The 144,179-nt window shown below is 44.0% G+C and overlaps 5 protein-coding genes and 2 long non-coding RNA genes across 9 annotated transcripts in view; 6 read left to right on the forward strand and 1 right to left on the reverse strand.

Moving 5' to 3' along the window:
* The first annotated feature begins 10,709 nt into the window (after window positions 1-10,709).
* Window positions 10,710-11,639, forward strand: LOC139545093 (uncharacterized). Its single transcript, XR_011668995.1, has 2 exons — window positions 10,710-10,940; window positions 11,367-11,639. It is a non-coding gene; the product is annotated as an uncharacterized lncRNA (long non-coding RNA).
* Window positions 11,640-12,780: 1,141 nt separating this feature from the next.
* On the reverse strand, window positions 12,781-15,785 carry LOC139545092 (uncharacterized). Its single transcript, XR_011668994.1, has 3 exons — window positions 15,653-15,785; window positions 14,796-14,870; window positions 12,781-13,290 (listed from the first exon to the last, which is right to left on the reverse strand). It is a non-coding gene; the product is annotated as an uncharacterized lncRNA (long non-coding RNA).
* Window positions 15,786-23,425: 7,640 nt separating this feature from the next.
* On the forward strand, window positions 23,426-83,420 carry LOC139545107 (A disintegrin and metalloproteinase with thrombospondin motifs 12-like). The gene is made up of 25 exons (XM_071352511.1): window positions 23,426-23,744; window positions 23,943-24,289; window positions 43,739-43,922; window positions 44,111-44,240; window positions 44,479-44,572; window positions 44,822-44,905; window positions 45,242-45,366; window positions 45,550-45,699; window positions 45,788-45,931; window positions 46,171-46,315; window positions 46,665-46,757; window positions 46,889-47,034; window positions 47,135-47,304; window positions 47,700-47,833; window positions 48,435-48,555; window positions 69,009-69,253; window positions 69,431-69,572; window positions 69,852-69,978; window positions 70,199-70,409; window positions 70,604-71,908; window positions 72,193-72,345; window positions 77,877-78,053; window positions 78,140-78,286; window positions 78,419-78,569; window positions 81,483-83,420. Exons 1-25 carry the CDS (start codon window positions 23,627-23,629, stop codon window positions 81,596-81,598), a joined length of 4,959 nt encoding a protein of 1,652 aa, XP_071208612.1. The 5' UTR covers window positions 23,426-23,626; the 3' UTR covers window positions 81,599-83,420.
* An 8,614-nt stretch (window positions 83,421-92,034) lies between these two features.
* Window positions 92,035-109,796, forward strand: LOC139545108 (fibroblast growth factor 10-like). Its single transcript, XM_071352512.1, has 3 exons — window positions 92,035-92,697; window positions 107,111-107,214; window positions 109,429-109,796. Exons 1-3 carry the CDS (start codon window positions 92,121-92,123, stop codon window positions 109,618-109,620), a joined length of 873 nt encoding a protein of 290 aa, XP_071208613.1. The 5' UTR covers window positions 92,035-92,120; the 3' UTR covers window positions 109,621-109,796.
* A 4,523-nt stretch (window positions 109,797-114,319) lies between these two features.
* On the forward strand, window positions 114,320-126,500 carry LOC139545109 (polyadenylate-binding protein-interacting protein 1-like). Of its 2 annotated transcripts, none has more exons than XM_071352513.1 (11): window positions 114,320-114,657; window positions 120,790-120,938; window positions 121,283-121,480; window positions 121,622-121,734; window positions 121,851-121,962; window positions 122,284-122,409; window positions 122,636-122,742; window positions 122,940-123,075; window positions 123,291-123,345; window positions 123,428-123,509; window positions 124,664-126,500. In XM_071352513.1, exons 1-11 carry the CDS (start codon window positions 114,462-114,464, stop codon window positions 124,749-124,751), a joined length of 1,362 nt encoding a protein of 453 aa, XP_071208614.1. In that variant the 5' UTR covers window positions 114,320-114,461; the 3' UTR covers window positions 124,752-126,500. The 2 variants fall into 2 exon arrangements, with proteins under 2 accessions (XP_071208614.1, XP_071208616.1); XM_071352515.1 differs by having other exon boundaries at window positions 114,329-114,657; window positions 122,961-123,075.
* A 450-nt stretch (window positions 126,501-126,950) lies between these two features.
* On the forward strand, window positions 126,951-138,168 carry c19h5orf34 (chromosome 19 C5orf34 homolog). The gene is made up of 11 exons (XM_071352517.1): window positions 126,951-127,245; window positions 127,325-127,414; window positions 127,660-127,956; window positions 128,083-128,363; window positions 128,489-128,590; window positions 128,808-128,928; window positions 132,129-132,220; window positions 132,514-132,583; window positions 132,681-132,763; window positions 132,924-132,970; window positions 137,384-138,168. The coding sequence occupies exons 1-11, from the start codon at window positions 127,036-127,038 to the stop codon at window positions 137,590-137,592; spliced, it is 1,602 nt and encodes a 533-aa protein (XP_071208618.1). The 5' UTR covers window positions 126,951-127,035; the 3' UTR covers window positions 137,593-138,168.
* A 1,341-nt stretch (window positions 138,169-139,509) lies between these two features.
* The window catches only part of LOC139545110 (FYN-binding protein 1-like), a 14,295-nt gene continuing 9,625 nt past the window's right edge, over window positions 139,510-144,179 (forward strand). For both annotated transcript variants that reach the window (XR_011668997.1, XM_071352516.1), the window contains exons 1-3: window positions 139,510-139,628; window positions 140,822-141,704; window positions 141,962-142,070. Coding sequence is in view for 1 of the 2 variants with exons in the window: in XM_071352516.1 (XP_071208617.1) it covers window positions 140,849-141,704; window positions 141,962-142,070 (965 nt within the window). In the remaining variant the exon portion in view is untranslated. The remainder of the gene's footprint in view (window positions 139,629-140,821; window positions 141,705-141,961; window positions 142,071-144,179) is intronic.

Below are 144,179 nucleotides of genomic sequence, written 5' to 3' on the forward strand. Positions count from 1 at the left end.
GTTTATTTGTGTTTTATCTGTCGGCTCTGTGCTTTAACTCAGGATCTGTGTGTAGTTAATCCGACCCTCTCTGCCTAGTCGTCGCCATTTTTACCTGTTGTTGCTGTGTTAGACTAGCACCCTGTTATTGCTGCTGTTATCTTACCTGTTGTTTTAGCTAGCTCTCCCAATCAAGACCTGCAATCACTTTATGCCTTATTGTATGTCTCTCTCAAATATCAATATGCCTTGCATACTGTTGTTCAGGCTAGTTATCATTATCATTGTTTTGGTTTGCAATGGACCCTGTAGTTCCATTCTCCGTACCTCTGATACCTCCTTGGTCCCACCCCCCACACATGCGGTGACCTCACCCATTGAGACCAGCATGTCCAGAGATACAACCTCTCTTATCATCACCCAGTGCCTGGGCTTGCCTCCGCTGTACCCACGCCCCACCATACCCCTGTCTGCACATTATGCCCAGAATCTATTCTACCACGCCCATAAATCTGCTCCTTTTATTCTTTGTCCCCAACGCTCTAGGCGACCAGTTTTGATAGCCTTTAGCCGCACCCTCATCCTACTACTCCTCTGTTCCTCGGGTGATGTGGAGGTAAACCCAGGCCCTGCATGTCCCCAGTCACCCTCATTTGTTGACTTCTGTGATCGAAAAAGCCTTGGCCTCATGCATGTCAACATCAGAAGCCTCCTCCCTAAGTTTGCCTTACTCACCGCTTTAGCACACTCTGCCAACCCTGATGTCCTTGCCGTGTCCGAATCCTGGCTTAGGAAGGCCACCAAAAATTCTGAGATTTCCATACCCAACTATAACACTTTCCGTCAAGATAGAACTGCCAAAGGGGGAGGAGTTGCAATCTACTGCAGAGATAGCCTGCAAAGTTCTGTCATACTTTCCAGGTCTATGCCCAAACAGTTCGAACTTCTAATTTTAAAAATTAATCTCTCCAGAAATAAGTCTCTCACTGTTGCCGCCTGCTACCGACCCCCCTCAGCTCCCAGCTGTGCCCTGGACACCATCTGTGAATTGATCGCTCCCCATCTAGCTTCAGAGTTTGTTCTGTTAGGTGACCTAAACTGGGATATGCTTAACACCCCGGCAGTCCTACAATCCAAGCTTGATGCCCTCAATCTCACACAAATCATCAAGGAACCCACCAGGTACAACCCTAAATCCGTAAACATGGGCACCCTAATAGACATTATCCTGACCAACCTGCCCTCCAAATACACCTCTGCTGTCTTCAATCAAGATCTCAGCGATCACTGCCTCATTGCCTGTATCCGCCACGGGTCCGCGGTCAAACGACCACCCCTCATCACTGTCAAACGCTCCCTAAAACACTTCTGCGAGCAGGCCTTTCTAATCGACCTGGCCCGGGTACCCTGGAAGGATATTGACCTCATCCCGTCAGTTGAGGATGCCTGGTCATTCTTTAAATGTTACTTCCTCACCATATTAGACAAGCATGCCCCGTTCAAAAAATGCAGAACCAAGAACAGATATAGCCCTTGGTTCACTCCAGACCTGACTGCCCTCGACCAGCACAAAAACATCCTGTGGCGAACTGCAATAGCATCGAAGAGCCCCCGCGATATGCAACTGTTCAGGGAAGTCAGGAACCAATACACGCAGTCAGTCAGGAAAGCAAAGGCCAGCTTTTTCAAGCAGAAATTTGCATCCTGTAGCTCTAACTCCAAAAAGTTCTGGGATACTGTAAAGTCCATGGAGAACAAGAGCACCTCCTCCCAGCTGCCCACTGCACTGAGGCTAGGTAACACGGTCACCACCGATAAATCCGTGATAATCGAAGACTTCAACAAGCATTTCTCAATGGCTGGCCATGCCTTCCTCCTGGCGACTCCAACCTTGGCCAACAGCCCCGCCCCCCCCGCTGCTACTCGCCCAAGCCTCCCCAGCTTCTCCTTTACCCAAATCCAGATAGCAGATGTTCTGAAAGAGCTGGAAAACCTGGACCCATACAAATCAGCTGGGCTTGACAATCTGGACCCCCTATTTCTGAAACTGTCCGCCGCCATTGTCGCACCCCCTATCACCAGCCTGTTCAACCTCTCCTTCGTAACATCTGAGATCCCCAAGGATTGGAAAGCTGCCGCGGTCATCCCCCTCTTCAAAGGGGGAGACACCCTGGACCCAAACTGTTACAGACTTATATCCATCCTGCCCTGCCTATCTAAGGTCTTCGAAAGCCAAGTCAACAAACAGATCACTGACCATCTCGAATCCCACCGTACCTTCTCCGCTGTGCAATCCGGTTTCCGAGCCGGTCATGGGTGCACCTCAGCCACGCTCAAGGTACTAAACGATATCATAACCGCCATCGATAAAAGACATTACTGTGCAGCCGTCTTCATCGACCTGGCCAAGGCTTTCGACTCTGTCAATCACCATATTCTTATCGGCAGACTCAGTAGCCTCGGTTTTTCTAATGACTGCCTTGCCTGGTTCACCAACTACTTTGCAGACAGAGTTCAGTGTGTCAAATCGGAGGGCATGTTGTCCGGTCCTCTGGCAGTCTCTATGGGGGTACCACAGGGTTCAATTCTCGGGCCGACTCTTTTCTCTGTATACATCAATGATGTTGCTCTTGCTGCGGGCGATTCCCTGATCCACCTCTACGCAGACGACACCATTCTATATACTTCCGGCCCTTCCTTGGACACTGTGCTATCTAACCTCCAAACGAGCTTCAATGCCATACAACACTCCTTCCGTGGCCTCCAACTGCTCTTAAACGCTAGTAAAACCAAATGCATGCTTTTCAACCGTTCGCTGCCTGCACCCGCACGCCCGACTAGCATCACCACCCTGGACGGTTCCGACCTAGAATATGTGGACATCTATAAGTACCTAGGTGTCTGGCTAGACTGCAAACTCTCCTTCCAGACTCATATCAAACATCTCCAATCCAAAATCAAAGCAAGAATCGGCTTTCTATTCCGCAACAAAGCCTCCTTCACTCACGCCGCCAAACTTACCCTAGTAAAACTGACTATCCTACCGATCCTCGACTTCGGCGATGTCATCTACAAAATAGCTTCCAATACTCTACTCAGCAAACTGGATGCAGTTTATCACAGTGCCATTCGTTTTGTTACTAAAGCACCTTATACGACCCACCACTGCGACCTGTATGCCCTAGTCGGCTGGCCCTCGCTACATGTTCGTCGTCAGACCCACTGGCTCCAGGTCATCTACAAGGCTATGCTAGGTAAAGTGCCGCCTTATCTCAGTTCACTGGTCACGATGGCTACACCCACCCGCAACACGCGCTCCAGCAGGTGTATCTCACTGATCATCCCTAAAGCCAAAACCTCATTTGGACGCCTTTCCTTCCAGTTCTCTGCTGCCTGCGACTGGAACGAATTGCAAAAATCTCGGAAGTTGGAGACTTTTATCTCCCTCAACAACTTTAAAAATCTGCTATCCGAGCAGCTAACCGATCGCTGCAGCTGTACATAGTCCATCTGTAAACTACCCACCCAATTTACCTACCTCACCCCCCATACTGCTTTTATTTATTTACTTTTCTGCTCTTTTGCACACCAGTATCTCTTCTTGCACATGATCATCTGATGATTTATCACTCCAGTGTTAATCTGCTAAATTGTAATTATTCGATTTATTGCCTACCTCATGCCTTTTGCACACATTGTATATAGATTCTCTTTTTTTTCTACCATATTATTGACTTGTTTATTGTTTACTCCATGTGTAACTCTGTGTTGTCTGTTCACACTGCTATGCTTTATCTTGGCCAGGTCGCAGTTGCAAATGAGAACTTGTTCTCAACTAGCCTACCTGGTTAAATAAAGGTGAAATAAAATTAAAAAAAATTAAAAAAAATTGACCACGTTTACATGTCCAAAGTATTCCGGATAGTAGCTCATAGCACCTTTGATATCCCGCTCATGAGTATCCCTGTATCCGTGAATAAACAGAATATTCATAATTGGTTCATATGGGTTAAACTGTAACTGAAATATGGACACTGACTAAGGCCTATAACTTCTCACATGTAGTGTAATGTAATATTAAATCCTGCAGAATTATGCATTAAACTGCAGTAAAATGATACAACAAATGTACATTTTTACTCTGGAACAGGAGTGGAGAAATGTATTTCTTACAGCATCTCTTGAGAAAATGTGAAGCCACATGTAATGTGTATACCTTTGACACTGTTATGCAAGCAGACAGTATTTCAACCACATAAAATATGCACCCAAGAAAAACTGAAGTCTTATCAGAAATGTGTTTAATCGTTTTCGCAGCTTTTAATTTCCATAAAACCGGTCAAACTGATGACATTGGACATTTTGCACATGACCAATCTATCCACTGTTTGAGCTATTGCATTTTCTCCCCGGTCCCTAAACGAAACAGACAACTTTACTGGTGTTAACTAGATTACTAACGCATTCATTATATCGATGTTAGACATTATTCTGGTGAGCACTACTTTATTTAGTCTTGTAGGGCAACAAATTATGATAGAAGAGAAGCTGCATGTATCTAACTATACTTGATAAACAAATGGCCAACCAAATGTCCAAACTTATATGTGACCGACCGGATCGATTTTATGTTCATTGGCTTGAGAATGTATTCACCCCCCTTGGCATCTTTCCTATTGTGTTGCCTTACAACCTGGAATTAAAATAGATTTTTTTGGGGGGGGGGTTGTATCATTTGATTTACACAACATGCCTACCACTTTGAAGATGCAAAATATTTTTTCTTGTGAAACAAACAAGAAAAACCACAAAAAGACTTGAGCGTGCAGAACTATTCATCCGCCCAAAGTCAAAACATTAAAGACCCACCTTTTGCAGCACTTACAGCTGCAAGTTTCTTGGGGTATATCTCTATAAACTTGGCACATCTAGCCACTGGGATTTTTGCTCAATTTCAGTCTCATCTGACCAGAGTACCTTCTTCCATATGTTTGGGGAGTCTCCCACATGCCTTTTGGGTAACACCAAACGTGTTTGCTTATTTTTGTCTTTAAGCAATGGCTTTTTTTCTGGCCACTCTTCCATAAAGCCCAGCTCTGTGGAGTGTATGGCTTAAAGTGGTCCCATGAACAGATACTCCAATCTCCGCTGTGGAGCTTTGCAGCTCCTTCAGGGTCATCTTTGGTCTCTTTGTTGCCTCTCTGGTTAATGCCCTCCTTGCCTGGTCTGTGAGTTTTGGTGGGCGGCCCTCTATTGGCAGGTTTGTTGTGGTGGCATATTCTTCCCATTTTTTAATAATGGATTTAATGGTGCTCCGTGGGATGTTCAAAGTTTCGGATATTTTTTAGACCCCAACCCTGATCTGTACTTCTCCACAACTTTGTCCCTGACCTGTTTGGAGAGCTCCTTGGTTTTCATAGTGCCGCTTGCTTGGTGGTGCTCCTTGCTTAGTGGTGTTGCAGACTCTGGGGCCTTTCAGAACAGGTGTATATACTGAGATCATGTGACAGATCATGTGACACTTAGATTGCACCGAGGTGGACTTTATTTAACTAATTATGTGACTTCTGAAGATAATTGGTTGCACCAGATCTTATTTAGGGGCTTCATAGCAAAGGGGGTGAATACATATGCACGCACCACTTTTCTGTTTTTTATTTTTGGACTATTTTGTGTATGTCCATTACATGAAATTCAAATAAAAATCAATTTTAGTTACAGATTGTAATGCAACAAAATAGGAAAAACGCCAAGGGGGATGAATACTTTTGCCAAACACTGTAGCAAAATTTTAAAGGTGTTTTTTACATTGGATAAAAGTAGAGACTCAGAGCTATAAAACAGTATGTCATACACTACAGTTGACGAACAATGGGAAAGTAATTCTGCTTTGAAAGTTGATAAACTGGTAACCTCACTTTTGAGAAAATGGCCCTTTAATGTTTTGGTACACCTAATGGAGAGCTCTTCTTTGTCTATACCCATTCAGCATCATTCACACCCTCTAAAGCTTTAGCCCCACCCAGCTCTTTAAGGATTCACATGTGAAGCCATGTATTAAACAACCAAAGATTAAGACTGAAGGCTGGTTTATACTCCGGATATGTTCGTAAAATTAATCTGGAGTGCCAGAGTGTGCGCTCTAGGTGTTCTTAAACTCAGAGCATTTTCAGTGTACTTTCGTAAATTCAGAGCGCTTCTCTCACTGGACGCTCTGGCCAAGGAGTAGGGTTGATCCGAGCGTTCTGACCTAACAGCAGTCAAGCACCCATATTATGGCCCACCAAATGTCAGAAATTATAAGCAGAAACATGTCTAAGTTAGAGGTGAAAGTAGCTAGTATGCTGTACGGTCCAGTACGGAGTATCAGCAAAATAAATTATGAAATTATTATGGTGGATTGGACTGCGCATGTACTTTTAAAAAAGTAATTTGTTTGACAATCAGATGAAAACCTCATCACAACACCATAGACTGCACAACACCCATGATATGTGCAACTCGCAGACCATGAAAAGCAACAGTAAATGGGATAAGACGTTTACATGCCACGTTATCTTGTCCAAGATCAGCATAACCCAGGCATCTTATCAGCAGGTAGCCTAGTGGTCAGAGCGTTGGGCTTACTGGATCGAATCCCTGAGATGACAAGGTAAAAATCTGTCACTCTGCCCCTGAGAAAGGCAGTTAACCCACTGTTCCCCGGGCGCAGAAGACATGGATGTCGATTATGGCAGCCCCCCGCACCTTTCTGATTCAGAGGCGTTGGATTAAATGTGGAAGATGCATTCAGTTGTACAACTGACTAGGTACCCCCTTTCCCCTGATTTCACATAACTGGGATACAAGCTTGAGGTATTATAAACAGGATATGATGTTTATATGCATAAACCCCAAAACAGAATACTTGGGTATCTCCCATAATAATGGTATATAGAGCCCCACAGTGGAGGTGTCATAATACCGATAAACCTAGCAGTCAAACAGGGAAATGGATAAAATCGTTTTTCCACCATTCATTTTACCTATAAGGGAATTTCAGAAACACTTGAGCAACTGGCGTGACGTTTTGATAACCATTTAAATCTCTTGGACAAGGTGACTTTCTGACTCAGAGGGTCTATTTACTCTCAGATTCAAAAATGCAAATTAGCATCTAAGGAGATATCATGCAAGACTACAAATCCCTGCAATCTACTGAACGTCATCTCAAGCTGACACCTTTGCTAACAGGTATTGTGTCAATTTTAAACTTGCAAAAGACCATTCTCAAAATTGTCAATTTCAAGAAATGTTGCCAATTTCTTAATTACTAAATGTAACTAATATTAGTTAATCCAGAGATTCTTACATTTACCTTGGGTCGGCAGGCTCATCCAGATCATCATGGCATTTGTAGTTCATTATGATCCCCAAAATCCTATGCTAATGTGGCTGGGGGGGGGGTGGGGTGGGGGGGGGGGTAAATACAAGAAAATAAAAATACAGTGCCTACGGAAAGTATTCAGACCCCTTGACTTTTTCCACATTTTGTTAAATTACAGCCTTATTCTAAAATTACTTAAATTGTCCCCCCCCCCTCGCCAATCTACACACAATACCCCATAATGACAAAGCAAAAACAGGTTTAGAATTATTTTGCTAATTTATAAAAAATTTAAAACTGAAATATCACATTTACATAAGTATTCAGACCGTTTACTCAGTACTTTGTTGAAGCACCTTTGGTAGCAATTACAGCCTCGAGTCTTCTTGGGTATCCAGGCTGTATCACATCCGGCCGTGATTGGGAGTCCCATAGGGCGGTGCACAATTGGCGCAGCATCGTCCGGGTTTGGCTGGGGTGGGCCGTCTTTGTAAATAAGAATCTGTTCTTAACTGACTTGCCTAGTTAAATAAAAACGTATAATACAATTATGTAAATGACTCTACAAGCTTCGCACACCTTTATTTTGGGAGTTTCTCCCATTCTTCTATGCAGATTCTCTCAAGCTCTGTCAGGTTGGATGGGGAGCATCGCTGCACAGCTATTTTCAGGTCTCCCCAGAGATGTTCGATTAGGTTCAAGTCCGGGCTCTGGCTGGGCCATTCAAGGACATTCAGAGACTTGTCCCAAAGCCACTCCTGCGTTGTCTTGGCTGTGTGCTTAGGGTAGTTGTCCTGTTGGAAGGTGAACCTTCGCCCCAGTCTGAGGTCCAGAGCAGGTTTTCAACAAGGATCTCTGTACTTTGCACCATTCATTTTTGCCTCGATCCTGACTGGTCTCCCAGTCCCTGCCGCTGAAAAACATCCCCACAGCATGATGCTGCCACCACCATGCTTCACTGTAGGGTTGGTGCCAGGTTTCCTCCAGACGTGACTTTCAGGCCAAAGAGTTCAATCTTGATTTCATCAGACCAGAGAATCTTGTTTCTCATGCTCTGAGACTCTTTAGGTGCCTGTTGGCAAACTCCAAGCAGCCTGTCATGTGCCTTTTACTGAGGAGCGGCTTCTGTCTGGCCACTCTACCATAAAGGCCCCTGATTAGTGGAGTGCTGCAGAGATGGTTGTCCTTCTGGAAGATCCTCCCATCTCCACAGAGGAACTCTGGAGCTCTGTCAGAGTGACCATCGGGTTCTTGCTCACCTCCCTGACCATGGCCCTTCTCCCCCGATTGCTCAGTTTGGCCGGGCGGCCAGCTCTAGGAAGAGTCTTGGTGGTTCCAAACTTCTTCCATTTAAGAATGATGGAGGCCACTGTGTTCTTGGGGCATTCAATGGTGCAGACAATTTTTGGTACCCTTCCCCAGATCTGTGCCTCGACACAATCCTGTCTCGGAGCTCTACGGACAATTCCTTCGACCTCATGGCTTGGTTTTTGCTCTGACATGCACTGCCAACTGAGGGACCTTATATAGACAGATGTGTGCCTTTCCAAATCATGTCCAATCAATTGAATTTACCACAGGTGGACTCCAATCAAGTTGATCAAGGATGATCAATGGAAACAGGATGCACCTGAACTCAATGTCAAGTCTCGTACCAAAGGGTCTCAAATACTTATTTTTATTTTTAATAAATTTGCTAAAATGTCTAAAAACGTGTTTTTGCTTTGTCATTATGGGGTATTGTCAAATCAAATTTTATTGGTCACATACACGTAGTCACATAAAAATCTACACACTATTGTGTGTAGATTAATGAGGAAAAGTTGCTATTTAATCAATTTTAGAATAAGGCTGTAACATAACAAAAGGGGGGTCTGGGGTCTGAATACCTTCTGAATGCACTGAAGCTAATGTGCTCACTCCGTTATTGGCTCCTTTGCTCTAGCCAACAGCTCACAGATACAGTGTGGGTGTAGCCTACATGAAGACATTATTATGGACAAAATATTATTTTTATTTGTTCAAACAGCAGCCAATCATCGATCATCATGTCAGCAGAATAAGACTCTCGATATACTGTATATCGGAAAGGAGCATCAAGCTCATCACCTTGCACTTTCACCACCATGAGAAATTCATCATAACTTACGTCAGCTGTAGCATAACTGCATGGCTTCCCGAGTTGTAGTGGGAGGACCACACACCATATCATCACATGACTTCAAGTTTACTTCAATATGATGGTTATTATATACATTTTTGTGCATAAAAGCATTTCCACTGCCATTTCTTGCATAATACATTTTACAGACACAAAAAAGATCTCACCATGCTGAACAAACAAATGATCTCTCGTCATTTATAAAATTGTACCGAAATGTCCTGTTTCTATCACAAGTGTCGTGATTCTTTTTTATAATGTTTGACTTTACTTTTACTTTGGATAGAAACGTGGTTATTGTCAGCACATTTTGTCTAGTTGTTCATTGTAGGCTCCTCCCACTAATTGAATTAACAGGTGTTAAAAGGTAAACTGCACTTCCTGATTTCCATCAATGCTCATTAAGATTTGATGTTAAAATATAGAAACATGAGATACCAAATCCGTTCACAAGGTTGGCTAACTCTCGAAGTTCATCGGGTATCCACCGAACTGGCTAAATCCACTTAGCTTTAAAGTACCTCATTGGTGGAACCAACTACAAAATACATTACAATTGGATGTTCTGGTGCCGCTCGGTTAATGTCAAATATTGATTGGGGACCTTCTTATTGAGGAATGTAATTATTTTCTTGAATATTTGTGTTGTGCTGTATTTTACTTGTTAAATATTGTATTCTTTTTTTGAGTTTGTCTTGTGAAATTGTATATGCAGGATCCCTTGTGAAAGAGACCCTTGTCTCAAGGGTGACTCCCTGCTTAAATAAAGGTCAAATAAAAGTAATGCTAGCGGCCATGACAGAAGGCAAACGAAAGTTGTCTTGGGGGTGTGGTATGATGTGGGTGTTTCTTGGGTGTGTCTTTGCCATTCAATCACAACAAAGTGCAGTAGCGAGTACAGCGACGTAAGCTAAGCTAGCTTTGCTAGGGAGAGAACAAAGTTTTGAAGTTGAGAACTTGACTGACTCCCCATCTCAAGATGGTTAGCTAATTCATTTCTATGTGTAGGCTAAAACCTGCGCTGATCTTGTGTTTAGCCAAGCTGACAGCAGCTAGCTAGCCTAGCTTGGTGACAGCTGAAGCTGGCTATCCAATGTAGCTGATATTTCTGTCAAATCAGCTATGGCAAGATAGCAAGAGCAAGTGGCTGGAATGTGTTTCATAAGACATGCGTTATACAACGCCTTCCTACGAAAGTAGTTTGCAGCGTAGTTTCAACGTTTCATCGCGTGATGTAAATACATGTTACCGTGGAAACAATATCAACTACTGCAAGTTGAATGCCCACGGTCTTCGGTCAGCTCAGCTGTCCTACACAGGCAGGTCACCCAGGATACAATTCAGTATTCGACCTCAGATATCCATGTCTGAGGACATTAGGAGATGACGTGGAACCCGGCCACTAGGAGCAACATGGAGTGCTGTCACCTTCAAGTAGGTTTCGGCATTTTGGATGGGGATGGTGGATGGTCGTCTTTTTATGTATTTGCCTGTTTTCGCTTTGTCATTATGGGGTATTGTGTATAGATTGATGAGGAAACAAATGTATTTTATCCATTTTAGAATAAGGATGTAACGTAACAAAATGCGGAAAAAGTCAAGGGGTCTGAATACTTTCCGAATGCACTGTACATCAACTAAAAATCTATGGATGTGTTCGTGTTACAAAGACAAAAATGTTCTGGTGTAATTATCGTATTGATGTGCTTCTAAATATCTATGCCTACACTTTACCTAACAAATCAAAATCAGTCGTCTGTTGTCGTCAACTTCTGCTGTCTAACCAGAACGGCATTTCTACCTCGAAGTCTCCAGTGGGTGATGAAGTGAAGTCCCTTACATCTATGTCATGTCTTACAGGTTATGGACATGTGCTGTCAGGCGGCAGGAGGGGTGAAGTGCATGACACTCCATCCTGGACATGACAGAGTTTGCCTCATGGGTCCAGCAGGCAGAGTTCAATAACTACAGGCAGATGTGAGATGCAGGAGGATGGCACTCTTCTTGTTCTGAGTAACCTACAGAGTAGTATAAGAAGAATGTGCTGAACTTAGGTAGACATTCTAAACAAAGTGTTTTGATAACTTTCAAGTGTAACAGTTCCATGTAGAATAAACCATCCTTCACACATTACTGTAGAAGCAGTGTTCTGCTAGTATAACAATGTGCAAATATTATCTTTCATCTTTTATTGTCATTCACAGCTGATACAGATATGTACCTATCAACATTGTGTCTAGAGGTGCTGGGGATACCTTTGTCACGCTCGTCTGAATGAATGGACCAAGGTGCAGCGTACTTAGAGTTCCACATGTTTAATAAATATGAAACTCACCAAAAACAATACAGAAGAAAACGAAATGGGACGTTCTGGGCCGCTCACAGGCAGCTACACAAAAACAAGATCCCACAAACAACAGGTGGGAAAAGGCTGCCTAAATATGATCCCCAATCAGAGACAACGATAGACAGCTGCCTCTGATTGGGAACCATACCAGGCCAACAAAGAAATAGAAAACATATATTGCCCAACCTAGTCACACCCTGACCTAACCAAATAGAGAATTAAAATGATCTCTAAGGTCAGGGCGTGACAACCTTGCCAAACATGTCAGTCATCATACCTTCCTGTATGGTGTCTCATATCTCCCCTCATTGATATTCAATAACAAAATACAATAAAAAGTAATAGATGTGTCATGTATAATTTTTTTGCTATTTTTTTTTTCAGTCTCCCTGAATTTGGTCCCTTGGCTCATCTCTGCAACTCCTCAATGAGCTCAGGAGAGATGAAGGTCGAGTCATGTGTCCTCTGAAACATGACCCGCCTGGCCACCTACTTCTTCTCACCCCTATGTCAGCTGCACCAATGTGTCAGAGGAAACACTGTTCGACCTGAGTCAGCTTGCAGTAGCCCAGCCCTGTCACAAGGAGTCACTAGAGCAGGATGGAAAGCCCCAACGGCCAAACCCTCCCTTACCGTGTGCGGTGCTGGGCCAATTGTGCGCCGTCCAGCTGCTCTCTCGTCATCTGACTACATTTTCTCTCATAGTCCGAGAGCATCTGATCATCGCGGTGGTGGCACAGGGATACTAATTTCTCCTAAGTAGATCTCCTCATTTTAATTCCATACTGACACTCATTTGTCCACTGTTACGAATCCCTTTGGCCCGACAATCTAGGAGTGATGGTAATGGGACCCGTAACACAACTCATGCAAATTATTATCGTGACAACGTAACAGTGAGAACAAAAATAACCACAGACAACTTAATTACCGTCAAACACTAAATGTTTATTTATAAACACACGGTAAATGGGGGGAGCAGGAAAAGGGGCTGAGCGGGACCCAAGGAATGAAAGAATAATCCAAAAACACCCCTAAGCTAGACTAGCCTACTTCACAAACAGCTAACTAACTAACCAAAAATACAGGGGGTGGTCCGCCCAGTTCTAACTAGTGTTTATATAACAAAGTTTACCTACGGGTAGTGTATGCCCAAGGGCGACTTGTCTGGTTACCCCCTTTTCCCACCATCAAACAAACACTCAAACACCATAACCAAAACAATACTCACAGGTGGGGACCAAGTGACATGTAACTGCAAAACACACAAGCGATCTACAGACAGGAGGCATTTACAAAAGAGATTGAGCTGGGGAGAAAACAACTGACAGGGGTTTTAAACCAAGGGAAAGGGACTGTGATTGGGTAAGGGAAAAGGAGCAGGTGTCTTCTGATTAGCGACTGATTGATGACTGATTGGGGAATGATGAGGGTCACCTGTGAGTAGGGGAGAAGGAGAGAAAAGAAACACAGGATACACACAGAACACTTGTATCCGTAACATCCACTCAAGCTTAAAATTGTTGTCATATCACCCAACAGGTGCCCTTAGAGTTTATTGAGCTTGACACCTTGATAAGCAAATTTCCTGATGGCTCACAGCTATTTGTACTTGGCGACTTCAACCTCCCGACTTCTGCCTTCGATTGATTTCTTTCCAACTCTCTCTTTCCCCTCCTTGCCTCTTTTGACCTCACCCTTTCCCAGTCCCCTCCCACTCACAAGGCAGGCAATACGCTTGACCTCATCTTTACTAGAGGCTGTCCGCCAACTAATCTCACTGCAACCCCCCCAGGTCTCTGATCACTACTTTGTTCCCTTTTCTGTCTCCCTTTCCTCCAACCCTAACCACTCAGCCCCTACCCAGATGGTCATGCGCCATCATAGTCTTCACTTTCTCTCTTTCCCACTACTCTCTCTTCAATTTCAATGCTGTCATCTTTCCCTTCTGCTAAATCCTTCCCCCCTCCTGTCGCCTGATTGTGCCTCTTCAATCCTACTCTCCTCCCTTTCTGCATCCTATGACTTGCACTGTCGCCTTTCTTCCCAGCCGACTCGGCCCTCCCCTCCTGCTCCATGGCTGAGTGACTCATTGCGAGCTTACAGAACAGGGCTGCGGGCAGCTCAGCGAAAATGTCTGAAAACGAAACTTCCGGAGGACCTATCATCCTTCCACTCCCTCCTCTCTATCTTATTTTCCTGTGTATCAACTACAAAGCCACTTTCTATCACTATAACCCTAGGAAACTCTTTTTCCACCTTATCCTCCCTCCTTAATCCTCCACGGACAACTTTGTCAATCATTTTTAAAAGGTTGATGACATCCACTCCTCATTCACTGACTATTGAGTCCAATAGTCCCACAGAACTACCCTCCGCCTTAACCTCTTTCTCCAGATGAAATCCTGCAATTAGTGAGGTACGGCCACCCGACAACCTGACTTCTCGACCCTATCCCTTCCTCCATTCTCCAGACCATCTGCACATTCAGCTGCAAACTGGACATTTTTCTAATAAATACAAAAGGCAATCTTATTGACTGGGAGGGCAGGGTGATATAATAGACAGCCAAGTGCAAAATTGCTAATTGTTCTAAAGAAAGGACAAATCTTTTTGCTAATGCACTTTACAAACAAAATAACTCTACTAGTTGTACCTGCTTGGCTGGGCAATTAGCTTACTAGTTTATCAAGCCAGGTATTTTTTAAATAAAACTTTTCACTGTCTGTGTTATCAGGGCAGTAACTGGGGTTACTATCAGAGGCCTCGTGATGGCGTGTCCTTTTCATAAGAGTCGGGGGAGACTGGCAACAATGGAGGAGGTGTCACAAGGCTACTTGTGCTGCATGGCACACTTTTATTGAGGTCTTGCCTGACAAGCTGTGAAAATATCAAGTGAACAGTGAATGAAATTATTTAAGTCACATTGCTATGATACCCACTTCTGCTCCTTCTGGTAGGTCCCGGCATCTGTTCATGACCAGGGGATCAGTCAGGCACCCAACTATGCACTTTGTCTAACAGAAAAACACTATCAACGATTGTCATCTTCCCTGAACTATAAACAGCTTGAGAAATAATGTAATCTTGTTTGGAAGCTAATTCTGCGCTTTACAGATGTAGACTGACTGCCTCACGATTTGATTCAAGCTGGTGATGCCGTTACACTATGTACTCAACTGTGACATGTTTTGCTATCGCCCTGGGTTGGTTTGGGTTTGTTGCTGCTGGTTCTTACACGGTTGTAGTCAGACATAAGTTAGCTACTACCAAGATAGCTGCAACCAATAGCTGCATGCTTTATTTGTGCCCTAGACATGTTGCACCTCGGAGGCTAATGTAACTGTTTTGTATAAATTACACTAACTTATAGTGGCATGGAAGTACGGTGACATTGCTAAAGTAGGTAAATAATTAGTAGGAAACAATGTCATCAAATTTACCTTAAAGAGATGGCAATGTTGCCATTACTGTTACTAGTGAAGTTTGTCAAAAATAACTAGCAATGCTAATGTTAGCTAGCTGAAATACGGTGGTCCCCTCAATCGTAGTTAGCTCGCTAAAGTTATACTGCATCGAAAGTCAATCTGGCGACATCACAATCATGATAAAAGGTTTTACAACTAATTATTTGCATTCTTTTGAAATGTTATCGTGTTGCCAAGCCAATTCCGAGTTTTATTGAGGTAGGCTAATGTTAGGTAGTTAGCTAGCTAATGTCAGCTATGCTAGCGAAGTGAGAATGATTATCAAAATATACATAACCAGCAGTTTATGGTCTAGCTACCAGTATACTCACCCCCATTGGGGACCAACCAACTCCAACCACCAATTCTGCACGTTAGAGTCCTAGTTGCATGTTAGAAACCATAGTTGGCTGTGCATCCTCCTAGAAGCATGCACTGTCGACCCAGAGGCATGGTCAATCCGTATAGGCAGTGGTGTACTTAAGTAGTACTTTTAAGTATTTTTACTTAAGTAGTTTTTGGGGTATCTGTACTTTACTTTACTATTTATATTTTTGACTACTTTTACTTCACTACATTCCTTAAGAAAATATTGTACTTTTTACTCCATACATTTTCCTTGATACCCAAAAGTACTCGTTACATTTTGAATGCCTAGCAGGACAGGAAAATAGTCAAATTCACCCACTTATCAGCCAAACATCCCTGGTCATCCCTACTGCCTCTGATCTGGCGGACTCACTAAACGCACATGCTTCATTTGTAAATTATGTCTGAGTGTTGGAGTGTGCCCCTGGCTTTCCATAAATGAAAAAAACAAGAAAATGGTGGCATCTGGTTTGCTTAATGATTTATACTTTTGATACTTAAGTATATTTTAAACCAAATACTTTTTAGACTTTTACTCAAGTAGAATTTTACTGGGTGACTTTTACTTTTACTTTAGTTATTTTCCATTAACGTATCTTTACTTTTACTCAAGTATGACAATTGGGTACATTTTCCACCACTGCTTATAGGGCTTTTCAGTCTCAAATGGCCATAATCTTTTGAACGTGATGGGGGCAATGAAACAATAAAGACCCACAAAGGGAAGCGAAGTGGGTGGAGGGGCGATTTGCACGTGGAGCTTGGCAAAAGGGGGCATGAATTGTTGACATAATTGTAATGAAAACCCAACCTTCATTTACTCGTGACTCACTTAGGTTCCAAACTCAGTTTTACATGAGACTTTATGACCACAATTATCCTCTTTACACTTTATATTCAATATTGACAAGAATAAATGTTTCTGACTCATATCAATGCCATATAGGCCATTTTATAAAGCATTGGTGTTTTTTTAGGGGAAGTCATTCTTTAAATGTTTGTGGGACACTAACAGTTTAAGCTGGAGGGAGATGTGAGCAAGGAAAGACCTGTTCTTGAGTGGCCCAGCCAGAGCCCAGACTTGAACCCGATCGAACATCTCTGGAGAGACCTGAAAATAGCGGTGCAGCGACGCTCCCCATCCAGCCTGACAGAGCTTGAGAGGATCTGCAGAGAAGAATGGGAGAAACTACCCAAATACAGGTGTGCCAAGCTTGCAGCATCATACCCAAGAAGAACCAAGGCTGTAATTGCTGTCAAATGTGCTTCAACAAAGTACTGAGTAAATGGTCTTAATAATTATGTAAGTGTGATATTTAAGTTAGTTTTTTTATATATAAATTTGCAAAAATGTCTAAAAGCCTGTTTCTGCTTTGTCATTATGGGGTATTGTTTGTAGATTGATGAGGAACAATTTTATTTAATCCATTCTAGAATAAGGCTGTAATGTAACAAAATGTGGAAAGTGAAGGGGTCTGAATGCTTTCCGAATGGAATGTACTGCATGTATACCCCCAAGGGCAATAATGCAGTCTAATAAGTCCACAGTGTTTTAAAAAAAATTTTATTGTCAAATTAATTAATTATTGTATTAATTTCAAGTTATGTAACAACATTCCAACCTTGTTTACCATTATCTAGTCCAAAAATTGCAATATTCCACTATTTGTATCCGTTTGGATGTTTCAATGGGGAACTTTTATTTTGAAGGCAAACAGCAAATTCCACTAGTGTGGCTAGTCCTTATTGTGGCTTTCTTTACTGAGTTACTATCTGTGAGAGGTTGAGAGGGCAAGCCACCACTGTACTAAAAGAGTCTGGACCAAAGTTCACCATGTCAGGTAGAACACCGCCATCCCATGGACAGAGAAAGAAAGGCTGACAGGTGTACATACACCTATCAATGCAAAATGATGAATAACCTATAAAACGACATTGCCAACACTACATTCCGCTCCGTACCTTCCTTCTTGGTAGTGTGTGAATTTACCTTAACCTGCAGACTAAGTGAGTAAGTCCCTATTGTGAGTCTGATATTAAACCAAGATCTAAACACATAGCTGGTGGTCCAGGACCATAGTAGACACACACACACACAGAAACACACACAAGCAAACAAACACACACACACACATTCAATTTTTTTAGGTCAGTTTGGGTAATCTCTGGGACTGATTAAAAAAACACTGTTGATTCTGACTTGGAAAGCCTTTTGGGATAAGCCAGAGCAATATACAGTGCATTCGGAAAGTATTCAGACCCCTTGTCTTTTCCCCAATTTTTTTTACATTATATCCTTATTCTAAAATGTATTAAATAGTTTTTTCCCCCCTCATCAATCTACACACAGTACCTCACAATGACAAACCCAATTTATTTATTTTTTTATGTTTCCAAATGTGTTAAATATAAAAAATAGAAATACCTTATTTACATAAGTATTCAGACCCTTTGCTATGAGACTCGAAATTGAGTTAATGTGCATCCTGTTTCCGTTGATCATCCTTGAGATGTTTCTACAACTTGATTGGAGTCCACCTGCGGTAAATTCAATTGATTGAACATGATTTGGAAAGGCACATACCTGTCTACATAAGGTCCCACAGTTGATAGTGAATGTCAGAGAAAAATCCACGCCATGATGTAACGGCTTTCTTCCTGGGATGAAGGAGAGGACCAAAATGCAGCGCAGTTAGTGTTCAACATGTTTAATATAACGAACCGTGAACACTTACAACAATACAAAAACAACAAACGTGAAAACCGAGACAGTCCTATCTGGTGCAGAACACAAACACAGGAAACAACCACCCACCATCCCCAACACAAAACAAGCCACCTATATATGATTCTCAATCAGGGACAACGATTGACAGCTGCCTCTGATTGAGAACCATATTAGGCTGAACACAGAAACAGACAAACTAGACACACAACATAGAATGCCCACCCAGCTCACGTCCTGACCAACACTAAAACAAGCAACACACATAAGAACTATGGTCAGGACGTGACACATGAGGTCAAAGGAATTGTCCGTAGAGCTCCAAGACAGGATTGTGTCGAGGCACAGATCTGGGGAAGGGTACCAAAACATTTCTGCAGCATTGAAGGTCCACAAGAACACAGTGGCTTCCATCATTCTTAAATGGAAGAAGTTTGGAACCACCAAGACTCTTCCTAGTGTTGGCCGCCCGGCCAAACTGAGAAATCGGGGAAGAAGGGCCTGTCACTCTGACAGAGCTCCAGAGTTCCTCTGTGGAGATAGAAGAATCTTCCAGAAGGACAACCATCTCTGCAGCACTTCACCAATCAGGCCTATATGGTAGAGTAGCCAGACGGAAGCCACTCCTTGGTTAAAGGCACATGACAGCCCGATTGGAGTTTGCCAAAAGACATCTAAAGGACTCAGACCATGAGAAACAAGATTCTCTGGTCTGATGAAACCAAGATTGAACTCTTTGGCCTGAATGCCAAGCGTCACGTCTTGACAAAAACCTAGCACCATCCCTACGGTGAAGCATGGTGGTGGCAGCATCATGCTGTGGGGACTTTTTTCAGCGGCAGGGACTGGGAGACTAGTCAGAATCGAGGGAAAGATGAACGGAGCAAAGTACAGAGAGATCCTTGATGAAAACCTGCTCCGGAGCACTCAGAACCTCAGACTGTGGCAAAAGTTTGACGACCCTAAGCACACAGCCAAGACAGGAGTGGTTTCGAGACAAATCTCTGAGTGGCCTGGCCTTGAACCCGATCAAACATCTCTGGAGAGACCTGAAAATGGCTGTGCAGCGACGCTCCCCATCCAACCTGACAGAGCTTGAGAGGATCTGCAGAGAAGAATGGGAGAAACTCCCCAAATACAAGTGTGCCAAGCTTGTAGATTCATACCCAAGAAGACTTGAGGCTGTAATTGCTGCCAAAGGTGATTCAACAAAGTACTTAGTAACAAAGTACTTATTACTGTAACGGCTTTCCTGGAGACCAGACGCGTTGAGCCGGCCTCATGACACCTGGCTCAATGCCCAATCTAGCCCTACCAGTGCGGGGAGGTGGAATAACCCGCACTGGGCTATGCACACGTACAGGAGACACCGTGTGCTCTACTGCGTAACACGGTGTCTGCCCGTACTCCCGCTCTCCACGGTAAGCCTGGGAAGTGGGCGCAGGTCTCCTACCTGCCCTTGGCCCACTACCTCTTAGCCACCCCCCAAGACATTTTTGGGGTTTCTTCTCGGGCTTCCAGCCACGTCTCCTTGCTGCCTCCTCATACCACCGCTGTTGGGCTCTCGCTGCCTCCATCTCCTCACGAGCGCGGCGATATTCCCCAATGTGCGCCCAGTGTCCTTTTCCCTCTAATACTTCCTCCCAAGTCCATGAGTCCTGATCTCTTGGCCGCTGCTCGAATTTCCGCTGCTTGGTTCTGGATTGGTGGGTGGTTCTGTAACGGCTTTCCTCCTCCTCTTCATCCGAAGAGGAGGAGCAGGGATTGAACCAAAATGCAGCGTTGTGTGATGACATAATTTATTTAAACAAGACGAAAAAACGAACTATACTTGAATAATTAACAAAACAAATAAACGATGTAGACAGACCTGGACGACGAACTTACATGAAACACGAAGAACGCAATAACAGGAAAACTGACTACATAAAACGAACGAACAAACAAAACCGAAAACAGTCCCGTGTGGCGTAACATACAGACACTGACACAGGAGACAACCACCCACAAACAAACAGTGTGAAAACACCTACCTTAATATGGCTCTCAATCAGAGGAAATGAAAACCACCTGCCTCTAATTGAGAGCCATATCAGGTCACCCTTTAAACCAACATAGAAACAGAAAACATAGACTGCCCACCCAAACTCACGTCCTGACCAACTAACACATACAAAACTAACAGAAAACAGGTCAGGAACGTGACAATTACTTATGTAATGGTGATATTTCCGTTTTATACATTTTTATAAATTTGCTAAATTATTAAACCTGTGTTTTCTTCGTCATTATGGGGTATTGTGTGTAGATTGATGAGGGGAAAAAAATATTTAATCCATTTTAGAATAAGGCCGTAACGTAACAAAATGTGTAAAAAGTCAAGGGGTCTGAATACTTTCTGAATTCACTGTATTTAGATTTATTGCTCTGGGATAAGGACTGATTAAAAAAAGTACTGTGAGCATGATTCTGAGTTGAAAAGCCTTTTGGGATATTTAGATATATCTCTGGGAAAAAACTGAATCTGTTGCCTTGGCAGAGGATCATGTTCCAACAGAATGGCTGCCATGTATCTTGTATTGGACATACAAACAATGAATGGTTTTCATTAAGAGTAGCTAAACACATGAGAATATTGTGTTTTGACAAGTAATTTGTCTTAGGCTATTTCATTTGAAGTTTAAGCAACATATCAAACCAACAAATTCACAAACTCGGCCCCCTGCCCTATCTCAGTTTATAACCGGTCATATCAGATAATGCCATCTCTATTGCTCAGCTTTGAGTATGTGGCTGTGGGTGTGGTGCCTCTGCACTAGTTACTACTGAAATAGCTAGGGGTTGCTGTTATGACATAAACGTCTCAATAAAATTGGTTTACTGTGCTGTTATGCGCTGGCTGGAAAATCCCACAGGTTTCCCGAGAGGTGTGTGTGTGTCCAGAGGGCTACAACATGATCCACGTTCTCTAGAAAAATCTATGTGGAACTTCCTGAGAACAGGGTTTTCCTCGAACCTCCATTCATATTTTACCTAATGAATCCCTCTATCACCCCCCCCCTCTCACTCTCTCTCTCTCTTTCTCTCTGTTTCTCTGTTTCTCTCTCTCTCTCTCTCTCTCTCTCTCTCTCTCTCTCTCTCTCTCTCTCTCTCTCACCCTCTCAAATATCAAATCAATCATTCCTAATTTATTCAATCACTCATTCAGTCCATACCTCTCTATCCTCCCTCTACCTCTCTCCCCCCTCTCTCTCTCCCTCCCTCTCCCTCATCCCATCATTCACTCTGTCCCCCACTGCCCCCCAAAACCCTGCTGGTTCACTGAGAATTGTTATTGTGTGTGTGTGTGTGTGTGTGTGTGTGTGTGTGTGTGTGTGTGTGTGTGTGTGTGTGTGTGTGTGTGTGCGTGCGTGCGTGCGTGCGTGCGTGCGTGCGTGCGTGCGTGCGTGCGTGCGTGCGTGCGTGCGTGCGTGCGTGCGTGTGTGTAGGTCCTCCAGACCTCAGTTATTTAACATGAAACAAGGCACCTCACTCTCATCTCTGTATGTGTCCCCCCAGACAGATGAGTATGCTGGATCTGGGTCTGGGTCTGGGTCTGTGTCTATGTCTGGGTCTAGTTCTGGGTCTGTGTCTATGTCTGGGTCTGTGTCTGGGTCTATGTCTGGGTCTATGCCTGGGTCTGGGTCTAGTTCTGGGTCTAGGTCTGTCTGGGTCTAGGTCTAGGTCTGGGTCGGATCTAGGTCTGGGTCTGGGTCTAGGTCTGGGTCTGGGTCTAGGTCTGGGTCTAGTTCTGGATCTGGGTCTGTGTCTATGTCTGGGTCTGGGTCTAGTTCTGGGTCTAGGTCTGGGTCTGGGTCTAGTTCTGGGTCTAGGTCTGGGTCTGGGTCTATTTCTGGGTCTATGTCTGGGTCTAGTTCTGGGTCTGGGTCTGGATCTGGATCTGGGTCTAGGTCTGGGTCTAGTTCTGGGTCTGGGTCTGGGTCTAGGTTTTGGGTCTGGGTCTGGGTCTGATCTGTGCCTGGGTCTGATCTGAGTGTTGTGATCTCCAGAGTGGTGCAGTGGTCTAAGGCACTGCATCTCAGTGCTTGAGGTGTCACTACAGACATCCTGGTTCAAATCCAGGCTGTATCACAACCAGTCATGATAGGGCAGCCAACAATTTGTCCAGGTTTGGCCGCTGTAGGTCGTCATTGTAAATAAGAATTTCTTCTTAACTGACTTGCCTAGTTAAATAAAGGTTAAGATTTCTTTTTTAAATACCAGACCCTGGCACCACCAGTGGGTCAGGTTATGACTGAGAGACATGCGGTTTTCATTCATAAAAAATCACTTCAATAGATGGATAGGTAAATAGATTTAATTCATTCACAATGTATCTTAAATCACCAAAAAGTCAAGACAAAAAGTAATTTCCAGGAAAATCAGGTCAAATCTTCAATTTCTAGTCCATCTTTTTTAATGGTCTTGAGGGGACAGGTTCATTACTCACACCACTCAATGTGCATATGAAACACCACTTTGGCTCTTGAATAGTAGTAGGAGTAGCCCTCAAATTCAACCCTGTAGAGACTTGACTGCAAGGCATACTGAAAATGAAAAAGGAAGCTATTTTACAGGGTTATCCTACTAATTCTAGGCCTACTTAGGCATCGAATTGAATTGGAATATTGAATAAACGGTTTAGAGCACAGAGTTTACTTGATTTGCTCTAAAAGCACAGGGGGTGAGTGAGCGAGCGTTTGAGTTATCTCCCACTGCGTTGCAGCTGCACACCACACCGCTCCCCTCCGCTCCCTCCGCTCCCCTCTCACCCCTCCGCTCCCCTCCGCTCCCTCCACTCCCCTCTCGCCCCTCCGCTCCCTCCGCTCCCCACCGCTCCCTCCGCTCCCCTCTCGCCCCTCCGCTCCCCTCCGCTCCCTCCCGCTCCCTCCGCTCCCCTCTCGCCCCTCCACTCCCCTCCGCTCCCTCCACTCCCCTCTCGCCCCTGGCAAGAAACGAGACACTACTAGCCTATTACTCCTCCCTTCCCACGCGCAAAGTTGCAGCTTTCTCCCTTTCTCACACTTTTCTGTAACCAGCCTAAAGTTTTCCTCCTCATCCATGACGCTGGCCGTTGATGGAACGAAGAAGTCGCTAGACCGCCTATAAAGCACAATTGGGACTTCAATGCCTGTGAATCTTTTTAAATCTCTTGATTTTGGTTAGATGAAATATGCAATGTCCGCGGGTGAGTCGGGTTCTTTCTCTGCTACATTCTGTTTTGTTTTTGGCAGCAAGCCATGCCGAGTTCTCGCTGCCTGGCAGCCTCCTCTCTCCCGATGCAGAATCAGGTCAGTATGTCTCAGTTGTTACAACTAGGCTATAATAACTGCAACAATGTTTCGATTTTATTGTTGCAATTTCACACAAAGTACTTTATAGCCATTGCAAGCTTAGTGCATGAATTTGCGTTGGTAGTCAGTTTTTTATAAATGATCTTGTAGGCTATTGATAATTCCACTGTACTTCATTTTCCATTTTATCCTCAGGTCGCTTTCTCCAGTCAGATGTGTCCGTGGTCCATCCAGTCAAAATTTTCAGAGATGGACAGTTTCTCTCCCACTCTCTGGCACACCGCGGGCGGCGTAAGCGAGACTTGGGGCCTTTGGAGGAACGCGTTTATTATAAGGTGAACTACAAGGGTCGTGATTTGGTTTTCAATTTAACAGTCAACAAATATTTGGTGTCAAACGATTATATTCTGGAGAGACGAAATGGGAGTGTGAACCGGACTGAGCCCCGTACCACAGGGGAGAACGCGTGCCACCTGATCGGCACGGTGACGGATTCTACTAATGCGCGCGGGACAGCCGCCATCAGCGCCTGTGAAGGCTTGGTAAGAAATCAGGATGCTGATCTTATTTAGAATTTAACTCATGCATGTGACAGAAATCCTTGTTATTGCTCATTATGTACTCTGATTTTAACACAAATTGAGGTAGTTAAAAGACACTGCAATCCTTCTCCATCTTTATGCTTTTTGGAGTTATTTGAGTCAGTGATCAATATAAGGCTTCACTATAAGGCTTCACTATAAGGCTTCACTATAAGGCGTCATAATAAGGCTTCACTATAAGGCTTCACTATAAGGCTTCATAATAAGGCTTCACAATAAGGCTTCACTAGAAGGCTTCACAATAAGGCTTCACTATAAGGCTTCACTATACGGCTTCACTATAAGGCTTCACAATAAGGCGTCACAATAAGGCGTCACAATAAGGCTTCACAATAAGGCTTCACCATAAGGCTTCATAATAAGACTTCACAATAAGGCTTCATAATAAGGCTTCACAATAAGGCTTCACAATAAGGCTTCACTATAAGGCTTCATAATAAGGCTTCACTATAAGTCTTCATAATAAGGCTTCATAATAAGGCTTCACAATAAGGCTTCACAATAAGGCTTCACTATAAGGCTTCACAATAAGGCTTCACTATAAGGCTTCACTATAAGGCTTCACAATAAGGCTTCACTATAAGGCTTCACTATAAGGCTTCACAATAAGGCTTCACTATAAGGCTTCACAATAAGGCTTCACTATAAGGCTTCACAATAAGGCTTCACTATAAGGCTTCACAATAAGGCTTCACAATAAGGCTTCACTAGAAGGCTTCACTATAAGGCTTCACTATAAGGCTTCACTATAAGGCTTCACAATAAGGCTTCACTATAAGGCTTCACTATAAGGCTTCACTATAAGGCTTCACAATAAGGCTTCACAATAAGGCTTCACTATAAGGCTTCACTATAAGGCTTCACTATAAGGCTTCACTATAAGGCTTCATAATAAGGCTTCACTATAAGGCTTCACTATAAGGCCTTATTCACTATAAGGCTTCACTATAAGGCTTCACTATAAGGCTTCACAATAAGGCTTCACAATAAGGCTTCACTATAAGGCTTCACTATAAGGCTTCACTATAAGGCTTCATAATAAGGCTTCACAATAAGGCTTCACTAGAAGGCTTCACTATAAGGCTTCACTATAAGGCTTCACAATAAGGCATCACTATAAGGCTTCACTATAAGGCTTCACTATAAGGCTTCATAATAAGGCTTCACTATAAGGCTTCATAATAAGGCTTCACAATAAGGCTTCACAATAAGGCTTCATAATAAGGCTTCACAATAAGGCAAATCCACCACATTGAGAAGCAGGGACAGATAACTAAAATAGGAAGGAAATATTTATTTAGCTCCATTGATTTAGCTTCATTGATTAAGCTGAGATAGGACATTTAGTTTGTGTAATGTCTTGCCCTATTTCCAATTCACCTAGAAGCCACACCCTCCCCAAAGTCAGGAGAACTTTCTTTGAAATGTACAGGAGAGAGGCATCAGAACAGTACTCAAATATACAGAAGAGAAGCATAAGAGGAATTGGTATGTGGTATGGCTGGTCACAGGCTGCTGAGCAAACCCCGCTTTAGACTGACAGTACCCCGTCTGTTGGTCCAGCCTTCAAAGATTTCCTGAGACTGTTTGCAGAAATACTTTAGCTCCATGGCCCACAAATGACTGCGGCTGCCTCCTCTCAGCCTATACTGGGAGACTCTGTCTCCCTTGCACGATCTTTCCCTCTCTCTCCACGCTCACCCTACTTCTACCACTCTCTCTCCCTCTCTCAGCTCTCACTCTTTCTCTCTCTCTCTCTCTCCCTTTCTCTGTCTCTCTCTGTCTCTTTCTCTGTACAGTGTTATGTTTCTCCTTGTTTGACCACAGACAGTAAGTTTGAGAATGTGGTTTCTATGGCTACTGTTTAGAAAGAGACTGAAATAAGACTTGAGTCACACACACAAACGAGACGTCTGTATTTTTAGAATTCTTGTATGTTTCTTATAAGAACAAAGGAAATTAATACTTTGACTTTCATCACAATGATAGTTGTGAGCTTTGCTCTCTGTCTGTTGACCAGACAACTGCTGGACAGCAGAGAGAGACAAATCAAAATATCTGGACAGCAGAGAGAGACAAATCAAAATATCTGGACAGCAGAGAGAGACAAATCAAAATATCTGGACAGCAGAGAGAGACAAATCAAAATATCTGGACAGCAGAGAGAGACAAATCAAAATATCTGGACAGCAGAGAGAGACAAATCAAAATATCTGGACATCAGAGAGAGACAAATCAAAATATCTGGACAGCAGAGAGAAACAGAGGAAAACAGCTGGACAGTAGAGAGAGACAAAGGAAAACAGCAGGACAACAGAGAGAGAGACGAAGGATAACAGATGGACAGCAGAGAGAGACAGATGGAAACAGCTGGACAGCACAGAGATTTAAAGGAAAAGAGCTGGACAGTAGTGAGAGACAAAAGGAAACAGCTGTAAAGCAGAGAGAGCCAAAATAGAACAGATGGAGAGTAGAGAGAGAGAGTAAAAGGAAAACAATTAGACTGCAGAGAGAGAGAGATACAGTTGAGTTGAAAGTTTACATACACCTTAGCCAAATACATTTAAACTCAGTTTTTCACAATTCCTGACATTTAATTCAAGTAAAAATTCCCTGTCTTAGGTCAGTTAGGATCACCACTTCATTTTAAGAATGTGAAATGTCAGAATAATAGTAGAGAGAATTATTTCTTTCAGCTTTTATTTCTTTCATCACATTCCCAGTGGGTCAGAAGTTTACGTACACTCAATCAGTATTTGGTGGCATTGCCTTTAAATTATTTAACTTGGGTCAAACGTTTTGGGTAGCTTCCCACAAGCTTCCCACAATAAGTTGGGTGAGTTTTGGCCCATTCCTCCTGACAGAGCTGGTGTAACTGAGTCAGGTTTGTAGGCCTCATTGCTCGCAGACACTTTTTCAGTTCTGCCCACAAAATTTCTATAGGATTGAGGTCAGGGCTTTGTGATGGCCACTCCAATACCTTGACTTTGTTGTCCTTAAGCCATTTTGCCACAACTTTGGAAGTATGCTTGGGGTCATTTGGTCCATTTGGAAGACCCATTTGCGACCAAGCTTTAACTTCCTGACTGATGTCTTGAGATGTTGCTTCAATATATCACTTTTTTGTTGTTATTACTTTACATTTATTTAACTAGGCAAGTCAGTTAAGAACAAATTCTTATTTACAATGATGGCCTAGGGACAGTGGGTTAACTGCCTTGTTCAGGGGCAGAACAATGTAACGCTTGTCGTCGGGAGAAGGAGAGGAGGACCAAGGTGCAGCGTGGTAAGTGTTCATTATTTTAATAAACAACTGAGCACTGAACAAAACAACAAAAACGACAAACGAACAGTCCTGTAAGGTGACGAAAAACACTGAACAGAAAATAACCACCCACCAACAAAAGTGGGAAAACAGGCTACCTAAGTATGGCTCTCAATCAGAGACAACGATAGACAGCTGCCTCTGATTGAGAACCATACAAGGCCAAACACATCGAAATAGAAAACCTAGACCTACAACATAGAATACCCACCCACATCACACCCTGACCAAACTAAAAATAGAAACATACAAAGCAATCTACGGTCAGGGCGTGACAAACAACGTATTTTTACCTTGTCATCTCGGTGTTTTGATCTTGCAACCTTTCGGTTACAAGTCCAACGCTCAAACCACTAGGCGCCCCAAAACATCATTTTCTTACCTCATGATGCCATCTATTTTGTGAAGTGCACCAGTCCCTCCTGCAGCAAAGCACCCCCACAACATGATGCTGCCACCCCCGTGCTTCACGGTTGGGATAGTGTTCTTCAGCTTGCAAGCCTCCCCCCTTTTCCTCCAAACATAATAATGGTAATTATGGCCAAACAGTTCTATTTTTGTTTCATCAGACCAGAGGACATTTCTCCAAAAAGTACAATCTTTGTCCCCATGTGCAGTTGCAAACCGTAGTCTGGCTTTTTTCTAGCGGTTTTGGAGCAGTGGCTTCTTTCTTGCTGAGCGCCTTTCAGGTTATGTCGATATAGGACTCGTTTTACTGTGGATATAGATACTTTTGTACCTGTTTCCTCCAGCATCTTCACAAGGTCCTTTGCTGTTGTTCTGGGATTGATTTGCACTTTTCGCAACAAAGTACGTTCATCTCTATGCAGCAGAACGCGTCTCCTTCCTGAGCGGTATGACGGCTGCGTGGTCCCACGGTGCTTATACTTGCGTACTATTGATTTCTTTTGATTTTCTCATGATGTCAAGCAAAGAGGCACTGAGTTTGAAGGTAGGCCTTGAAATACATCTACAGGTACAAGTCCAATTGACTCAAATTATGTCAATTAGTCTATCAGAAGCATCTAAAGCCATGACATAATTTTCTGGAATTTTCCAAGCTGTTTAAAGGCACAGTCAACTTAGTGTATGTAAACTTCTGACCCACTGGAATTGTGATACAGTGAATTATAAGTGAAATAATCTGTCTCTGTAAACAAATTACTTGTGTCATTGTAACGATCGTCCTAGGAAGAAGGAGTGGACCAAAACGCAGCGTGGTAAGTGTCCATGTTAATATTTATTTTAACTCAGAACACTAAGACGAAATAACAAAAATAGACCAACACGAAACAGTTCTGTCTGGTGCAGACACAGAGACAGATTACAACTACCCACAAACACAGGTGGGAACAGGCTACCTAAGTATGGTTCTCAATCAGAGACAACGATTGATAGCTGCCTCTGATTGGGAACCATACCAGGCCAAACACATAGAAATACAAAACATAGAACAAAACATAGAATGCCCACCCCAACTCACGCCCTGACCAAACCAAAATAGAGACATAAACAAGGAACTAAGGTCAGGGCGTGACAGTCATGCACAACATAGATGTCCTAACTGACTTGCCAAAACTATAGTTTGTTAACCTCTTGACGCTAGGGGTCAGATTATTATTATTTTTTTAAATAACGTTCCCAAGGTAAACTGACTATTTCTCAGGTCCAGATCGTAGAATATGCATATCATTTACAGATTAGGATAGAAAACACTCCAAAGTTTCCAAAACTGTCAAAATATTGTCTGTGAGTATAACAAAACTGAATCTGCAGGCGAAAACCTGAGGAAATCTAACCCGGACGTGATTTTTTTTAAATTTTTTATTTTTTATCTGTGTTTCCTTGCCCGTCTTTCTTCCATTTAAAGGGGTATCAACCAGATTCCTTTTCCAATGGCTTCCTCAGGCTGTGACCAGGCTTTAGACATAGTTTCAGGCCATAGCTCTCCATTTTCTTTCTCTCTTTTATTGAATAGGTTACGGTCCGGTTGAAATATTATCGATTATGATTGTTAAAAACAACCTGAGGATTGATTATAAAAAACATTTGACATGTTTCTACAAACATTACGGATACTTTTTGGAATTTTCGTCGAACGGAACGAGGCTTTGGTTTTCTGAACATAACGCGCAACCCAAATGCCGTTTTTTTGTTATAAAAGTAATATTTATCGAACAAAAAAAACATTTATTGTGTAACTGGGAGTCTCGTGAGTGCAAACATCCGAAGATTATCAAAGGTAAGCGATTAATTTGATTGCTTTTCTGACTTTCGTGACCATGCTAATTTGGGGCTAGCTGTTCTAGCATTGATTGATACACTCACAAAAGCTTGGATTGCGTTCGCTGCAAAGCATATTTTCAAAATCTGACACGATAGGTGGATTAACAACAAGCTAAGCTGTGTTTTGGTATATTTCACTTGTGATTGCATGATTATAAATACTTGTAGTAATATTTTGCGCCCTGCAATTCAGCGGTTGTTTAGGAAAATGATCCCGCTAAAGGGATCCGTAGCGCAGAGAAGTTAACAAGAAATTTGTGGAGTGGTTGAAAAACAAGTTTTAATGACTCCAACCCAAGTGTATGTAAACTTCCGACTTCAACAGTAAATGAAACAGCTGGACAGGAAATTAGCTGGATAGCACAGAGAGAGGCAAAAGAAAACACCTGTAAGGCAGAGAGAGACAAAAGTAAACACCTGTAAAGCAAAGAGAGACAAAGGAAAACAGCTGGACAGTAGAGAGAGAGACAAATGAAAACAGCTGGACAGCAGAGAGAGACAAATGAAAACAGCTGGACAGCAGAGAGAGACAAAGGAAAACACCTGGACAGCAGAGAGAGACAAATGAAAACAGCTGGACAGCAGAGAGAGTTGCAAAGTAAAACAGCTTGACAGCACAAAGAGATACAAAGTAAAACAGATGGATAGAACAGAGAGAGAGACAAAGGAGAACAGCTGCATAGCAGAAAGAGACAAAGAAAAACAACTGGACAGCAGAGAGAGAGAGAGAGACAACGGAAAACAGCTGGATAGCAGAGAGAGTCAAAGGAAAACAGTTGGACAGATGAGCTAGATGAAGGAATAATGCTGGACAGCTGAGAGAGACAAAGGAAAAAAGCTGGATAGCAGATAGAGAGAGAGAGACAACGGAAAACGTGTGGACAGCAGAGAGAGAGAGACAGAGTAAAACAGCTGGACAGCAGAGAGAGAGAGACAGAGTAAAACAGCTGGACAGCAGAGTGAAACAAAGGAATTAAGATGGACAGCAGAGAGAGACAATCAAAAACAACTGGATAGCAGAGAGAGAGTCAAAGGAAAACAGTTGTACAGCAGAGAGAGTCAAAGGAAAACAGCTGGACAGCAGAGAGAGACAATCAAAAACAATTGGACAGCAGAAAGAGTCAAAGGAAAACAGCTGGACAACAGAGAGAGTCAAAGGAAAACAGCTGGACAACAGAGAGAGACAAAGGAAAACAGCTGGATAGCAGAAAGAGTCAAAGGAAAACAGCTGGACAGCAGAGAGAGACTAAGTAAAACAGTTGGACAGCAGAGAGAGAGAGAGAGACAAAGTAAAACAGTTGGACAGTAGAGAGAGAGAGACTAAGTAAAACAGTTGGACAGCAGAGAGAGAGAGAGAGACTAAGTAAAACAGTTGGACAGTAGAGAGAGAGAGAGAGACTAAGTAAAACAGTTGGACAGCAGAGAGAGAGAGAGACTAAGTAAAACAGTTGGACAGCAGAGAGAGAGAGAGAGACTAAGTAAAACAGTTGGACAGTAGAGAAAGAGAGAGACTAAGTAAAACAGTTAGACAGCAGAGAGAGAGAGACTAAGTAAAACAGCTGGACAGCAGAGAGAGAGAGAGACTAAGTAAAACAGTTGGACAGTAGAGAGAGAGAGAGACTAAGTAAAACAGTTGGACAGCAGAGAGAGAGAGACTAAGTAAAACAGTTGGACAGCAGAGAGAGAGAGAGACTAAGTAAAACAGTTGGACAGCAGAGAGAGAGAGAGAGAGACTAAGTAAAACAGTTGGACAGCAGAGAGAGAGAGAGACTAAGTAAAACAGTTGGACAGTAGAGAGAGAGAGAGACAAAATAAATCAGCTGGACAGAGAGAGAAAAAGGAAAACAGCTGGACAGCAGAGAGAGACAAAATAAATCAGCTGGACAGCAGAGAGAGACAAAATAAATCAGCTGGACAGAGAGAGACAAAATAAATCAGCTGGACAGAGAGAGACAAAAATAAATCAGCTGGACAGCAGAGAAAGACAAAGGAAAACAGCTGGACAGCAGAGAGAGACAAAATAAATCAGCTGGACAGCAGAGAGAGACAAAATAAATCAGCTGGACAGAGAGAGACAAAATAAATCAGCTGGACAGAGAGAGACAAAAATAAATCAGCTGGACAGCAGAGAAAGACAAAGGAAAACAGCTGGACAGCAGAGAGAGACAAAGGAAAACAGCTGGACAGCAGAGAGAGTTACAAAGTAAAACAGCTTGACAGCAGAGAGAGAGTTTAAGGAAAACAGATGGACAACAGAGAGAGAAATACATGAAAACAGCTGGACAGAAGAGAGAGACAAATGAAAACTGCTGGACAGCAGAGAGAGACAAAGGAAAACAGCTGGACATCAGAAAGAGTCAAAGGAAACAGCTGGACAGCAGAGAGAGACAAATGAAAACAGCTGGACATCAGAAAGAGTCAAAGGAAAACAGCTGGACATCAGAAAGAGTCAAAGGAAACAGCTGGACAGCAGAGAGAGACAAAGGAAAACAGCTGGACATCAGAAAGAGTCAAAGGAAACAGCTGGACATCAGAGAGAGAGTCAATGGAAAACAGCTGGACATCAGAAAGAGTCAAAGGAAAACAGCTGGACAACAGAGAGAGAGACAAAGTAAAACAGCATGACAGCACAGAGAGAGTCAATGGAAAACAGCTGGACAGTAAAGAGAGACAAAGGAATATAGCTGGACAACAGTGAAAGAGACAAAGGAGAGAGTTCCATTCTGTACCTGATGATTTACTTTGGTAGAACTATCAAGAGGATATGGAAGAGGATTAACGATGTTCTGTAAAATGACCGGAAGAGTCAGTACATGGCCTTTCTCTCAGTGTTTCCTCCTGTCACATCAGGAATGTCTTTCCTGCAAGGTCTTGTCTCACATTCAGTCAATCGTGTTTGGTTTGCAGTCATTTTTAATGAGCCAAACTGTGTAAATACATGGCCTTGAGGATATGCAGCTGTTGTGATAATGCATGCGTTTGGGCTAGAGCAAAGAGACATTGAGTGTGCAAAGACATCCATGCATTTGTTAAAACTTCTTTATGATAGGGGGCAGCATTTTCACTTTTGGATGAATTGCGTGCCCATAGTGAACTGCCTCCTACTCTGTCCCAGATGCTAATATATGCATATTATTATTACTATTGGATATAAAACACTCTGAAGTTTCTAAAACTGTTTGAATGATGTCTGTGAGTATAACAGAACTCATATGGCAGGCAAAAACCTGAGTAAAAATCCAAACAGGAAGTTTGGTCAATGTTCAACTCATCGCTGATTCAATTCCCTGTAAGATATGGATCTGTCCTACGCCTTCCACTAGATGTCAACAGTCTGTAGAACGTGGAATGAAGCCTCTAGTGTGACGTGGGGCCGGATGGGAGGTGTTTCAGTCATTAGTCTGGCAGAATGCCAGTTCCTGGTCATGCGCTTTCCTCATGATATCACCTTGCGTTCCATAACTTCTACAGACATGAAGGAATGCTCCGGTTGGAACGTTATTGGATATATATGATAACAACATCCTGAAGATTGATTCTCTACTTAGTTTGACCAGTTTATTCGACCTGTTATATAACCTTTTGAAGTTTTCGTCCGAGTTCGCCTGCAGCTGCGCGAGCGTTTGGACATGTGCACTAAACATGCTAGCAAAAGTAGCTACTTAGACATAAGTAATGGACATTATCGAACAAAACAACGATTTATTGTGGAACTAGGATTCCTGGGAGTGCATTCTGATGAAGATGATCAAAGGTAAGGGAATATTTATGATGTCATTTCGTATTTCTGTTGACTCCAACATGGCGGAGAAATTTTGTTATTTTTGAGCGCCGTCTCAGATTATTGCATGGTGTGCTTTTACGTACAGTTTTTTTTAAATCTGATACAGCGGTTGCATTAAGAACAAGTGTATCTTTAATTATATGTAAAACATGTATCTTTCATCAAAGTTTATGATGAGTATTTCTGTTATTTGACAGAAAATATGTTATTTGCATTTCTGAACATGGCGCCAATGTAAACCGAGATTTGTGGATAAAAATATGCACATTATCGAACAAAACTAAAATGTATTGTGTGACATGATGTCCTATGAGTGTCATCTGATGAAGATCATCAAAGGTTAGTGATTCATTTTATCTCTATTTCTGCTTTTTGTGACTACTATCTTTTGCTAGGAAAATGGCTGTGTTTTTCTGTGGCTATGTACTGAGCTAACATAATCGTTTGGTGTGCTTTCGCCGTAAATCCTTTTTGAAATCAGACATGTTGGCTGGATTCACAACATGTGTAGCTTTAATTTGGTGTCTTTCATGTGTGATTTCATGAAAGATTGATTTTTATAGTAACATATTTGAATTTGGCGCGCTACATTTGTTCTGGCTTTTGGCCAAGTGGGAAGCTACCGTGCCACATATCCCAGAGAAGTTGTCTAATGGTTCCTAAATGATTCTTGAACTGACCTACCCATCTCAAACTTAAGTTCTCATTTACAACTGCGACCTGGCTAAGATAAAGCAAAGCAGTGCGACACAAACAACAACACAGAGTTGCACATGGAATAAACAAACGTACAGTCAATAACACAATAGAAAAGTCTATATACACTGTGTGCAAATGAGGTAAGAATAGGGAGGTAAGGCAATAAATAGGCCGTAGTGGCGAAATAATTACAATTTAGTAATTCAACACTGGAGTGATAGATGTGCAGAAGATGAATGTGCAAGTAGAGATACAGGGGTGCAAAGGAGAAAAAATATATATAACAATATGGGGATGAGGTAGTTGGATGGGCTATTTACAGATGGGCTATGTACAAGTGCAATGATCTGTAAGCTGCTCTGACAGCTGATTCTTAAAGTTAGTGAGGGAGATATGAGTCTCCAGCTTCAGCAATTTTTGCAATTCGTTCCAGTCATTGGCAGCAGGGAACTGGAAGGAAAGGCCGCCAAAGGAGGAATTGGCTTTGAGAGTGACCAGTGAAATATACCTGCTGGAGCGCGTGCTACGAGTGGGTGCTGCTATGGTGACCAGTGAGCTGAGATAAGACGAGGCTTTACCTAGCAAAGAATTATAGATGACCTGGAGACAGGGGGTTTGGTGACAAATATGAAGCGAGGGCCAGCCAATGAGAGCATACAGGTCGCAGTGGTGGGTAGTTTATGGGACTTTGGTGACAAAACGGATGGCACTGTGATAGACTGCATCCAATTTGCTGAGTAGAGTGTTGGAGGCTATTTTGTAAATGACATCGCCCAAGGATCGGTAGGATAGTCAGTTTTACTAGGGTAATTTTGGTGGCGTGAGTGAAGGAGGCTTTGTTGCGAAATAGAAAGCCGATTCTAGATTTGATTTTGGATTGGAGATGTTTAATATGAGTCTGGAAGGAGAGTTTACAGTCTAACCAGACACCTAGGTATTTATAGTTGTCCACATATTCTAGGTCGGAACCGTCCAGGGTGGTGATGCTAGTCGGGCGGGCGGGTGTGGGCAGCGAACGGTTGAAAAGCTTGCATTTGGTTTTACTAGCGTTTAAGAGCAGTTGGAGGCCACGGAAGGAGTGTTGTATGGCATTGAAGCTCATTTGGACGCTGTCAGGATGCTCTCGAGGGTGCAGCTGTAGAACCTTTTGAGGATCTGAGGACCAATGCCAAATATTTTCCTGTGACATTAACTGAGGCACTTACCCCCTAAAATGGTCAACGGGACAGTATTGTTGGTGGACCGACAGGGTACACACGCAAAAAAGCTATAAGCATAATGTACATACAGTACCAGTCAACAGTTTGGACACACCTACTCACACCTAAAAGTTTTTCTTTATTTTGACTACATTGTAGAATAATATTGAAGAACTCAAAACTATGAAATAACACATATGGAATCAAGTAGTAACCAAAAAAGTGTTAAACAAATCAAAATATATTTTTGATTTTAGATTCTTCAAAGTAGCCACCCTTTGCCTCGATGACAGCTTTGCCCACTCTTGGTATTCTCTCATCCAGCTTCATGTAGTCACCTGGAATGCATTTCAGTTAACAGGTATGGCTTGTTAAAAGTTCATTTGTGGAATTTCTTTCGTTCTTAATGCGTTTGAGCCAATCAGTTGTGTTGTGACAAGGTAGGGATGGTATACAGAAATAGCCCTATTTGGTAAAAGACCAAGTCCATATTATGTCAAGAAAAGCTCAAATAAGCAAAGAGAAACAACAGTCCGTCATTACTTTAAGACATGAAGGTCAGTCAATACGGAAAATTTCAAGAACTTTTAAAGTTTCTTCAAGTGCAGTCTATAAAATATATTATGATTTGTTTTGATGTCTTCACTATTATTCTGAAATGTAGAAAATAGTACAAAATAAAGAAAAACCTTTGAATGAGTAGGTGTGTCCAAACCTTTGACTGGTTCTGTATCTAGGATCTTAAAATAATCCTGCAATAAGAGGACATTTTAATTATTATCTGGATTATAATTAATGGACGTTTTTGAAGTGGTTGATTACATTCGTAAAGGAAAATGAAGTAAAAAAAAGGTGGAAATTGCAATCTTCAGAAAGCCTTTTGAAACCCAAACACACTAAAAGTTTTACATTTCCGAATGTTCTCCTGCAACAGGGTGATCAAATTAAGATCATACATCTGTACCGTAAAAGCTTTACCCAAAGCATTAGAGTATGAGCTGAAGATGCACAACCACAACATTAACAGTGTCCAGACTAACGGATCATAAATGTAATTTTATTACTTTTTTTTTTACGTGACTGGACCAGTAATATAGTGTGTGCAACTTTCGTCATTTTCTACACCCAGTCTTCAGCCACAACTGAGGGGTCCCAACCCACCATTGCACTAATCCTCCCAGTAAGGGAGGATATGACCATAGGACCAATCTACTATACACTCCTAGAAGAAAGGGTTCCAAAAGGGTTCTGCGGCTGTACCCTTAGGATAACCCTTTTTGCTTCCAGATGGAACCCTTTTAGGTTCCATGTAGAACCAAAAAGGGTTATTTAAAGCAGTGGTTCTCAAATGGTTTTGCCTCGTGACCCACATTGAACCAGGTTGTCCCTGCTGCAACCCAATATTCACATCACGAAAAGGAATCAGCAAAATAAAATCTGGAAAACTATTTTTAATGCTATATCGATAATAATTGTAGCAATTGTATGACAAGGGAATAACATTCCCACCTCTTTCATTGTCAATAATACATTTTTGCCCCTATTCTCGATGAAGAATGTTAATAAATTCACTGGTTTGAGACCAAAAAATCTACCAAAATAGCGCTGCTAATAGCTCTATATTGAAAATACCGTGATTGAAGTAAAATTGTTCAGAGATTAAATTATTTACAAATGTATGTTCATTATAATTTCTACACATGTTCTACCTGGTTTAACCCGTTTAAGTTCAGACTGGAGTATTTCTACATAATTATATCTATTTTAGTTTTACTCAGACACCCTCAGAAAATCTTTTGGGTCGCGACCCACCAGTTGAGAAATGCTGCATTAAAGGGACAGCCGAAGACCCCTTTAGGTTCTAAATAGCAGCTTTTTTTCTAAGAGTGTAGTGTTCCTCAGTAAGGAGGGAGGAACGTAAATGACCAGACCACAGGCAGCCAGCTGTGGGAGGGAAACACTGCCAGATCCAAGCTGCAGGAGAGGCCATGTCACTGACTCCAGAGACACACAGGCAGTAGAGGCACTCTTTCCAAGTATGAAATGATGGGCCTTCATGGTTGTCATTGTGAACAATTCCATCATGGTAAAACACATCACCCTACTCTATGTTTGCATAACACAACTGCCTAGAAAATAGCCCTATAAACCTGCCTTGACCGACAGTAGGACAAGGCCTGGTTTTTCTCTCACTCATTGGTTGTCCTGGTTTTGAGGGTTGATGTGTACAGATGTAGGATCTTCATTTGATCACCCGGTTGTAGGACATTTTTAACTTGTAGTACATTTGAGGTTTAAAAAGGCTGCTGCATTTTGTAATTTCCACTTTGAAATTTCCAGCTTGATTTTCCCTTACGAAAAATTGATCAACCCCTACAAAAATATCCATGATTTATAATCCACATTTTGATTCACATTTCCTGTTGCCTTTGGATTATTTTCCTGCTGCAGCAAACTGGCTCAAATTAAGATGCTACATCTGTAGCTTGGCATGGAGTGGGAGTAAGCCCAGGCGACAGCACACGGGCATGCCTCTGGAATGCAATAAGCCACAGCGTGGTTACTGTTACCAAGCGAACACCCTGCAACCTCTGATTCCAGCACACTCCTGGGAGAGTAAATAAAGACCAGATAAGGTGAAATGGGCTCATCCTGTACAGCACTTCGAGATATTAGCTGATGTACGAAGGGCTATATAAAATAAACTTGATTTGATTTGATCCAAACAGAAAGGATAAAGACAATACTACCAATCATGATAATGTACAGCACTATCTCTGGTGAGCTGGATTTGGTGTGCAAAGATTTGAAAGGACTAGCAGTTGATGATGTTCTCATATAAAATGCACAAGTTGTATTCCATAATAATGTCACGGGACGTTGTAATTTTTGGATGGTACAGTGGTCCCATTTCTTCTTTGTTTCTGTTTTCAAGCGCTGCAGTCAAACCAAACCCAACGCTTTTTCAATGGAGGAGTTGGTTGCCCCAAGGCACTACAAGGAATGAGTAGTTGAACATTCAGTGCCATTATTTCAGGACATTATCTTTTGTGAAATGCATATCTCCTCACGCTGTCCTGATGGAAAATAATGATACCTCTGAAGCCATGTAAAGATCCCACTCACATAATAATTTGACAAGACCTTGAAAATGACTCTGCCTGTAGTCCAACTTCTTATCTTCTGCATTTGTGCAAAAGAGAGCAGATGTCATTAAAGTACTCTTAAAATGTAATTTTTTGGTCTGTTTGTGTTCGTGGTTGGAATCATTATGGTGAGCTGTTGTGTGATCCCTCATCACACAGTCCCCACCTCCCCTCCCCATGTGCCCCAGTAAGGAGTGGAAGGCCACAGACTCACTCTGTGTTACAACAGACAGGAGGCAACTTACCCCAAACCCTTTTGGCCTGCAATCCAAAGTCCAGCAGAAGCAGTAAACAGAGCTAAAGCAGTTCCACATGGCTTCTGTATTTAACACACACACGCACACACACACACACACACACACACACACACACACACACACACACACACACACACACACACACACACACACACACACACACACACACACACACACACACACACACACACACACACACACACACACACACACACACACAGAGACCTATGTTATTACAGCCTACCCTCGCTCTGGCTGGCACCTCACACTCAAACACACTTCTTCTCAGATACCCACAGGTGAGAAGGAGGAGGAGGAGGAGGAGAAGGAGGAGGAGGAAATAGTGAGGCTTAGAGAAGGCAGGCTGGGTCTGTTGGCAGAATTTAGGGGATTTAGAATGCACCACAAAGGCCTTTGTAAAAATCTGAGCCCATTCTGTCCTAATTGGTTTTGGTCGTTCTGAGTAGAGCTCTTTGTTTGTTTTTTCTCAATATCCATGTTTGTTTCCTTAGGTTCTCTGAAAGTACATTAAATGCACTTTGAATGAGGAACAAACTTTTTTGTTCATCCTTTCATGTTCTATGTCGTTGAATGTTATTGGTGTAATAGGACACCTTGTCAGCTTGTGGACGGTAGTTTAAGGATTACAGGTAGGAATGTGCATTGATCCCTACAGGGACTCTGTATCTGTATTCTATATGCAGATCCCTGCTGAGTCAGGCTGAATGTTTGAATGGGCCTCTCTCTTACTTACATTCCTTACTGGGGGATCTGATCTGCAACCATCCACCTGGTTTTGTCTTTTGGGACAGAAATCATAACTGATTGAGGAAAACATGTAGAGGAAACAGCCTCCAGTCCATAACCCAGACAGATATGGAGCACAGGCGGCTGGTGGCACCTTAATTGACCCAGCATATGCATCACACGGGAATGATTTTTTTGTTGTTGAAAGTTACATATCTTGAAAACTTGATTGCTGACAAGCAAAACATTTTGGGACTATGACAGCAATGGACGAATGAAACAAATACCAAAATATAGTTTTTGGGTGGAGTTTTCCTTGAAGTGTTTTACACTTAGCACACAGCAACTAGAAGCCCACCCCTACTCTCTTGAGACTACTTCATCAACTTGGCTGGAGAGAACAGCAGGTTTTCTAGATAGAGATATGCAGTAGACTGCAGGATTCCCTAGAGCAGCACAGCACTAACTTCAGTGGATGAGTGAATGGCAATGTTTGCCCTCCAATGGTCACTGGTTCGATTTGCTACTAATTTATCTAGAACAGAACAGGATCAAAACGAATCAGGAACAGTGAAGAGCAGAACTCCTGGGAAGAACATTCAGCTTATTTTACTCATTCTTGGAGAACATACCCCTCCTCCCTCTCCCTCTTCTTCTCTTTTGCATGTTGGTTTAGAGATGGAGAGAGAGGCACACCCCGGTGCAGTTTGGGCTTGTTAGGTCATACATACACTTGACATACCAGTGTTTCCCCTAGGATTCTTTTCAGCAGTAGGGTTTTTTAATTAAGGCCCTCCTCTTGGCCGCAGAGACAAAATGTTGCTTATTTTAAAGCTCATTTCCTGCAATTATACACATTTTGATTGCCTTAAATTCTACAAATGTTGCCATGGTGTATGCCTTGTACTTATGCTATCTGAGTGTCTCAAACATTATAACAAAATCAATGGGGGCCTCATGCCATGACGTTTCTGGAATTTTAGAATCTAGTTTTTATTTTGGTGATAGTTAGTTCTCAAAGATGATCTTATTTAAAAATATACAGCTCCATTATCTTTTCTACATACTTTATATATGGTTTTAGTCGTTTAAGTTTACACTGAAATAGCTTTACCAACCCCAAAAAAAGAAACAATTATTTTGCAGTGGCTGCCAAGATTTTGCAGCAGCGGAAACACTGCACACACACGTTGCACTCTCCCTGCAGATAACTGAATAATCACCCAGACGAATAGCCCTGCAGAGAGAGAGAGAGAGAGAGAGAGAGAGAGAGAGAGAGAGAGAGAGAGAGAGTGTGTGTGTGTGTGTGTGTGTGTGTGTGTGTGTGTGTGTGTGTGTGTGTGTGTGTGTGTGTGTGTGTGTGTGTGTGTGTGTGTGTGTGTGTGTGTGTGTGTGTGTGTGTGTGTGTGTGTGTGTGCGTGTGTGTGCGTGTAGGGGAGGGGGGGGGGGGGGGGGGGGGGGGGGGGGGCGTGTCTGCACCGGTAGGAACATGTAGGGCATACTTCAGAGACAAACACTGTCCCATAAATGAACCACTGCGTGAGGGAATGCGTCCCAGGGCACTGAAACATGCCTTCCTCAAGGAAATAACTCTGCCCTGACCTTAAAGGCCCAGTGCAGTCAAAAAACATGATTTTTCTGTGTTTTATGTACAGTGGGGAGAACAAGTATTTGATACACTGCCGATTTTGCAGGTTTTCCAACTTACAAAGCATGTAGAGGTCTGTAATTTTTATCATAGGTACACTTCAACTGTGAGAGACGGAATCTAAAACAAAAATCCAGAAAATCACATTGTATGATTTTTAAGTAATTAATTTGCATTTTATTGCAAGACATAAGTATTTGATCACCTTCCAACCAGTAAGAATTCCGGCTCTCACAGACCTGTTAGTTTTTCTTTAAGAAGCCCTCCTGTTCTCCACTCATTACCTGTATTAACTGCACCTGTTTGAACTCGTTACCTGTATAAAAGACACCTGTCCACACACTCAATCAAACAGACTCCAACCTCTCCACAATGGCCAAGACCAGAGAGCTGTGTAAGGACATCAGGGGTAAAATTGTAGACCTGCACAAGGCTGGGATGGGCTACAGGACAATAGGCAAGCAGCTTGGTGAGAAGGCAACAACTGTTGGCGCAATTATTAGAAAATGGAAGAAGTTCAAGATGACGGTCAATCATCCTCGGTCTGGGGCTCCATGCAAGATCTCACCTCGTGGGGCATCAATGATCATGAGGAAGGTGAGGGATCAGCCCAGAACTACACGGCAGGACCTGGTCAATGACCTGAAGAGAGCTGGGACCACAGTCTCAAAGAAAACCATTAGTAACACACTATGCCGTCATGGATTAAAATACTGCAGCGCACGCAAGGTCCCCCTGCTCAAGCCAGGGCATGTCCAGGACCGTCTGAAGTTTGCCAATGACCATCTGGATGATCCAGAGGAAGAATGGGAGAAGGTCATGTGGTCTGATGAGACAAAAATTGAGCTTTTTGGTCTAAACTCCACTCGACGTGTTTGGAGGAAGAAGAAGGATGAGTACAACCCCAAGAACACCATCCCAACCGTGAAGCATGGAGGTGGAAACATCATTCTTTGGGGATGCTTTTCTGCAAAGGGGACAGGACGACTGCACCGTATTGAGGGGAGGATGGATGGGGCCATGTATCGCGAGATCTTGGCCAACAACCTCCTTCCCTCAGTAAGAGCATTGAAGATGGGTCGTGGCTGGGTCTTCCAGCATGACAACGACCCGAAACACACAGCCAGGGAAACTAAGGAGTGGCTCCGTAAGAAGCATCTCAAGGTCCTGGAGTGGCCTAGCCAGTCTCCAGACCTGAACCCAATAGAAAATCTTTGGAGGGCGCTGAAAGTCCGTATTGCCCAGCGACAGCCCTGAAACCTGAAGGATCTGGAGAAGGTCTGTATGGAGGAGTGGGACAAAATCCCTGCTGCAGTGTGTGCAAACCTGGTCAAGAACTCCAGGAAACGTATGATCTCTGTAATTGCAAACAAAGGTTTCTGTACCAAATATTAAGTTCTGCTTTTCTGATGTATCAAATACTTATGTCATGCAATAAAATGCAAATTAATTACTTAAAAATCATACAATGTGATTTTCTGGATTTTTGTTTTAGATTCCGTCTCTCACAGTTGAAGTGTACCTATGATAAATATTACAGACCTCTACATGCTTTGTAAGTAGGAAAACCTTCAAAATCGGCAGTGTATCAAATACTTGTTCTCCCCACTGTATATTTCCACACTGGGGTTGGAATAATATTGTGAAATTGTGAAAATTATGATAATGGCCTTTTAGTGTAAGAGCTGTTTGAAAAGACTGCCTGAAATGTCATCCTGTTTTGGTGGGATGGAGTTCTGGCCGGCCTGGTGACATAAATTGGTTAATAGACCAATACGAATGAGAGTTCCAAACCTCTCTGCCAATAACAGCTAGTTTTCCGTTTTCCCCTCCCTACTCCGACCACTCCCAGATAGTTCTTGCAAAATCCTTGCTTGAGAAATTGCTCTTTGTTAGGAAGCTATTTTTGTTTCTTTTTGACCATTTTAATCACAGTAAGGTACTTAATTGTTACCCAGAAATTATTTGATATTGAGATAAAAATGGCTGCATTGGACCTTTAACTGCAGGCTTTTAGTAAGGTACCTCACACAACACGTAAACAGCACTAGCTACCCTACTGACATTTTCACAGCTCAGAAATTGTACATCAGAGTTATGTTCCATTGTGACTCACATTTTCCATTTTAGTCATAACAAGTTACAATATGTTGCATACTGCGAGATGGATGGATTGGTTCTATGTCTATATCCCACAGATAGGGCTTGACACACACACACACACAAACACACAAATGCAGCACACACACAAACACACGTGTGTACACATACAGTACAGTGTGTGTGTTTCCCCCACAGAAAGGTTTGTTTACCTTGCCTGAGGGACCACACTTCATTGAACCAGCCCAGGGGACAACTGATGGTGCTGTGGAGGGGGAGGGACCAGAGCCCCATGTGGTCTACCCCAGCATTACAACGACAATGCAAAGACACAAACGCAGCTCTGAGGCCCTGGACACACCGAGCCCCTGTGGGGTCAAAGGTTAGTAGAATAAAATAGAACACAATTCCATAGATTTTGTTTAATATAATTTAAGATATTTTGTTTTGTTAGATTGCTTTGCGTTTTGTAAATGTATTTTTTTGTTTGAGCATGAGGAATGTTCCAGGTCCTATTTCTCCTCTAGTCTCGTGTGTTGAGCGTTGATCTCTGTGTTGTCTGTCCTAAAGATGCGGCACGTGATTCCCTAGTGGTGGAAAGAGAAAGGGAGGACTGGGCGAGGGAGCAGCAGGAGGAGGATAGGGAGAAAGAGGAGGAGACGGCTCAGCATCGCTCCCAACGCTCCGTCAGCAGAGAGAGGTACACAGCAGTGTTTCCCCTACTATAGGTGGCTGGTATAAATAGGCGGGTAGAATGAAAGAGTTCACAATTCGATTGGAAAGTTTTATTCCATAGGAAAGACTGGGCCAGAGTCTGGATTTTTCCTGGAATTCTTTGAATATTTATCATTCTTGGAATCTCTTTATTTTCCGACATCATTGCCTATCACCGAAATGTACCTCTCATTCTTCATTGTGTTTCTCACTCCTGTGTGAAGGTGGGTAGAGACCATGGTGGTGGCAGACTCTAAACTGATTGAATACCACGGCAGTGACAATGTAGAGTCTTACGTCTTCACCATCATGAACATGGTGAGTAGGGAGGATCAGGCTTTACCTGAGCCCTCTGTCCACACCAGACAGACACAGTAACAGTGACACGTCATGACAGCAGTGTGGTGCTCCAGTGATAGCTTATGTGTGTGTGTGTGTGTGTGTGTGTGTGTGTGTGTGTGTGTGTGTGTGTGTGTGTGTGTGTGTGTGTGTGTGTTTGTGCGTGCGTGCGTGCGTGTGTGTCTGTGCGTGTGTGTGCGTGCGTGGGTGTGTGTGTGTGTGTGTCAGGTGGCAGGGATCTTCCACGATGCCAGTATAGGGAATGCCATCCACATCATCCTGGTCCGTCTGATCCTCCTGCAGGGAGAGGAGGTAATCAACACGTTGACACAGACACTGTGATCAGGGCTCTTAATTGACTTTTTCATTAGTAGCACTGGTGTTCTTCCCAACCTGAAAAGGTCAGACGGAATAAAGAGTATGGGAGCACCAGAAATACAAATGAGACCTCTATGAATATTAACTTTGAAACACATCTCCTGGGGTAGTGATACAGACCCTTACTCTCCTTACTTCTAGCATTGTCAGAGCTCATATAAGAGTAATGCACAATATCAAAACAACGGTAACATCCAAGCCTCCAGACCATGTGTTTCGTTGCCTTTATCTGTGCCTCTGTGATGGTAATGTTCATGGTGTCTACTGCAGAAAGGGCTGAAGATCGTCCACCATGCAGACACCAGTCTGGCCAGTTTCTGTGCCTGGCAGAAGAACCTCAACCCACAGAGTGACACACATCCTGCTCATCATGACGTGGCCGTGCTGGTCACCAGGCAAGAACGCAGCCATACACACTCCTGAACACCCACATTCCTACACTTAACCACTGTGGATTGTGTATATGATGATACTGAGGTCCCTGTGTGTGTGTGTGTGTGTGTGTGTGTGTGTGTGTGTGTGTGTGTGTGTGTGTGTGTGTGTGTGTGTGTGTGTGTGTGTGTGTGTTTTATCAACAGGAAGGACATTTGTGCAGGGCTGAATCAGCCATGTGAGACCCTTGGTCTGTCCCACCTGTCAGGGATGTGCCAGCCTCACCGCAGCTGCAACATCAACGAAGACTCAGGATTACCTGTAGCCTTCACCATCGCACACGAGCTGGGACACAGGTTAGTAGCTGTGTGTGTGTGTGTGTGTTACCAATTTCTTCTTAATAGATGAAATCCAAAAGGACCATCTCATCTTTGTTTTCCTCAGCTTTGGGATCCACCATGATGGCCAGGGGAATGACTGTGAGCTGGAGGGCAGACACCCCTTCATCATGTCCAGACAGCTGATGTACGACACCTCCCCACTTACCTGGTCTTCCTGTTCCAAAGACTACATCACACGCTTCCTAGAGTGAGTCTCTCTCTCTCTCTCTCTCTCTCTCTCTCTCTCTCTCTCTCTCTCTCTCTCTCTCTCTCTCTCTCTCTCTCTCTCTCTCTCTCTCTCTCTCTCTCTCTCTCTCTCTCTCTCTCTCTCTCTCTCTCTCTCTCTCTCTCTCTCTCTCTCTCTCTCTCTCTCTCTCTCTCTCTCTCTCTCTCTCTCTCTCTCTCTCTCTCTCTCACATGATCGAGGTGATTATCTCTCCCCCCTAGTCGTGGTTGGGGCTTCTGTCTGGACGACCGTCCCTCAAAGAAGGATCTGACCACCCCACTGGCCCGTCTCGGGATTCGCTACACCACACAGCACCAATGCCAACTACAGTACGGCCCCAATGCCACCTACTGTCACGAGATCGATGTGAGTAAAGCATAGAAATAAAATATGTTGTCACATACACCAGATATGTGCAGAGATGTGTTGTTTTACAGGGTCAGCCATATGAGTACAGCACCCCTGGATCAAATTATGGTTAAGTGCCTTGCTCAAGAGCACATCGGCAGATTTTTCACCTTGGGTATTCAAACCTGTGACCTTTCGCTTACTGGCCAAACGCTGTAACCGCTAGGCTACCTGCCACTTACACATACGCACGCACACGCAGGTACGCGGACCCACACACACTCACACACACACACACATACACACCACAACAACAACACACGAATCTGGATGGACACTTACTTAGCCTGGGTTTGTTTCCTCCTAGAATGTGTGCCAGATCCTGTGGTGTTCAGTGAATGGGTCCTGTCGCTCTAAACTGGACTCCCCCATAGATGGTACTCGCTGTGGCCCTGAGAAGGTAGGTTGGGGCTGTGTTTGTGTACGTGTGTTTGTGGTGTTGTGGTGCACTGTTTCACTGGCAACTTTGCGATGATGTGTAGTATGTTCTCACTCATGTGTGTGTGTCCGTGTGTGTGTTCTCTCTATCAGTGGTGTATCTCGGGGGAGTGTGTGATCGTAGGGAAGCTACCAGATATAGTGAATGGGAACTGGGGACAGTGGAGTAGCTGGTCTCACTGTTCCAGGACCTGTGGAGCCGGGGTGCAGTCTGCTGACAGGGAGTGTAACCACCCCAAGTAAGAACTGACCCCACATCTGTCTCACCCTCTCCTCGCCTTCTTTCACCTCCCCTTGTTCCATCTTTGAGTAAAATGTATGGTCCTTTGTTTCCTTCAGACCAGAGTTTGGTGGGAGGTACTGTACTGGTGAGAGGAGGCGTTACCGTATCTGTAACACCAAACCATGTCAAAAGGCCAAACCTACCTTCAGAGAGATGCTGTGTAGTGAATTTGACACGGTACCCTACCAGAACGAACTGTACGAATGGGTCCCTGTGGCCAGACCATGTAAGAGCAAAAACCACACACACAAATCCACACATACACACACATACCACAGTGAACACACCGATACGGCACAGGAGGCTGCTGAGGGGAGGACGGCTCATGATAATGGTTGGAATGGAGTGAATGGAATGGTTTCAAACACATGGAAACCATGTGTTTGATGGGATCGATGCCATTCCATTGATTCTGTTCCAGCCATTATCATGAGCCCATCCTCCCTAATTAAGGTGCCACACACACACACACACACACACACACACACTTCTTATACTTCTCCAAAACTCTATAGGAAATTACACTTTTCAATACTTGTATTATTGTCCCCTCATTTATTGACCCTCTCCCACTCTCATCCCCCCTCCATCTCTGGTTCCATCTCTTCCCTGGGTTCCCAGCGAGTCCTTGCGAGCTTCACTGTCGTCCAGTGCGTGAACATTTCTCTGAGAAGATGCTGGATGCTGTGACAGACGGAACTCCCTGCTTCATGAACAACAACTCCAGAAGCATCTGTGTCAATGGAGTGTGTAAGGTAGAGAGAGAGAGCAAGAGAGAGGAGGGGGAGGGAGGGAGGTAGAGAGAGGGGGGGGGGAGATAGACAGAGAGAGAGGAGGTAGAGAGAGAGGGGGGGGAGGGAGGGATGGAGGGAGGTAAAGAGAGAGAGAGAGAGGGAGGGAGGGAGGGAGGGAGGGAGGAAGTCAGTATTAGTCATGTCTCTGCGAGGAAAGAGCATGTGGCCTAAGATGAATCTAAGATATAAGCTCTGCCTGTTGGAGTTAAGATAGAGAGAGGGAATCTGTTTGTTTTCTCCTCTGTCTATCTCTGTCTATCTCTGTCTATCTCTGTGTAGATCTGTGTAGCTCTGTGTCTCTCTGTGTATATCTGTGTATATCTGTGTAGCTCTGTGTCTCTCTGTGTCTCTCTGTGTCTCTCTGTGTCTCTCTGTGTATCTCTCTGTGTCTCTGTGTCTCTGTGTGTCTCTGTGTGTCTCTGTGTGTCTCTGTGTATCTCTGATCTGATTATCTTGTATATTTACCTTATGTTGGTTCTGGGGGGGGCCTTGTGACTCTATTTGTGTGTGTGTGTGTGTGTGTGTGTGTAAACTAATTTTGACCTGTGTGTTGTGTCTGTAGGAGGTGGGCTGTGACTATGGTATAGACTCTAACGCTTTAGAGGATCAGTGTGGAGTGTGTCTGGGCGATGGTTCATCCTGTGAGACTGTCCAGATGACGTTTGATGGCGGGGATGGCTTCGGTGAGTCTCCTCTCCCCTCCATAAATATCTTCCTATAGTCTCATCTCCTCTCAGAACCCCCAAAACATCTCCGACAATGTTTTATCTCACTGGCTAAAGGATTATGTAATTGTGTTGTTCCCATGTAGTTGTCATGGCATCGCTCTGTATGGGAGTATACAGCTATTTGTCCTGTTGTCTTTGGCTGCAGACCGCATATTTGTGTTCATGTGTGTGTGTGTGTGTGTGTGTGGGTACACAGCTACTTGTCTTGCTCTCTTTGCTATATCTGACTGTCGGACTTCAGTACAACTGTGTTTTTGCAAGAATGACTCACTAGTGAACTCAGCGATCTCACAGCCAGAGAGAAAGAGACCTTTTAACATCAGCAGTTGTCAAAGTACAGAACAGGAAAGTACTTGGAGGGCCCAAACCCCAACTGACCCCTAGACCCTACCCCCAGACAGTTATAGCCCCTAGACCCTACCCCCAGACAGTTATAGCCCCTAGACTCTACCCCCAGACAGTTATAGCCCCTACATTTACATTTAAGTCATTTAGCAGACGCTCTTATCCAGAGCGACTTACAAGTTGGTGCATTCACCTTATGATATCCAGTGGAACAACCACTTTACAATAGTGCATCTAACTCTTTTAAGGGGGGGGGGGGGGGGGGGTTAGAAGGATTACTTTATCCTATCCTAGGTATTCCTTAAAGAGGTGGTGTTTCAGGTGTTTCCGGAAGGTGGTGATTGACTCCGCTGACCTGGCGTCGTGGGGGAGTTTGTTCCACCATTGGGGTGCCAGAGCAGCGAACAGTTTTGACTGGGCTGAGCGGGAGCTGTACTTCCTCAGAGGTAGGGAGGCGAGCAGGCCAGAGGTGGATGAACGCAGTGCCCTTGTTTGGGTGTAGGGCCTGATCAGAGCCTGAAGGTACGGAGGTGCCGTTCCCCTCACAGCTCCGTAGGCAAGCACCATGGTCTTGTAGCGGATGCGAGCTTCAACTGGAAGCCAGTGGAGAGAGCGGAGGAGCGGGGTGACGTGAGAGAACTTGGGAAGGTTGAACACCAGACGGGCTGCGGCGTTCTGGATGAGTTGTAGGGGTTTAATGGCACAGGCAGGGAGCCCAGCCAACAGCGAGTTGCAGTAGTCCAGACGGGAGATGACAAGTGCCTGGATTAGGACCTGCGCCGCTTCCTGTGTGAGGCAGGGTCGTACTCTGCGAATGTTGTAGAGCATGAACCTACAGGAACGGGTCACCGCCTTGATGTTAGTTGAGAACGACAGGGTGTTGTCCAGGATCACGCCAAGGTTCTTAGCACTCTGGGAGGAGGACACAATGGAGTTGTCAACCGTGATGGCGAGATCATGGAACGGGCAGTCCTTCCCCGGGAGGAAGAGCAGCTCCGTCTTGCCGAGGTTCAGCTTGAGGTGGTGATCCGTCATCCACACTGATATGTCTGCCAGACATGCAGAGATGCGATTCGCCACCTGGTTATCAGAGGGGGGAAAGGAGAAGATTAATTGTGTGTCGTCTGCATAGCAATGATAGGAGAGACCATGTGAGGATATGACAGAGCCAAGTGACTTGGTGTATAGCGAGAATAGGAGAGGGCCTAGAACAGAGCCCTGGGGGACACCAGTGGTGAGAGCACGTGGTGCGGAGACAGATTCTCGCCACGCCACCTGGTAGGAGCGACCTGTCAGGTAGGACGCAATCCAAGCGTGGGCCGCGCCGGAGATGCCCAACTCGGAGAGGTTGGAGAGGAGGATCTGATGGTTCACTGTATCAAAGGCAGCCGATAGGTCTAGAAGGATGAGAGCAGAGGAGAGAGAGTTAGCTTTAGCAGTGCGGAGCGCCTCCGTGACACAGAGAAGAGCAGTCTTAGTTGAATGACTAGTCTTGAAACCTGACTGATTTGGATCAAGAAGGTCATTCTGAGAGAGATAGCAGGAGAGCTGGCCAAGGACGGCACGTTCAAGAGTTTTGGAGAGAAAAGAAAGAAGGGATACTGGTCTGTAGTTGTTGACATCGGAGGGATCGAGTGTAGGTTTTTTCAGCAGGGGTGCAACTCTCGCTCTCTTGAAGTCGGAAGGGACGTAGCCAGCGGTCAAGGATGAGTTGATGAGCGAGGTGAGGTAAGGGAGAAGATCTCCGGAAATGGCCTGGAGAAGAGAGGAGGGGATAGGGTCAAGCGGGCAGGTTGTTGGGCGGCCGGCCGTCACAAGACGCGAGATTTCATCTGGAGAGAGAGGGGAGAAAGAGGTCAAAGCACAGGGTAGGGCAGTGTGAGCAGAACCAGCGGTGTCGTTTGACTTAGCAAACGAGGATCGGATGTCGTCGACCTTCTTTTCAAAATGGTTGACGAAGTCATCCGCAGAGAGGGAGGAGGAGGGGGGAGGGGGAGGAGGATTCAGGAGGGAGGAGAAGGTGGCAAAGAGCTTCCTAGGGTTAGAGGCAGATGCTTGGAATTTAGAGTGGTAGAAAGTGGCTTTAGCAGCAGAGACAGAAGAGGAGAATGTAGAGAGGAGGGAGTGAAAGGATGCCAGGTCCGCAGGGAGGCGAGTTTTCCTCCATTTCCGCTCGGCTGCCCGGAGCCCTGTTCTGTGAGCTCGCAATGAGTCGTCGAGCCACGGAGCAGGAGGGGAGGACCGAGCCGGCCTGGAGGATAGGGGACATAGAGAGTCAAAGGATGCAGAAAGGGAGGAGAGGAGGGTTGAGGAGGCAGAATCAGGAGATAAGTTGGAGAAGGTTTGAGCAGAGGGAAGAGATGATAGGATGGAAGAGGAGAGAGTAGCGGGGGAGAGAGAGCGAAGGTTGGGACGGCGCGATACCATCCGAGTAGGGGCAGTGTGGGAAGTGTTGGATGAGAGCGAGAGGGAAAAGGATACAAGGTAGTGGTCGGAGACTTGGAGGGGAGTTGCAATGAGATTAGTGGAAGAACAGCATCTAGTAAAGATGAGGTCAAGCGTATTGCCTGCCTTGTGAGTAGGGGGGCAGGGTGAGAGGGTGAGGTCAAAAGAGGAGAGGAGTGGAAAGAAGGAGGCAGAGAGGAATGAATCAAAGGTAGACGTGGGGAGGTTAATGTCACCCAGAACTGTGAGAGGTGAGCCATCCTCAGGAAAGGAACTTATCAAGGCGTCAAGCTCATTGATGAACTCTCCAAGGGAACCTGGGGGGCGATAAATGATAAGGATGTTAAGCTTGAAAGGGCTGGTAACTGTGACAGCATGGAATTCAAAGGAGGCGATAGACAGATGGGTCAGGGGAGAGAGAGAGAATGTCCACTTGGGAGAGATGAGGATCCCAGTGCCACCACCCCGCTGACCAGAAGCTCTCGGGGTGTGCGAGAACACGTGGGCAGACGAGGAGAGAGCAGTAGGAGTAGCAGTGTTATCTGTGGTAATCCATGTTTCCGTTAGTGCCAAGAAGTCGAGGGACTGGAGGGAAGCATAGGCTGAGATGAACTCTGCCTTGTTGGCCGCAAATCGGCAGTTCCAGAGGCTGCCGGAGACCTGGAACTCCACGTGGGTCGTGCGCGCTGGGACCACCAGGTTAGAGTGGCGGCGGCCACGCGGTGTGAAGCGTTTGTATGGTCTGTGCAGAGAGGAGAGAAGAGGGATAGACAGACACATACAGTGGGGAGAACAAGTATTTGATACACTGCCGATTTTGCAGGTTTTCCTACTTACAAAGCATGTAGAGGTCTGTAATTTTTATCATAGGTACACTTCAACTGTGAGAGACGGAATCTAAAACAAAAATCCAGAAAATCACATTGTATGATTTTTAAGTAATTAATTTGCATTTTATTGCATGACATAAGTATTTGATCACCTACCAACCAGTAAGAATTCCGGCTCTCACAGACCTGTTAGTTTTTCTTTAAGAAGCCCTCCTGTTCTCCACTCATTACCTGTATTAACTGCACCTGTTTGAACTCGTTACCTGTATAAAAGACACCTGTCCACACACTCAAACAGACTCCAACCTCTCCACAATGGCCAAGACCAGAGAGCTGTGTAAGGACATCAGGGTTAAATTGTAGACCTGCACAAGGCTGGGATGGGCTACAGGACAATAGGCAAGCAGCTTGGGGAGAAGGCAACAACTGTTGGCGCAATTATTAGAAAATGGAAGAAGTTGAAGATGACGGTCAATCACCCTCGGTCTGGGGCTCCATGCAAGATCTCACCTCGTGGGGCATCAATGATCATGAGGAAGGTGAGGGATCAGCCCAGAACTACCCGGCAGGACCTGGTCAATGACCTGAAGAGAGCTGGGACCACAGTCTCAAAGAAAACCATTAGTAACACACTACGCCGTCACAGATTAAAATCCTGCAGCGCACGCAAGGTCCCCCTGCTCAAGCCAGCGCATGTCCAGGCCTGTCTGAAGTTTGCCAATGACCATCTGGATGATCCAGAGGAGGAATGGGAGAAGGTCATGTGGTCTGATGAGACAAAAATAGAGCCTTTTGGTCTAAAATCCACTCGCCGTGTTTGGAGGAAGAAGAAGGATGAGGACAACCAAGAACACCATCCCAACCGTGAAGCATGGAGGTGGAAATATCATTCTTTGGGGATGCTTTTCTGCAAAGGGGACAGGGCGACTTCACCGTATTGAGGGGAGGATGGATGGGGCCATGTATCGCGAGATCTTGGCCAACAACCTCCTTCCCTCAGTAAGAGCATTGAAGATGGGTCGTGGCTGAGTCTTCCAGCATGACAACAACCCGAAACACACAGCCAGGGCAACTAAGGAGTGGCTCCGTAAGAAGCATCTCAAGGTCCTGGAGTGGCCTAGCCAGTCTCCAGACCTGAACCCAATAGAAAATCTTTGGAGGGAGCTGAAAGTCCGTATTGCCCAGCGACAGCCCCGAAACCTGAAGGATCTAGAGAAGGTCTGTATGGAGGAGTGGGCCAAAATCCCTGCTGCAGTGTGTGCAAACCTGGTCAAGAACTACAGGAAACGTATGATCTCTGTAATTGCAAACAAAGGTTTCTGTACCAAATATTAAGGTCTGCTTTTCTGATGTATCAAATACTTATGTCATGCAATAAAATGCAAATTAATTACTTAAAAATCATACAATGTGATTTTCTGGATTTTTGTTTTAGATTCCGTCTCTCACAGTTGAAGTGTACCTATGATAAAAATTACAGACCTCCACATGCTTTGTAAGTAGGAAAACCTGCAAAATCGGCAGTGTATCAAATACTTGTTCTCCCCACTGTAGTTGACAGGCTACAGAAGAGGCTACGCTAATGCAAAGGAGATTGGAATGACAAGTGGACTACACGTCTCGAATGTTCAGAAAGTTAAACTTACGTTGCAAAAAATCTTATTGACTAAAATGATACAGTGCTGCTGGCTGGTGGAGTAGGCTAGCTAGCAGTGGCTGCGTTGTTGACTTAGTTTGAAAGTGTAGCTGGCTAGGTAGCCTCGGTAACTGGCTAGGTAACCTTGACAATTACTCTAAACTACACAATTATCTTGGATACAAAGACAGCAAAGACAACTATGTAGCTAGCTAACACTACACTAATCAAGTCGTTCCGTTGTAATGTAGAAACTAATGTAATAGTTTCTACAGTGCTGCTATTCGGTAGACGGTAGACGTTGGCTAGCTAGCAGTGTTGACTAGGACGAAAATAGCTGACTAGCTAACCTCGGTAATTACGATAATTACTCTAAACTACACAATTATCTTTGATACAAAGACGGCTATGTAGCTAGCTAAGATCAGACAAGTCAAACCGTTGTACTGTAATGAAATGTAATGCGAAATGCGACCACTCGCTCCAACAGTGCTGCTATTCGGTAGACGGTAGACGTTGGCTAGCTAGCAGTGTTGACTAGGACGAAAATAGCTGACTAGCTAACCTCGGTAATTACGATAATTACTCTAAACTACACAATTATCTTTGATACAAAGACGGCTATGTAGCTAGCTAAGATCAGACAAGTCAAACCGTTGTACTGTAATGAAATGAAATACTACCTGCGGAGCGAAATGCGAAATGCGACCACTCGCTCCAACCCGGAAGTGCGGGTTGTATATGTAGACCCTACCCCCAGACAGTTATAGCCCCTAGACCCTACCCCCAGACAGTTATAGCCCCTAGAACCTACCCCCAGACCATTCTAGACCCTAGATCCTAACCCCAGACCATTCTAGCCCCTATACCCTACCCCCAGACCATTCTAGCCCCTATACCCTACCCCCAGACCATTCTAGACCATAGACCCTACCCCCAGACCATTCTAGCCCCTAGACCCTACCCCCAGACCATTCTAGCCCCTAGACCCTACCCCCAGACAGTTATAGCCCCTAGACCCTACCCCCAGACCATTTTAGACCCTAGACCCTACCCCCAGACCATTCTAGACCCTAGACCCTACCCCCAGACAGTTATAGCCCATAAACCCGACCCCCAGACCATTCTAGACCCTAGACCCTACCCCCAGACAGTTCTAGCCTCCAGACCCTACCCCCAGACCATTCTAGCCTCCAGACCCTACCCCCAGACCATTCTAGACCCTAGACCCTACCCCCAGACCATTCTAGACCCTAGACCCTACCCCCAGACCATTCTAAACCCTAGACCCTACCCCCAGACCATTCTAGACCCTAGACCCTACCCACAGACAGTTCTAGCCTCTAGACCCTACCCACAGACAGTTCTAGCCTCTAGACCCTACCCCCAGACAGTTATAGCCCATAGACCCTACCCCCAGACCATTCTAGACCCTATACCCTACCCTCAGACAGTTATAGCCCCTAGACCCTACCCCCAGACCATTCTAGACCCTAGACCCTACCCCCAGACCATTCTAGACCCTAGACCCTACCCCCAGACCATTCTAGACCCTAGACCCTACCCCCAGACAGTTCTAGCCCCTAGACCCTACCCACAGACAGTTCTAGCCTCTAGACCCTACCCCCAGACAGTTATAGCCCATAGACCCTACCCCCAGACCATTCTAGACCCTATACCCTACCCCCAGACCATTCTAGACCCTAGCCTCTAGACCCTACCCCCAGACAGTTATAGCCCATAGACCCTACCCCCAGACCATTCTAGACCCTATACCCTACCCTCAGACAGTTATAGCCCCTAGACCCTACCCCCAGACCATTCTAGACCCTAGACCCTACCCCCAGACCATTCTAGACCCTAGACCCTACCCCCAGACCATTCTAGACCCTAGACCCTACCCCCAGACAGTTCTAGCCCCTAGACCCTACCCACAGACAGTTCTAGCCTCTAGACCCTACCCCCAGACAGTTATAGCCCATAGACCCTACCCCCAGACCATTCTAGACCCTATACCCTACCCCCAGACCATTCTAGACCCTAGACCCTACCCCCAGACCATTCTAGACCCTAGACCCTACCCCCAGACAGTTATAGCCCCTAGACCCTACCCCCAGACCATTCTATCCCCTAGACTCTACCCCCAGACCGTTATAGCTCCTAGACAAGTCTAGCCCTTAGACCCTACCCCCAAACCATTCTATCCCCTAGACTCTACCCCAGAGAGTTATAGCCCCTAGACCCTAACCCCAGACCATGCTATCCTCTAGACCCTACCCCAGACAGTTCTAGTCCCTAGACCCTACCCCCAGACAGTTATAGCCCCTAGAACCTACCCCCAGACCATTCTAGACCCTAGATCCTAACCCCAGACCATTCTAGCCCCTATACCCTAACCCCAGACCATTCTAGCCCCTATACCCTACCCCCAGACCATTCTAGACCATAGACCCTACCCCCAGACCATTCTAGCCCCTAGACCCTACCCCCAGACAGTTATAGCCCCTAGACCCTACCCCCAGACCATTTTAGACCCTAGACCCTACCCCCAGACCATTCTAGACCCTAGACCCTACCCCCAGACAGTTATAGCCCATAAACCCGACCCCCAGACCATTCTAGACCCTAGACCCTACCCACAGACAGTTCTAGCCTCCAGACCCTACCCCCAGACCATTCTAGACCCTAGACCCTACCCCCAGACCATTCTAAACCCTAGACCCTACCCCCAGACCATTCTAGACCCTAGACCCTACCCACAGACAGTTCTAGCCTCCAGACCCTACCCCCAGACCATTCTAGACCCTAGACCCTACCCCCAGACCATTCTAAACCCTAGACCCTACCCCCAGACCATTCTAGACCCTAGACCCTACCCACAGACAGTTCTAGCCTCTAGACCCTACCCACAGACAGTTCTAGCCTCTAGACCCTACCCCCAGACCATTCTAGACCCTATACCCTACCCTCAGACAGTTATAGCCCCTAGACCCTACCCCCAGACCATTCTAGACCCTAGACCCTACCCCCAGACCATTCTAGACCCTAGACCCTACCCCCAGACCATTCTAGACCCTAGACCCTACCCCCAGACAGTTATAGCCCCTAGACCCTACCCCCAGACAGTTCTAGCCTCTAGACCCTACCCCCAGACAGTTATAGCCCATAGACCCTACCCCCAGACCATTCTAGACCCTATACCCTACCCCCAGACCATTCTAGACCCTAGACCCTACCCCCAGACCATTCTAGACCCTAGACCCTACCCCCAGACCATTCTAGACCCTAGACCCTACCCCCAGACAGTTATAGCCCCTAGACCCTACCCCCAGACCGTTATAGCTCCTAGACAAGTCTAGCCCTTAGACCCTACCCCCAAACCATTCTATCCCCTAGACCCTACCCCCAAACCATTCTATCCCCTAGACCCTAACCCCAGACCATGCTATCCTCTAGACCCTACCCCAGACAGTTCTAGACTCTACCCCCAGACAGTTCTAGACTCTACCCCCAGACAGTTCTAGACTCTACCCCCAGACAGTTCTAGACTCTACCCCCAGACAGTTCTAGACTCTACCCCCAGACAGTTCTAGACTCTACCCCAGACAGTTCTAGACTCTACCCCAGACAGTTCCAGACTCTACCCCAGACAGTTCTAGACTCTACCCCAGACAGTTCTAGACTCTACCCCAGACAGTTCTAGACTCTACCCCAGACAGTTCTAGACTCTACCCCAGACAGTTCTAGACTCTACCCCAGACAGTTCTAGACTCTACCCCAGACAGTTCTAGACTCTACCCCAGACAGTTCTAGACTCTACCCCAGACAGTTCTAGACTCTACCCCAGACAGTTCTAGACTCTACCCCAGACAGTTCTAGACTCGAGAGAATGGGGATCCATTTGGAACTGGTGGCAGTTAGTAGGAAGATCCATTACAGTACCATGTTTGACTGATTTCACTCGGCTGCATGGTGCCTTTAAATATGATAGGACAAGTCATCTAGGACTGGGAGAAGGGAGTGAGCTTTCTGTTTGGAATGCAGACCCAGATCTCAACCTTACCTCCCAGACACCCACTGTGTGTGTTTGTGTGTGTGTTTGTGTGTGTTTGTGTGTGTGTGTGTGTGTGTGCCCATTTCCAGACACCCGCCGGCTCAGCTATATGAATCTTCAAAGGGCAGAGCTGAGATCCAAAGCAATGCTGCCCCTTCTCTTACCCTCACAAACAGACACACAACAACACCTCCCCCACCCATCCACACACTATTAAAAAACTGAGGCACAGCCAGAGCAGTGCCCCCACACACAGAGACGGGGTTAGCCCAGCCACCTAACAGACACACACCCTCTATTAAACATCACAGAGAGTCTGGCTGCCATGGTGGCCTGTCTGTAAGATCTGGCCTCTCCCACGTTGCGACCTGCAAACATGAATTATGTTTTGATTGTTTAACAGTGTCTTCATCATGCCTTTGCTTGCATTTCATTGCTTCGAGCTTTGCTACAATTTCAGGAGTAGGTTTATGATTACATGCTTTCAGAATGTATTACCACCTGTTACGAATCCCTTTGGCCCGACAATCTAGGGGGGATGCTAATGGGACCCGTAACACAACTCATGCAAATTATTATAGTGACAACGTAACAGTGTGAACAAAAATAACCACAGACAACTAAATTACTACCGTCAAACACTCAAGGTTTATTTAAAAACACACGGTAATGGGGGGAGCAGGAAAAGGGGCTGAGCGGGACCCAAGGAATGAAAGAATAATCCAAAAACACCCCTAAGCTAGACTAGCCTACTTCACAAACAGCTAACTAACTAACCAAAAATACAGGGGGTGGTCCGCCCAGTTCTAACTAGTGTTTATATAACAAAGTTTACCTACGGGTAGTGTATGCCCAAGGGCGACTTGTCTGGTTACCCCCTTTTCCCACCATCAAACAAACACTCAAACACCATAACCAAAAACAATACTCACAGATGGGGACCAAGTGACATGTAGCTGCAAAACACACAAGCGATCTACAGACAGAAGGCATTTACAAAAGAGATTGAGCTGGGGAGAAAACAACTGACAGGGGTTTTAAACCAAGGGAAAGGGACTGTGATTGGGTAAGGGAAAAGGAGCAGGTGTCTTCTGATTAGCGACTGATTGATGACTGATTGGGGAATGATGATGGTCACCTGTGAGTAGGGGAGAAGGAGAGAAAAGAAATACACACAGGATACACACAGAACACTTGTATCCGTAACACTCCCACCCTTAAAAGAGCAACCCTAGGTTGCGAACACATTTACAAAACATACGAACATCATAATTCTCACACTCGAGACAAAGCATCTGCCAACACATTCTCAGAACCTTTTTTATGCTTTATCTCCAAATTATAATTCTGTACAATAAGGGCCCAACGCATTAGGCGCTGGTTCTGATTGTACATGCGGTGGAGAAACACTAAGGGGTTGTGGTCCGTATATACAATCACTGGCAGGGCACTGGAACCAATGTACACCTCAAAGTGCTGCAGAGCCAACAACAAAGCAAGAGCTTCCTGTTCTATTGTGGCATAGTTTGTTTGACATTTATTAAACTTCCGAGAAAAATAACACACTGGATGATCCACTCCACTCTTGTCCTGCTGCAGTAGAACAGCACCAGCACCTCTGGCACTAGCATCTACCTCAAGTTGAAACGGTTTTTCAAAATCCGGAGCAGCAAGTACAGGGGTATTACACAAGAGGCCTTTCGCAGATTCAAAAGCTATTTTACAATCCGGAGACCACACAAATGATTTAGCCGGACTGAGCAAATCGGTCAATGGAGCAACTACCGCAGAGAAATTTTGACAGAAACTACGGTAGTAGCCAACCATCCCTAAAAAGCGGCGTAGCTGTCGTCTGGTGGTAGGTGCGGGAAATGCAGTTATAGCCAAGACCTTGGCATCAACAGGGCGCACCTGTCCATGGCCGACCTCTTTGCCAAGATAAGTAACAGTAGCTTTTCCAAACTCGCACTTTGCCAAGTTCAGGGTTAGCGAAGCAGCTGCCAACCGTTCACATACTACCCTGAGAGAGTCAACATGATCTGACCACTCAGACGAATAAATCACCAGATCATCAAGATAAGCACTACAGTTGGGTACTCCAGCTAATACGGAGTTAACCAGTCGTTGGAAAGTGGCTGGTGCATTTCGCATCCCAAAAGCCATGACTGAGTACTGTAGGAAGTTGTCTGGGGTTACAAAGGCAGAAATCTCAGAAGCACGTGAAGTTAACGGAACCTGCCAGTAACCTTTTAAGAGGTCCAACTTAGTAACATACTTAGCAGCACCAATAGTGTCGATACAGTCGTCCAGTCTGGGTAACGGGAACGAATCTGGCATTGTGACAGAATTAACCTTTCGATAATCCGTGCATAACCTGGACGTACCATCAGGTTTAGGAACCAGAATGCAAGGAGAACTCCAAGGGCTTGAACTTGGCGTAGCCAGGTCATTCTCCAACAAATATGTCACTTCATCCCTCATTATCTTCCTTTTGGAAGCGTTGATACGATAGGGGTGTTGCTTGATAGGTGTAGCATTTCCAACATTAATGTCATGTTCCAACACGTTTGTGCGAGTAGGAACGTCATTAAAGAGACATGGAAAACTGTGTAGTAGCCTCACAACATCGTCGGCCTGTCCGTCCGTTAAAATGAACCAGACCTGACTGGATAGACAGCAGCATTTCTGAGTTGGGCAATCTAACGCACTGCTGCTGATTATTGCGCAACTCTAATCCATCTCCCTCACCATCATCAATATGACAGTCCACTACCATAGCAGTAGAAGCAGAGGAGACAGCAGTACCTTCCTCTATTTTTGAACTATCCACTTGGGTGACGGGTCGGGTGTGGTAGGCTTTTAACATGTTAATGTGGCACACACGCGATTGGCGTTTTCTATCAGGCGTTTGAAGCACATAATCAGTTTCACTTAATTTCTTCTCAATGAAGTAAGGACCAGAGAAACGAGCTGACAGTGAAGATCCTGGAACAGGCAATAAGACCAGTACTTGGTCACCTGGCTGTAGTGGACGAGAAACAGCCTCTTTATCATAGTGTCTTTTCATGCTCCTTTGGGAGGAAGACAGAGCTTCCTTTGCAAGAGCACAGGCTTGGTGTAGGCGCTCCCGAAAGCGACTAACGTAGTCCAACACATTTTCATCTCCTGTACACAACTCTTGGGACAAAAACTGTTCTTTAAGAACTTTCATTGGTCCTCTCACTGTGTGACCAAACACTAGTTCAGCCGGGCTGAAACCTAGGGACTCCTGTACAGTTTCACGAGCAGCAAACAAAACTAGAGGAACTCCCTCATCCCAATCTTTCTCAGATTCTAAACAATATTTACGTAGCATAGACTTCAGTGTCTGATGCCATCTTTCAAGCGCACCCTGAGACTCTGGGTGATAGGCGCTTGACACACGGTGCGTAATTGATAAGGATTTTAACACCTGCTTGAAAAGCTTGGACAGGAAATTGGTACCTTGATCACTTTGTACCACCTTAGGTAATCCGAATGTCGTGAAGAATTTGATTAAGGCTTTACTCACTACCGGGGCTGTAATCCTTCGCAGAGGAATGGCCTCGGGGTATCTTGTTGCCATACACATAATTGTCAACAGAAACTGGTTACCCGATTTTGTCTTCGGTAACGGTCCAACACAATCAACCACCACATGTTCGAATGGTTCACCTATGACAGGTATTGGACAAAGAGGAGCGGAAGGAATAACCTGATTTGGTTTTCCTGTTATTTGACATGTGGCAGGTACGACAGTACTGAGCCACATCTTGTTTTAAACCTGGCCAAAAGAAATGGCGAAGGATCCGATCATATGTTTTTGTGATTCCTAAATGACCAGACCATGGGTGATCATGAGCAAGGGATAACACATTTTGTCGAAAGGCTGTAGGAATCACTATTTGGTAAACAGCATTCCAATCTCCGCCTGCGTCATCATGGGATGTCCATTTACGCATGAGGACATTACCCTCAATGAAGTAAGCCACGTTCTTCTTCTTTACCTCTTCCAATGAGACAACACTAGAAAAACATTTAGCAAGCTTGGTGTCAACCTTTTGGTTTGTAACCAGCTGCTCACGAGTGACTGGTAACTGTATTGCATCAGCAACAAGTTCGACATTCTTCTCTTCTTTCCTGGGCTGTTTGTCAGAGGTGATCAGCTTCCCAGAGATAGCGCACAACCCATCCTCTTGGTCATCCTCTTTGAACAGAACAGTTTGACAAATCTATCACGTCACTCTCTTGTCGTGTCTGAGCACGAGTGACAGCACAAGCAGGGAACACATGTGGATAACTCTGTGCCAGCTCATTGGAGAGAGCGTGGTCACTTTTATCCAATACTTCCAATACGGGTACTACCTTTCCTCCGGCAATATCGTTACCCATTATAAAGGTCACACCTTTTACTGGCAACATAGGACGTACCCCCACTCTGAATATTCCACTGATTAACTCAGAGTGTACTTTCACAAAGTGCAATGGCACTGGAACAAAACCCATTTCAATACCCTGAACTAACACACTGGAACCACAGTATGTATCGTCAGATAAGGGCAACACATCAGACAATATAAACAACTGCGCCGCACCAGTATCTCTAAGGATTTTAACCGGAAGCTGAGACGCGTCGTCATTCGCTAGGGACACAAAACCCTCGAAAATGAACGGTTCATAACTACGGTCGGGGACTGGGTCTTCCAAAATACATTTACCCTTAGGCACCTGTTTCGTTTCAGACCTCACAACCGTACGAATTAGACCAACACCTGTTGGTGGCTTGGCACGAAGAGGCATCCCTTGTTTACGTTTTAGCAGGAAGCAATCATTAATCATATGTCCCACCTTATGACAATAGAAACAGGGACGCTCATTTTTCTGGCGTGATTGATATACTGCTGGCCGACTAGGGCTATAAGTAGGCAATTCTGTAACTCTACTCTCAGTATGAGCCGAAAACACACTCTTGTGCGTCAACACAAACTCGTCTGCCAACACAGACGCTTCTGACAGGGAGGATACTTTCTGTTCGTTTAGGTACACTACAATGCGTTCAGGTAAGCAATTTTTAAACTCTTCCAACAAGATTAACTCCCGGAGAGAGTTAAAATCAGTTACCTTGCAAGCAGCATGCCATTTATCAAACAGATTTCCCTTCTCTCTAGCAAATTCCACATAAGTCTTACTAGAAGACTTCTTATGAGACCTAAATCTCTGTCGGTATGCCTCAGGCACAAGCTCATAAGCACGAAGAACAGTAGCTTTGACCACTTCATAATTTAAACTGTCTTCAAGAGGTAGCGCTGACAAAACCTCTTGGGCTTTACCAGTTAATTTACACTGAAGTAATAGGCACCATACCTCTTCAGGCCATTTCAAGGCTACGGCTATACGTTCAAATACACAAAAATAGGAGTCAACCTCTGACTCTCTGAACACAGGTACTAAGGCAATCTGCCTACTAATGTCAAAAGTGTTGGAAGCTACAGCTGGTGAGGACTCCTCACTAACAGTCGCTGCAGGCCTGAAGGCTAGCCTCGCTGTCTCTGCCTCCAGTTCCATCTGGCGCATTTTTAAATCTGCCTCAATTTTACACATCTCCAACTGGAGAGTCTCTCGCCTTTCCTCTTTTTCTGCCTCAATTTTACACATCTCCAACTGGAACTGCCGCTGTTCTCGTTCTGCCTCAAGTTGGAACTGTATGGAACGGACATCCCTCCTGGCATCACCGGTTGAAAGTGGGGAGAGTGGATCAAAACGGGGCAATGTGGCTGGAGCTTTAGCCTCGCCCTCAGACACCACCGGGCTTAGAGGAGCAGCAACATCCCCTACAGGGGTAGTAGGCTCAGGCAGCGGTAATACAAGCACCTGTTCTTCCAACAAAACATTCAACACTAGTTGTTTAACCTCCGCTTTAACTAAACCCGGCGGAATCGAAACCGAATAATGGTCAGCCAAGGTCATTAAATCTACCCTACGACATCTATCAAAAACCTCCCACGAAGGGTTATCCAAAAAGGACTTCAAATCAAAAGTAGCCATCTTGAACTACTACACAAGAGCCAAAAAAAATAGCAAACACTAATGCTACTTCAGCACAGCGCTCAACACTGAACTATACCACTACAACAATTTGCATAAGCGGTATGGGTGTCAATAAAGACAGATCCCGGATGAGCCCCCACTTATGTTACGAATCCCTTTGGCCCGACAATCTAGGGGGGATGCTAATGGGACCCGTAACACAACTCATGCAAATTATTATAGTGACAACGTAACAGTGTGAACAAAAATAATCACAGACAACTAAATTACTACCGTCAAACACTCAAGGTTTATTTAAAAACACACGGTAATGGGGGGAGCAGGAAAAGGGGCTGAGCGGGACCCAAGGAATGAAAGAATAATCCAAAAACACCCCTAAGCTAGACTAGCCTACTTCACAAACAGCTAACTAACTAACCAAAAATACAGGGGGTGGTCCGCCCAGTTCTAACTAGTGTTTATATAACAAAGTTTACCTACGGGTAGTGTATGCCCAAGGGCGACTTGTCTGGTTACCCCCTTTTCCCACCATCAAACAAACACTCAAACACCATAACCAAAAACAATACTCACAGATGGGGACCAAGTGACATGTAGCTGCAAAACACACAAGCGATCTACAGACAGAAGGCATTTACAAAAGAGATTGAGCTGGGGAGAAAACAACTGACAGGGGTTTTAAACCAAGGGAAAGGGACTGTGATTGGGTAAGGGAAAAGGAGCAGGTGTCTTCTGATTAGCGACTGATTGATGACTGATTGGGGAATGATGATGGTCACCTGTGAGTAGGGGAGAAGGAGAGAAAAGAAATACACACAGGATACACACAGAACACTTGTATCCGTAACACCACCCCTTGACTTTTTCCACATTTCGTTGTGTTACAGCCTGAATTTTATATTGATTAAATGTAGATTTTTTTTGTCACCGGCCTACACACAATACCCAATAATTTCTAAGTGGAATTATGTTTTTCAACATTTTGCAAATTATTTAATTAACAACGACAATCTAAAATGTCTTCAGTCAATAAGATTTCATACCATTTGTTATGTCAAGCCTAAACAAGTTCAGGAGTGAAAATTTGCTTAATAACAAGTAACATAATAAGTTTCATGTACCCCTCAAATACAATTATATGTAAGGTCCGTCAGTCGAGCTGTGAATTTCAAACACAGATTCAACCGCAAAGACCAGGGAGGTTTTCAAATGCCTCGCAAATAATGGCACCTATTGGTAGATGGGTGAAAAAAAAGCAGGATTGAACATCCCTTTAAGCATGGTAAAGTTGGGCCTCCCGGGTGGCGCAGCGATCTAAGGCACTGTATCACAGTGCTTGAGGCGCCACTACAGACCTGGGTTTGATCCCAGGCTGTGTCACAGCCGGCCGTGACCGGGAGACCCATGGGGCGGCGCATAATTGGCCCAGCATTATCCGGGTTAGGGGAGGGTTTGGCCGGCCGGGATTTCCTTGTCCCATTGCGCTCTAGCGACTCCTTGTGGCGGTCCGGGTGCCTGCAAGCTGACCTCGGTTGCCAGCTGTACAGTGTTTCCTCCGACACATTGGTGCTGCTGGCTTCCGGGTTAAGTAAGCAGTGCGGCTTGGCAGGGTCGGAATAGAGCTAAGCACAGGAAAAATCAGAGAGTAAAACCGGGTTCGGTCCGCTTTCCAAAAGACACTGAGAGACAAATTCCCTGTCACGATTGTCGTAAGAACATTCGCACCAAAGCGTAGCGTGAAATCGGGTTGACATTTTTTATTATAAGTGAACCACACAACAAAACGATAAAGAAGAAACGACACCCCCAAAGGTGCGGACTCCGGCCGCAAAACCTGACTCTATAGGGGAGGGTCCAGGTGGGCATCTAGCGTCGGTGGCGGCTCTGGTGCGGGACGAAGAACCCGCTCATCCCGCGGATCCAGCATCGGTGGCGGCTCTGGTGCGGGACTTTTCCCCCGCCCAGACCACAGGTCCGGCCATGGTAGAACGCCGTGCCCGGACTGGGCCTCGGCGCAGAGGAGGACCCCGGCCATGGAGCTGGGTTGAACGCTGCACCCGGACTTGGCACCAGCGCCGAGGAAGGCTGCGGCCTTGGAGCGGGACTGGACGCCGTGCCTGAACTGGACATCGGCGCAGAGGAAGGCTCCTGCCATGGAACGGGACTGGACACCGTGCCTGGACTGGGCATCGGCGCAGAGGAAGGCTCTGGCCTTGGAGCTGGACTGGACGCCATGCCCGGACTGGGCCCCGACGCAGAGGAAGGATCCGGCCTTGGAGCTGGACTGGACGCCGTGCCTGGACTGGGCACCGGCGCAGAGGAAGGCTCCTGCCATGGAGCGGGACTGGACGCCTTGCCTGGAAGTTCCGGACCGTGGACCGTCGCTGGAGGTTCCGGACCGTGGACCGTCGCAGGAGGTTCCGGACTCCGGACTGTGGACCGTCGCAGGAGGTTCCGGACTGTGGACTTTCGCAGGAGGTTCCGGACTGTGGACCGTCGCAGGAGGTTCCGGACTGTGGACCGTCGGAGGTTCCCGGACTGTGGACCGTCGTAGGAGGTTCTGGACTGTGGACCGTCGCAGGAGGTTCCGGACTGTGGACCGTCACTATAAGATCTGGACTGTGAACCGTTGCCGGAAGCTCCAGACTGTGAACCGTCGCCGGAAGCTCGGGACTGTGAACCGTTGCCGGAAGCTCTGGACTGTGAACCGTCGCCGTAAGCTCTGAACTGGGGACCGTCTCCGGAAGCTCTGAACTGGGGACCGTCGCCGGAAGCTCTGGACTGGGGACCGTCGCCGGAAGCTCTGGACTGGGGACCGTCGCCGGAAGCTCTGAACTGTGAACCGTCGCCGGAAGCCTGGTGCGTGGAGCCGGCACAGGTGGCACCGGACTGGTGACACGCACTTCAGGGCGAGTGAGAGGAGCAGGCACAGGACGTACCGGACTGGGAGACCTCCCTCCCTCCTTCTTCTTCACAAAAAAGAAACTCGAGGAGGCGGGTGAAGTGGAGGACCGAATGTACCCCTGACGCAGGGATTCGGAGACATATGTCTCCATAGCCGCCGTCTCCGCCTGTGAGAGGGGATACACGTGACTCCTGGGAAGTGCAGCATCTACCAGGAGATTTATGGCACAATTGCCTTGTCGATGGGGTGGTAATTGAGTCGCCTTCTTTTTGGAGAAGGTGAGAGCCAAATCGGCATATTCAGGGGGAATGCGCACGGTGGAGACCTGGTCTGGACTTTCCACCAAAGTAGCACCAACAGTAACCCCTAAACACCTCCCCGAGCACTCTCGCGACCACCCCGTGAGAGCCCTCCGTTGCCAAGAAACAGTGGGGTCATGACTAGCTAACCAGGGTAGGCCTAGCACCACGGGAAACGCAGGAGAGTCAATGAGGAAGAGACTAATTCTCTCCTTGTGACCCCCCTGCGTCACCATACCCAGAGGAGCGGTGGCCTCCCTAATCAACCCTGACCCTAATGGTTGACTGTCTAAGGCGTGAACGGGGAAGGGCACAGCCACGGGAACAATGGAGATCCCTAAACTAAGGGCGAACAATCTGTCTATAAAATTCCCAGCCGCGCCTGAATCGCCAAGCGCCTTATGCTGGGAATGCGGGGAAAACTCAGGGAAAGAAACATACAAAAACATGTGTGCAACAGAGGGCTCTGGGTGAGAAGGGTGCCGGCTCACCTGGGATGACTCCAGAGTGTCCTTCCTGCTGCCTCAATCCACAGAGTAACCAACCCGGCACCGACCGGCAGTGTGACCTCTGCGGGCACAGATGGTGTACGAGATGGAACCTCCTCCAGTCTCCCTACGCACAGCACCTCCCAGCTCCATGGGCATCGGAGCGGTGGTGCTGGGGGATGGAACCGACAGAGCCCGATCTGGACGTCCGCGGGTGGCCAGCAGGTTATCCAGCCGAATGGACAGGTCCACCAGCTAGTCGAAGGTGAGGGTGGTGTCCCTGCAGGCCAACTCCCGACGGACGTCCTCGCGCAAACTTCAGCGATAGTGGTCGATCAGGGCCCTATCGTTCCATCCCGCGCCGGCGGCCAGGGTCCAAAAATCCATGACGAACTCCTGGGCGCTCCTCGTTCCCTGCCTCAGATGGAAGAGACGTTCACCTCTACCCGCTCTACCCTCGGGTGGATGGTCGAAGACTGCCCGTAAGCGGCGGGTGAAATCTTCAAAATGCTCCAGCGCCGCATCTCCTTCTCCACACACGGCGTTGGCCCACTCCAGGGCTTTCCCAGAGAGGTACGAGACGAGGGCGGACACCTTCTCACGACCTGAAGGAGCCAGGTGGACGGTTGCCAGGTAGAGGTCGAGCTGTAACAGGAAACCCTGGCAGCGTGCAGCCGTCCCGTCATACTCCCGGGGAAGGGCGAGACGAATCTCACTGGGACCGGGTGAAGGGGGGGGCGAGTAGTGGAGACCCTGGTTGTGCTGGTGGAGGTGTTGGAAGAACTCCCTGTCTCTCCCAGCGGTCCATAGTTTGGACAACACGGTCCATGGCGGCGCCGAGATGGTGGAGCATCGCCGCATGCTCCTGGACGCGCTCCTCCACCCCTATTCCAGGGGCACCTGCTCCTGCTGACTCCATATAGTTGGTTGTGGGATTCTGTAATGGGTGCGTAATCGGTTGCAGGGAAGTCAGACGCAGGAGAGCAGAACTTGGTAATAGCCGGAGCAGTTTAATAGCAAAACCAACGTCATAAAAATAACAAGATATTGGGTACAAAAACCCGTCGTGCACCAATAAACACAACACAAGCACTTACAATAAACAATCCCACACAAAGACATGGGGGGAACAGAGGGTTAAATACACAACAAGTGATTGAGGGAATTGAAACCAGGTGTGAGGAAAAACAAGACAAAACACATGGAAAATGAAAAGTGGATCGATGATGGCTAGAAGACCGGCGACGCCAACCGCCAAGCGCCGCCCGAACAAGGAGAGGACCCGACTTCGGCGGAAGTCGTGACACTGATTCCCCTTTTTCTCCATCCTCCTGTCCCAGGCTACGTGGACGTGGGAGTGATCCCAGAGGGGGCTCGTGACATTGTTGTCCAGGAAGTGGAGGAGGCGGGGAACTTCCTGGCTCTGCGGGGTCAGATGTCAGAGGAGTACTTCCTGAATGGCCAGTACATCATCCAATGGAACGGGGAGTACAAGGCAGGCGGAGCCACCTTCTACTATGAACGCAGTGGGAACCTGGAGAACCTTACCTCCTCTGGACCCACCAAACAACCAGTCATGATCCAGGTACACACACCATTTAAACTATAGACACCAAATAAACAGTCAAAATCTAATTACAGACAGCATATAAACTATACACACCAAACACATGAAACCACCCAGCTAGATATTGACCAGCCAGATCAGGATTCAGATGTCATACACACACACTAACAGCTGAGTGTGTTTCCTGTTGTTCAGTTGCTGTACCAGGAGAAGAACCCAGGTATAAAGTACGAGTACACCATCAAGAGGAGCCGCCAGACAGGAAATGAGGTAATCAAGTCGGAGTACAGGTGGAGGCATGGGGCCTGGACAGACTGCAGCACCACATGTGGGCTAGGTGAGTGATTGTCTTTTAAACAACTAATGATATGCTTAACCCTTAAGCTCCTAAATTCATATTCAGCTTTGGTAGGACGGCCATACTCCGTGTGTAGAATATTTGTAGTCCGTGTGTTAACTTGTCAGATATTAAGAGTTGTGGATTGTGTTAACTTTTGGATTTGGATGATATGGACGATGATTGCATTTCAATTCAGAGAGTTAAGCAGTATTGAGAGTTATAGCCTACAGTGTGATTATTCAGGCGGAAACATTCTCTGTGTTCTGTGCCATCCAGGTGAGCAGCAGCAGCCTGTCAGGTGTTTTGAGCTGGAGGTGGGTGTGGTAGATGAGTCTCTGTGTGACCCAGAGAGCCGCCCGGAGGACAGACACCGCAAGTGCAAGAACATGGACTGCCCCGTCAGGTTCCATAGTGTCCCCATTTCTAAGACAACCACTCTATAACACCTGTCTTATTTCTACTCTAGTACTACGTTATTACTGCTGTATCTGGTGTTATTACTGTCTGTTCTAACTTTTAGTACGGTTGTTTTTAGTCTGATTTGCTTCTGAAAATAATATGTGCAGAATACATATTTGTTCAGGACTCCTATCTCACACTCGGTTCCCTCTCCCCCTGGGTAGGTGGTGGGTGGGGGGCTGGCAGCTGTGCTCTGCCACCTGTGGTTCAGGAGGGGTGAGGAAGCGCACAGTGATGTGTGTTCGCACGGTGGCAGGGGAGGAGAGAGTCCTCCACTCTGGGGACTGTAAACAGCTGCTCAAACCCAAACCTGTGGTGCCCTGCAACAGAGACCTGCCCTGTGGACCCAACTGGGCCGTGGGCAGCTGGAGCGCGGTACAGTTATTTTCTCCACCTTTCTCTCCCTCTCTCCCACCCTGTCTCTTCCTGTGTTTCTGGCCATGCCTCTATCCATTCTCCTCTCTAGCTTCCCTATCCTGCCTGTTTTGTAAACCTCTTTCTCTCTCTCTTGCTCTGTCTCTCTCTCTCCTTGTTCTGTTAATAACCTATTTAATCTTTCTCCCTCTCAGTGCCCAGTGACATGTGGTGGTAGCGTGCGCTCCCGGACGGTCACCTGCCTGACCGCACCCAAACGAAAGTGTGACATAGAAACCATGCCTCGCTCCAAGTCTCTATGTGCCCTGCTGAGCTGCCCAAGCGCAGGCCTCCGACGACGTCCAGGACCACCCCCTAAATACCGCCGTGTCTACCCGCCCAAGAGACACCCCACCAGGCAGCCGGTTACACACGCCTGGGGTTCCAGAAGCACCAGCCCCACCGCTACACCCAGAACCATCACTGTGACTGAGAGAACTACAACCCCCATCACCACCTCTACCACCAGGCCCCTTCCATCATCCTCCACAGCTTCTGACATCATCGACGTAGATGGCTATGAGTTGAACCTGATAGTGGGGAAGAATGGGAGTGTAGAGGATGAGAAAGTTTTTTTTATTACGACCAGTCCTACTGAAGAGGAGAACAGAGAGAGGGACATGAGAGAAAAAGGGGAAGAAGAGATAAAGGAGGAGGGGAGTACATCTGGTTTTTTGTTTCCAGACTCGGGGGTGAGGTACACCCCGGGATATGACTATGTAGTGGAGGACGTCATGACAACAGGGAAGGAGGGGCATATAGATTTTGACATTTTTACCACGGCAACCTCTCTCAGGACTCCCAAACAATCACCAGCCACCGTGACCACCACCAGGTTACACCCTACAACTACACCACACACAAGTGTCCAAACAAAAACACTTACAACCCCACACGCAACCAGAGTACTCCGCACTACCTCCCCCTCAACCCCACAAACCAGCACTGGACGCTGGCCCGTGACCACCCGCCACTACCCCCTCACTCGCCCCAAAACCACCCCTTTCATCAACCCTTCCACCCAACGGACAACCAGGGTGCCCCACACCACCCCTACACCCCTGGCACACACGGCAGGGGTGAGGAGTACACCCAAAGTCCGTTACCACAGTAAACAAGCACTGTACCCCACAACAGAAGGCACTTTCCACACTAGAGATGCCCCCTGCTCTACTAGCCCATCATCAGAGGCCCCCCACCCCACTGCGAGGATCATTAAGCTGAAGAAGCCCAGTGAGATCCCAAAGAATGGCAGCTCTGCCCCCCGTTCTAAAATGCCAGGCCTACTGGCTAAGAAGCCTGCCTCGCGTTTTAAAGGCCCCTCCCCTCGTTCAAAAGGTAAAGGTCAGAAGCAGAAACCAGAAAGTCCCGTAGTGACCTTCACCAATGACTATGGCTACCTGAACGCCCAGGAGCCAATCAGCATGGATGTGTTCTGGGTGGTGGGCAACTGGAGCGAGGTGAGTACAGGAGACTGGAGCCCTCTGTTGATGAGCTTAGTGATGATGACCCTATAAAGATACAATGCCTTTTGTTTATTAGAATCCCAGATGTAAGAATGAACCCCATAATAGCGGTGTACAGTCATGGAGAAGACACACGTCTATACTTACTTACAACATACTTTCCTTTGATGAACGAGGGTTTAATATCAGAATTAAATTAAATAAACCAAATCTCTCTTGACCCTCTTACTGATGTTCCGTCTTCCTCTCTCTCTCTTCTCTCCTGTTGTCTGTGTCAGTGTTCTACGTCATGTGGCCTTGGGGCAGTGTGGAGGCCAGTGCTGTGTAGCTCCCAGCAGGAATCGGACTGTGCCAACCTGGAGAGACCGGAACCAGCTCGCACCTGCCACCTGCGCCCCTGTGCCACCTGGCTGAGTGGCAACTGGAGCAAGGTCAGTATCCTGGGTAAACTACGCAAGACAGCAACACGTAACTTATTATGGTGAGCTGATTATACTATACCTCTCTCTCTCTCTCAATTCAATTCAATTCAATTTGCTTTATTGGCATGACATTACAATGTACATATTGCCAAAGCTTACTTTGGAGATTTACAATATTAACATAATTAAAATAATAATAATCAATATTGTCAATGGGACAACAGTAACAACAATAATCAAGGGTCAAAATAACCATACATTTATTTTTTATTTATTTATTTAACCTTTATTTAACATTGAACCATAACAATAAGCATAGTACAGGTTGGTTGGTCTGTCAGACACTGTCCCTCATCTTATGGCAGGCAGCAATGTAGTGCGCTGCCAACCCACATCTGCCAACTCACACGCTGCCAACCCACAAGATTTTTATCAGTAACCATGGTCAAATAGTTTGCCACGGTGTACTGTCGATTTAGGGCCAGATAGCACTGTATTTTACTTTGTGCTTGTGCTTATGTTTTGTTTTAACAGTGTTGTAATTTGGTTTATTCTGATTGATTGGATGTTCTGGTCCTGAGGCTTCAGTGTGTTAGTGGACCAGGTCTGTGAACTCAGCCCCAGGACCAGCTGAATGAGGGGACTCTTTTCTTTGCTCAGCTCTTGGCATTGCAGGGCGTAGTAATGATATGAGTGGGGGTCATTGTATTTGAGATGTTTCCAAAACTGAATTGCTCTTTTTTGGGTTTTTATTATTAGTGGATATTTGCTGGCGCATCAGCATTTGTGGGTTTGATTACAGGCTCAAAATGGCCAGAAACAAATAACTTTCTTATGAATCTTGTCAGTCTATTCTTGTTCTGAGAAATGAAGGCTATTCCATGCGAGAAATTGCCAAGAAACTGAAGATCTCATACAACGCTGTGTACTACTCCCTTCACAGAACAGTGCAAACTGGCTCTAACCAGAATAGAAAGAGGATAATAGTTCAATAGTTCCTGCAAAACACCAGTCTCAACGTCAACAGTGAAGAGGTGACCCCGGGATGATGGGATGCAGGAACGTTCTCCATATGGCCCACCAGAGTACTTGCACCTACCAGTGAGCCTGGTTTCTTTAAAGGAAAAGAGTACACAAAATGACCAAGAGTCCCACAATACAGACAACTCTTCGTGTCAATCCTGTATTGCCGCTTTGCTGGTGAGAGCCCAGCTCTTCCTAGTGGCATAGGCTCAGGAAGAGGTGACTCGAACGTCTTCGGCAGCCTTTGGGGCAGGTCGGGAAGCCTCAGGTTCTCTCGGCAATAAGTCCATCGAGAGCCTCCGGGATGACTCCGAGGCAAGTGAGATCCCTGGGCATGCGAGCCAAATTCCAAATTCCTCTCCCTCCGTTGTTCCCGTAATCACCCATCGATACGGATGGTCAAAGCGATGAGGGAATCGAGCTCCGTAGGTAACTCCCAGGCTGCAAGCTCGTCCTTGACCTCCTCCAAGACGCCGAGCAGGAACATATCGAAAGTGCCTCTGGATTCCAAGCACTCTCCGCTGCCAACGTGCGGAAATCCACCGCATAATCAGCTACACTGAGGGAGTCCTGCCGATGCTGGATTAGCTTCCGTGCAGCCTCTCGCCCGGAGAACGGGGCATCAAAGACCTTCCTCACTTCCCCCACAAACCCCTCCATATGGCCGGCGCATATGGCCGCTGTTGCTCCCACACCGCAGTAGACCAGGTGAGAGCCCTCCCGAACATCAGCGTGATGAGGTAGGCTATCTTGCATACCAATGGTGGCTCCCTGGGTGGAGATGACGTTGCTCTGCTGGGTCAGTCATGGCCAGTTCGTTCTATCAGGAATCAAAGTAAGACCCAGATGCAGACCGTGTCGAAGTAACAATGTTTATTACAGCAACAGAGGCAAAGGAACGGGACGGCAGGCAGGCTCAGGGTCAGGTCAGGCAGAGGTTGGTAATCCAGAGCTGGGGCAAAGGTACAGGAGGGCAGGCAGGCTCAGGGGCAGGCAGAGTGGTCAGGCGGGTGGGTACATGGTCAGGACAGGCAAGGGTAAAAAACCAGGAGGACGAGAAAACTGGGGAAAAGCAGGAGCTGACACAAAAATGTTGGTTGGCTTGACAAACCGGCCACAGACAAACAGAGAACACAGGTATAAATACACAGGGTATAATGGGGAAGATGGGCAACACCTGGAGGGGGATGGAGACAATCACAAAGACAGGTGAAACAGATTAGGGTGTGGCATTTACTCAAAACATTGTGCTTATTTAGGAAGTTTAGGACAGAAAACCTTCCCTATGTTACTGTTCACACAAATGCCTCTGTAATTGTTCTTAAAGATTGGGGTTATGAGTCCTTGATTCCAGATTTCAGGGAAATAACCTACACTTAGGATCAAATTAAACAGTTTTAATATAGCCAATTGAAATTTTGCACTAGTGAATTTGAGCATCTCATTTAGGATTCCATCAGGTCTGCATGCTAATTTTTAAATTTGAGGGCCTGAATTTTCTTATAGAGCTCCTGGTCAGTAATTAAGGAGTCCATTGGATTTTAATTGTCTTTTATAGCTTTTTCTAATCCATTCAACTTCTCATGAATATGGCATTGCATCAATTTGAACTGTGTTGTAGAGTGTTTTAAAATGTGCGGTCACCATTATGTATTGCTAATTCCTCTAGTTTAAATTTTTTTAAGAAATACAGTGACTACTAACTACTGAGTTGTTCAGAGTGATAAACAGGATAACAGTCAGAAATACAGTAACTACTAACTACTGAGTTGTTCAGAGTGATAAACAGGATAACAGTCAGAAATACAGTAACTACTAACTACTGAGTTGTTCAGAGTGATAAACAGGATAACAGTCAGAAATACAGTAACTACTGAGTTGTTCAGAGTGAGATAAACAGGATAACAGTCAGAAATACAGTAACTACTAACTACTGAGTTGTTCAGAGTGATAAACAGGATAACAGTCAGAAATACAGTAACTACTGAGTTGTTCAGAGTGAGATAAACAGTATAACAGTCAGAAATACAGTAACTACTAACTACTAAGTGGTTCAGAGTGAGATAAACAGTATAACAGTCAGAAATAAAGTAACTACTAACTACTAAGTGGTTCAGAGTGAGATAAACAGTATAACAGCAAACATCTGCTCCCTTTTTCTTTTTTCCTTCTTCCTATATATCGAACAGCACAATAGCTGTGTGTGTGTGTGTGTGTGTGTGTGTGTGTGTGTGTGTGTGTGTGTGTGTGTGTGTGTGTGTGTGTGTGTGTGTGTGTGTGTGTGTGTGTGTGTGTGTGTGTGTGTGTGTGTGTGTGTGTGTGTGTGTGTTTAGTGCAGTTTAGTGCAGATTTATTGGAGGAGCTGTTTAATCTCACTCAATCCTACAGAGTTCTCCTGTCCTCTGAGGGCCTCCGCGTAACTGCGCTGGTCCTGCTGTTGGGCCTTGTGGAGGGGAGCGGGGCCAGGTCTGGGCCGGGGGGCTGACTCTCTGGTCTGGTAGAGGTGGTGGTCTGGTGTGGGGTAGTAGGCTGGGCCCGGTCCAGTCTGGCTGCGCCAATGGAGGTGGTGATGCTCTGATGGTGGGTGGGGCCTGTGGGGTGCGCTGGGTCTGGTGGGGCGTTAAGGGGGCCTGGGGCTCCGTAGTGGTGCAGGGGTCTGGTAGGGGTCTCTGGGTGGTCCTCTGTCCCGTGCGGTATGGGATGTTTGTCTACCAAGTGCCACGTCCTTTAGAGACTTGGCAAACATCCCTACTGTCTACTTCCTCAGGTGGGAGTAGTCATGCAAATGCTCTGGGGTGAGTAGGCCACACCCTTTGGTGATGTCAGCATTGCTTTCTGAATGGTATGAGGATATATATTATTTTTTTCACCTTTATTTCACCAGGTAGGCTAGTTGAGAATAAGTTCTCATTTGCAACTGCGACCTGGCCAAGATAAAGCAAAGCAGTTTGACACAGACAACAACACAGAGTTACACATGGAATATCAAATCAAATCAAATCAAGTTTATTTTATATAGCCCTTCGTACATCAGCTAATATCTCGAAGTGCTGTACAGAAACCCAGCCTAAAACCCCAAACAGCAAGCAATGCAGGTGTAGAAGCACGGTGGCTAGGAAAAACTCCCTAGAAAGGCCAAAACCTAGGAAGAAAACTAGAGAGGAACCAGGCTATGAGGGGTGGCCAGTCCTCTTCTGGCTGTGCCGGGTGGAGATTATAACAGAACATGGCCAAGATGTTCAAAATGTTCATAAGTGACAAGCATGGTCAAATAATAATCAGGAATAAATGTCAGTTGGCTTTTCATAGCCGATCATTAAGAGTTGAAAACAGCAGGTCTGGGACAGGTAGGGGTTCCATAACCGCAGGCAGAACAGTTGAAACTGGAATAGCAGCAAGGCCAGGTGGACTGGGGACAGCAAGGAGTCATCATGCCCGGTAGTCCTGACGTATGGTCCTAGGGCTCAGGTCCTCCGAGAGAGAGAAAGAAAGAGAGAAGGAGAGAATTAGAGAGAGCCAAGATTTTCAAAATGTTCATAAATGACAAGCATGGTCAAATAATAATCAGGAATAAACAAACGTACAATCAATAATACAGTAGGAAAATCTATATACAGCATGTGCAAATGAGGTAGGATAAGAGAGGTAAGGCAATAAATAGGCCATGGTGGCGAAGTAATTACAATATAGCAGTTAACACTGGAATGGTAGATGTGCTGAAGATGAATGTGCAAGTAGAGATACTGGGGTGCAAGTAGAGATACTGGGGTGCAAAGGAGCAAGATAAATAAATAAATACAGTATGGGGATGAGGTAGATTGGATAGGCTAATTACAGATGAGCTATGTACAGGTGCAGTGATCTGTGAGCTGCTCTGACAGCTGGTGCTTAAAGCTAGTGAGGGAGGTAAAAGTCTCCAGCTTCAGAGATTTTTGCAGTTCGTTCCAGTCATTGGCAGCAGAGAACTGGAAGGAGAGGCGGCCAAAGGAAGAATTGGATGAAAGTCTTTGTGGGGCAGCAGAGTGGAGATGGTGATGTGGGAGATGGGGAACCACTCAGAGGCCCTCTCTGCTACTCTGTTGACCAGGCTGCCTATACTGTCCTGCTCCTCTCGTAGGTTGTTGGTGCTGGTGTGAATAATAATGTGGCCTGGTGTGCCAAAGTCAGGCTGGGACAGGATGTGGAGTGCATCCTGAGTTTTTGGGCACCATCTCTCTCTCTCTCTCATTCTCTCATTTTCTCTCTGTCAATCTCTAATTCTCTCATTCTATGTCTCTCATTCTCTAATTCTCTCATTCTTGCATTCTCTCTCCCTGTCTCTTTCTCTCTCTCTCTCCCTCTCTCTCTCTCTCTCTCTCTTTCTCTCATTCTCTCTCTCTCTCTTATTCTCTCTCTGTGTCTCCTCTCTCTCTCTCATTATCTTATTCTTTCTCTCGCTCATTCTCTCTCTCCCACCCTCTCTCTCATTCTCTCTCTCTCCCACCCTCTCTCTCATTCTCCCCCCTCTCTCTCCGTAGTGTCCAGAGCGATGTGAGGTGGTGGGGAGGAGGCAGCGTGAGGTGCAGTGTGTGGATGGGCAGAAGGGACATCCACTGAGACCATTCCACTGCCAAGCTCTTTCCTCCAGACCCCCCAGCACCCTGTCCTGTCGTCCCCAACCCTGCCAGCCCTGGAGAACTTCCCCCTGGGGACAGGTACACACACACATTATCACATGTTGACTGGCTTGGTCCATATGAATTACAATATGATTGTTAATATAAACTCCTTTCATCCCCAGTGTTCTCGTAGCTGTGGTGGTGGATTGTGGGAGCGGCTGGTGTACTGCCCTGAGCCGCAGCGCTGTAGCTCCACCCAGAGGCCAAACGACACAGAGACCTGCAACCTGCAGCCCTGCAGCTACTGGGACCCGCAGGACTGGGAGAAGGTAATGGCACAGGGGAACATACTTACTTACAGTTTGCGCCTTTTACATGTTCAGAGTGTGCATTGCATGGTACGGTGTGTCATTGGGGACTAGTGTGTGTGAGTAATGTCTGTTGTCTTCTGTGTGTGTCAGTGCTCTGTGAGTTGTGGCGGGGGGATGCAGCATCGCGTGGTGGTGTGTGTCGTTGAGGACTCTAGCTCTGTGGAGAACAGTCTTTGTGACCAGAGCAACAGGCCTGACACAATCAGGACATGCAACTTGCAGGAGTGTAAGACTAACACAGGTAAGACAAACACAGGTACGACTAACACAGGTACGACTAACACAGGTAAGACAAATACAGGTACGACAAACACAGGTACGACTAACACAGGTACGACTAACACAGGTAAGACAAATACAGGTACGACAAACACAGGTACGACTAACACAGGGACGACTAACACAGGTAAGACTACACAGGTACGACTAACACAGGTACCAATAACAGAGGTACGACTAACACAGGTACCACTAACAGAGGTACGACTAACACAGGTAAGACTATAACAGGTAAAACTAACACAGGTACGACTAACACAGGTAAGACAAATACAGGTGCGACTAACACAGGTACGACTAACACAGGTCAGACTATAACAGGTAAAGCTAACACAGGTACGACTAACACCGGTAAGACAAATACAGGTATGACTAACACAGGTACGACTAACACAGGTAAGACTATAACAGGTAAAACTAACACAGGTACGACTAACACAGGTACGACTAACACAGATAAGACTATAACAGGTAAAACTAACACAGGTACGACTAACACAGGTAAGACTAACACAGGTATGACTAACACAGGTAAGACTACACAGGTACGACTAACACAGGTAAGACTAACAAAGGTAAGACTAACACGGGTACGACTAACACAGGTAAGACTAACACAGGTACGACTAACACAGGTACGACTAACACAGGTAAGACTAACACAGGTACGACTAACACAGGTACGACTAACACAGGTACGACTAACACAGGTAAGACTAACACAGGTACGACTAACACAGGTACGACTAACACAGGTAAGACTAACACAGGTACGACTAACACAGGTACGACTAACACAGGTAAGACTAACAAAGGTAAGACTAACACAGGTAAGACAAATACAGGTACGACAAACACAGGTACGACTAACACAGGTAAGGCTAACAAAGGTAAGACTAACACAGGTACGACTAACACAGGTAAGACAAATACAGGTAAGACTAACACAGGTAAGACTAACACAGGTACCAATAACAGAGGTACGACTAACACAGGTAAGGCTAACACAGGTAAGACTAACACAGGTACCAATAACAGAGGTACGACTAACACAGGTAAGACTAACACAGGTAAGGCTAACACAGGTAAGACAAATACAGGTGCGACTAACACAGGTACGACTAACACAGGTAAGGCTAACACAGGTAAGACTAACACAGGTAAGACTAACACAGGTAAGGCTAACACAGGTAAGACTTCCTGATGGTTCTTTAGCAGGATATGTCATATTAAGATGAAGGAATAGTTACTGCAATACTGAAGCTGTTTTTGTTTTATATACAGCTCTGGAAAATATTAAGAGACCACTGCAAAATTATCAGTTTCTTTGGTTTTTACTATTTATAAGTATGTGTTTGGGTAAAATGAAAATGTTTGTTTTATTCTATAAACTACTGACAACATTTCTCACAAATTCCCCCCAAAAATATTGTAATTTGAGGATTTATTTGCAGAAAATGACAATTGGTCAAAATAACAAAAAAATGTGTTGTCAGACCTCGAATAATGCAAAGAAAATAAGATCATTTTTAAACAACACAATACTAATGTTGTAACTTAGGAAGAGTTCAGAAATCAATATTTGGTGGAATAACCCTGATTTTCAATCACAGCTTTCATGCGTCTTAGCATGCTCTCCACCAGTCTTTCACATTGATGTTGGGTGACTTTATGCCACTCCTGGCGTAAAACTTCAAGCAGCTTGGCTTTGTTTGATGGTTTGTGACCATCCATCTTCCTCTTGACCACATTCCAGAGGTTTTCAATGGGGTTCAGGTCTGAAGATTGGGCTGGCCATGACAGGGTCTTAATCCTCCACCAAATTTCACAGTGGGGGCGAGACACCGTGGCTTGTAGGCCTCTCCAGGTCTCGCACCCACTGTGAAATTTGGTGGAGGATCGGTGATGATCTGGGGGTGCTTCAGCAAGGCTGGAATCAGGCAGATTTGTCTTTGTGAAGGACGCATGAATCAAGCCACGTGCAATGTTGTCCCGGAAGAAATCTTGCTTCCTTCTGCTCTGACAATGTTCCCCAACTCTGAGGATTGTTTTTTCCAGCAGGACAATGCTCCGTGCCACACAGCCAGGTCAATCAAGGTGTGGATGGAGGACCACCAGATCAAGACCCTGTCATGACCAGCCCAATCTCCAGACCTGAACCCCATTGAAAACCTCTGGAATGTGATCAAGAGGAAGATGGATGGTTACAAGCCATCAAACAAAGCCGAGCTGCTTGAAGTTTTACACCAGAAGTGGCATAAAGTCACCCAACATCAATGTGAAAGACTGGTGGAGAGCATGCCAAGACGCATGAAAGCTGTGATTGAAAATCAGGGTTATTCCACCAAATATTGATTTCTGAACTCTTCCTAAGTTACAACATTAGTATTGTGTTGTTTAAAAATGTTCTTATTTTCTTTGCATTATTCGAGGTCTGACAAACCTGCATATTTTTTGTTATTTTGACCAATTGTCATTTTCTGCAAATAAAAGCTCTAAATTACAATATTGTATTTGGAATTTGGGAGAAATGTTGTCAGTAGTTTATAGAATAAAACAAAAATGTTCATTTTACCCAAACACACACCTAAAAATAGTAAAACCAGAGAAACTGATAATTTTGCAGTGGTCTCTTAATTTTTTCCAGAGCTGTATATGCTGTTGATTGACATACAGTACAGCAGGTAGCCTAGCCGTTAAGAGCGCTAGGCCGGTAACCGAAAGGTTGCTCGTTTAAATCCCCAAGCCAGCTAGGTGAAAAAGATGTCGATGTGCCCTTAAGCAAGGTACTAAACTGTAGTTGCTCTGTTTTTTTTTATTTATTGCGGTTGACCTAAATCCGTGTTTTGTTCTGTCCTTGGTGTTGGTTGTATAGGTCTGCTGTGTAGGAAGAACAGCATGTCGTCTCGGTTCTGTGACAAGTTGAAGCTACTGGGCCGCTGCTCCCTCAGGTCCATCCAGAAACAGTGCTGTGTCACCTGTAGAGGGTAAACTCTGACCCGCACTACACCCATCTCATGGACCCCTCTCATACAAAATGCACACGTACAGGGCTTCCACACTGCGATCCTATTGGTGGATTTCATCTCTAGTGCAATCAGCCGACAGCAGCCTTTTCACCATCATCATCATAATAACCCCCACAAACTGTCGTTATCTTCATTGGGCAGAAATTCATGGAGCTATGGTACTGTGTACTGCTGCTGTGTGCAGTTTGTCTTAGCCAGTCTTGCACCTTCCCAGCTCTTCCAGGGTATCAGGCCTCCAGCTGCCTCTAAAGAGTTAGTTATGTCAACTTCTCTCCAATATCCCACCTGCTTTCCAATACGGATGAATGTCACTCAGAATGTATACCTGTGTAATCGGCTGCCATGTTGTTTTCTATTCAACGTTCCCCCACCACAGAAATGATGATGACATCCGGTAACACTGTGTTTACATCCCCCTTTCAGCTGGTATTTGCCTGATATTTACAAAGACATTAGGATGTGACAATGGGTATTTTCTGATACTTAATTAATCCCCAAAACAAACAAATTTGATAATTATTATGTCATCAACATTTTCCATGTCACTTCTGAGCAGGGATTGGCAAAAACGACAAAATACAATAACAAAGTACCATAAAGATCAATGTATCAAAATAAACCACAAAATACTTGAATTTTGAAATGTCTTTAATTAAAATACATGTATTTTGTATTTTATAATACAGAAGCACTTAGCTGGCCCGAACAGCAACAACATTCTCAGTAACGGTTACAGAAACGTTTTACTTGCTATAACTGTGATATGTTGTTGTTAATTTGCACTGACTGTATGTCACTCTGGATAAAAGTGTCTGCTAAATAACCAAAATGTAAATGTATATGTGAAAATGAACATACCAAAATGAACTGCAAAGCACACTGGGTATTATTATTGGCCTTGTTTCAGGGTCACGTCTAGATGGGATACAGCTTAACCTAATTCTCCTAACCTGCTTGCGTAAATTCTCCTAAACCTTCTACAAATGTCAATTTTGACAAAAGCTGTATCCCTTCTAGACAAACGTTGTTTCGGGGCGGAGCTTATTCACATAACACTCAGCTTGCTTTGCAATTGTCCATTTTTACATACACATTTATATTTAGCTAATTTAGCAGATGATCTTATCACCCCATAGTGCCATCAGACTTCTGATACCAATGCAGAGTGATAGGGGGCCACAAAATGGTGAATCGCTATAACAAAAAAAAAGTATTTTGAAAATACAAATTACAGTTTTCAAAAGGATCTTGGTAAAAACACATTGGAGTGTAGTTCAGTCCAGTGTAATACAAATTACACAATACTCAGAAGTATTTTAAATACTTCCCATCTCTGCTTCTAAGAAAATGCTGGGTAAATAGTAGACTATGCAATAAAGATTCATGTTTTTGTCTAGTGTTTTTTAAATTGTGTTATTGTGGGGGTTTTCTGTGTTATTTCTCTCGTTCTAAGAGCTCTCGGGCGTACTGTGGCTCTGAAAAGTGATTTACCTGAGGCACAGATCTGGGATCAGCTTACGGTCTCCCCAAATCCTAACTTTAACCATGAGGGGAAAACATAAAACTGACCCTAGATTAGTGTCTCTGGGTAACGTCATCCTACTCTAGTGCTGTATATCTATCCTGTGGTGCCCCTCCCCATTATTAGGCTGGCCAATGAGAATGAGTTGTTGCAGGTCATCCCTCTCAGGCCTCAGTTAAGATTGCCGATGTGTTTATATGATATTGTACAGGTGCTATTATCTTTATACAAACCTTCAGCAATAAATGCAATGATGAAAGAAGCGTTTGGTGTGACTGCTTTGAATGTCCATCAAGATGATATCATTCATTTTCACTGTTATTTCCCTGCAGTACCCCATCATCAGGTATTAGTTTGGAGGTTGCAGCCTTCTTGTGATTGTGGTGTCCAAAAAATGGGTTTGTGTGTGTGTGTGTGTTTTGATGGGATGATGTTATGTAGTCCGAGTCCTGCCTGGCCCGTGGTGCCTCTGGTTGTCTATGTTGTCCTGACAGTATCGGTGAGATACGAGCCATGTGGTCGATCTAGGAGGAAATGAAGAGGAGGATGTTATTGGTGGTAATACTCTTCAAACAGCAAAGCTTTAACACTGGCCTCAGGCTCATGACGTCAGGGGATACCAGCTTCTCTCATCAACCACAACTGGTTTTATAGTTGGCAAGGTAAACAGGATACATTCTATAACAAGGTGTTTCGTGGCATTGTACATTTTCTAGTACAATTTACTGTCATGATTGCACATGCTAAACAGGAGTAATTAATGGAATGGAATTTGGACTGGAGTTAGCATTCATCTGAATAAGTACACTTGTTAGGATCAGGGGTATTCAACTCTTACGCTACGAGGTCCGGAGCCTGCTGCTTTTCTGTTTTAACTGATATTTAATTGCACCCACCTGGTGTTCCAGGTCTAAACCAGTCCATGTTCAGAGAGGAACAATGAAAAACACAGTTATTGGTGGTAATACTCTTCAAATAGCAAAGCTTTAACTTCAAGCTACAGATGTAGCATGTTAATTTGGTTGCAAGAGAACTTCTGGTTGCAAGAGAACTTTCCTGTATTGCAGGATATGTAAAAGTTGTAGTGTACTTGAGGTTTAAAAATGCTTCTTAATATTGTAATTTCCACTTTGAAATTTCAGACTTGATTTTACCTACCGAAAAATTGATCAGCACCTACAAAAATGTACATGAAATATAATCCACGTAGTAATTATAATTTCTTGTTGCTGCAGGATTTTTTTCCCGCTGTAGCAAACTGGCTCAAATTAAGATCCTACACCTGTAGCTAATCACTGAATGTTTTCAACTGAGAATATTCCCCGTCACCTTTGTTTCAGGAACCATGTTGAACTCCTCTGTCCCAGATAACCTGAGACTATGCCAGAAGCTAGTCAGCAGTAACGGTACACCGGCCCAATGTGGAGCACAGTGTCATAGATACAGTCAGTGTGTGTATGCGTGTGTGTGTGTTAATAACGGAGCTGTCTCCATCCAACTGTAGGCCTATTACCAAACCCCATCTCTCTTACTGCTGTGATGTCATAGTGTATTGGGTTGAGTCTGTAGTAACTGCACAATGGAAAGAATCTCGGTTTCCTTCTTTCCTAGTCACTGCACTCCACGCTGCACTCCATGCTGAATAGTTCTTCATTAGGCAGCCCCCCGCATCTCTCATTAAACCTAACCTCAGAGGGGTTAGGTTTAATGCGGAAGACACATTTCAGTTGAATGCATTCAGTAACTGACTAGGTATCCCCCTTTCCCTTTCTCAAGACTCGTCCTGACCTGCAAAAATATTCAGTCATTTAAAATAATAAAATGTGCCCTTTAGCAGATGCTTTGATCCAAAGCAACTTCCTGTCACGCATGCATACATTTCACGTATGGTTGGCCCCAGGAATCAAACCCATAACCCTGGCAGAGCAAGCACCATGCTCTACCAACTGAGCTACACCGAACTAGGCTCAAGTCAGGACTAAGCTTAATCTGGGTCCGGGAAGCAGCCCTTTATGTTTAGATCTCTTTAGTTCGTAGATTTAAAAAGATCATCTTTGGTACATTTTCACTTGACATCATACCGTATTAGAAGCCAATAATATTATTCTATCTTGGTCTGTCCATTTTAGTTCTGATGATGAAATTAATGTTTGGGATCTGTGTTAATGTTACTGCTTTGTTATCAAAGTAATGACAACCACTGCTCGATACAGGTGAGTGAATCCATTCTATGACCTGTAAATAAACTCCTCTAGCCTGCTGTAACCGACCTTCGGGTTGCAGACAGGCTGATGATGTGACCGTCCATCCCTAATGGGAGATAACATGGCAAACATCTATCGCTCAGCGTAAAACAGGAAACAGCAACCTCATCTGGGTTACCAGACACCCCACCACCACACACCGGTCTGGGACACTCATCAAATATTGACATTTGATGGCTGGCTTAAAGGGCCTCAGGTCACCTATAAGACTAGAACAACAGTTGCCAAGGAAGGTGTCTCTGCGTACTGTTGAACGTGACTAGTTCAACAACATGATGAATGTAAAGAATGTAAAGAACAATGCTTGCTTTCTGTTAACAAATGAATGGAAAACAATTAGTAACCAATTTCAGGGGCCTTTTCATCACCTATCAAGGTGAAGTGAGAATAGGAATGGATGCGTAGGTCGGCCGAGGCGGGGCCCAGTCCCTCCTATCTGGGACCCATCAGACTGTGTGTCCTCAGGCAGTAACACAGGCATCCCTGTCTGTACTGTACTGTACCAGGCCTGTTCCTTTATTAAAGTCTCCACCACAGCCTTCTCTGACCCAGGCAGCACGCACAGAGTACAGCAGGCCTGGGGCCCAGACATCATATCTACGGTTGGCTCTCACTGATGGAATATTCTAGAATGCAACTTTCCAGGAGAATGAGATTTGCCTTAGCTTCACCTAAGTAGTGTAACAATGAACTAAATGTCAGTATCCCTCATTACTTTAAAGAGTGAGCATTCCATAGAGTATGCTACTTAACTGTTGCTACATATCCAAGTTGAAATAGTAGTTTTGTTTTGTTGAACACTTTATTTGCACTTACTAGGGTAAATTTTTGTAGTCACATTTAGTTTTCCATTTCTATTCATTTTGCTACATTGTAACCTAATGAACACAAGCTGAATAACAGGCATGTTTGAAGTACTACATATAATATGATATATGATTTATATTGATTCTTAAAGAAACCCTATTTTCTCATAGAGAAATAGAGGTAGAGAGAATATAAATCCCACCTGTCAAATTACTGACATGTAATGTTGTTTTTGTTTTTGCACGGTACAAAGCCAGCTCCTGTGTTGATGGGAAGGGCCCGTAAGTAAGCATTTCACTGTTAGTCCACAATAGTTGCTTGCAAAGCATGTGGCGATTAACATTTGATTTGAGTTGCAGCTTGCAGCTAGAGATCAGAAAAACATTGGCCTGTGGTATTGTCTTTGCTTTTTGAACTTTGATGACAAAGCTCTAAGATAGATCAATAAAGATATGGTAAACACTAAACCCAGGGAGGGCAGAGGAAGATGAGACCCAGGCCACCCTCTAGTACCTCCAAAGCTCACTTATATTACGTTTAGGAGAAAAAAAACACAGACATGGTTGCATTTACAAATCTTTTTCTCTTCGGCTTCTAAAGAAATCCTGCAAATCTTTACCACATCTCAACTCTAAAACAAATCCATCTTTCTAGGCGGCACCTGCAAAGAACATTATCCTCTGTTTGAAGGGAGAGCAAAACAACTCAATAGAAAGTGGTTAGAGTAAACCTTTACCCAGAAGAAGAGATTTGCCCCTCAGAGAGAGAGTTATATAAGGAGATATGGATTTATGCTAGCTGGATAAAGGTTTTCAAAGACATTCCTGCTGTGTCTAATGGGGTGGTAACTATAGATGGGGCATTCAGTCTGTCAGCGAGATAATGTGATATTGGCTCTCACATTTTCCATGAGAGGAACACAGGCTGCAGTTTAGCAATTGATAATGATAATCAAAAAGTGAAAAATACACAGTAACTATCATTAAAAACATACAGGGTAAGGAAAGGCCTCAAATGGGTCGGGGTTAAAAGAAACATCCAGTAATAAACAGAGTTTACAAAACATTATGAACACCTGCTCTTTCCATGACATAGACTGACCAGGTGAATCCAGATAAAATCTATGATCCCTTATTGATGTCACTTGATAAATCCACTTCAATCACTGTAGATGAAAGGGAGGAGACAGGTTAAAGAAGGATTTTTAAGCCTTGAATCAGTTGAGACATGGATTGTTTGCGTGTGCCATTCAGAGGGTGAATGGACAAGACAAAATATTGAAATGCCTTTGAACGGGTTTGTGCCTTTGAAAGGGTTTGTGTGCACCTGTTCGTGTGTCAAGAACTGCAATGATGCTGGGTTTTTCACACTCAACAGTTTCCTGTGTGTATCAAGAATGTTCCACCACCCAAAGGACATCCAGCCAACTTTACACAACTGTGGTAAGCATTGGAGTCAACATGGGCCAGCATCTCTGTGGAATGCTTTCGGCACCTTGTGGAGTCCATGCCCTGACAAACCGAGTCTGTTCTGAGGGAAAAGGGGGGTGCAGCTCATATTAGGAAGGTATTCCTAATGTTTTGTACACTCAGTGTATAAGTTCCAATGGGAATCCTATGGATGTCCATTATGATTGGCTTAATAATCAATGAAACTTGTCCCTGCTCCTCCAGTTCTGTTTCCTTCAGTGCTGATTAAGGCTACCACGGTGGGAAGGGACAGAACAAAGGAAGCAGCCTGCTGATAAGATTACTTTGTCTGTGGGGTACCTGATAAAAGCAGACAGATTAAGACCAGATTTATTAGGACCAGACCAATACTCTGGCCGCAGGTCGTTGACAGACATTAAAGCAGACACTAAGAAACTGGGAGGGGCCTTAGGATAGAAGCAGAAGGCAAGACATGGCATCAAGGGGTGAAAGGAGGAGATACGAAAAGGGCCGTTTCTGAACCATCATTTACAGTTGGGTCATTCCACTAATTCCATGCCTTTTGAGAAGTGTAACTTCGTTGGATTTCACCTCAATTTTACATTCTGTCATAAAGAGCACATGTTCCAACTTCCTAAAAAACAAGTTTTACCATCTCAAGAGATTAAATTAAAAAATGACTATAGTAAATGCCTATTAATGCGCATTTAAAGTAACAGGGTTGACTGTAACAGGGTTGACCGTAACAGGGTTGATGATTTCATCTTAAATCAGCCATAAATCCCCTTGTGACAGGGAGTGGCAATTCAATACAATTCATACTTTTTTAAAACAATTTCTAGCCTGTCTATCTACGGGTAATCTGGTTTGACATGTAATGCTTGACCCACTCAGTTTTCCATCACAAAACACCAGAAAATGGTCAAAAAGAGTAGAATCAGCTCACCTGCTTTTACACTATGATTTGACTATTAGAAGTTCAATGTTTCTTTGGAAAAAAAATATTTTAAAAAGGAATAGATTCACCATATTAAAACAAAATTCAGTTCACTTAACAGGGTTGACCTTAAAATGAGGAACAGCTGTAAATTAATCACTAATCACATGAAGTCAATAATTATCTTCAGAAATGTCTTTGTCAAAGCAACCAAATATCCCGGGCTTTACAATGATGGTGAAACTTTGAGAAATTGTAAATTTAAGTGAGTTAAAATGTTCCTAGAGGTGACACAGGGTTGATGGAGGGACATGCCAAAATGCTGAATTTTGGCACTTTGGCAAGCATTTCTTCATATAGAAAAATCGGATTTATTGATTTCTCCATGTGGTCTAAACTTTAAAGTGCACTTCATTTAATATAACAGGCTTTTCAAATTCAATATTGGTGCACAATTTCTACTTAAAATATCAAAGGGAAGCAAAAGGCACTCTTTTCGTGGAATGACCCAGTTACACTTAGCATGGCTAACAAATTCCTCCTTGATGACACCCTCATTGTTAAGATCTAATAATGGCAATCTTAGCAGATATTCGTTTTTTTAAATTCTGTAAGTAGGAAGTTGCTTCCCCGTGTAGGATGATGTTATCTTGCTGAGTGTACCTTTCAGTTCTTACAGTACATGCTGACCACACTGCTCGCGTTACGTGTGCAAGCATTGCAAAATAAATGTACACATACATGTTATTCAATCATTGCATCCAAACTGCTCGCGTACGTCAACAAGCGTCTGTGTAGCCAGGCTCTAAACTAGAACTTGGTTCTATTTGTGACACTTGACGCGCAAGTCCCGCCTCTCCCATCTCCTCATTGGTTTTTAGGAGCATATACCTACATGGGTGATTAAAAATGAACTGAGGTCCACACTCCAGTCCAGTTGATGGTGGTAATGCACCTTGAAGTTGTTTGCCAACCGCCATATAAAGTCCAAAGAAGAAGCCTGAAGAGAGATTACTAGAAACTAACTCGGTTTACCCTTTTATCTGTGGATTAATTGTCGGCGTAGAGGACCTTGTGCATTTCAGGTCAAATAACATCCCAATGTTTAACAGCAAGCTAGCTAGCTAAATTACCATGATTGTTTAATACTTTTCGACCTGTCCCAAAATTAATATAGTTGGTTCAGAGTTTGTTTTGATATTTCAACCTGTGTGTCCTGATCGCGTCTGTGTGGATGGACAAAATCAACATGCGCGCGATAGTGCACACGGACACAAGCGCGAGCCCAGTCTAGTCAGCATGTTAGAAACCACCAATTCCCAGATTGGAAATGTAGTTGAATTAAGTTATATTGTTTAAGTTTTTAAATTCTCCAACTGAATTTGATTACTGAAAATGTGAGGACGTGTCACAACTCGAGTAGTGGAGTATAAGAGCTTCTAATTGGCCATGTGACACAGAGGAAGGAGGCGAGATGAGAGAGGCCTGACTGAGATCCTCTTAGAGTTGCCATTGGATTGGAACTAGCAGTGGTTGGATGGGAAATGGCACCAGGTCTGTTTTCTCATATCTTGATGGTACCAGTACCAAGTAGTTGCACTTCAAATTACACACACACACACACACACACACACACACACACACACACACACACACACACACACACACACACACACACACACACACACACACACACACACACACACACACACACACACACACACACACACACACACACACACACACACACACACACACACACACACACATACATACATACATACAGCTATAAAAAAAACACTCCCACTACGTCCTCTCCATTCACAACTCCACCCCTGTACTATCAACCCAGATAAATCCTATCCTACCCTGGTCTCCATTCACACCTCCACCCCTGTACTATCAACCCAGATAAATCATATCCTACCTTGGTCTCCATTCACACCTCCACCCCTGTACTATCAACCCAGATAAATCCTATCCTACCCTGGTCTCCATTCACACCTCCACCCCTGCCCCATATTCTCACGCATGCACGCGTACACACACACACCCGACTCACTCCCATATGTGAGAGGGTTGATGTCGGTTTGGGAATGAAAAAGAGAGAGAGAGAGAGAGAGGGAGGTGGAGTTGGGGGAGAGAGATGGAAGGAGAGAGAGAGAATGAGAAAGAATGAGGGGGAGAGAGAGGTGGAGGGGGGAGAGGTGGAAGGGGATAGAGAGTGGAGGGGGTGGAGGAGGATAGAGAGTGGAGGGTGGAGGGGGGATAGAGAGTGGAGGGGGAAAGGGGGGATAGAGAGAAGTGGAGAGAGAGAGGGGGAGTGGGGGAGAGAGAGGGGGAGGGGAGAGAGAGAGTTGGAGGGGAGAGAGAGAGGTGGAGGGTGGGGAGAGAGAGGTGGAGGGGAGAGAGAGAGGTGGGGGGTATAGAGAGATAGTAGAAGGGGGAGAGAGAGAGGTGGAGGGGGGAGAGAGAGGTGGAGAAGGGAGAGAGAGAGGTGGAGGGGGAGCTGGAGGGGGCGGGAGAGAGAAAGAGAGAGAGAGGTGGGTGGTGAGAGAGAGGAAGAGAAGGAGAGAGGTGGGTGGTGGAAAGAGAAAGGGAGAGAAAGAGAGAGGTGGGTGGTGGAGAGAGAGAATGAGAGAAGGAGAGGGTGGGAGTTAAAGAGAGGGGGCAGATCAGCTGACATAGTCTCATATTCACACACACACACAAACACACACACCCCTCCTCAGCCTGTTACCTCAGTGAAGGTGGAGCCACTGTAATTGAGAGGGAGAGGAGTCCACTCCACACTGATTCATGGAGAGAGAAAGAGAGAAGGACATGTCTCACTGGCACCCACTGGCCAACCAGGACTTAGCACTACATTTTGTTTGACCATCTCTCTCTTTTTAGTGAAATCTGGAAACGTGTGGAGGGTATCTGGCAGCATTGAGCTGTTGAATGTTTGGGCCTTAGGGGACAGAGGGATGAACCTGGAGAAAGTGTTATAGTAGAATGTCCATATGCCAGTGGACCTTTCATTGTGGGAGTAGCCATCTAAGGATTTCTGGATTGGAATTAAATTCAGCACCAGGAACAGCTAAGGACAGAAGAACAGTTTCAAAAGTGGAACATATGACGCCTGCCTGGTTTGTCATTGGAATACACTGACGGTAATTACACTGGCAACAATAAGACGAGTGGGACAATAGGCTGTTTTATTTATCGATTTGTATTTGTCTTAATTTATCTACCAGGACATCAGTATAGGAACAAAAGTGAAAGAGAACATTGGAATACATTGACTTTCAGTACAATAATTGCTCTAGCTACCAAAAGAAATGCAAGGAGACATTGATTTTAAACCCAAATAGGTATCATTGAGGAGGAAATCTCTTTTGCATATAGACCTGGTAGACTAGGTACCAGAGAGCCCCATTTCCCAGGAGGGCTCCCCTCCCTGACCTCCCAGCCTCCCGTTGTCCCCAGCAGCATGTCCCAGGCTGTGAGGCTGCTTCCAGTCCTCCCCACACCATTCTACCATGACCACATGGGCTGCTGGAGGGAGTACGGCTGTCACTGCCTGGGCCACCTCTGGGACCAGGTTTTGGTCTGGCTCTGGGTCCAGGTTTAGATCTGGCTCTGGGTCCAGATTTAGGTCTGGCTCTGGGTCCAGGTTTAGGTCTGGCTTTGGCTCCAGCTTGATCTCTAGGTCCTTCTTTTCCAGCCTGTCCCTGTCTCTGCTGCTAGCACTGCTGCTCGCCCTTTCCCTCCCTGTGGTTGTCTGCCATCAACCTCTCTACAGAGGCAGGCTCCAGCCAACCAGCCCCAGGCTCCAGTTCCCCAGCCTCCAGCCCCCCAGCCCCCAACCCTCCAGCCCCAGCAGCCCTCTTAGGGCGCCAGTGAACAGTTCCCTGGCTGCATCCAGGGTTGGAGAGACTGGGGAAACTGGAGGTCCCTTGGAAGGTATTGGGGTTCCGCTGGGGAGGCACGTACGCAGCTACAACCACCTGCAGGGAGATGTGCGGCGGAGGAAGCTCTTCTCCTTCCAGAAGTTCTTCCTGCGGATCGATACGAATGGCAGAGTTAATGGGACCAAGAGCAAAGACGACCCCCTCAGTAAGTAACCACAAGAGTGTGTTTTTCAATTAGTAGGAGAGTAAAAGAGGGGAAACAAAGGTTCAACCATAGTCTATTGAAAATAAACCATTGTGTTGTCAGGGCTTTCCTCACTCTTCACTACAGAATATCAAACAAATTACAGAAAAAGGGAAACAATTTCAAATGATTGACTTGTGTTGAATAACTTTACTGTATGTTTGGAAAGACAGGTTTCCAGCACAACTTTTTTAGCATTGATCATCAATACGGCATGTTGAATCTAAATTGTGGCAAGATCTGTCTCCCAGCAGGACATGGACATTCTTAGAGCTAGGCAACACATTCCTGACAAGAAGCTTCTTTCTGTATCTACCAGACATCCCTGTGATATCTGTCCTGTCGCAACATTCCGTACAATGATGGTAGCTCTAAGATGATTAAAACAGGAGGGGTAGATTACCAGCCTGTTATCTGTATTCACAGCCCAGGGTCAACAGTACTGATAACAGCTTGACAGGAGCAGGACAGGGGGTAGGAGAGGATATGTCAATCACTACCATGCTCTCACACACAACCAGTCTGCTTCGTTTAAGTCCACACATATTGTACATAATGCTGATGCCGTGTGGTTTATGATTAATACAGTATAATGTGAATGGGATTAATTTACAGAGGTACAGTAACATGAATGGATATGTTTAGTACTCATGCCCTATTCTTACAGTACAGTTATACCAGTTAGATAAGTGTGTGAGCCTATCTGTGTGCGGGCACTTACATGCTCAAGTGTGTGTTCGGATGTAGCAAACCAAGCAACCACCACCAGAGACACATGTGCTCACTTAAACTACAACCACCCCCCCACCCACACACACCACCCCCCATCCCGTGTATATGGAAGTCTTTAACGTTTCTCTAGGCGTTCTAAACCACAAAATTAATCAAAGAGGCTTATGGGAAAGAGTAAGGAAAGGCACTATTGGTGTTTGTTTTGACAAGAAGATGACAGAAATGTCTTTATATAGCCTACACTTTTATATAAATGTCTTTATAGACCCTACACTTGTTTATACATGTCTTTATAGACCCTACACTTGTATATAAATGTCTTTATAGACCCTACACTTCTTTATAAATGTCTTTATAGACCCTACACTTCTTTATAAATGTCTTTATAGACCCTACACTTGTATATACATGTCTTTATAGACCCTACACTTGTATATACATGTCTTTATAGACCCTACACTTGTTTATACATGTCTTTATAGACCCTACACTTCTTTATAAATGTCTTTATAGACCCTACACTTGTATATACATGTCTTTATAGACCCTACACTTCTTTATAAATGTCTTTATAGACCCTACACTTGTTTATACATGTCTTTATAGACCCTACACTTCTTTATAAATGTCTTTATAGACCCTACACTTGAATATACATGTCTTTATAGACCCTACACTTGTATATACATGTCTTTATAGACCCTACACTTGTTTATACATGTCTTTATAGACCCTACACTTGTTTATACATGTCTTTATAGACCCTACACTTCTTTATAAATGTCTTTATAGACCCTACACTTGTATATACATGTCTTTATAGACCCTACACTTCTTTATAAATGTCTTTATAGACCCTACACTTGTTTATACATGTCTTTATAGACCCTACACTTCTTTATAAATGTCTTTATAGACCCTACACTTGAATATACATGTCTTTATAGACCCTACACTTGTATATACATGTCTTTATAGACCCTACACTTGTTTATACATGTCTTTATAGACCCTAAACTTGTTTATAAATGTCTTTATAGACCCTACACTTGTATATACATGTCTTTATAGACCCTAAACTTGTTTATACATGTCTTTATAGACCCTACACTTGTATATACATGTCTTTATAGACCCTACACTTCTTTATAAATGTCTTTATAGACCCTACACTTGTATATACATGTCTTTATAGACCCTACACTTGTATATACATGTCTTTATAGACCCTACACTTGTATATACATGTCTTTATAGACCCTACACTTGTATATACATGTCTTTATAGACCCTACACTTGTATATACATGTCTTTATAGACCCTACACTTGTTTATACATGTCTTTATAGACCCTACATTTCTATATACAGTTGAAGTAGGAAGTTTACATACACTAAGGTTGGAGTCATTAAAACTCATTTTTCAAACACTCCACACATTCTTGTTAACAGACTATAGTTTTGGCAAGTTGGTTAGGACATCTACTTTGTGCATGACACAAGTAATTTTCCCAACAATTGTTTACAGACAGATTATTTCACTTATAATTCACTGTATCACAATTCCAGTGGGTCAGAAGTTTACATACACTAAGTTGACTGTGCCTTTAAACAGCTTGGAAAATTCCAGAAAATTATGTCAAGGCTTTAGAAGCTTCTGATGGGCTAATTGACATAATTTGAGTCAGTTGGAGGTGTACCTGTGGATGTATTTCAAGGCCTACCTTCAAACTCAGTACCTCTTTGCTTGACATCATGGGAAAATCAAAAGAAATTAGCCAAGACCTCAGAAAAAAATTGTAGACCTCCACAAGTCTGGTTCATCATTGTGAGCAATTTCCAAACATCTGAAGGTACCACGTCCATCTTTACAAACAATAGTACGTAAGTATAAGCACCATGGGACCACGCAGCCGTCATACCGCTCAGGAAGGAGACGCGTTCTGTCTCCTAGAGATGAACGTACTTTGGTGCGAAAAGTGCCAAACAATCCCATAACAACAGCAAAGGACCTTGTGAAGATGCTGGAGGAAACAGGTACAAAAGTATCTATATCCACAGTAAAACGAGTCCTATATCGACATAACCTGAAAGGCCGCTCAGCAAGGAAGAAGCCACTGCTCCAAAACCGCCATAAAAAAGCCAGACTACGGTTTGCAACTGCACATGGAGACAAAGATTGTACTTTTTGGAGAAATGTCCTCTGGTCTGATGAAACAAAAATAGAACTGTTTGGCCATAATGACCATCGTTATGTTTGGAGGAAAAAGGGGGAGGCTTGCAAGCCGAAGAAGACCATCCCAACCGTGAAGCACAGGGGTGGCAGCATCATGTTGTGGGGGTGCTTTGCTGCAGGAGGGACTGGTGCACTTCACAAAATAAATGGCATCATGAGGAAGGGAAATTATGTGGATATATTGAAGCTACATCTCAAGACATCAGTCAGGGAGTTAAAGCTTGGTCGCAAATGGGTCTTCCAAATAGACAATGACCCCAAGCATACTTCCAAAATTGTGGCAAAATGGCCTAAGGACAACAAAGTCAAGGTATTGGAGTGTCCATCACAAAGCCCTGACCTCAATCCCATAGAACATTTGTGGGCAGAACTGAAAAAGTGTGTGCGATCAAGGAGGCCTACAAACCTGACTCAGTTACACCAGCTCTGTCTGGAGGAATGTACCAAAATTCCTACAACTTATTGTGGGAAGCTTGTGGAAGGCTACCCGGAATGTTTGACCCAAGTGTATGTAAACTTCTGACCCACTGGGAGTGTGATGAAAGAAATAAAAGCTGAAATAAATCATTCTCTCTACTATTATTCTGATATTTCACATTCTTTAAATAAAGTTGTGATCCTAACTGACCTAAGGCAAGGCATTTTTACTAGGATTAAATGTCAGGAATTGTGAAAATCTGAGTTTAAATGTATTTGGCTAAGGTGTATGTAAACTTATGACTTCAACTGTAAATGTCTTTAGAGACCTACGCTTGTATATACATGTCTTTTATAGACCCTACACTTTTATATACATGTCTTTATAGATTCTACACTGTCTTTATTTGACCGTGAGGCATAAAAATGCAATGAATTTCAAAATGCCTCTTTTGGGTGTTTGTGACATAGTGAAGACATTGCTGGACCGGCTGTTGTTCTAAGATGATCGGAGGGTTCAACTTGAAGCTAGTAGGTGTTAACTTATTGAACTTTTCTATTGTCTCTCATCATTACTCCTCACAATTCTTTATGCTACAGGCTATAATACTACAGTTATACTAGCACATATTAGTAATATACTGCTGTATATAATACTAAGCTTTTGCATAAGGTGACCAAGTTTATCTTTGGGTTAGGTTTGACTGCAGTAGTAGGGGAGGGGTACTAATTCATGAATGACATGGTTGAACATCATTGTGGTCACATCAAAGCTGCTAGTGTTCAGTATCAATGGTGCTGCCACAAAGTCATTTCCTGGGGGGGACTGGGGACAGTGTGGATTATATGGCCCACTATCAGGTTCACAGGGAAAGAGATACTACAGGAGAGCAGCTCCAGTCTCTGCTCTGGCCCAGGGCCTAGACATGATCCCTGGGATGGTGTCCTTTGTAGCCCCTGAAAATGACACAGCATCAGGTTTATGGCATTGATTCTGTGGCAATGCCCAGTTAAAAACTCTGGGTTGGTAGAAAATAATAACATCATAATAATGGATATACTTTATGAATAAAACTAGAAAAGGACATTTCCTTAAAAAATATGTTTGTTTGTTCTTGCTATCAGCAAGCATGTGGCAATCTTTTCATAGATAATGTAAAATCATGCAGTTTGTGCAGTGCAGAAGCATATCTGGAGACCAAGTTAGCAGTTTTGATTTAAAAACAGCTTCAATCTTTCACTAATCATTCTTATTACTCCTCCTTTTTGGAGATATGGTTTAGGTTCAGTTTGTTTTTGTCCAAGGCTGAGTGAGACCCGAGCTTTGAAACCTGGTTACAGCATAGTAACAATTGAGGGGGAACAACTGGTATTGTGCTTGAACTACCAACCTTGCTAGCAAAGATCTCGACAGATGTAGAGGTGGTGGTTTTGGGGGCTGTTTAAGAGCATGTATCCAACCTCCCACAGATTTATGGGGATGCCTGTGAAAAACTTTCCCACATGTTGCTCCATCGTGCTGGGATTCTGCTGGGAGCTTACAGAGAGAGAGGGCTGGAATTGATTCCCGGGCAATATGGAGCTTTGCAAAAATAAGCACATTTAACTAAAGCTACACATCTAGACGGCATCAGCTTAAAAAACCAACTAGACAAAACTGTGCTTATCGATAACCTGGTTTGCTATATTGTTGCATCTCATCACATTTGAAAAGCCAAAAATATTTCTCATGCATTATACACAGTTACTGAGAACAGTAATGGTCGACCAGTTCTGAGGCTCTAACAGATGTGTGGTGGCGGCCGGATTAGTCTAATTACCCCAAGCTGGGATGGTGTGAGTGTGAGCTCAGCCTGTCAAGAGCGCAGGAGGGCAATATAGGAGGCCACCAAATGTGTTTGTGTCTTTCTCTCTGCGGGGAGTCATGTGTGCTGAGGTGCCTCCAGACTGGGACTGGCATGTTCCTCATTCGCTCGTGTGTGTGTGTGTGTGTGTGTGTGTGTGTGTGTGTGTGTGTGTGTGTGTGTGTGTGTGTGTGTGTGTGTGTGTGTGTGTGTGTGTGTGTGTGTGTGTGTGTGTGTGTGTGTGTGTGTGTGTGTGTGTGTGTGTGTGTCTCAGAAGGGAAACCACAGCCAGTACTCTAACGGACACGGAGATAAGAGATGTGAAGAGGTTTATGGACGTGGAGAGAGGCAGGGTATGAACAAACTAATTACATTCAATGTGGTCCTCATCTGCATTACAGGTGATTTGTTTCCGTCATTCCCATATTTCAACATGACGATACAGTTGGAATGGTTTCAGATGTGTGTCTGTGTATCTGTACTGTAAGCTCTGTCCCATTTTTTAAAAGAGGTAACTTCCAGTTACCATGAATAGCAATGTAAAACGGCAAAATCTACCTTTACCTGGCAACCCACTGTGGAAAATTCCCTTTTAACTGGCAACCCACTGTGGAAAATCTACCTTCAATTCACATTGGCATTGTCTGCACCCACTCCACCCTACTCCACCCTCCACTCCACCCTAACACACCATTTACTGCAGTAACTACAAAACAGAGCGTATCAAATGAGCCACACATTAGGAGAAAGTGTCCAGCATGCAACTCATTTTCCACTAAATAAACAGTTGGAAATGTGTGGTTGACCCACGGCCATGCTTTAATGTGTGGTGTATCAGAATCACCACTACATAACACACAGTGTCACATACATTTGGTGTTGAATGTTGTGAGACGTAATATGTTGAACAAAAAACACATTTGTTCTAATGGCTTCGGTTAGTTTTTTTCCACCCTTGATGCGTTGTAGATATCATTCCTGAGTGAGCAAGTAGACAGTAGTGCTGAACATTAATCATCAAAGACTGAGTGGATACAGGTGGCTTTTCCTCTATAGAGAAATGCTGTAGAGACTGTGTATATGTGTGTGAGCACAATGCGACTCTGTAGAGAAATGCTGTAGAGACTGTGTATATGTGTGTGAGCACAATGCGACTCTGTAGAGAAATGCTGTAGAGACTGTGTATATGTGTGTGAGCACAATGCGACTCTATAGAGAAATGCTGTAGAGACTGTGTATATGTGTGTGAGCACAATGCGACTCTGTAGAGAAATGCTGTAGAGACTGTGTATATGTGTGTGAGCACAATGCGACTCTGTAGAGAAATGCTGTAGAGACTGTGTATATGTGTGTGAGCACAATGCGACTCTGTAGAGAAATGCTGTAGAGACTGTGTATATGTGTGTGAGCACAATGCGACTCTGTAGAGAAATGCTGTAGAGACTGTGTATATGTGTGTGAGCACAATGCGACTCTGTAGAGAAATGCTGTAGAGACTGTGTATATGTGTGTGAGCACAATGCGACTCTGTAGAGAAATGCTGTAGAGACTGTGTATATGTGTGTGAGCACAATGCGACTCTATAGAGAAATGCTGTAGAGACTGTGTATATGTGTGTGAGCACAATGCGACTCTATAGAGAAATGCTGTAGAGACTGTGTATATGTGTGTGAGCACAATGCGACTCTGTAGAGAAATGCTGTAGAGACTGTGTATATGTGTGTGAGCACAATGCGACTCTATAGAGAAATGCTGTAGAGACTGTGTATATGTGTGTGAGCACAATGCGACTCTGTAGAGAAATGCTGTAGAGACTGTGTATATGTGTGTGAGCACAATGCGACTCTGTAGAGAAATGCTGTAGAGACTGTGTATATGTGTGTGAGCACAATGCGACTCTATAGAGAAATGCTGTAGAGACTGTGTATATGTGTGTGAGCACAATGCGACTCTGTAGAGAAATGCTGTAGAGACTGTGTATATGTGTGTGAGCACAATGCGACTCTGTAGAGAAATGCTGTAGAGACTGTGTATATGTGTATGAGCACAATGCGACTCTATAGAGAAATGCTGTAGAGACTGTGTATATGTGTGTGAGCACAATGCGACTCTGTAGAGAAATGCTGTAGAGACTGTGTATATGTGTGTGAGCACAATGCGACTCTGTAGAGAAATGCTGTAGAGACTGTGTATATGTGTGTGAGCACAATGCGACTCTGTAGAGAAATGCTGTAGAGACTGTGTATATGTGTGTGAGCACAATGCGACTCTGTAGAGAAATGCTGTAGAGACTGTGTATATGTGTGTGAGCACAATGCGACTCTGTAGAGAAATGCTGTAGAGACTGTGTATATGTGTGTGAGCACAATGCGACTCTGTAGAGAAATGCTGTAGAGACTGTGTATATGTGTGTGAGCACAATGCGACTCTGTAGAGAAATGCTGTAGAGACTGTGTATATGTGTGTGAGCACAATGCGACTCTGTAGAGAAATGCTGTAGAGACTGTGTATATGTGTGTGAGCACAATGCGACTCTATAGAGAAATGCTGTAGAGACTGTGTATATGTGTGTGAGCACAATGCGACTCTGTAGAGAAATGCTGTAGAGACTGTGTATATGTGTGTGAGCACAATGCGACTCTGTAGAGAAATGCTGTAGAGACTGTGTATATGTGTGTGAGCACAATGCGACTCTGTAGAGAAATGCTGTAGAGACTGTGTATATGTGTGTGAGCACAATGCGACTCTGTAGAGAAATGCTGTAGAGACTGTGTATATGTGTGTGAGCACAATGCGACTCTATAGAGAAATGCTGTAGAGACTGTGTATATGTGTGTGAGCACAATGCGACTCTGTAGAGAAATGCTGTAGAGACTGTGTATATGTGTGTGAGCACAATGCGACTCTGTAGAGAAATGCTGTAGAGACTGTGTATATGTGTGTGAGCACAATGCGACTCTGTAGAGAAATGCTGTAGAGACTGTGTATATGTGTGTGAGCACAATGCGACTCTGTAGAGAAATGCTGTAGAGACTGTGTATATGTGTGTGAGCACAATGCGACTCTGTAGAGAAATGCTGTAGAGACTGTGTATATGTGTGTGAGCACAATGCGACTCTGTAGAGAAATGCTGTAGAGACTGTGTATATGTGTGTGAGCACAATGCGACTCTGTAGAGAAATGCTGTAGAGACTGTGTATATGTGTGTGAGCACAATGCGACTCTGTAGAGAAATGCTGTAGAGACTGTGTATATGTGTGTGAGCACAATGCGACTCTGTAGAGAAATGCTGTAGAGACTGTGTATATGTGTGTGAGCACAATGCGACTCTGTAGAGAAATGCTGTAGAGACTGTGTATATGTGTGTGAGCACAATGCGACTCTGTAGAGAAATGCTGTAGAGACTGTGTATATGTGTGTGAGCACAATGCGACTCTATAGAGAAATGCTGTAGAGACTGTGTATATGTGTGTGAGCACAATGCGACTCTGTAGAGAAATGCTGTAGAGACTGTGTATATGTGTGTGAGCACAATGCGACTCTGTAGAGAAATGCTGTAGAGTCTGTGTATATGTGTGTGAGCACAATGCGACTCTGTAGAGAAATGCTGTAGAGACTGTGTATATGTGTGTGAGCACAATGCGACTCTGTAGAGAAATGCTGTAGAGACTGTGTATATGTGTGTGAGCACAATGCGACTCTGTAGAGAAATGCTGTAGAGACTGTGTATATGTGTGTGAGCACAATGCGACTCTGTAGAGAAATGCTGTAGAGACTGTGTATATGTGTGTGAGCACAATGCGACTCTGTAGAGAAATGCTGTAGAGACTGTGTATATGTGTGTGAGCACAATGCGACTCTATAGAGAAATGCTGTAGAGACTGTGTATATGTGTGTGAGCACAATGCGACTCTGTAGAGAAATGCTGTAGAGACTGTGTATATGTGTGTGAGCACAATGCGACTCTGTAGAGAAATGCTGTAGAGACTGTGTATATGTGTGTGAGCACAATGCGACTCTGTAGAGAAATGCTGTAGAGACTGTGTATATGTGTGTGAGCACAATGCGACTCTGTAGAGAAATGCTGTAGAGACTGTGTATATGTGTGTGAGCACAATGCGACTCTATAGAGAAATGCTGTAGAGACTGTGTATATGTGTGTGAGCACAATGCGACTCTGTAGAGAAATGCTGTAGAGACTGTGTATATGTGTGTGAGCACAATGCGACTCTGTAGAGAAATGCTGTAGAGACTGTGTATATGTGTGTGAGCACAATGCGACTCTGTAGAGAAATGCTGTAGAGACTGTGTATATGTGTGTGAGCACAATGCGACTCTGTAGAGAAATGCTGTAGAGACTGTGTATATGTGTGTGAGCACAATGCGACTCTGTAGAGAAATGCTGTAGAGACTGTGTATATGTGTGTGAGCACAATGCGACTCTGTAGAGAAATGCTGTAGAGACTGTGTATATGTGTGTGAGCACAATGCGACTCTGTAGAGAAATGCTGTAGAGACTGTGTATATGTGTGTGAGCACAATGCGACTCTGTAGAGAAATGCTGTAGAGACTGTGTATATGTGTGTGAGCACAATGCGACTCTGTAGAGAAATGCTGTAGAGACTGTGTATATGTGTGTGAGCACAATGCGACTCTGTAGAGAAATGCTGTAGAGACTGTGTATATGTGTGTGAGCACAATGCGACTCTGTAGAGAAATGCTGTAGAGACTGTGTATATGTGTGTGAGCACAATGCGACTCTGTAGAGAAATGCTGTAGAGACTGTGTATATGTGTGTGAGCACAATGCGACTCTGTAGAGAAATGCTGTAGAGACTGTGTATATGTGTGTGAGCACAATGCGACTCTGTAGAGAAATGCTGTAGAGACTGTGTATATGTGTGTATATGTGTGTATATGTGTGTATATGTGTGTATATGTGTGTATATGTGTGTGTGTGTGAGCACAATGCGACTCTGTGTCCCAGACACACACTTGATATTTATTATTTTATTTGTATTTTTTATTTAACCTTTATTTAACTAGGCAAGTCAGTTAAGGACAAATTCTTATTTACAATGACGGCCTCCCAGGGAATAGTAGGTTAACTGCCTTGTTCAGGGGCAGAACAACAGATGTTTACCTTGTCAGCTCAGAGAATCGATCTAGCAACCTTTCGGTTACTGGCCCAACGCTCTAACCACTAGGCTACCTGCCGCCCATATAAGCCATCTGTGTGTGTTTGATCAGTGGTCATTAAGGTCTTTCTAATCCTCCCCTCCCTGTCTCTCTGTCATGGCTCATCTGTCCTCCTCTGTTCTCTCTCCTTTCATCCCCGGCATGTTTACAGAGGGCCCAGAAACAGCCTTAGATAGTCTTACATCCTCACTCGATACCTGACACCTAATCCCTTACAGAAGCAACTCTCAGATCTTCAATGGCCGTTGTGTCATGGTCCCCACCACCACTTCACCTGCCGGTGTGAACCTGTTTGAACTGGAAACTAATGCAGATGTTACCTCACTGATGTGGAGACAGGGATGTAGGTCACAGTATATTTCGAAGGGAACTTTTTCCAGGACACCTGCCCCTTCAAGTTCACACGGCACCTTTAGACAGTCCGACCACAAGCAAGGGAGCTTGACAATGACACAGGCGGCTTCACATACTCATCAGGGACGAAGGAGGGGAACTGCTGTGGCAGTCTGATCAAAGGCCATCTTCACGACAACTCCCTGCAGCGCGCGCGCGCAGCGTGCGTGCGTGCGTGCGTGCGTGCGTGCGTGCGTGCGTGCGTGCGTGCGTGTGTGTGTGTGGGTGGGTGGGTGTGTGTGTGTGTGTGTGTGTGTGTGTGTGTGTGTGTGTGTGTGTGTGTGTGTGTGTGTGTGTGTGTGTGTGTGTGTGTGTGTGTGTGTGTGTGTGTGTGTGTGTCAGGATAAGATAACAACACCACACAGGAAGTGTGGAGAGGAAGTGAAGGAGGGTGTCATGAAATCAAACGTACCATAGGAATAAGAGAGGGGCCATTAACACACACCAGCGTCAGATTAGATACATGTGTGTGTGCCTGCCTGCGTGCGTGTGTGAGAGTGTGTGTGTATATTTGCACTGGGAATTGGCTTATATTCTCTCATTATAATTATATTCTCTCACTCTCATTATAATCCTCATGCCAAATTAGTTATTAAGCTGAAGTCTGTTCTTCTGTGTAGACTGTGGCCCTACATAGATGAAGCACGCTTATATAAGAACAAGAATAAGAACACCTCCTCCCAGCTGCCCACTGCACTGAGGACAGGAAACACTGTCACCACCGATAAATTCACTATAATTGAGAATTTCAATAAGCATTTTTCTACGGCTGGCCAAACTTTCCACCAGGCTACCCCTACCCCGGTCAACAGCACTGCACCCCCCACAGCAACTCGCCCAAGCCTTCCCCATTTCTCCTTCTCCCAAATCCAGTCAGCGGATGTTCTGAAAGAGCTGCAAAATCTGGACCCCTACAAATCAGCCGGGCTAGACAATCTGGACCCTTTCTTTCTAAAATTATCTGCCGAAATTGTTGCAACCCCTATTACTAGCCTGTTCAACCTCTCTTTCGTGTCGTCTGAGATTCCCAAAGATTGCAAAGCAGCTGCGGTCATCCCCCTCTTCAAAAGGGGGGACACTCTTGACCCAAACTGCTACAGACCTATATCTATCCTACCCTGCCTTTCTAAGGTTTTCGAAAGCCAAGTCAACAAAATGATTACCGACCATTTCGAATCCAACCATACCTTCTCCGCTATGCAATCTGGTTTCAGAGCTGGTCATGGGTGCACCTCAGCCACGCTCAAGGTCCTAAACGATATCCTAACCGCCATCGATAAGAAACAATACTGTGCAGCCGTATTCATTGACCTGGCCAAGGCTTTCGACTCTGTCAATCACCACATCCTCATCGGCAGACTCGATAGCCTTGGTTTCTCAAATGATTGCCTCGCCTGGTTCACCAACTACTTCTCTGATAGAGTTCAGTGTGTCAAATCGGAGGGCCTGTTGTCCGGGCCTCTGGCAGTCTCTATGGGGGTGCCACAGGGTTCAATTCTTGGACCGACTCTCTTCTCTGTATACATCAATGATGTCGCTCTTGCTGCTGGTGAGTCTCTGATCCACCTCTACGCAGACGACACCATTCTGTATACTTCTGGCCCTTCTTTGGACACTGTGTTAACAACCCTCCAGACGAGCTTCAATGCCATACAACTCTCCTTCCGTGGCCTCCAATTGCTCTTAAATACAAGTAAAACTAAATGCATGCTCTTCAACCGATCGCTGCCTGCACCTGCCCGCCCGTCCAACATCACTACTCTGGACGGTTCTGACTTAGAATATGTCGACAATTACAAATACCTAGGTGTCTGGTTAGACTGTACACTCTCCTTCCAGACTCACATCAAACATCTCCAATCTAGTTCTAGTTAAATCTAAATCTAGTTAAATCTAGAATTGGCTTCCTATTTCGCAACAAAGCATCCTTCACTCATGCTGCAAAACATACCCTTGTAAAACTGACCATCCTACCGATCCTCGACTTCGGCGATGTCATTTACAAAATAGCCTCCAATACCCTACTCAAAAAATTGGATGCAGTCTATCACAGTGCCATCCGTTTTGTCACCAAAGCCCAATATACTACCCACCACTGCGACCTGTATGCTCTCGTTGGCTGGCCCTCGCTTCATACTCGTCGCCAAACCCACTGGCTCCAGGTCATCTACAAGACCCTGCTAGGTAAAGTCCCCCCTTATCTCAGCTCGCTGGGCACCATAGCAGCACCCACCTGTAGCACGCGCTCCAGCAGGTATATCTCTCTGGTCACCCCCAAAACCAATTCTTCCTTTGGCCGCCTCGCCTTCCAGTTCTCTGCTGCCATTGACTGGAATGAACTACAAAAATCTCTGAAACTGGAAACACTTATCTCCCTCACTAGCTTTAAGCACCAGCTGTCAGAGCAGCTCAAAGATTACTGCACCTGTACATAGCCCATCTATAATTTAGCCCAAACAACTACCTCTCCCCCTACTGTATTTATTTATTTATTTTGCACATTTGCACATACTTCACACATTCTTCCACTGCAAATCTACCATTCCAGTGTTTTACTTGCTATATTGTATTTACTTCGCCACCATGGCCTTTTTTTTGCCTTTACCTCCCTTATCTCACCTCATTTGCTCACATTGTATATAGACTTATTTTTCTACTGTATTATTGACTGTATGTTTGTTTTATTCCATGTGTAACTCTGTGTTGTTGTATGTGTCGAACTGCCTTGCTTTATCTTGGCCAGGTCGCAATTGTAAATGAGAACTTGTTCTCAACTTGCTTACCTGGTTAAATAAAGGTGAAATAAAACAAATATGGGTGATATGAAGGATGGCTGGATGGATGGATGAAAACTCTACCCTACAGTTTAAGAGATTCTTCAGGCTTTTCTCTGACTATGAACTAGAGTATTAGAGTAACAGAAATATGACTGACAGCATGACAGTTGGCTATGAACCCACAGGATTTCAGATAGAGACTTTCTAAAACACATCTAGATTATGTTTTGTCTTGAGAAAGGCTCTACACTATAAACAAAACTATCAACGTCATTATTTTTTACTTCAGCTGGTTACAAGTAAATCAGTTAGGTTTTCTCAATTTAAAAGAATATATATATTTGATGAAACCAAATACATGATTCAATGCCAACTGTTATATTTGATTATTAACAAACCTATATTTTAAGTTGCAACACTTCTTTTCAACACATTTAACTTACTTTTCCCATTTGGTTAAACCTAATAAACAACACAAATACAAACTAATATTTAATGTAAGGAGGAACAGGCAGACACTCCTGATAGTTCGACAAGCTCTTATCTATATGACTACAGCAGATCCAGAACACATTCCATAGCTTCTATGTACTCTGACTCTGTGTTCTGATCTGGGCCAACGTTATGTCTGTGGTCTGCCTTAAAATTCCCTGCCTGAACAGTTACAGATTTCCCCTAAATCCTTCCCTATAAGTGGTCATGATGATTATAAATGTTTTATAAAAGGTTTATCACTTGTTTCTAAATGATTATACATGTTATTTTGTGTGTTCTCAGGTATTCTGGAGATCACGTCGGTGGATGTGGGGGTGGTGGCTATCAAAGGCCTGGGCAGTAACTATTACCTGGCTATCAGCAGGAAGGGTGAGCTGTACGGAGCGGTCAGTATCCGGGTCAGAGGTCATTTAACCAGCCTCAAAGACATACACTTAGATTCCTTCAACTTTATCACAAGAGTTCTTATCTTTGGAGCTGGGTTCACTTTTAACTAATGGTGTAATGGAAACTATCAGAAGTTCAAAGAGCACACCATCCAAACCAAGTGCATATGATTCAAAGAGGAAGTTGGAGGTCAGCAAGTAATGACTATAGTGCTACGTGACACAGACATTAGAATACATCACATCTATCACTGTAACCGATTTACATAACTAACTATTTCTATTGAATGTACCCCTCTAGTACATGGTACTAGTACATGGTACATCTTGACTAAGTTGAATTGGGTTGTTATTAGACAGTAGTTGCCATATTATTCTTGTCACTAAGTATTGTTTGTTTATTTTGTTTTTACATTTGGACACTTGAATGAGATGGTGCATGTCAAAAGATTTAATCCTGCAAAATTCAGATAAATAAATACAGTGTATAGTGCATTCGAAAAGTATTGAGACCCCTTGACTTTTTCCACATTTTGTTATGTTACAGCCTTATTCTAAAATTACTTTTTTCCCTCATCAATCTACACAAAGCAAAAAATGTTTTTTAGAAATTGTTGAAAATGTATTAAAAATAAAAAGTATTCAGACCATTTGGTATGAGACTCGAAATTGAGCTCAGGTGCATCCTATTTCCATTGATCATCCTTGAGATGTTTCTATAACTTGGTTTACCTGTGGTAAATTCTATTGATTAGACATGATTTGGAAAGGCACACAATTGTCTATTTAAGGTCCCTCAGTTCACAGTGCATGTCAGAGCAAAAACCAAGCCATGCGGTCAAAGGAATTCTCCGTAGAGCTCAGAGACAGGATTGTGTCGATGCAAAGATCTGGGGAAGGGTACCAAAACATTTCTGCAGCATTGAAGGTCCCCAAGAACATAGTGGTCTCAATCATTCTTAAATGGAAGACGTTTGGAACCACCAAGACTCTTCCTAGAGCTGGCCGCCCGGCCAAACTCAGCAATCGGGGGAGAAGGGCCCTGGTCAGGCAGGTGACCAAGAACCTGATGGTCACTCTGACAGAGCTCCAGAGTTCCTCTGTGGTGATGGAGGAACCTTTCAGAAGGACAACCATCTCTGCAGCACTCCACCAATCAGGCCTTTATGGTACAGTGGCCAGACGGAAGTCACTCCTCAGTAAAAGACACATGACAGCCCGCTTGGAGTTTGCCAAAAGGCACCTAAAGGACTCTCAGACCATGAGAAACAAGATTCTCTGGCCTGATGAAACCAAGATTAAACTCTTTGGCCTGAATGCCAAGTGTCACATCTGGAGAAAACCTGGCACCATCCCTAAGGTAAAGCATGGAGGTGGCAGCATCATGCCGTGGGCATGTTTTTCAGCGGCAGTGACTGGGAGACAAGTCAGGATTGAGGGAAAGATGAACGGAGCAAAGTACAGAGAGATCCTTGATGAAAACCTGCTCCAGAGCGCTCAGGACCTCAGACTTGGGCAAAGATTCACCTTCCAACAGGACAACAATCCTAAGCACACAGCCAAGACAACACAGGAGTGGCTTCGGGACAAGTCGCTGAATGTCCTTGAGTGGCCCAGCCAGAGCCCGGACTTGAACCTGATCGAACATCCCTGGAGAGGCCTGAAAAGAAATGTGCATCGACGTTTCCCATCCAACCTGACAGAGCTTGCGAGGATCTGCAGAGAAGAATGGGAGAAACTCCCTCAATACAGGTGTGCCAAACATACCCGAGAAGACTCAAGGCTGTAATCGCTGCCAAAGGTGCTTCAACAAAGTACTGGTAAATGGTCTGAATACTTATGTAAATGTGATATTTACATAAGTAAATGTGATTTGATTTGGATTTATTTCAGTTAGATTGATGAGTGGAAAAAACAATTAAATCCATTTAAGAATAAGGCTGTAATGTAACAAAATGTGGAAAAAGTCAAGGGGTCTGAATGCACTGTAGAAAGGTTGAATAAATTCCTGGAAATATTTCAACATTGATATATTTTATATATATTTTGACTCTTGTATGAACAGTACATTAACTATACATATAGTATTCTCACATCCTTTGCTAGTGTATGCACTTCACAAATGAAAATAGTTGATTCAGTATGAAATGTATTGAGTCAGTATCCAAATACACATATGAGAACGTATCCCAGTAATGTCCTTTGTTCTTCCAGAGAGAGTTTGGCATTGACTGCACACTGAAGGAGCGTATTGAGGAGAACGGCTATAACACCTATGCCTCAGCCGAGTGGAGGAACAAGAAGAGACAGATGTTTGTGGGCCTGAGTGTCCACGGGAGGCCACTGAGAGGGAAGAAAACACGGAGGAGGAATGTGGCCACCCACTTCCTCCCCATCATGGTGTGATGAAGAAGAGCATTTCACTGGACTAGACATACCCTGTGGGAGAGCTATTCAGCACTGAACAATCTTTCAGATAAAGATTTTTTTAAATGTACTCCAATCTGTACAGAGAGCATCTGAACTATACCATTTCTAAAATACATATTTTCTCTAAGGAAGGTAATAAACTGTGCATATACTCCCTGCTTAAGACTTTCGTTGAGATGGTTGATTGGTTTGAGGATGTACAGTGCTTTCTGTGGCACAGGGTGAAATTTGAATCCTATTCTGTGCCAAATCTTTGGAAAGATGTGGACTGAAGGAGGGCGTGACATGTGGGAACAAAGTAGGACGCTGTTTCACACACCGAGTGGATGAAGTGAGGAAGCACTGGTTTTGTGTATACAAAAAAACAATTGAACTGTTGTTCATGGTCCTCAATCTCATTTCAATGATCTGAACATTCTGAAATGAAGAAGAAGGCTTAACAGATCGGTAAATGCAGAAAAAATCTATATAATTGAGCAAGATCCTAGTGGTCATGAGATCTTGGAACCATATCAAAAGTGAATACAGTGAAAGAAAAAACTAATGTATGATACTTAACCACTGAGTTTGGACTGTGTTGAAGTAAATTATTTATTTTGTGTAATATTTAACTGAAGGTGGAAAGAAGGTGAACATTTCATTGCATTCTTTACACCTTATGTCTGTGAAGTAAATAAAATACATTTGCTATTTCCTCCTCGGTATCCAGATGTTCTCATGTTCATCAATAAAGTTTGCAACTTAAACTGGTTGACAAATCCGACAAATACACATATGATTGAGAATGTGACCCAATAAATGAGATCCTGTTAATACAATAACTCTGAAAGAACAAGCAGAATGCTTGGTGTCTCAACTACAGTCAAAGTAGATATATTCTAAGGTGACAGGTTATGGTAAAAGGATGAAAACCCACAGCACAGAGACCCAGTGTGGTTTTCAGGTCGCGCTGAGGAACTATTCTTATCAGGCTGACTGAGGTAGGTAATGACAAAAGGCAACCATTACAAGCCCACCAGATATTCCATGTGGCAACTGTTGCACTAATGATTAGAGTTTCCAAACAAACTGGAAACCACATGAAAATGGAAGGGAGATAGCTACACTGGTATGGGATTACATTATTTCACTATAACCCATTAGTGTGGAGATGCAAATTTCCCAGACATTGGGTCACATGGATACTGAACAAGCAAGAATCACTTGTTTCATACAGTAAGTAAAATGAAATAAATGTAATAGCCTGTAGATCTCACATTTCTGCATTGTAATATCCAACATCAAGCACTATTTAACAACATCTGTTGCAGGGTATGTGGGGTAGGAAGCTGTGTGTGTGTGTGTGTGTGTGTGTGTGTGTGTGTGTGTGTGTGTGTGTGTGTGTGTGTGTGTGTGTGTGTGTGTGTGTGTGTGTGTGTGTGTGTGTGTGAATACCAGAGATAGACAAGGTGAAAAATCTGCCGATGTGCCCTTGAGCAAGGCACTTAACCTAAATATGCTCCATGTGCGCCGTACTATTATGGCTGACCCTGTAAAACACCACATTTCACTGCACCTATTTGGTGTATTTGACAATAAAACATACAGTTGAAGTCGGAAGTTAACATACACCTTAGCCAAATACATTTAAACTCAGATTTTCACAATTCTTGACATTTAATCCTAGTAAAAATTCCCTGTTTTAGGTCAGTTAGGATCACAACTTTATTTTAAGAATGTGAAATGTCAGAATAATAGTAGAGAAAATGATTTATTTCAGGTTTTATTTCTTTCATCACATTCCCAGTGGGTCAGAAGTTTACATACACTCAATTAGTATTTGGTAGCATTGCCTTTAAATTGTTTAACTTGAATCAAACGTTTCGGGTAGCCTTCCACAAGCTTCCCACAATAAGTTGGGTGAATTATGGCCCATTCCTCCTGACAGAGCTGGTGTAACGAAGTCAGGTTTGTAGGCCTCCTTGCTCGCACACACTTTTTCAGTTCTGCCCACAAATTTTCTAGATGATTGAGGTCAGGGCTTTGTGATGGCCACTCCAATACCTTGACTTTGTTGTCCTTAAGCCATTTTGCCACAACTTTGGAATTATGCTTGGGGTCATTGTCCATTTGGAAGACCCATTTGCGACCAAGCTTTAACTTCCTGACTGATGTCTTTTCGATGTTGCTTCAATATATCCACATAATTTCCCTTACTCATTATGTCATCTATTTTGTGAAGTGCACCAGTCCCTCCTGCAGCAAAGCACCCCCACAATATGATGCTGCCACCCCTGTGCTTCACAGTTGGGATGGTGTTCTTTGGCTTGCAAGCCTCCCCCTTTTCCCTCCGAACATAACGATGGTCATTATGGCCAAACAGTTCTATTTTTGTTTCATCAGACCAGAGGACATTTCTCCAAAAAGTATGATCTTGTCCCCATGTGCAGTTGCAAACCGTAGTCTGTCTGCTTTTTTATGACGGTTTTGGAGCAGTGGCTTCTTCCTTGCTGAGCGGCCTTTCAGGTTATGTCGATATAGGACTCGTTTTACTGCGGATATAGATACTTTTGCACCTGTTTCCCCCATTATCTTCACAAGGTCCTTTGCTGTTGTTTTGAGTTTATTTTGCACTTTTCACACCAAAGTAAGTTAATATCTAGGAGACAGAACGCGTCTCCTTCCTGAGCGGTATGACGGCTGCGTGGTCCCATGGTGTTTATACTTGAGTACAATTGTTTTTACAGATGAACATGGTACCTTCAGGCGTTTGGAAACTGCTCCCAATGATGAACCAGACTTGTGGAGGTCTACAATTTTTTTTCTGAGGTCTTGGCTTCTTTTGATTTTCCCGTGATGTCAAGCAAAGAGGCACTGAGTTTGAAGGTAGGCCTTGAAATACATCCACAGGTACACCTTCAATTGACTCAAATGATGTCAATTAGCCTATCAGAAGCTTCTAAAGCCATGACATCATTTTCTGGAATTTTCCAAGCTGTTTAAAGGCACAGTCAACTTAGTGTATGTAAACTTCTGATCCACTTGAATTGTGAATTATAGGTGAAATAATCTGTCTGTAAACAATTGTTGGAAAACTTACTTGTGTCATGCACAAAGTAGATGTCCTAACCGACTTGCCAAAACTATAGTTTGTTAACAAGAAATGTGTGGAGTGGTTGAAAAAACGAGTTTCAATGTCTCCAACCTAAGTGTATGTAAACTTCCGACTTCAACTGTATTATTATTATTTATGAACTGTCTCTCCCCACCCACTTCCTCCTTTAATTGTCATCAAATAGTCTAATCAATAACAGCTGTCAGATGTCAGATCAAAAGACTAAGGGGAGAATGTTAACACCACAAACGTCTCGTGCCTCTCTCATCCTGTTTTTGAACATCTAACATCTAATTGTATCTATGTAAGGGAGTGCAATTGGGAAAAGAGCACAAAGTGCGTGCAAAACTAACATGAAAGACAGAACGTTTCCAAAATTCCCAGATTTATCCCATTTAACTAGAGTCCGTGATTCCTGGTCTGGAGCTACTGTGAAGATGCTTGGAGCTACTGCAGGAGGCCAGGGATCATGATGGTATTTGCTTTGAGCTTAAACTGCTCATATTGTCCCTGTAATTATGGTTTATGGACGCACAACGAATGATCAACGCTTTTGAATGTTGCAATGCAATCCAACATAGGGTTCTGTAGCAACGCTCGCTATATGAGTCATATTACAATTCCCAACTATCGGGGTATTGGTGCAATGCCTAGGGTGTTTGCTTCCCTGCCCCACGGGGTTTGCTTCCCTGCCCCTCAGGGTTTGCTTACCTGCCCCACCATTTGCAAGAATACTAACAAATGTATTCCTGCCCAGTCCAAAATTAACCCCTATCGGAGCTACTAGTGTGTACGGCTTTTCCTTTAAACTAATTGCATTGAACACACACAGTGCTGCTGTTGGCTATACCAACTCTAGCTAGTCTATTACTCCTTCGTGGATTCCTAAAGGTATTGTCATCTTTCATCTTGTACGCATTCCCAGGACTTGTGAATGTTTGAACTCCCTCCAAGACACCCATTTTGCAATAACAGAAAATAGGGGCCATAATCTTTTATCAAAGTGGGTCTCCATATTTCTGCAAGGGGTATGATCTTTGACATAATGTGATCCAGCTTTGGGAAACAAGTGGAAAATGACTGGAGGCTAAACAATTAATGAATGCTTCTTCTGAGTTCTGGTGTAACACACATGGCTATAGTGGGCAGCTACTGAGAGAGCAGGGGGAGAGCGGAACATGTGAGGGTTGGTTTGATCCACAGGATTCTGATTCCGCTCTCTGATGCATCTGTAGTTTTATTGTAGAATGGGTGGTATGTGTTTATTACTCGATCACCCCACTCGCTTTCATTGCTGAAGAAACTGCGTCACATCTAACATGATACAGTATGTGTATTAGCTAGTTAAACATACTTTCTTGCTTCAGATCAAAGTAGGCTTCCTGGGACTTTTTTCCAGGCTACTCAGTACGCTCAATGAGGTATAGGCTCCGCACTGTTGGTGCTCTACCGCTCCCCTCCCATAGAGGGCGACAACACGTTCACTCCGTCATAGTGCATCTCAGCCGATATCGGATTTGTTGAAGGAAGTGGCCCTTACAGAAATATGTTGTAATATCCGTTCGAGAACATAAAGTAGCTAGCTTGCTAGTAAATATGAAATTGAGGTAGGGTGAGTGAGGCCAAACTAAATAATTCCGTAACAAGTTATTGGAATTGCCAAACCGCCTCAGTTTTTTTTGCGCCTCGCCGAAAAGGTCATAACACAAAAAAAGCAACAGAGATGACTGAGAATTTCGACCGAGCTCCAGGCGCTGGTAGAGCCCGTATAAAGCCAAGAAGCCCCGGCCTTGCAGATGTAGGAGACGGAGACGGGGACGCCACATCTGTTTTCAACCAGCGTGAGCCTCTTCGGCAACCTCGGACGTCTCCACCTTTGACTGAGAACAACCCAAACAATAGTGAAGCTATCGACGGAGGTAATATTTTCTGTCAGATCAACTTTGCATTTACCCATTTGCTTAAGCTAGCTACGTTATGTGTGTTAAAGCTAGGTAACTAGCCCGAACAACTAATGGTACTAGGCTAACATTGTCGCTCCCGAGGTAAAGACAGTTTCAGGTTTGATATTGTACGTGCTTAAAGAAAGTCATATCACAAAGATCACAGATGACAGTGCCCACCAAATGTGCAGAAGATGAATGTGCAAGTAGAGATACTGGGGTGCAAAGGAGCAAAAAAATAAATAACATGGGGATGAGGTAGTTGTATGGGCTATGTACAGGTGCAATGATATGTAAGCTGCTCTGATAGCTGATGCTTAAAGATAGTGAGGGAGATATGAATTTTCAGCTTCAGTGATTTTTGCCATGAGTTCCAGTCATTTGCATCAGAGAACTGGAAGGAAAGGCAGCCAAAGAGGAATTGGCTTTGGGGGTGACCAGTAAAATATACCTGCTGGAGCACGTGCTGCGGGTGGGTGCTGCAATGGTGACCAGTGAGCTGAGATAAGGCAGGGCTTTACCTCGCAAGAACTTATAGATGACCTGGAGCCAGTGGGTTTGGTGACGAATATGACGCAAGGGCCAGCCAACGAGAGCATACAGGTTGCAGTGGTGGGTATTATATGGGGCTTTGGTGACAAAACAGATGGCACTGTGATAGACTGTATCCAATTTGCTGAGTAGAGTGTTGAAGGCTATTTTGTAAATGACATCGCCAAAGTCAAAGATCGGTAGGATAGTCAGTTTTACGAGGGTATTTTTGGCATCATGAGTGAAGGATGCTTTGTTGCGAAATAGGAAGCCGATTCTAGGTATCATTTTGGATTGGAGATGCTTAATATGAGTCTGGAAGGAGAGTTTACAGTCTAACCAGACACCTAGGTATTTGTAGTTGTCCACATATTCTAAGTCAGAACCGTCCAGAGTAGTGATGCTAGGCAGGTGTGGGCAGCGATCGGTTGAAGAGCATACATTTAGTTTTACTTGCATTTAAGAGCAGTTGGAGGCCACAGAAGGAGAGTTGTATGGCATTGAAGCTCGTCTGGAGGTTAGTTAACTTCTTATGGGCAGGTGGGACGATAGCGTCCCACCTGGCCAACATCCGGTGAAATTGCAGAGCGTGAAATTCAAACTACAGAATTAAAATATTTAACTTTCATAAAATCACAAGTGTAATACATCAAAATAAAGCTTAACTTATTGTTAATCCAGCCGCTGTGTCAGAATTCAAAACGGCTTTACGGCGAAAGCACACCATGCGTTTATCTGAGGACAGCGCTGTGCATACAAAGGCATGAAAAACATATTTCAACCAGGCAGGTGCGCCACGAAAGTCAGAAAAAGCGATATAATAAATGCCTTACCTTTGATCTTCTTCAGTTGGCGGTCCCAGATACATCACAAATGGTCCTTTTTGTTTGATCATGTTTCTTCTTTATATCCATAAAAACTCAGTTTAGCTGGCGCGCTTCAGTCAATAATCCACCCAGTTTCCCTCCATCAAAATGCATACAAAATGAATCCCAAACGTTACTAATAAACTTTTCCTCACAGACATAATTTTAACAGTTTTAGAAACTTTAGAGTGTTTTCTATCCAAATCTACCAATTATATGCATATCCTAGCTTCTGGGCCTGAGTAACAGGCAGTTTACTTTGGGCACGCTTTTCATCCGGACTTGAAAATACTGCCCCATACCCAAGAGAGGATAACACAGTGTCCAAAGAAGAGCCAGAAGTATACAGAATGGTGTCGTCTGCGTAGAGAATCACCAGCCGCAAGAGCGACATCATTGATGTATACAGAGAAAAGAGTTGGCCTGAGAATTGAACCCTGTGTCACCCCCATAGAGACTGCCAGAGGTCCGGACAACAGGCCCTCCGATTTGACACACTGAACTCTATCAGAGAAGTAGTTGGTGAACCAGGCGAGGTAGTCATTTGAGAAACCAAGGCTGTTGAGTCTGCCGATAAGAATGCGGTGATTGATAGAGTCGAAAGCCTTGGCCAGGTCAATGAATTCGGCTGCAAAGTATTGTCTTTTGTCGATGGCGGTTATGATATCGTTTAGGACCTTGAGCGTGGCTGAGGTGCACCCATGTCCAGTTCGGAAATCAAAATGCATAGCGGAGAAGGTACGGTGGGATTCGAAATTAGAGGTCGACCGATTGATCGGAATGGCCGATTTAATTAGGGCCTATTCCTAGTTTTCATAACAATCGGAACTCGGTATTTTTGGACCCCAATTTGGCCTATTTTTTTTACACCTTTATTTAACTAGGCAAGTCAGTTAAGAACACATTTATATTTTCAATGACGGCCTAGGAATGGTGGGTTAACTGCCTCGTTCAGGGGCAGTCTGACTGAGCGATGGTAGGCACCAGCAGGCAGCTTTCCAATCTTTGGGGATCTCAGACGATACGAAAGAGAGGTTGAACAGGCTAGTAATAGGGGTTGCAACAATTGCGGCGGATAATTTTAGAAAGAGAGGGTCCAGATTTTCTAGCCCAGCTGATTTGTAGGGGTCCAGATTTTGCAGCTCTGACAGAACATCAGCTGTCTGGATTTGGGTGAAGGATAAATGGGGGGGGGGGGGGGGGCTTGGGCAAGTTGCTGTGGGGGTGCAGAGCTGTTGACAGGGGTAGGGGTAGCCAGGTGGAAGCAAGTTCAGCCGTAGAAAAATGCTTATTGAATTTCTTGATATTTGTAGATTTATCGGTGTTGACAGTGTTTCCTAGTCTCAGTGCAGTGGGTAGCTGGGAGGAGATGCTCTTATTCTCCATGGACTTTAGTGTCCCAGAACCTTTTGGAGTTTGTGCTACAGGATGCAAATTTCTGTTTGAAAAAGCTAGCCTTAGCTTTCCTAACTGCCTGTGTACTTTTGATTCCTAACTTCCTTGAAAAGTTGCATATCGCGGGGGCTATTCGATGCTAATGCAGTACGCCAAAGGATGTTTTTGTGCTGGTCAATGGCAGTCGGGTCTGGAGTGATCGAAGAGCTATATCTGTTCCTGGTTCTACATTTTTTGAATGGGGCATGCTTATTTAAGATGGTGAGGAAAGCACTTTTAAAGAATAACCAGGCATCCTCTACTGACGGAATGAGGTCAGTATCTTTCCAGGATACCCGGTCCAGGTCGATTAGAAAGGCCTGCTCGCTGAAGTGTTTTAGGGAGCGTTTGACAGTGATGAGGGGTGGTCATTTGACCGCGGACCCATTACTGACGCAGGCAATGAGGCAGTGATCGCTGAGATCTTGGTTGAAAACAGCAGAGGTGTATTTAGAGGACAGGTTGGTCAGGATGATATCTATGAGGGTGCCAGAGTTTACGGATTTGGGGTTGTACCTGGTAGGTTCCATGATAATTTGGGTGAGATTGAGGGCATCTAGTTTAGATTGTAGGATGGCCGGGGTGTTAAGCGTATCCCAGCTTAGGTCACCTAACAGTACAAACTCTGAAGATAAATGGGGGGCAATTAATTCACATATGGTGTCCAGGGCGCAGCTGGGGGCTGAGGGGGGTCTGTAACAAGCGGCAACAGCGAGAGTTATTTCTGGAAAGGTGGATTTGGGCACAGACCTGGATAGCATGACAACTCTGCAGGCTGTCTCTGCAGTAGATTGCAACTCCACCCCCTTTGGCAGTTCTGTCTTGGGGGAAAATGTATACACATACATAGAGGCATTTTTCAGATATGATTTTACCACTCAGAATCCAGAATGGATATGACAATATGGCCAGCACAGGACGTAATACACCCTTACAACAATCTACTTTTTGATCTTTTTGACTTATCTGGTAAACTGCTACTGTGTGTCAAGAAAAGAGCCCCAATTAGGGGTTAGTGTACTCCAGTAAAAAATGACTGGTTTAGATTAAAAACTATTGCCCTGTGTCCCCGTTCATAGGAGCATGAGAGACTAGTCAGTGGTAGAATTGAGTTGGCACTTTATTGGCCCAAACACCCACAGACCCACAAGGTTGAGGTTACTCATGGACAGTAATTAGTAATCAATATTTTTTTGCATTGATGCATTGTGTCTTCTACATGTCCAAGAATAGGATCCAAAGTGTTAGGAAATATTTGTTCCCATAAATACAAAGGAGGATGTCTCTCATACCTCTGGCACTTTAGTCAGACCGCCAGACTGTGCACCACAGAGCCAATCAGGAGCGAATACATACAGGTCAACGGTGCCAATTGAAAGTCAAGGGGTGTGTCTGTGCCTTTTGGATTACTCTCTCTTTACAGAGAACCCCTGTGGTTCAAGTCAAGAGCTTCCCTTCCCCTTTCAGTCTGCTCTGCGCATGTCTGAAAGTGACAGAGCCAGCAGCCAAGAGTTTTTCACAGTATGTCATAAAGAAATATTACACTTATGAATGTACAATGCTAATATGTATTAGATCAGTACAATGGAATAACTAAGACCTGAATTTGAATGCAGCGTGTTTCGATTCCTCCTTCTCTTTCTGTCCAGCAGGGTCAACCAAAAACACTGGGCCTGATGGCTCATGCAGATACTGGGGAAGCAATATAGAAATGTATTGATCCCTTAAATGATTTTACTATTAAATGACCCATATCACAACCCTCATACCTCTTCTCACAAATGTACCTAAATCAATTTTGGAAAAAGGATTTTACTCACAAAAGACGTAGGAGTTTATTTTCCCAGTTAGAAATAGTAGGCCATGCATCAAATAACTATTTTCATCAGAAAAACAACCCTCAAATGCACTATTGCATTTTGTAAGTTGTCTGCAGGTGGCTTGTTGTGAATGCACTCAAATATCAAGTCATTATCAGGTTATGTAAACTGTGTTCTAATACTCAACGTAGAAGGATTTGTCTTAATGTACTGTATATGAAAGTGATGCTATGAAAATGACTCTTTCACGTTATCAAGCTCACTGTGACTGACAAATCACTGCCTATTACTGTGATTAAAAAGAGCATATGAAACATTGTTTTTCATGAGGCCTACCTGCGTGCCTTCCTTTAAGCACCTCTGTTTGAACACCTTTCCTGTCCTTCATCCATACCACATACAGCCAGTTGTGGATCTTTTCAGTGTCCATGTGAAAGATAGTTATTGCGTTAACTTAAAACATTTTTTTTTATCAACCATGTAAAATGAAGGCCTGCAAAGCTTACAGATTTATGTCTAATAGCATGAGATGAAAGTAGACAAACATCATGGTGTGCGATATGAAGGTAGTCAGTGGACGTTCTGAACCTTGTTTGAGGTCAGTTGGTCACATGACCAAGGAGCTATTGAAATTCTAAATTTTGAAAAATAAATGTAAAATCATATGAGATGAAAATGGACAAACTAAAGCATGTGCAATATAGAAGGGTAGTCAGTGGACATACTGAACCTTGTTTGAAGTCATTAGGTCACATGACCAAGGAGCTATTGAAATCTTAAATGTAGAAAAATATATGAAAAACCATCTGAGAAGAAAATGGACAAGCTAAAGGGTGTGCAATGTGTAGGCCCACTCAGTGGACATTCTGAACCTTGTTTGAAGTCAGTAGGTCACATGACCAAGGAGCTATTGAAATTTGAATGTAAAAAAAGTTTGTGCTTTGTTTACGCTCCCTAGCTAATTCAACTAGGAATACAAAATGCTGCTCACATTTCCACATGTTTATTAGCTTTGGAAAGCGAATTAATGTCCAAATTGTGAAAATAAGACCTGTGCAATGTTTTGCACAATTTTTCCAACATTACAACACTTATTTGGAGTCTGTGGCTCAAGTGGTTTGAAAGCTATTGAGGTTTGAAAGCGCTAATATCCGTTGAATATCCAACTTGAAACTGTCTTTACCTTGGTGCTAGAGCACCCAAACTGTCGTCGTTTAAAACGCCCCCTAGAACACCTAAATAGTTAACTAACTAGTTGCACCTGTCACTAAATTTAAAAGTCAGTGACTTAGCTGCTAAATGAAGCTCAAGGACGGCGGCCAAATCACCTCACATGACAAGCTAGGTCCCTGCCACCGAGTGTCTCTGTTACAGGGCAAGCACATTACTTAATGTGCCACCCAGACCTCTATTGCTAGTTACATGTCCTTAAAATAAATGTTAATTTGCTTCCTCAGAAAGCAGAAGCCCAAGCAAACCCCACCAATTCATTCACAACCACAGCACTCCTGCCTCCAAAGTGAAAAGTGTGGACTCTCTGGTGAATACCTCCATTCTGTCAGCCAATGCACCGGAGTTCTACCCTGCTAGCTTCTCCCCCTATGAGGTATGAAAGCAGTGGTCCTGGAAACCCACCCAGGGTGCAGGCTTTTGTTCCAGTCCAGTACTACTAACACACCTGGTTCAACTAGGGTAATCACTAAACCAGCTTATTAAATTAAATCTGGTGTGGTGGTGCTGGGTTGGAACAAAAAGTCTGCACAACCTGTAATAATGGATAATGATAATGGGTTGCCTAGTGTCTTGGTGACTGCACTTTACATTATAAGGACCAAACTAATCAATCACCTCATCCACAACTAATGAGTACCTCTCAGCTGGAGGTACTGGCTGTAGCTAGTTTCTATGTTTTTCACCTATCTTCTATTACCAGTGTTCTCCATTTTAAAGGAATCCGTTTCGGAGGATGGCAGTGATGGCTATTATACTGAGATGACATTGGCTGAATTGGTTGAGGAGTTTCTCAGCTACCTAAACTCCTCGCCGGGGTCCTTTGAGACGGACATTGAGCACATGGTAAACATGCTGAACAGCTGGGTCACTACTGAGGAGACGCTGCAAGAACTGGTGGAACTCATCTACACACAAGTATGTGTATCAACACACACACACGGTTCAGTCATCTACGTGCTTATTCATTTTATAGCTATGTCTATACTTTAGTTTACTGAATTTTGTTTTGGTGTCGTTTAAAAAAAAGTGTTCTGTTCATTTTGTTTATTTTTGCAGTCTACTGCTATCCCCAATTTCTCGTACACGGGGGCAAGGCTCTGTAACTTCCTGTCTCATAACCTCCTACTCAGCCCAGCAAGTGGAAACTTTCGTCAGCTTTTACTAAAACGGTGAGCATTGTTAGTATAATTTCATCACCATCTTAATCCTGATGCTTCACCACAAGAAACACTTGTAGCCATTTATACAGAAACCCTCTCTCTTGCTCTGTATCTGGGTGCTGTAGGTGTCGGACAGAGTATGAACAGAGGGACGTAGCGGTGCGGGGAGACCAGGAGACACAGAAGAAGTTCCAGGCCTATGTGCTCTTTCTGGGGGAGCTCTATCTCAGACTGGAGGTGAGCAGGAGCACCTTTGTCCTGTCCCAGGCTTTTGGGGCTATTTATGTGCCTGTTGAATTGAGCTGAATTTAATTTGGTAGAAACATATACAGCAAAATGTACATTGTATTCCAGAACAAAAGCACTTAAAAGTATTCCTTAAAACACTTATTTCCCAAGTGACACTTGATTTTAAAAACTATTTCCATTTCAGCCTCTCACAACTTTGACACTTGCCTCCCATAACCCAACCTCCTTCCATAACCCCTCCCCTAGATCCATTTTGAGTTGATAATAAACCCTAGAGAATGACAGAACCTGACCTCTTGGTTGTCTCAGGTAAGGAGTGCAAAGGGGCCTCCGTCCCGAGCTGAGATCCTGCTAATCGCCCTGAGGGAGCTGATGAATGCCCTCTTCTCTAACCCAGTGGATGGAAACCTCATATGTGCTGTCAAACTGCTTAAGGTGATTTCGCAAGTTTTCTGATCTCTAAATTCAAGCTGACTCAAGGTTCCACGTCATCTGTGGTACAGTTATTTACTGTGTTTCAAGAGAAATCTGCAGGCCATCATCCCGAGTGAATGGAAAAGATTGTATTACAATGTAATAATGTTTATTGTTAAGTTTGTTATAATGCGGAAGACAAATTCCCCTTTGTTACATTGAAGTTTATCTATGATGCCTTCTGTAGTTGACAGGCTCGGTTCTGGAAGATGCGTGGAAAGAGAAAGGGAAGTCTGACATGGACCAGCTAGTCCAGAGGATTGAGAACATCGTACTGGACGCCCAGTGCAGCAGGTGTGCATGTGAGATGAATAAAGAGACTGTTTAGTAGAAACACTCTGTCAAAACTACCTCTGCCACATTTAGAATTAAAATGAATGCTTCTTAGATTGGATTAGATAAAAGCTGGTTGTATGAATGAATGATTGACTGTCTGTTGTGTGAAGGAGATGTTATTGATGCTGAGTGAGTGATTGGTCCAATGAATATAGGACTGTCTGTGTGTCCATCAGAGATGTGAAGCAGATGTTATTGCGGCTGGTGGAGCTGAGGTCTAGTAACTGGGGCAGAGTCCATGCTGCTGCTGCTTCTGACGCTACACCTGACAATGACCCCAACTACTTTATGGTGAGGAGTTGGGGCTAGAAAACAACACTACTCCCTCCATCTATCTTCTAAACTTCTCAAGTTTCAAGCCAGCTCCCAGCTTTAACCCGTGTTCCAAAAGGAATTGGCACCGATCTACCATTTTGGGAAACTGGTTTAGATGTTCAAATTTTAATTTCACGCCTACTAACCTTTTCACTGCTGTTCTTTGTGTGTCTGTGCGTTTCTCCTCCCAGAATGAGCCTACTTTCTACACTGCAGACGGCACTCCCTTCACAGCAGCCGACCCTGGTGAGTATATCGACATTATTCATCAAGGTAAAACCCTGCAAAAGCTTTGCATTGTCCCTAAATGTATGTTTTTGTGTTACAGAATATTCCGAAAAATACCAGGAGATCCTGGATCGGGAAGACGACTGTTTCCCAGAGGACTGTGAAGAGAATGGAAATGAATCGTGAGTATAGCTAAATGACAAATGTACATGTGTTAATTGTCTATACAGTGATTAGTTGTGGTCATGATCTTTGCTCTTTCAGTGGACTTGGTTGGTTTCTCGTGAGTCATTATGATACTGAATCCGTCAAATATATGTATCTGTGGATCTAGAATATTCCTCTGTAGTTCTAGAATTTTTATTTTTTTGTGGGAGCCAGTCAAACACACCAAATAGGTCAGACAATCCAGTGCCGTAGTTACTAATAGGATTGGTCTTGTGACCTTTTACCCTCGCCCATATCATTGGTCTTGTGACCTTTTACCCTCGCCCATATCATTGGTCTTGTGACCTGAGAGCAGCGTGAGGTCGTTCACTTGTGGGGCCAGTGTGGGTCAGTGTGATTGTCTTGCCCACAATGCAACAGGGGAAGCCAGAGCCTCTGATTCAGACTAGTCAGCAGATGGACCAGAAAGGGGGCTTAGCTGACCCCTGTCTACCCCTCACTCAACTCAAATCAAATGTTATTTGTCACATGCGCTGAATACAACAGGTGTAGACCTTACCGTGAAGTTCTTACTTTCAAGCCCTTAGCCCTTAACCAACAATGCAGTTCAAGAAATAGTGTTAAGAAAATATTTACTAAATAAACTAAAGTAAAAAAGTAACACAATAAAATAACCATAACGAGGAAATATACAGGGGTACCGGTACTAAGTCAATGTGCGAGGGTACAGGTTAGTCCAGGTCATTTGTACATGTAGGTAGGGGTAAAGTGACTATGCATAGATAATTAACAGTGAGTGGCAGCAGTGTAAAAAGAAAGGGGGGTCAATGTAAATAGTACGGGTGGCCATTTGATTAATTGTTCAGCATTCTTATTCTTCAGGCGTCTTATGGATTGAGGGTGGAAGCTGTTAAGGAGCCTTTTGGACCTAGACTTGGCACTCTGGTACTGCTTGCCGTGCGGTAGCAGAGAGAACAGTCTATGACTTGGGTTACTCGAGTCTTTGACAATTATTTGGGCTTTCCACTGTTTGTGTTTGTGTCTTTTCCTTTGAAGGACTGTGACTTTGATCTTTAGTTGTACACTGAAACAAACCTGTATATAACCTTCATGAATTTGCCTGCACCTTGTTCAGTTCTTAATGAATATACATTGTTTTGTGTTCCAGGTCGTTCAATGACGAGGATGAGATGGACCCTGAGATCGAGGAAGCTTTTGAGAAGTTCTGCCTAGAGTCAGAGAGGAGACGACGATGAGAGTGCTGCAACAGACTGAACTGGCACATACCTTTCGTGTTCGACATGCTGGAATGTTTGCGACTGGAAAAAATCTAAGAACTAGCGATGTTTTTTGATCTTTTTTTAAAAACAATACAGTTTGCTCTTCCTGGCAGTTCACTTACAGATTTTCTTCTGGCTGGGATTTGTGTTGGTTGGAAGATAGGGGACAATCAACTGCATCAATAATCTGCTGAGTTATACCGACTGTTCTGAGTTTTGATTTTTTGGGGGGGGGTGGGCGGAGTTCCTTCTCTGCTTTTGATTCTTTCAGACACACTTATCTGAAACACTGTTTACACAGCCACCCTAAAAACCCAACTCTAGATATAGAAAGAAAGTATTTTCTTCCTGCCTGTCCACACTCGGTGACCCATATCATATTTGCACATTCACATTGATGTAGCCTCTGAAGAAGCACACAGATGCAATGCTCATTTCCTGTTACTTTCCATTTTTGGGTGGTTGTCCTAATAACTGCAGGCAATTGGCAAAAAAAAACACTTCAGAGCAAAAAAATCGGATCTGAGCATCCAGATTGAGGTCACATAGATAATCCAGATGGTATCAGGATTGAGGTGCACATATGGATGTGGTATTAATCTGAAGTCGAAAGATCAGATTCCATGGGGTTTTGTGCTGTTTACACATTAGGGGAAATAGCAGATGGGTATCAGATGTGCAAGTAATTGACAATCTGAATGGGCTGCCTATAAACGTATCTCAACAGCAGAGTAGCAAACTAACTGTATAATCAACGACAGAACATAGGGTTCAGCTCCAGGAATACTGCAAGGGCTTATTCAGTTGGAGGCGACACTCAGACTTGCAGATACAAATGTGATGTATAGAACGGACACTGCACTGCATCGGATGTTGCTACAGGGTACAACAGGGTAAATAAATACAGTATTCAAGAGAATTATGTTCTCTATAGTACATCTCAGCTTTCAGTGTTCTGAATGTTGCACTACTGAACTCCAGGGCAATTTTGTTAATTATACATCTGTGAGGAGTTGGCCATTTATTTCAGTTTGATGGTCAACCACCCATTATCAGTCTATGCATTTTAAGGTGGTGGATTTGTACAACTAACAAAGGAGCTTAAAGTACTGAATACCGGCAAGTGGCAGCAAACTGGCCATAAAAGACAACTCAAAAGCTATTTCAACTTTAGGGGTGTTTTTGTTCTTCCTTTTACAGGATCAAAGTAGTGTTTTTAGAATGAAGTTATTTCACTGAGTAGTACAGTTCTGTCTCTTGCTGGGAAGTGGGAACGGGGCCATTTTGAATTCAATTTGTCTGTTGAACAAGGCTTTAACACCTTTGCAGTCGGCAGTTTGGAACTGATTAAGAGACCACTGCAACAGAAATCTCTCAGGATGGATTCCACAATATATTCTTAGTTTTTTATCAATTGATGAACCCCATACAAAGGAATGTTTGTTTTATAGTTTGTAAATAATATTCATAGTATTGTTTGTCTGCAGTAAATTCTTCATAATATGAATATTTCACACACTAGTCTAGCTAGACATTCATCATATTGGCGACAGATGTTCATGCGAATATTCTAAAATCCGCATTAAAACAATATGCACATTTTCCCACTAGTGTTTTCCGCAAACAGACTTGTTGCTGATAAAAGTCAGTGCGCGATGACATGGTGTACACAAAATGTACGTTTTTGCTGAAATTTTCAAGTACCAAATAAAATCTAAAGTTCAATATGTTTCTTCACATTTTCAACTCTACCGATAGTTTTGTCACAAATACTGTTGTGTTAAATAGCAGTTGTGCCTACTCTTGCCTTGGCATGTGCGCTCTAGCCAACTGCTCGCTGATACAGTGCTGGTAGGCTAGTCTACATGATGACATTATTATGGATTAGAGCAAGAATATTTGTATTTGTCAAACGGCATTCAAGCATCGATCATCATGTGACCAGAATAAGACCCTCGATATTTATTGTAAAGGAGCATCAAGATCGCCGTGCACTTTCACCACCCAGTGAAGTGCATAATTTACAGATGGACTTTTATTTCGTGTGTCTAGCAGTGTGTGGCTTCTTTCAATATACGTGTTACCTGAAAAGCTCAGTAGGTGGCGCTATGCTCATTTTGGTCAAAGTATGTGCAGTAGAAGAAGCAGCAGCAGCCAATAGGAGCACAACTTTCATGTAGCGGGAATTTTGTTGTTGACAACGCTCCTAAACGTGATTTGGTTTACTATCTAGCTAGCTAGAATATATAAAATAACGTTTATGATGACCAGCAGCAACACTAATATCAGTTTGATGATCATGTACAAGGATGAGTCGGTGGACGTCCGTTACGTAGATGATTCCCGTTTGCACTTGTCGCCCTGTGGCTCGGAGTTCATGTTGGAGAAAGCCCCTGCACGATCTGCACATCCTCTTCAGTCTAGTGAGAAGGTTCGACAGAGGACCAGGTTCGCCACCAGCAGCTACAAGGTAGCTAACATCAGCAGAACCCAATCTCATAATAAAAACAACCCATATGTTTGCCAATCGTGATTTGTCAATATTCTAGGACCTGATGCTTGGTGCTTTGGAGTTCAGGAACGAGTATGCAACACGACCATACCTGCCTGAAGAACTCATCCCGGACGACCACAGAAAGGTAGCTAGCTAGCTAACACAGTTTTGCTAACTATTCGTTTTTTTCCAGAAGAAAGAAATTAATTACCACATTATGCCTACACTTAATTTTTGTGTAATTGGGACATTTTTAAATCATCAAATACACATCGCACAATTTCCCCTGTCTAACAGGACATTATTTTGCCCACAGTTGTCCACTTACCACAGGAAACTACCTAGTTAACCTTTCACCATTGAGATTGTGCTTTTCACCTCGTCTTACAGCAGGTCTTCAGCATTGACCCTGAGGTGGAGTGGCCTGCATGTTATTCCTGTACTGCTGAGGTGGGATTGAACCGAGAGATCGTTGTCAGTTCAGTGGAGCGGAGTGCCAGTCTGCTGCTTTCTTCCTCTGGAGAGGAGTTCTCTGTAAACTTCACCTGCAGACTTAGTCACAACCAACACCACAGGCCTCGGAGCCGAGACCCAAATAGGTCTGTCACTGAACACACACAGCAAGACAACCAAACCTGTAGGCCAAAGACTCCATCTCAACAGAGTAGCGCCTGTGCTGAGCAACAGGTAAGGCTTGCAATGCTCAAAGTGCTCTGGATTCTTGAATGTTTATTTTTAATTACAATGTCAATGTGGTTGTGTGAAGCCAATGGTAAGTTTCTTTATTATTCTGACAAACTTGTATATTCTAAGCAAGGAGCGGTATACCTGTCCACCAGAGTGGTCCAGCACCACTCTGTCTCCTTTGTTCCTCTGGTGTGGCGCTACCCTCTGTCTCTGGCCCTTCACCTCTGGCACGCCCAGTCCCAGCCGCCCTCTGGAGAGAGGAACAGGGGGGAGACAGAAGAAGAGACAGCCAGGGGGAGAGATCAGACTGAGAGAGCAGTGACAATGACAAACACATCAATAGGAGAGAGGAGGTCTCACCTGCCCCAAGCCCTGCCTCTCGGATGCCCTTCCCCTCATCAGCACAGGTTGATTGATTCATTTTATTTTATGAAAATAGACAAAGATATTACTGCCAAAACTGGTAGTGTATAATTAGCTGCATGTAAACCTCTAGCAGTAAACTATAGAGATGCATGTATTTTTACTGTAGGTGGAAGTCCAGGTACTCTCTGGTCCAAGATGAACAGGAGGCAGACCAAGACCTCCCTACAGAGTTGGTTAAAGTGGTGTGGTGCCAAGGGGTGCTGTACAGGTACCTTTCTGCAGGATGATACGTATTCACGTGACTTTATTTGAACAGGCTACTGTTTCTTGTTATATAGATGATTAATGAGATACTGTATTCATACATCATAGAAAGCATGTGACATCTCAACTGTTTCAAAAATGGTGGTTGACCAACCTTGTGTCCAGTTATTTTCTTCTGTCTAATCATCATTACATTCTGTCTGTCTGTTTCTCCTGTCCAGGATAGTGGATGGAGCCATCCCAGTTGTGGAGGTTTCTCCAGGGGATGGTTCAGTCATCAGGTCTAACGGAGTGCTGGCCAGCTACTTCACTCACCACAGAGCTGGCCCTGGGCCTGGGGAGGTACAATACGTCACCTAATCCAGGGTTTCTGTTAGCGGGTAATAGCCGGCTTTTGGCCAATTAAAAAAAAAATAATAATAATAGAAAAGACGATTTAATCAAATTGGCACCGGCCAATTGTCCGGGAGAAGAAAAAATCGCATTGTGAAATACTGCTTTTTAGCCTATTAATTGATGGAAATACATTTGAAGTCGGAAGTTTACATACATAGCCAAATACATTTAAACTAAGTTTTTCACAATTCCTGGCATTTAATCCTAGTAAAACTTCCCTGTCTTAGGTCAGTTAGGATCACCACTTTATTTTAAGAATATGAAATTTCAGAATAATAGTAGAGAGAATTATTTATTTCAGCTTTTATTTCATTCATCACATTTCCAGTGGGTCAGAAGTTTACATACACTCAATTAGTATTTGGTAGCATTGCCTTTTAAATTGTTTAACTTGGGTCAAACGTTTCGGGTAGCCTTCCACAAGCTTCCCACAATAAGTTGGGTGAATTTTGGTACATTCCTCCAGACAGAGCGGGTGTAACGAAGTCAGGTTTGTAGGTCTCCTTGCTCGCACACACTTTAATTTCTGCCCACAAATGTTCTATAGGATTAAGGTCAGGGCTTTGTGATGGACACTCCAATACCTTGACTTTGTTGTTCTTAAGCCATTTTGCCACAACTTTGGAAGTATTTTGTGAAGTGCACCAGTCCCTCCTGCAGCAAAGCACCCTCACAACATGATGCTGCCACCCCCATGCTTCACGGTTGGGATGATGTTCTTCGGCTTGCAAGCCACCCCCTTTTTCCTCAAAACATAACGATGGTAATTATGGCCAAACAGTTCTATTTTTGTTTCATCAGACCAGAGGACATTTCTCCAAAAAGTACGATCTTTGTCCCCATGTGCAGTTGCAAACTGTAGTCTGTCTTTTTTATGGCGGTTTGGAGCGGTGGCTTCTTCCTTGCTGAGCGGCCTTTCAGGTCAATATAGGACTCGTTTTACTGTGGATATAGATACTTTTGTACCTGTTACCTCCAGCATCTTCACAAGGTCCTTTGCTGTTGTTTTCAGTTTATTTTGTACTTTTCGCACCACAGTATGTTCATCTCTAGGAGACAGAACGCGTCTCCTTCCTGAGCGTTATGACGGCTGCGTGGTCCCATGGTGCTTATACTTGCGTACTATTGTTTGTACAGATAAACGTGGTACCTTCGGGCGTTTGGAAATTGCTCCCAAGGATGAACCAGACTTGTGGAGGTCAAAAAAATAATCTGAGGTCTTGGCTGATTTCTTTTGATTTTCCCATGATGTCAAGCAAAGAGGCACTGGGTTTGAAGTTAGGCCTTGAAATACATCCACAGGTACACCTCCAATTGACTCAAATTATGTCAATTAGACTATCAGAAGCTTCTAAAGCCATGACATAATTTTCTGGAATTTTCCAAGCTGTTTAAAGGCACAGTCAACTTAGTGTATGTAAACTTCTGACCCACTGGAATTGTGATACAGTGAATTATAAGTGAAATAATCTGTCTGTAAACAATTGTTGGAAAAATACTTGTCATGCACAAAGTAGATGTCCTAACCGACTTGCCAAAACTATAGTTTGTTCACAAAAAAATTGTGGAGGGGCTGAAAAACTAGTTTTATTGACTCCAACATGAGTGTTTGTAATCTTCCGACTTCAACTGTACCAGTTGATGTCAATACATTCGACTTGTCAGGCTTATCGGTCTTTAAGTTAATTTGCCTAATTTAGTGGAATATAATTGGGGTGTATTTACAGCATTTTCATTATGTATGTTATTTATCACACGCATACAGATACAGAGCCTTTGAGTGGAAAATCTGTCAGATGCTGCAGCATCTCAAACATAGGCAATGGAAGGCAGGCTTCATCAGTGTGTCACACATCACTTTGGAATGAGCTGGAGGCAGTATGCATTTTGAAAACATATACTTCATTGTTTGAAACTTGAATGTTTTAATACATAGTATGAGGCATGTCTTACCCTGCTTCAAAGTAGCCTAGCCAAATTCGGACCATGTCCGTGGAGGCAATTTATATATATAACTTTTATTTATTGTCCAGTAGCCAAAAGCACAATCATAGTCATATTAGCAAACCATGCTAGTTGATCCATGTTAGATCTACCCTCTTTCTACATTTTCGAAAGGCTATTTTCATCTCTGTCACATATAACCGCTCACGTGCGGTGCCCTTTTGACAACAGTGTTTTCCCGCTAATTGCATTATGGAACGAACATTTGCACGTAGTCTACTGCCTTGTGCACATTGCTATCTCTTAAAATGCTGATATAATGTTAAGAAATAATAGTTTAAGTTAAACGTTCTAATCTGTTGCATCACTCAATAGCTTAAAAAACAATCAATGTAGCCTAGTCTTATTGGTTGTATGAATTTAGGATCTATCGTCCTACAACTGTCCCAGAGTCTGTTTTGAAGATGGCTATTTCTTTCTCGACAAGCTGACCAATAGAACAGGTAAACTTTTCTACTATGGGGATAGTAGATTGACAGGCTAGTGATTTTTGCGGTTCGGTGCTTGTCTTGTTTCCTGAGGTAAAGTAAATGTGGACAGTTATTCTCACATCTTCAAAGTGCAAATCAGAATTCGTTAAAGACCGCACATCGTTGCATCCTGGACTTACGTGTTCTGTTAATATGAATTAATAATTATCTAAATGTGATGTCATTCTGAGCACCTTGAGTGGACGTCCTAATCAGGTTACGCACTCAATGCAGATGGGTCCGGTAAATATCTTAAATGTCCTGTAAATTAAAATCCTTTCGGTCAAATGTCCTGCTCCACATTTTCCTAGTAGAAACCCTGACCTAATCACGCTTTTTGCCCGTACAATAGCTGTTGATATTTCCTTAAGACTTGTGCTACCCAGTGTACACCCTGTAATTTGAACCCTGCACAGAGTAGCAGTCTGTCATGTCATTTATGCTGGCTATATCCTGGCATGTGCTTACATGCAGTAGAAAGCCATCTTTTGTTATTACCATATCATACAGATTTTACGGCAGTACAGACTTTTACAGATGCTTCCATGATTAATTGTGGAATCTTAAACAGTTTTGGGATGCTGACACAAATCTAATAGGAGTTCCAGTATGTGTGTAGTTATGTTTTAGGACCGACTGATAGCATTGCTCATGTTCTGGTGTTTCCCTCAGGTAAAGGATGTGACGTACCACCTGAGCAGCCTCCCCCCTGACACACCTGGGCAGGTCTACTCTGTGTGCTCTATGGTGACTCGAGCCAGCAGGTGAGGTACGGCCGTAGACCTGGACCACCTCTGATGACTACGGCTAGCACACCTCTAGACTTCAGGCAGTGCTACTACCTTGTTATTAATCATCAGTAACATTTGAATTATTAATTACTGTAAATCAACAAAACTGTTCATGGTTGTGGCCAATTCTATATTAACTTCAAATTCTATTCATGAGTACCCTCCAATATTATTGCCTTTGAGTTTTTTTGAGTTTGGAAGAAAGGCATTTGACTGTAATTGTGCATGTAACATTAAAAGTTGAAAGTGAAACATTGTTTTGACAGGATCCTGAAGTACTACAACCAGGCCAGACACTCTCTAAAGCTCCCTGCTACACAGAGCTGCTTGAAGCAGGTTAGACCATGCACATGTTTCATCCCTCCATACAGTTGTGTGTGTTAGTCGTTTGTGTATTGCTGCATTGAGATGCATTGTATTTCTCTCTCTGCAGGAGACCAGTTCAGAGCCCTTTGTACAGGAAGTACACATTTCTGAGTCTGGTTACATGAATATCACTGAAACAAGACAAAGCAGGTAAGATAAAGCAGGTCTGTGTACCAAAATCATCGAAGTTTAGACATTAATGCTCAGCTATGTTGTATTGAGTGAAATGTATTTTTAAATGGTGTAAGTGTTACGCTTGCTATCATAGCAATTATTTGCTTAGTAAAATATGATTTGTCTTCTGTTTCAGGCCTAACTGTGTTGCTCAAGAGCTGGAGAAGATCAAACGCTTCAACTGTATCCTTAGTGTCACTATTCTGGGTGGCTTTTATGGGTAATAAGCCAGGGTAGGGTACATAACTGTTTCTGAATTCTACAACACTTTCTACATCGTTGTCTTTAGCAAGACAACACCACATTGGCTTAGGAAGAAACAGACCAGGCTAATGCATCCAGGCTAACAGCTAGAGTGCCTTCAGAAAGTATTCAGACCCCACACTTTGTGTGTTACAGCCTGAATTTAAAATTGATTACATTTAGATTTTTTTTGTCACTGGCCTACACACAATACCCGATAATCTCAAAGTGGAATCAGGTTTTTCGAAACAAGTATTCAACCCCTTTGTTATTACTAGCCTAAATAAGTTCAGGAGTAAAATTGTGCTTAACAAGTTACATAATACGTTGCATGGACTCACTCTGTGCAATAATAGTGTTTAACATGATTTTTGAATGACTACCTCATCTCTGTATCCCACACATACAGTTAACTGTAAGGTCCCTCAGTCGAGCAGTGAATTTCAAACACAGATTCAACCACAAAGACCAGGGAGGTTTTCCAATGCCTCACAAAGAAGGGTACCTATTGGTACTGTAGATGGGGGGGAGACATTGAATATCCCTTTGAGCATTGTTATTCATTACACGTTGGATGGTGTATCAATACATCCAGTCACTACAAAGATACATTTAACCTTTATTTAACTGGGCAAGTCAGTTAAGAACAAATTCTTATTTACAGTGACGGCCTACAGGCATCCTTCCTAACTCAGTTGCCAGAGAGGAAGGAAACCGCTCAGGGATTTCACCATGAGGTCAATGGGGACTTTAAAACAGTTACAGAGTTTAATGGCTGTGATAGTAGAAAACTGAGGATGATTCAACAACATTGTAGTTACTCCACAATACTAACCTAATTGACAAGGTGAAAAGAAGGAAGCCTGTACATAAATCACATATTCCAAAACATTCGGGAAATTATTCAGACACCTAGACTTTTTCAAAATGTTGTTACGTTACAGCTAGGGATGCACCGATATGACATTTTGGGCCGATATCCGATATTTTCCTTGCCCAATAAAGCGATACCGATAACCGATATTTACATTTTTGCTGCCTTTTAAGCATTCTAGTACAGTTAAATAGTTAAACACACACATGGACGCAGCGGTCTAAGGCACTGCATCTCAGTGCAAGAGGCGTCACTACAGTCCCTGGTTCGCATCCAGGCTGTATCACATCCGGCTGTGATTGGGAGTCCCATAGGGCGGCGCACAATTGGCCCAGCGTCGTCCGTGTTTGGCTGTCATTGTAAATAGGAATTTGTTCTTAAATGACTTGCCTAGTTTAATAAAGGTTACACACACCACACCACACTGACCAAAAAGTTATTTTGTTGGCATTTACGTACATCGCCATTACCAGTAAATCATAATCAAAACCTATTTATTTCACTTGCTGTGCTGTTTCGTTCTTCAATTGTTCAGTCAATACCAGGATTTCATCATACATGACAAGCAGTGAAGTTACAGCTCTGTCTGTCCATGGCTTCTCTTGCTCGGTGCGCACTGTCACTGTGTCCGTTTCTATCCAGCTGTGTATGTAACATTTCACGTGAACCCTGTTTCTTGTCAGCATCGAGCATGGTGGCGACACAGTAAAGAGGCTCAGAGAGAATGCCACCGAATCGCTTGTTCACAGCCTGGAGTACTTTTTTACGTTTTAACCCCACGGTTACTTGGTAGTGTGTACCGTTGTTCGATTAGTCGGCGAAAGCCAACATCATCCACGACAGAGAACGGTTGATTGTCAGGGGCAATGAATTACATTATCTTGGCGTTAATGGATTTCGCCTTTGAGTTGTCTCTCTGAAATGTTCTTAATCTTTCAAATGACTGCTCAACTTGAACTTGTTGAGTTGTTGTGAGTGTGCTCTTACTGTTTTTCTACTTTTGTTCTGTCTAGCGCTGTATTTTTCGTGGCGTCATTACGTCATCTATTTACGTTATATACGTATCCACGTCAGCTTTGACATCGGTTTTGCACATCGGCCTTAAACTAGACATCGGGCGGATGTTGGTATTTTTAGCTGATATCGGCCAATTTCTGATATTCTCACTGATATATTGTGCATCCCTAATTGCAGCCTTATTCTAAAATGGATTGCTTAGTTTTTTCCCCTCATCAGATCTACACACAATACCCCATAATGACAAAGCAAAAACAGGTTATTAGAATTCTTTGCAAATGTATTAAAAATATTAAATGGAAATATTAAATTTGCATAAGTATTCAGACCCTTTACTCAGTACTTTGTTTGAAGCACCTTTGGCAGTGATTACAGCCTCGAGTCTTCTTGGGTATGACGCTACAAGCTTGACACACCTGTATTTGGGGAGTTTCTCCCATTCTTCTCTGCAGATCCTCCCAAGCTCTATCAGGTTGGATGGGGAGCATCGCTAAACAGTTATTTTCAGGTCCCTCCAGAGATGTTCAATCAGGTTCAAGTCCGGGCTCTGATGTGTCCCGAAGCCACTTCTGCGTTGTCTTGGCTGTGTGGTTAGGGTTGTTGTCCTGTTGGAAGGTGAACCTTTGCCCAAGTCTGAGGTCCTGAGCGCTCTGGAGCAGGTTTTCATCAAGGATCTCTCTGTACTTTGCTCCGTTCATCTTTCCCTCGATCCTGACTTGTCTCCCAGTCACTGTCGCTGAAAAACATGCCCACGGCATGATGCTGCCACCTCCATGCTTCACCTTAGGGATGGTGCCAGGTTTCCTCCAGATGTGACGCTTGGCATTCAGGCCAAAGAGTTCAATCTTGGTTTCATCAGACCAGAGAATCTTGTTTCTCATGGTCTGAGATTTCTTTAGGTGCCTTTTGGAAAACTCCAAGCGGGCTGTCGTGCCTTTTACTGAGGAGTGACTTCCGTCTGGCCATTCTACCATACAGGCCTGATTGGTGAAGTGCTGCAGAGATGGTTGTCCTTCTGGAAGGTTCTCCCATCACCACAGAGGAACTCTGGAGCTCTGTCAGAGCGACCATCTGTTTCTTAGTCACCTCCCTGACAAAGGCCCTTCTCCCCTGTGTTTCTGAGTTTGCCCGGGCGGCCAGCTCTAGGAAGAGTCTTGGTGGTTCCAAACTTCTTCCATTTTAAGAATGATGGAGGCCACTGTGTTCTTGGGGACCTTCAATGTTGCAGACATTTTTCTATGCCTTGACACAATTCTGTCTTGGAACACTACGGACAATTCCTTTGACCTCATGGCTTGGTTTTTGCTCTGACATGCACTGTCAACTGGGGGACCTCACATAAACAGGTGTGTGTGCCTTTTTCAAATTAATTGAATTTACTACAGGTAGACTCCAATCAAGTTGTAGAAACATCTCAAGGATGATCATTTGAAACAGGATGCACCTGAGCTCAATTTCGAGTCTCATAGCAAAGGGTCTGAATACTTATGTAAATAAGGTGTATTTCATAAATTTTAGAATAAGGCTGTAATGTAACAAAATGTGGAAAAAGTGAAGGGGTCTGAATACTTTCAGAATGCACTGTACATCCTGTTTGCAACATTGCACTAAAGTAATACTGTAGAAAATGTGGTAAAGCAATTAACTATTTTTCCTGAATACAACGTGTTATGTTTAGGGCAAATCCAATACAACGCATTACTACGTACATTACTAAGTACCACTCTCCATATTTTCAAGCATAGTGGTGGCTGCATTATGTTATGGGTATGCTTGTAATAGTTAAGCACTGGGGAGATTTTCAGGATAAAAAATAAACAGAATGGAGCTAAATCCAGAGAAATCTGGTTGTCTGCTTTCCAACATACACTGGGAGGTGATTTCACTTTTCACCAGGAGAATAACCTAAATCACAAGGCCAAATATATACTGGAGTTGCTTATCAAGAAGACAGGAACATTCACTGAGTGGCCGAGTTACAGTTTTGACTTATGTCTACTTAACAAATCTATGGCAAGACCTGAAAATGGTTGTCTAGCAATGATCAACAACCAATATGACAGAGCTTGAAGAATTTATAAAAGAATAATGGGCAAATGTTGCACAATCCAGGTGTGGAAAGCGCTTAGAGATTTAACCAGAAATCACTGCCGAAGGTGCTTCTACAAAGTATTGACTTCGGGGTTTGAATACTTATGTAAATTAGATATTTCTGTTTTTAATTTTCAATACATTAGCAAAGATTTCTACGAGAATGTTTTCACTTTGTCATTGAGAGGTATTGTGTGTGTGTAGATGGGTGAGGGGGAAAAATACATTTTTTTAAATCCATTTTAAATACAGGTTGTTACACAATGTAAAATAAGTCAAGGGGTATGAATATTTTAAGGCACTGCACCTGTCCTTGATTAACAATAGGCTAACCAGTGGATGATGTGTGTTCTTTAACCAGCTCTACCCAGTTCTGTTGGAGAACAGTCATCTTCTTAAAGCCCAGAGGGGTTCTACAGTGGTGGGCTGTGGTTCTAAAGAGCACGTGGCCCACTGTGAGCCGGTCAGCGAGAGCATCGCGGAGGCCCTCCAGAGAACCTCCAAAACCATCCAGGATATCGACAACCTCCTCTCAGCCACAGTACTTTCTAGAGACACCGTCATGCAGGGCAGCGGATAATACAGTCCTGTGTGATGTAGGGTTTACTGTCAGAAAATACTTCTTGCAAATGAGGAACATGTGAAGCAGTCAGAATTATTTATTGGTTTCAGTTTCACTAAGTAAGCATTGTCAGTGTCAAATGCAACCGTCATCTAGTGGCAGTTTCATTGCTTCTTTACTTACAGTTGAAGTACAGACTGCAGGAAAAATAAAATAGTTTTCGATGATTGTGAGGCTCAGATATAGGTTATGGTGTCTAACACTGTCCTGCAGACTAATGTTTTGTGTTGTGCTATACAGGATGTGTGTCATTTATACTCTACAAGGTGGTGGAAGCGTTCCACAGGGATGCTGGTACATATTGACTCCAATGCTTCCCACAGTTGTTAAGTTGGCTGGATGTCCTTTGGGTGGTGGACATTCTTGAAAAACCCAGCAGCGTTCCAGTTCTTGACACAAACGGTGCACCTGGCACCTACTACCATACCCTGTTCAAAGGGACTTAAATATTTTGTCTTGTCCATTCACCCTCTGAATGGCAAACATACACAATCCATGTCTCAATTGTCTCAATGCTTAAAAATCTTTCTTTAACCATCAACTCAATTATTTTTCTACAAGCCTATGGATTGCTTATACATAGAAAAGGAAACTGTATTCATCCCCCTTGGTGTTTAAATCCATTATTAAAAAATTGAAAGAATATGGCACCACAACAAACCTGCCAAGAGAGGGCCACCCACCAAAACTCACAGACCAAGCAAGGAGGGCATTAATCAGAGAAGCAATAGAGACCAAATATAACCTTGAAGGAGCTGCAAAGCTCCACAGCGGAGATTGGAGTGTCTGTCCATAGGACCACTTTAAGCCATACACTCCACAGAGCTGGGCTTTATGGAAGAGTGGCCAGAAAAAAGCCATTGCTTAAAGAAAAAAAATAGGTAAACACGTTTGATGTGTGCCAAAAAGCATGTGGGAGAATCCCCAAACATATGGAAGAAGGTACTCTGGTCAGACAAGAGTAAAATTGAGCTTTTTGGCCATCAAGGAAAACACTATGGCGCAAACCCAACACCTCTTTCACCCCGAGAATACTATCCCCACAGTAAAGCATGTTGGTGGCAGCATTGTGCTGTGGGGATGTTTTCATTGGCAGAGACTGGGAAACTGGTCATAATTGAAGGAATGGTGCTAAATACACAGAAATTCTTGAGGGAAACCTGTTTGTCTTCCAGAGATTTGAGACTGGGATGGAGGTTCACCTTCCGGCAGGACAATGACCCTAAGCATTCTGTTAAAGCAACACTCGAGTGGTTTAAGGGGAAACATTTAAATGTCTTGTGGTGGCCTAGTCAAAGCCCAGACCTCAATCCAATTGAGAATCTGTGGTGTGACTTAGATTGCTGTACACCAGCGGAACCCATCCAACTTGAACGAGCTGGAGCAGTTTTGCCTTGAAGAATGGGCAAAAATCTCAGTGGCTAGATGTGCCAAGCTTATAGAGACATACCCCAAGAGACTTGCAGCTGTAATTGCTGCAAAAGGTGGCTCTACAAAGTATTGACTTTGGGGGGGTGAATAGGTATGCACGTTTTTGTCTTATTTCTTGTTTGTTTCACAATAAAAAATATATTTTGCATCTTCAAAGTGGTAGGCATGTTGTGTAAATCAAATGATACAACCCCCCCCCCAAAAAAAATCTATTTTAATTCCAGGTTGTAAGTCAACAAAATAAGAAAAATGCAAAGGGGGGGTGAATACTTTCACAAGCCACTGTACTAGTTGGCTCAAAGCAGCTACGGTTTGGTAGCTAAAATGCCAATGTATGTCAGTTGCTTAGCACTGGTATGACAGTGGTTGTGTTCATATAAACTGTGTACAGACTGCCGATAGCACTTCTCATTTCTCACCTCCCTTGATCAGAATAGTAATAGCCCATACACTTCCTGTGTATGTATAAAACCATGGGTCTTTGTACAGGATAGTATTACATTGTCTCCAGACCGACACAAGGCCAGGGCTATACAGTGTATGGAGAGACTTGGACAGATTAGGTGAGTGCTTGTGTCAGGGTGGATGCCATGGGAGGAAATTGATTTTTGAGAGTGTATATCCAGAAAGTCTTCAGAATTACTTTCTCAAAAAACGATCTGTTTTATTTGAAGTTACCTTTTAGTTATTTATCTTATTTCTGATGTGTACCATGGTTGTGGACGTCTCTTACAGACATTTGCCTGCCAACTAAAGCTGAAAGGAAACCTTTTTAAGGACCTTCAACGAGTCATTGAGTTACATGTATTAATGTATTTTGCTGTGAATTAAAGGTATGGGTAAAATATGGTTGCATCTGCATCCCAATGGTCTAAAGAGGAATAGTCTCCTCACTGATTGGAAAGTACTGGACAGGCAAAATCAACATCACCTTTGTGGTTTCGTCTGTCCTGTCCTTGGTTTTCAGATCAGTGCAATTAAAGGAGAGGAAGCCATTGAGATAAATGTAGTACAGTATACACCCTTCCGTATTTATTTGGACAGTGAAGCTAAAATGTCTCATAGGAGGCGACAGTACAGAATGTCACCTTTTAATTGAGGGTATTTTCATGAATTCATACATATCTAATTTATCGTTGAGAAGTGAAAGGACTTTATGTTTCTGCTCCCCCCATTTGAAGAAGTCATCATGAGTACTCTGACAAATTCACTCATAGTGTATTAAAGTAGTCAAAAGTTGAGTATTTGGCTACATCAAGCTTGTGACTACACACTTGTTGGAATCATTTGCTGTTTGTTTTGGTTGTGTTTCAGATGATTTTGTGCCCAAAAAGAATGGAATGATCAATAATGTATTGTCTCATTTTGGAGTCACTTCTATTGTAAATAAGAATAGATGTTTCTGAACAATTCTAAATTAATGTGGATGCTACCATGATTATGGACAATCATGAATGAATGGTAAATAATGATGAGTGTGAAAGGTACAGAGGCACAAAGATCATACCCCTGAAAAGATGCTAACCTCCCCAGTTATTGGTAATGGTGAGAGGTTAGCTTTTTTGGGAGGTACGATCTTTATTCATGATTTTTGAGGGTATGACCATCATTATTTATGATGAATTCATGATTTTCCGTAATCATGGTAGCATCCACATTAATGTTGAATTGTTCAGAAACATCTATTCTTATTTACAATCAAAGTTACACCAAAATGACACAATGTATGTAATTCTCTCACCATATTTCTACGCAGGAGGAGAGATCAGACGTCAGGGCTCTTATGGCTCGCTTCAACACAGGAGGAGGCAGCCCCATGGAGGGAGGGGTTCACCCTAAACTGGCATCCCACTCCAGCCTCTCCACTAGTTCCCCTCTCTTAGCCAAGCTAGCTGCCCTGGAGAAGAGCCGATCAGGAGGAGCCCTGACCACCACTAAATCCCCTGCAACTAAGCCTGTGTTTCAGAAGAAATTTGAGACCGCAGCCAGAGAAGATGTAGGAACCTTGTTCCCCAAACCCCAGTCCTTCAAACCCAGGCCCGTGGAGACCATCAGGGACACAGAGTCTTCAGGGCCTGAGTCCTCTTTCACCATACCTCCACTGAAAAGACCTCCTGTCAACACAGCCTTTCCGGACAACAAGGTCAAACCGGTTCCGGCCTCAGGCTCAGCCAAACCCCCGTGGGTAAAGGACAGTGAGTCAGGAAACACCCCTACAGTCCCTAAACTGCCCTTAGCCCTCAAACCAAATATCTCCATCTCATCACTGCAGTCCAACCTTGACCAAGAGACCCCGAAGGAAAATCCAACACCATCCACCCCCAAATTGCGCCCGATCTCCATGCTCAAATTCTTTCCACCCCACACCCAGCAGAACTCCCTCTCTAGACAGGAAAGTGAAGCAAGCCTCCAAACGTTGAACTCTAGCAAATGTATGCCTCCCCAACCTCCTCTCACTCTGAAACCCAACTTCCTGACAGCGCAAGCTGGAGCGATGGATGAACTGGTCCCTCATGAAGAGAATGATGATCCCTCTGCCCCTAAGAAGAAACCCCTGCCTAATGTGTTTTCTCTGGGGGACCCTCCTCTGAAACCCAACAGGCCTCCCCATGTTACCTTACAGATGTTTCGGACTGAAGGTGAGATCTCTTCTCCTTTCCTCTATGTACACCCGAAATACATTAAAACCTAATTATTGGGTCTATTTGACATGTCACAAGACCCAGTCCTCTTCCTTAAATATGTCATCATGTCTCATAAAGGGAATGACAGACCCAGAGGTAGAAGCTAAGGCACAGATCTAGGATCAGCTTACCCTCCTCAAATTCTAACCTTAACCATTAGGAGAAAACATGCACAACAAGCATGGTTCTATTGCTTTGTTGTTGTGTGACAGGTCCTGAGTTGAGCACAGCGGGGCCTCCTCCTTCTCCTCTTGCTCCCCACACCAGCAGTTTCCCTGCACCTCTGACACCCTGCCTCCTCTCTAACTCCCCTGCAGCTATGTAAGTACAATACTTTGCTTATGAGAATCACCGATTCAAGAAGAAACTCCTTAGCATACAAACGTTAACCACCGTAGGCTAACTCACTAGCATACCACACACCCCTATAGCCCCAGCCCCCCCAGTGCGCGGTACGCAACTGAGCTAATTTCTATATTTAGGTTGTCCGCTCTCGAGACCACATATTGAGTGTCTCTGTTTTGTTGAGGTGTCAGATACTCGGTCTTGACTAGTCTCGGACAGTGAGGACTCATAATTTCTTCAGGAACCAGCGGAGACCAGCAGGGTAAAAAAACAGCTTCCATTAAATCAGCCAGAAAAGCGCTTCGCCAGTCCAAATATATACACTCCTTTTTGAAACATGAATATCTTTACTCGTACCATCACTGTCCTTTATTTTCACGAAGAAAATATGCTAAAACTTTTTCCAAAACTTCCTTGACTCGCTGGTAGTTAAGAGTTGGGGAAATTGTTGAAGGTTGTGCATTCACTATTAGTAAAGGGGAGACAGGGTGAAATTGTAACAGTCTTTATATCTATTATAGACATATTTGCACAGTGACAAACCTATTGGACCTAGGCCTTCAGTGTGTGACAGGCTCATAATGCGGAAAGGACAGCAACCGTAATACCAGCTCACTCAAGTATTAGAGTGCATTTTTTGTAAAACACAAAGGATCAGTGGTGTAGTGGAGGCTATAGATAGGTATACGGCCTATACCCACTTTCTTTTCAGTGGGCATTGCCTATACACCCTTCTTAATCCCTTCTGTTGCGTCTCAAAGTAGTGTAGTGATGGTATACGAAGTATTAATGATGTAGTAGGCTACAATAGAGAAATCATGCACAAAGTAGCCTACACAATCGCAAAGCACGTGAAATATATTAACATGCGCGCAGCACATATGGCCTAGTTTCAGCTGAATATCATCTGCAGGCAGGAAGAGCACGAAGCTCTCAACTGGTTTTCATGGAGCAGCTCACATAAGAATGACATCGGTAGCTGGTTGGTAGGAAAGACGTTTCAACATATTATATCTACCAGTAAATGCGAACTAACGCAACATTGGGTATGCAAACCAGGCATTGAAAACGTTTGGTCCTCAGTCTTGGTTAGTTGGCTACTTGTGATGTGTAATCCAGTCATCATGTGCTGTTTGCATGAACATTTCTAAAGGCTTTCCCCAAAAAACCTTCCCAATTAAATGTTGACTGCAATGTAGGCCTACCTGACAGAATGATATAATGCTGATTTGTATCTATGGGGACAGCATTTGTTTTGCTCAATGGAATTATAGGGCAACTATACCCCCCCCCCCCCCCAAAAAAAATGTCTAGATTTTCCCCAGACATCAACAGTGGTCTCCTGGTGTGGTTTAGGCATTGTTGTTGACTTACAACGTCACATTTTTGGCGTTATTTAAAAAAGTGTGATTTTGAGAATGAAAACCTGAAAAATCCAATAGCAAAACATAGGATTTTTCCCAAGGGCGCCTTTGCTTCACACAGGACCCACTTTTCCATGCACAACTACACCACTGCATAGGCTCGATGGAAAGACAGCAGTCCATGCACTCGGACATAATAAGCCAGTAGGTCCCAATCATAAGAATACAAAAACACAACCATTAGGCGAAGCATTTCCCAATCGAAATGTACAACTATTACTTCCCATTGCAAAAAAACATTTCACTTTTAGCACACAAAGTAACCACTGATCTAAAGTTTAAATGCAACAATGTGTTTCACACACATTAGTTATTTTCAAAGAGATGGTTATCAACAGTATGTGAGCTGCAATAAATAACACACTTCCACCAGATGATGATCATTTGAAACTTAACTTATTGTTGAAAGTTATTCTTGGGGAGAAGCTAAACAATGAGCAACAACATCCACTTCGATAACATCCACTGCAGCCGCTGCAAACTAGCCTATAACAAAAGCTAGCTAGTTAAACCGTGGGAAAACCTTTGACCTGTTGGGTCAATGTGATTGGTTGATTCCACTGTCACTCTAAAATGTTGCCCTAATACAGTTGAATGGCAGATGCCTTCTATCAAGTTTCGGATGGCCTAGCCTGTGGCTAACTTAGCTAGCTAGAAAAAT

Source organism: Salvelinus alpinus, chromosome 19 (assembly GCF_045679555.1).
Source record: "Salvelinus alpinus chromosome 19, SLU_Salpinus.1, whole genome shotgun sequence".
NCBI classification, from domain to species: domain Eukaryota; kingdom Metazoa; phylum Chordata; class Actinopteri; order Salmoniformes; family Salmonidae; genus Salvelinus; species Salvelinus alpinus.

Coding starts and splice junctions, on each gene's coding strand:
- LOC139545107 (XM_071352511.1), top strand. CDS start 23,627: ATGCAATGTCCGCGGGTGAGTCGGGTTCTTTCTCTGCTACATTCTGTT. Junction 24,290..43,738: donor TCAGCGCCTGTGAAGGCTTG/GTAAGAAATCAG, acceptor TTTCCCCCACAG/AAAGGTTTGTTTACCTTGCC. Junction 43,923..44,110: donor GAGCCCCTGTGGGGTCAAAG/GTTAGTAGAATA, acceptor TCTGTCCTAAAG/ATGCGGCACGTGATTCCCTA.
- LOC139545108 (XM_071352512.1), top strand. CDS start 92,121: ATGACCACATGGGCTGCTGGAGGGAGTACGGCTGTCACTGCCTGGGCC. Junction 92,698..107,110: donor GAGCAAAGACGACCCCCTCA/GTAAGTAACCAC, acceptor GTGTGTTCTCAG/GTATTCTGGAGATCACGTCG. Junction 107,215..109,428: donor AGGGTGAGCTGTACGGAGCG/GTCAGTATCCGG, acceptor TTGTTCTTCCAG/AGAGAGTTTGGCATTGACTG.
- LOC139545109 (XM_071352513.1), top strand. CDS start 114,462: ATGACTGAGAATTTCGACCGAGCTCCAGGCGCTGGTAGAGCCCGTATA. Junction 121,481..121,621: donor TGGAACTCATCTACACACAA/GTATGTGTATCA, acceptor TTATTTTTGCAG/TCTACTGCTATCCCCAATTT. Junction 123,346..123,427: donor CTTCACAGCAGCCGACCCTG/GTGAGTATATCG, acceptor TTTGTGTTACAG/AATATTCCGAAAAATACCAG.
- c19h5orf34 (XM_071352517.1), top strand. CDS start 127,036: ATGATGACCAGCAGCAACACTAATATCAGTTTGATGATCATGTACAAG. Junction 127,415..127,659: donor TCCCGGACGACCACAGAAAG/GTAGCTAGCTAG, acceptor CTCGTCTTACAG/CAGGTCTTCAGCATTGACCC. Junction 132,221..132,513: donor ATGGTGACTCGAGCCAGCAG/GTGAGGTACGGC, acceptor TTGTTTTGACAG/GATCCTGAAGTACTACAACC.